The sequence below is a fragment of the Myotis nattereri genome, assembly GCF_964212035.1.
Source record: "Myotis nattereri genome assembly, chromosome: 8".
NCBI lineage: Eukaryota > Metazoa > Chordata > Mammalia > Chiroptera > Vespertilionidae > Myotis > Myotis nattereri.
In genome coordinates this window covers 35,679,593-35,806,021 of record NC_138083.1, presented here as the reverse complement: position 1 = coordinate 35,806,021, position 126,429 = coordinate 35,679,593, and the positions used below count along the sequence as shown (strand labels likewise).

Sequence of the window (126,429 nt, the reverse complement as noted above, 5' to 3'; positions counted from 1 at the left end):
CCTCCTGCACAGGGCCTTACTGGGGGCAGGGGAAAAACCTGCAACCCAGATGTGTGCCCTTGACTGGGAATTCAACCAGAGACCCTTCGGTCCAGAGGCCAAGGCTCTAACCACTGAGCAGAACCAGCTAGGGCTGACTCCTACTTTTAAAAATATATATAGGTCAATGTTCAACCACTGAGCCACGCTGGCCGGGCTGCCTCCTACTTTTAAGAACAAAACAGCCCTAGCTGGTTTGGCTCGGTGGATAGAGCAGTGGCCTGTGGACTGAAGGGTCCCAGGTTCGATTCCGGTCAAGGGCATGTACCTTGGTTGCGGGCACATCCCTAGGAGGGGGTGTGCAGGAGGCAGCTGATCGATGTTTCTCTCTCATCGATGTTTCTAACACTCTATCCTTCTCCCTTCCTCTCTGTAAAAAAAATCAATAAAATATATATATTTTTAAAAAGAACAAAACAGAACCCTCTAGTAGTTAACTCCCCTAAACTCTTTCTATCTGTTCTACCCCTTTCCTTCAACCTCACTAAAAGAGGAATTTTGCTCCCCAGCACTCTTCCATTAGACTTCCTGGTTACACCTTGCCCCATCTTTTCTCTCTCTGCTAAACTTACCTTCTCTGCAGAAGTAGGACATTTTGGCTAAGTTCTTCAGTCTTGTAAAAACATGTGTGTATTTGTATATGCCTAATAAAAATTTTTGGCTATATCCTTTCTGGCTCAGTGAATAGAGCATTGCCCTGTGGACTGAAGGGTTCCAGGTTCGAGTTCAGTCAAGGGCACATGCCTTAGTTGTGGGCTCAATCCCCAGCAGGGGGCAGCTGACCAATGATTCTCATCATTGATGTTTCTATTTCTCTCTCCCTCCCTTCCTCTCTGAAATCAATAAAAATATATTTTAAAAATTTTTAGATGGCTTGCATTTTTTATTTCTGCATTGTTTCATTTTTAATGAAGATTTACTTATTTCCTTTATGCCAGAAAAATAATATAAATTTCCATTTTGAAAAACCTGAAACAACAAAAGCCAAGTCCATGTTTGGGGTTGAATGACTGAACCAATTGATGTGTTTTTCTCACATCGATATTTCTCTCTGTCTTTCCCTCTCTCTAAAAATCAATGGAAAAATATCCTCTGGTGAAGATAAAAAAAAAAAAAAAAGTGTCAGAACCAGAAAGTTCAGAGGTAAAATTCCACTTTCATGAGGCTTATGTGGAAACAGCCTATGTCAGGGAATTCCAGTACCTGTTTTCAAGTCCTACTATTATCATTTCTTGGTTGGCTGATGTTAGGTAAGTTAAATTTTCTGACTTTATGTTTCTTCATTATTAACATGGTGGTAATCATCCCTACACAGCCTATCTTATTTGTAATGACCAAGTAAGATAATTGATATAAATGTACTAATATACATCAATATATATCATTTATCATTAACTCTATTACAATAGGCAGAGTCAAATATATTTTGAGAGGCAGTGTAAGAGAATAGAAAGAGTATGAGCTTCAGAGTCACACAGACCTGGACTCGAATTCCATCTCCATCATTCATTGTGTGATCCTGGGTGACTTCACCTCTCTGAGCTTCAAATTCCTGTTTATAAAATGAGTATAATATTATTAACCTGACAAGACTGTTGTGAGGATTAAATGAGGTAATGCATGCAACACATCTGCTGTAGGGCCTGACTCTTAGTACATACTCAGCAGATATTAATTCTTCCCCTTATTCTAACAAGTTGGGATCAGTTTTCTTATGCTCACATGAAAATCCTGAGCTTGTATTTCCTCAATTAATGCTAAACCACATTAGTAATTACCATCTTAGGTCATCAATAGTCCTCAAAAAGGGTATTTACTTGCTGCTTTCTTGGGACCAAATTATAAGGTGAGCAGTACAAATTGAAAGAGTTCAGCATACATATGTCCTTTGAAGTGGTAACAGGTTATTGCTGAGACATCTTTAAAAGTATTTTGTTACAAAATAAGACGCGAAACTTATAATGAATATTAAAAAATATCAGAGTCACTGGAATACTGGAAAAACAATATTCAAAAAAATTATCTTAAAAGTTTTTGATTGTTGCTATCTCTTCTATTTGAAGCTCGCACACACAAAAAAACCCAGAAGCTGGACAGGCTTTATTATTCTGTTTAAAGATAAAGAAACTAAGGCATGAGAAGAAAAAAAAAGAGTGACTTGGTCAAGATTCATCAGTCATCAAGAAACAACCAAGAACTCCACCTTGATCTTTTGACTCCCCATTCAGTGCTTTTAAAAACAAGATTTTGGTTAAATACACATAACATAGAAGTATTCATCTATGACCAAATGAGTTGCTTCTACCTCTTGGCTACTGTGAATAATGCTGCTATGAACGTGGGTGTACAAATATCTCTTAAAGACCCTGATTTCAATTCTTTTGGATATATACTTAGAATTGGAATTGCTAATTCATATGGTAATTCTATTTTTAACTTTTTGAGGAACCACCATACTGTTAGGAGGATCAGCCATACATAGTGGCTGCACCATTTTACACTTCCACCAACAGTGCACAAGGATTCTAATTTCTCCACATTCTTGCTAGCACTTATCATTTCCTACTTTATGTTTTTGTTCTAATAGCCCTCCTAATGGATGTGAAGGGCAGTATCTCATTGTGGTTTCGTTAAGAGTTTTGAAGTCTTCTGTAGAGATGCCAAAACACTAAGTAAACCTGGGTAACATCACCAACAGTTTAAAGCATTAAGATGCTACTAGATTTAATACACTGTAGGAGGCAACAGTACACAGTCCTTGCCTTCAAGGATTTTATAATCTAGCTGAAAAGAAAGGATACGTGCATTTAAAAATAAATAATGATGCAAGATAACATAGTCAAAATGATAAGTATTACATGAAGACAGAGAAGGATAAAATTATAGTAGGCTGGCTGATTAGAAAAGGCCTTAAAGAGCAATTTTAAAAGGAAGGGTTTAAATCAGTAATGGCGAACCTATGACACGCGTGTCAGAGGTGACACGCGAACTCATTTTTTTGGTTGATTTTTCTTTGTTAAATGGCATTTAAATATATAAAATAAATATCAAAAATATAAGTCTTTGTTTTACTATGGTTGCAAATATCAAAAAATTTCTATGTGACACGGCACCAGAGTTAAGTTAGGGTTTTTCAAAATGCTGACACGCCGAGCTCAAAAGGTTCGCCGTCACTGGTTTAAATTATCCAAAAGAAGAGGAGGAAATTAATTTGTTTATTTCAAGTATTATTCAATGCATTCTTTCAACATTTATGGGGCTCCTAATAAATTCTAAACACTGTGCTGAGATTGGGGGTTACTAAGTCTCTCAAGAGCAAGGCAGAAAGATGGGCAATGAGTAGTAACAATCCAAGGGACTGAGTATGTACACGGTGTGCTCAATCTTTTTTCTTTCTCTCCCCGCCCCCCATTTTCCTTTTTTACACATTAACTTTTTTATTGTGGTAAAAACATATGACATGAAAGTTACCATCTTAACCATTTAAAAAAATTTTTTTTAATTTATTTCAGAGAGGAAGGGAGAGGGAGATAGAAACATCAATGATTAGAGAGAATCATTGATCTTGTTGGGGTGCACAGAGACCCCCCCCCCACATATTTGACTGCCTTCAGATATCTCTGGACCAAAACTCTCCTAGTTATTCTCAGAGAAAATTTCCATATTGATTTATTTCCAGTGTGATTTTGTTTCTTCACTTTCAAGCCTGGGTAGTTAGCCTACTGGGTTCTCCCAGGGAGCCTGTTTTGTAAAGGCCCCTTAACAAGTCTTAGTATTTTTTGGTCATTGATTTCACTGCAGCTTCATGCATCTAGCTAATCTGGCTGGCAGTGTAGATAGCGCTTTATTTTGGTGAACACTAGTTTCTCACAATTATATTCCTTTTGTCATTCGTAAAGCAGCGTGACAGTCCTCCAGGCTCTACGGGCTTCTGGCCAAGCCAAGAAGGCTGAGCCTCAGCTTGCACACACAGCAGTGGAGGCACTTTGAAGTGGACTGTCTGCACGCTGGCCATTAGAATAAAAAATTGGAAAAATAAAAACAAGAGAACCATTGATCAGCTGCCTCCTGCATGCCCCCTACTGGGGAGCGAGCCTGCAACCTGGGCGTGTGCCCTGACTGGGAATCAAACTGTGACCTCCTGGTTCATAGGTCCATGCTCAACCACTGAGCCACACCAGTCGAGCAATTTTACCATTTTTAAGTGTTCAGTTCAGTAGTGTTAAGTACATCCATATTATTCATGCAACCACTCTCCAAAACTTTATCTTCTTGCAAAACTAAAGCTCTATACTCATTAAACACTAACTGCCCATCCTCTTCTCCCCCCAACTCTGGCAACCACCATTCTACTTTCTGTTTCTATGAGAATAATTACTATAGATACCTCATATAAGTGAAATCATACATAAAGTTGTCTTTTTGTCTTTTTGTCTTATTTCACTTAGTATAATGTCCTCAAAATTGAATCACTGCTTCCTAACAGCCTACTAATCTATCAATAAGACTATTATCACCTCATTTTACAGTGAATCATAAAAGGAGTATGTAAAGCACATTTTTTCCAGACTATATTCATGCCCATTTTTTTCAAATGGAATATAGCTAGGAAGGTTGCCATTCTCCCTTGGGAAGGAGGCTACATTTAAGAAGATAAGGCTGTTACAAGTTAGTATTTAGCTTTCATCTATCACCCATATGGGTTCTTACATTCACAAACATGTGCTAGGCACTGGGGAAGCAAAGAAAGATGAGTAAGGTACAGAATTCTGCCCTCCAGGATCTCAAAGGTAGCTATAATATATGATAAGGGCTATAATCTATACTAACAAAAGGGTAATATGCTAATTAGACTGGGCCGACTGGACATCTTCTGGATATCCAACTTCCTTCTGGACAGTTAGGGGTGACCAGGCTGGTAGGGGACCAGTTAGAGGGCGATCAGGCCGGCAGGTAGAGTGGTTAGGGGCAATCAGACAGGCAGGCAGGCAAGTGGTTAGGAGCCAGCAGTCCGGATTGCAAGAAGGATGTCCAACTGCCAGTTTAGGCCCCATCCCTGTGGCAGCTGGACATCCCATCCCCCAAGGGGTCCCAGATTGGAGAGAGTGCAGACCTGGCTGAGGGACCACCCCCCCCCCACCCCCCACCCCCACATGAATTTTGTGCACCAGGCCTCTAGTTGAGTAATGAAAGAAGACAAGTTGAAATGATTAGCTTTCCCCCCACACACCAAGTAAATTATAGGCTTCTTTAAGTAACATCTAAGTTGGATCTTAAAGGATGGCAGAAGTTCATCAGATGGGAAGAGAAGGGACAGACATTTCAGCCAGGGGACCAGCATGTTCAGGAGATTTAGTATAGTTATTTAGTGTAGCTGGAACTTAGAATATATGATGGTGAGTATTAAGAAAGGTAGAGAGTACAGTGCTGAGAAGTGCTGGAGAGGCAGACTGTGGATAGTTTTATTCTAAAAGTAACAGATAAATAACTGATTTTTAGGCAGAGGAACAGCATGATTGACTTTTTATTTTTTATTGCTTAAAGTATTACAAAGGATATTACATATGTGTACTTTTTTCCCCCCCGCCCTTGAATGATTGACTTTTTATTTATTTATTTTTTTAAAATATATTTTATTGATTTTTTACAGAGAGGAAGAGAGAGGGATAGAGAGTTAGAAACATTGATGAGAGAGAAACATCAATCAGCTGCCTCCAGCACACCTCCTACTGGGGATGTGCCTGCAACCAAGGTACATGCCCTTGACCGGAATTGAACCTGGGACCTTTCAGTCCGCAGGCCGATGCTCTATCCACTGAGCCAAACTGGTTAGGGCGAATGATTGACTTTTTAAAGGAAACTGCAGGCCAGATGGAGAATGAACTGACGTTACAAAAAGCCAAGACCGTAACATCAGAGAAGGATGTCAGCTAGTTAACCAAATAGGGTCTCACAGATCCTGCTGGAGTTCAGGATCTCCTATTTGGCCTATAAGACAAGAAATCTGATTTTCCTAATGCATCTAGCATGGAAATATACTTGAGGACTGACTCACAATATCTAATTCATAAAAGAATGTGGTATAAAGTATAATCCTAATTTACTAATACACATTCATTTATCAAACACCTATAAAGAACCTTTGTGTTAAGCATTATTCTAGGTTCTAGGGACACAGCTGTGATTAACCATTTCCTGCCCTCACAGAGTTACATTCTAGAGTTTAAAATATTTTTTCAGTGACTAAAATATTTGTGTTTGAACCTTGGCCAGTGTTGCTAAATGGTTAGAGAGTTGACCCTGGCACCAAAAGGTCTTGGGTTTGATTACGGATCAAGGGCATGTACCTGGGTTGCAGATTCGGTTGGAGTATGCGCAGGAGGCAGCCAACTAGTCATATCTATCTCTCTCTCTCTCTCCCCCATCCCTCCCTTCCAAGTTCTCTGTAAAGCAATGGAAAAAATATCCTTAGGTGAAGATTAACAAAATATATATATTTGTGTTTGCTGTCCAGAGGATTTCCTTCCCGATATAAAGGTACCAGGGACTCTAAGTTGGTAATTAAAATGTTGTTTGCTGAATGATGAGAAAAAAAGAGAGGTGGATGATTTTATTCAGGAACCAGGTGAAGCCTAAGAAATTATTTATGTTAATAAATATCTTAAAAATGTTCTTTGGGTTTACAATTTCTCAGTCCTGAACACAGCTGGATGAAAAAACATGGCCAAATCCTGGCAGATTCCTCCCTTACTGGGTTCCAGGTGAACCATTTCAATTCTAACACATTCTTTCAGACATATTGGATTACAACTAATTTTAATTATGTTAGCTTCAGTCATTTTTACTATACATGACTAAATGAAGGCTCCAACTTCAACTATATTACTGTAGGCAATCATGTTAAAATTTGGGGCACTACTGGATTTTTTTCCAGTAATTCAATAAATATTTACCAAGTATCTAAGTGCCTGTGATGATACTAGGCTTTGTTACATGTTGGGAATATCAGACTGAACAAGACAGCTTGTACCTATCCTCAAGGAATTTACATACATTCTAGTAGTGAAGTGAGATTATGAAAATCACCACTAAACAACTGACCAATAAATTAATTGTGGTATAATAAAGGAAAGGGGCAAGAGAATGTTATAATATCCAAGAGAGAGATGAAAAAAATCACCTGGACTAGGCTAGTGGCATTGGAGAAAGAAATGGTTGGATTTGAGATTTATTTTGAACATAGAATCAAGATTTGATAATGAACTGAATGTAGGTGAGGAAAAGGAAGGACTCAAGCTAACTCCTGGGTTTCTGACTTAAGCAACTGGGCAGGCAGTGCCCTTGAGATGAAGAAGACTTGCAAGAGGAAATACCCAGAGTTTTAAATACAGTAACTTTGAGATCTCAACATGCAAATGTAGGTAAGTAGAGAAGTAGGCACTTGAATATGTGAGGTTGAAAGGTTTGGTTTGAAAATATGGATTTGGTAATCACTGACATAATGACAGTATTTGGAGATAGTATTTTCATTAGAGTATATACATAACCTAGTCAACTTGATTAGAAATGCTGATTCCTAAATCTCCTCAGTGACACATTTTATCAGAAATCATTTCTACATATGACTAGTTAAGAATTCATTCCTACTAGTTTAGTTCTCAAAGGATAACTATTCAAGACTTCTTTGGGGGATCCTCACTATACTTTCTACTACATGAACCCAAAGATAAGTTCAATTTCAGAGTTACCAGTGCTTTTCATTAATATCTCAGTGACTTTTTTTTTTTTTTTTTTTTTTTGTCTCTCACCAAAGCTAACTCTTAAAGGCCTCATATAATTAGGTGCTCATGGATCAAAAGGGTTGAATAGGTCTGGATTTCTATGCAGATTAGAATCTCTATTTAATTATGGTTTCTGTGAGTTAAATATCAATTACAAGGATGTATATACTTGCTTACCAAGTAGAAAGAGTACTGGACTAAGACTTATGAGAGCTGAGTTGGTACTATAACTATTTAAGTCACAGCCCCTATAGGCCTGCTATGTTATGGGTCAAGTGAAGAGACTATGGAATATTTTAAAGACTATGAAAACACAAAAGTTAGTTTACAATTGAAGAATTATAACCCTTAGCTTACTATTGGGCAGCTGGAGATCTGGGGTGGGGCTGAGCATCAAGAATGGCCCAGAGTAAAGATTCCAGTAGTCTGTTTCTGGATTTCTCACTAATTTTTGTGCACTTCATAACTTGGCTTCTGTGTCTATAAAACAAGAAAATCACAATGATTTAACTCACCATTACGGGAAGAAATTAATAAATACTTATGTTTTGCAGAGATTCCTAGATGAAAGAGGTTAGAAAAATACAAATGATTTGTGTTGATGTTCCTATTAGTTTAGTGTAAGTAAGATCTATCTCCTGGAAAAGCTTAGCTTCCATTGCTTTGTGACTTGCCAACACCCCAAGGAATTTTGGCTTTTCCTGGGGAAAAAATTACTACCTTTGGGGAAATCTCTGAAGAAAGTCTTGCACATAGCCGGTTTAAGGAGGTCATGCCTGGTACCATGCTGTAAAGGAAAATAAATCTCTTCACAAAATTGATCAAGATAATTTGCTAATCATACCAGCATTTCCCAAACAGGGAATTACCTACCACAAGCAAAATCCTGTGCATTCTTTCCAGCACCCTCTTTTTTATTTTTTATTTTTAGTTTTGTTTGTTAATCCTCATCTGAGGATATTTTTCCATTGAGAGTGGAAAAGAGAGAAAAAGACAGAGAAACATTTATGTGAGAGAAACACATAGATTGGTTGCCTCTGGCCTGGGGAAGAGCCTGCAACCGAGGTACCAGCCCTTGACCGGAATCAAACCCGGGACCCTCTGGGACACAGGCCACGCTCTAACCACTGGGCCAATCTGGCTAGTGCTCAGCACCCTCTTCACGAGATGCCCACTGTTCCTCATGCTGTCTCCCCTTGCAGGAAACAAGCCCAACTTTGTTCAACTATAGGGGCGTTCGCGGCGGTTTTTGGTGGAGGGCATTAACACAGCGAGAGCTCCCTAAAGGGTAGATGCTACTATGCCTCAAGGGATCTTCGTGATGCACCCAGCGCTTTCAAGCAGAGACTTCATAAACAAGTGTTTTGAGGTTCCCGACCGTCCGCCTCTGGCCAGGCCGTTTCTCCTCTGGGTACGTCTTTTCTCTTAGGTTTGCGACCTCCCGAGTTGAAATCCAACATGTTAGGTTAAATTTCCCATGAAGTAAAACACCCTCGTGAGGTGAGTACCTCCAGCTCCAATTTAGAATTCCTCAAACACTAAAACACCCCAAAGGGACACGGTACAGGTAATAGGAAAATTAAAGCCCCAACGGGTCCACATTACTGTTTTACCCCTCACCCTAACCCAGGAGAAATGGCCCTGAATTCACTGTACAAGCAGACGCTCTACTCCGCGAAAGGATTTGAAGGAAAAGTCACCACAGCAAAACCGAACCTTCCCGGAAGTCTTCCTCAGACGTCACGCACACGCAGGGGTCGCAGCGAGGCCGCCGCGCAATTGCCCGCCTCCTCTAAGAGGACTACAAGTCCCGGCGTGCCTCGAGATGCGGCATCGCCGCGTATCTCGCGCCAGACAGCGCGTTAGGACAGCTCCTCCGCGCGCCTGCGCCGTGACGGGCTCTGCGCAGGCGCATTTTCAACGCTTGGGAGTCGAGGGCGGGGTATCGTCCCTTTCGCTGATGCAAGAGCCTAGTGCGGTTGTGGGAGAGGTGTTGGTGAGATCTCTACCGCGGCTGAGGCCTGGGGCTAACCTGTCCGACTTCTCGTCCGTGCGGATCCTACTCGAGCCGCAGCCATGTCCGGAGACGAGGTGAGGACCTAACCCTGGCGTTAGGGCTGGGGACTGAGGCGGGGAGCCGAACCCATCCCCGTGTGGGAGACCGGGTCTGCGGCCTAGCGCCGGCCGCCATGTGGGACAGCCGGGCCTAGGCGGCCCGGAGCAGTAGAGCCAGAGAGAACTCCGGAGCCGCGGGCTTAGCCGCGTCCCGCTCTCCTCAGGGCGGCGGTGCGGAAGCCGGCTTTTCCGGAATGGAGGGTATATTGAGTCGCCCACTTAGAATGGGGCTTGAATGCCGGTTAATGTCCCAACTGAACGAGATTGGGGCTGGCGACCCCTACATTCCTCTCGATTTGACACTGCGGCTCCTACACTCCTCGCCGGGCGCGGCGAGGGGAGCCTCCCTGAGCTCGGGCGGAGCGCCCTCGTTGAAAACTTTTGCAGGCTGGCTTTTCCTGCCTGGTGGGTATCCGCCGTTCTCATCTCGAGCACTATTTCTTAAGAAGTCCAGAGGTCGCGGAGATAGGATGAGAGGTGAAGATGCTTCAGCCTCAAAAAGTGCGTAACTTTGGAAAGTTTTGAGGTGGAGTCCCTGAGTTTTCCTTCACGGAGTTCACAGCGACGAGAGCGGGAAGTCCGGGCTGCGAAGCTGGCCGGGCCTTTTTCTACCCTCGTGCTTGTACCTCAGCAAATCTCCTCAAATCCCTTCTGGCCAAATCTATCCCGGTTCAAGTGAAATCAAACGGCTTAAAATGAAATTGGATTTTAGGTGTTGTCAGTAGGTATTCGTTAACCCTGGGGGGAGAGCTACCGCTTCCCGGCCAGCTCTCCCCACCACAATAAAGGGCTCTTGACTGTAATTCATTTCTGTCAACATTCGAGTGCTTGGTCCGGAGGGCCTTGGAGAGAAGGAAGAGGAAAAATCCGAGGCTTTTTGGAGCGCTGGCTTCGGAGGTAGCCCTTGAACGACCCTTAGCATTTCCTCTTGTGATGGAAAGGCTGATCTTAGGGTGAGTGGGTGGTTAAGACGGCAAGTAGAGGGCTCACGGAAAGTAGACTCTCCTTTGATTTGGTTAGCGTTAATCCATTGAAATGTGGTTAGTGGCCAGCTCATGGAGGGGTTTGAAGACCAAATTAAGGAATTTTGGATTTATTCTGGAGGGGACTCCAATCCCTCATTTGACTTCCACAGTAATCCTGTAAGATAAGTATTACTGTTAGCCCCATTTTATGGATGAGAAAACTGAAGCTTTGAGTGTGGTATCATGCCCGTGATCAAAGAGTAAGTGGCTGAGCCTGTAGTAGAATTCCAGATCTAGGTAATATTGCCTACATCTAGGTGACCAGGATGGAGGCTCTTGCTCTCTTAGAAGAAACTGAGAGTCTGAAGGTAGTAGATGGTTCTTGCTTGGAGGTCATGGTAGACATTGCTCTGGGCTACTGTATTTCAAAAGTTCTGAGAGTGGCAATGTTTCACGTTTGTTTTTTCTACATATTTTCTAAGCTTTTCATAACCTTTAAAAATAAAGCACTTATGTAGTACAAAGTACTGTGGGGTGCTGTTTGTGTGGTTTCGATGGTAAAGTGCTCACAAGTGATACAGGGGAGGTAAGAGAGATCAACTAGTTTCTACAGGAGATAGAAAGAGCCGTCAACAGAGAGATTTGTGCTACCGGAGGATTCAGTTTTAGCAGTGGGATCAGGTTTTGAAGGAAGTGGAATATGGCAGAACCAGCATTCCAGTAGATAACTTTTGGAAGCCCATAAAATATTAAGTAGCTTGGCACTTTTTAGGCCTACCAGTCCAACTTCATTTTATAGACAGGAAGCTAGGGTTCAGGGAGGTTAACTTGCCCAAGATCACATAGCAAGTTAGTGGGACTAAAACCAGCCTTTGACTTCCACTCTGGAGGGATGTGAAGGTTCTGGTTTCTCCAGTATTATTGACTAGAAAAGTATTCTTAGGCCAATCCTTAATTTCTGACTACTTTACAGACAAGCAAAAATTTCTGCATGGAAACAATGAAAGTAAGCTGTACACAGTTGTTTTTTATTTTAGAGAAAGGAGGGAAGAGAGAGAAACATCAGTTTGTTGTCCCACTTATCTATGCATTCATTGGTTGATTCTTGTATGTGCCCTGACCAGGGGATCGAATCCACAATCTTGGCTCATAGGAATGATCCTCTAACCAACTGAGCAACCCGGCCAGGGCTGTACACATTTCTTTTTATACCTGATAATTAAGCCAGAATTCACCACAACATAGCCTTTTTTAACCTAGTGGAACCAAGACCTTTAAAAAGCAGTATTTGAGAAATATGGGTGATGCCTGTAAGGAAAAATCCTCTAATCTGTAGGCATTCATTATTTTCCAGACCAATTTTTTTAAAAGTGCTGTCAATAGTTAAGATTGCTTATTACTAGATCCTGTTCACTAAGTGTCAGAACAGTGGGTTTTCATACAACACAGTAAGGTAGTTTACAAAAGAAGCTTTAAGCTGAAGAAGTTTCTGATTTAAAAGTGGAATGTGTGTTGTACTAAGTGTACAGAACGCAGAAGAATACAAAGAGAAATAAAAATCTAGAATCCTATCACCTAGAGATAACAACAGTCTTAAATTGCTTTTAAGTCTTAAAAAGCAATTTTTTATTTTTTAGTCAAGAACGACATGGCCTTGTGGTTTGGGGGAGGTCTGCTTTGGGCACTGCTTTTGGATCCCTGGTTTCCTTATTTTTAACTCTGAGAGGTGGTGTGAATAAAATGAGGGGATGAGTGTGTCTTAAGTATCCAGAGTCAGTAATTAAGAGAGATATTAATTATTTCAGTGTATAATTCCTGCATGTTTCATACCCTTTACAAGGCTACAAATAAACTGTTAACCTGTAGGTTAAACATGAAAGTTTTTTAGAGGATAAGGCACTTGTGAGGCTGTCCTTTTTTGATTTCAGGACCCCTCCCATCTTTGGTCTGTCATGCTGAGTAATAATAAATGTAATTATTATTCCAGGGTAGTTGCTACTTGGGGAAAAAAGCAATAAATGAATTGTAAGCCCTGCCAGACAACCATACTTATAGTACCTGGAGTTCTCTGTCCTTTTGCCAGATGTCCTTATCTCAGGAGTGCGTATGAACTGTAGCTACCTCCTTGGACATTCCATGTAGGGTGACCTGTGGCTTAGTAGGTCAGCAGTGGGGAACTCCTTCCTCCTGGTTCTTCTTTAAGTTTGCCAAATTAAGTTCTTCAGACTGACTGCATTTCAGAATTACTCATTTATACAGTTAGGTCCTTAAGATAGGAGAGGATAACTGAGATGAGGCTATATCAGTTTCCATAATATCTTGCAGATCCTTCTCTATCGAGTGAGGACTATACCAACCCTACTTTATTATAGACCACAGTTTGGTTTCAGTGTAGCTCAGTTTCTTTAATGTACTTAGGACATAAAGAAATTTAAGCCCTGGCTGGTGTGGTTCCATGGTTAAGAGTGTCAGCCGGTGCACCGAAGGGTCGCAGGTTCAAATCCCGGTCAATGCCATGTACGTGGGTTGCGGATTTGATGCTCGATCGGGCATGGAGAAGGCAAGAACTTACCCGGGGTAATACAAGTAAGAGCCAGAGTCAGAACTTGAATTTAGTCAGTTGGGCACCAGACACTTCACTGTACTGTCATAGCAGTTCGTTGGGAAAAATGCTAAATTTAAGCTTGATAGAATTTGGACAAAAATTGGTGAGGAGCTTAGAGAAAAAAATACTTGGTATTTGAATCCAATTCTGTTTGACGTCAGTGACCTCACTCTTTTCACTGTACTGGAGTCTACCCTATATGTTGTTTAAACTGTTATATCTAAAATACTTTATCTGTATTTTTCCCCAAGTGATCAGTGCAGTCTACAACAAGGTATAAATTAATGTTTCGCTTATTCTCTAATGGACATCAGATAAAAATAACCCAAGAAAACTTTTAATGTTCAGAAACAAAAAGCAGAGTAAAAGGTTATATAGAAGTTCCTCTTACTCATACAGATTTGCTATGTGAAGGGTTACTGGTGGATTTCCTTAAAGGTTTGTCTGAACTTAAGGATAATATTTAAAAAAAATTTTTTATAAGTCAAGTCTTCTGGTGTAGTAACCCCAGGTTACCAACCTTAAATAAACATGTATAATCTACCTAGGTATTGGTTTTCTCATCCACAAAGTCAGGGGTATAGCAAAGGTTATTACTAAGGTCCCTTCCCTATATTCCATGATTAATTCATCATAAAGTCTCCACATTTGCTCATGAAACTGTAAGTGAAGTTGCTGTATCTTGTGGTAATTTACAAATTGAAAGGCAGTGCACAAGTTTAAGGAACACCCCCCCTCCACTATCATTCCATGTTTAATAGTATAAGGAGAGTTGGGTGGCCTTGTTTTTAATTCTGTTTTTTTTGGTACTTGAGTGCAGCAAATACTCTTACTTTTTTGTTGTTGTTATTCCTCACCCAAGGATATTTTCCCATTGTTTTTTAGAGAGTGGAATGGATGGATGGAGAGAGAAACATCGATGTGAGAGAGGCACATCACTTGGTTGCCTCCCACATGCATTCTGACTGCAGACCAAACCCGTGGCTTTTCAGCGCCTGGGCCAATGCTCTGACCACTGAGAAACACGTTGCGCCAGAGGGAAATACTCTTACTTTTAAGCATATGTCTTTTGAGAATACAGCATAGTTGGAGTGTGAAAACAATCACTTGGTCCCTTTTTTATTGTCTTTTAAACAGATGATTTTTGATCCTACTATGAGCAAGAAGAAAAAGAAGAAGAAGAAGCCTTTTATGTTAGATGAGGAAGGGGATGCCCAGACCGAAGAAACTCAACCCTCAGAAACAAAAGAAGTGGAGCCAGAGCCCACTGAGGACAAAGATGTAGAGGCTGATGAGGAGGACAATAGGAAAAAAGGTGAGTGGTAGATGTGAGAGAGGACTCTTTTGCTGAAAGGCCTGTTTCTCTTCCATTGTGTTTTGGATTCTGTGCATACATTGACCCCTCAGTTTGATAAGGCTATTCCAGTGAAAGTTGAGGCCATCAACAGTCTGTGGGCACTGGACTTTGCCATATTTCTGGTAGATTCGTTCCAAGAAAATTCCTACTGAATCCACAAGTGGCTACACCTTGCCATTCCAGGACTGATTTTCCAGTCTAACCTGTCAGGTCTCTTTTTGTATTTTAATGGTGATTGTATTTGAGTGTAGGCAGAAAGAAATAAGACCAAGATAGGTAGTTTTGTGTCTTAGCAAGTCTGAAAACACAGAAGAAATTAAAATTATTTAAAAAGTGTTTCAGTTTAGACACCAGCATTAGTTATTAACTTTTGAGCTTTGAGAAAGATACTATTTAATTATTAGAAATAAGTGATTCAATAAACATGTCTGTTGAATATAAGGCACTGCTGGAGATAGAACTGACATCCAGTGAACTTCTATCATGTGCTAATCATCTTGTATATGATTAAAACAAACTTGGAAAGTAAGTCATTCTTGCAGTAAGACAAAATGAATTCATAAATAGCTCCTTGAAAACTTTGTAGCAGAGGGATCCTAAAATATTTCTAGTGTACAACAGTGTAGAACAAATGGAAAATTTATTGAACATAACTCAATATTACTAAGTAATGGTAGATAAAATTCATTTTATTCATGTTGTAGCCTCATTTGATGAATGTGAAATACTTTATAAGGCCTTTTGTTGATTCAATGATTGATTGATTGAATAACAAGTAGAGCTAGGCACTAGGATATAGGTGAACAAGGCATATTATCTATTAGTATCTCTCTCAAATATCTGTGAGGGAGATAGATAAGCAAACCAGTAAGTACCTCCTTTGGAATGACATAAGATACTATTGAAGCACCTTGGTACCCAATTGGTTGAAAGGGATAGATAGGCTTAGAAAGGGCTTCTTGGTGGAAAAACTCTAACAAGATCCTGTAAGAGCTCTGTGGGAGGGTCCATAGCAAGGGTTGGAGGTGAGAGACCACAGGCATTGCTAAAGTGGAAGTACTTCATTTGGGCTGGAACCAGGTATTAAGATACTAGAGGCCTGGTGCACTAAATTCGTGCATGGGGGAGGGTTGTGTGTCCCTCAGCCCAGCCTGCATCCTCTCTCATCTCAGACATCTCTCTCACAATCCAGGACTGCTGGCTCCCAACCGCTTGCCTGTCTGCCTACCTGATTGCCCCTAACCACTTCTGCCTGCCTGCCTGCCTGCCTGATCACCCCCTAACCCAGCCGTGGCCAAACTACGGCCCATTTGAAATGAATAAAACTAAAAAAAAAAAAAAAAGACTGTACCCTTGTATGTAATGATGTTTACTTTGAATTTATATTAGTTCACACAAACACTCCATCCATGCTTTTGTTCCGGCCCTCCGGTCCAGTTTAAGAACCCATTGTGGCCCTCGAGTCAAAAAGTTTGCCCACCCCTGCCTAACCGCTCCCCTGCCAGCCTGATAGACACCTAACTGTTCCCCTGCCAGCCCGATCGCCCCCAATAGCCCTCCCCTGACGGCCCAATCGCCCCCAACTGCCCTCACCTTGCCAGCCTGGTCTCCCCTAACTGCCCTCCCTGAAGGCCTGGTCCCCCACAACGGCCCTCCTGTGCCAGCCCAGTTGCCCCTAACTGCCCTCCCCTGCAGGCCTGCCCCTCCCCCCCCCCCCCCCCCCCCCCCGTCCAAACTGTCCTCCCCTGCTGGTCCAGTCACCCCAAACTGCCCTCCTCTGCCAGCCATCTTATGGCCACATGGGGGCAGCCATCTTGTGTGTTGGAGTGATTGTCAATTTGCATACTGGTCATGACTAATTAGCATATCTGGGCTAATTAGCATATCCCTCTCATTATATAGGATGGGAGATGAGATGTAAGCAGAAGTGAAGAGAGAAAACTGGGAGGCCTTAGAAATTGTGTTAAAACCCTGACTTTGTATTGGGAACAGTGAGGCATGATATAATTAGATTCATAAATGTTCTCAATATGGCTTTCTAATGAGGTTTTTCCTAATTACTAGCTGAAATGTTGGTTTAACTCATAATTGGATGCTTTGCCTTCTGTTTGTTGTTAATTAATAATCTTAATTATGTCTTTTTAGATGCCTCTGACGATCTAGATGACTTGAACTTCTTTAATCAAAAGAAAAAGAAGAAAAAAACAAAAAAGATATTTGATATTGATGAGGCGGAAGAAGGTGTAAAGGTAGTATTGCTTTCTTATTGAAGGTAAAATTTGACCTCTTGAAAGGTTGCTCAATGGCTGATGTTAATTCTTCTTTGTTTCATCTCTTACTAGCTTTGCTTTTGTTAAGTACTTAATCACACTGTTAAGGTCATCATGTCTGATTAAGGTACTTTGAAGGGATTATAATGAAAAGGAATGTAAATTTAGGTTTTACATATTTTATTGTGGGGCTGTAAAATAATTACAAAACTAGAGGCTCGGTGTGCAGATTCGTGCACTGGTGGGGTCCCTCTGCGTGGCTTGCAGGGATTGGGCCAAAACGCAGCCGCCGCTGCTTGGTAGGCTCGCTGCCGCTCTGCTGTGGTTACCAGGCTGTGGCAGCCAGCAATGAGCCCTGTGTCTGGCACCCGTCAGTCAGCTGAGCAGTGCTCCCGCTGTGGGAGTACACTGATCACCAGGGGCAGTTCCTATAGATACCCCTTTTCATTAACTAGATTGTGATTGGCTGAGTAAGAGCTATATATATAAAAGGCTAATATGCACAGTGTCCCCTCGGGAATTCGACTGGGAGTTTCATCGCTTGCTATGATGTGTGCTGACCACCAGGGGGTGGCGCAGAACAAAGGAAGGCCCCGGCTGGCAGCTGGAAGGCCCTGATCGGCCCTGATCACCAACCAGGTCTAGGGAACCTACCTGTGCACGAATTTCGTGCACCAGGCCTCTAGTATTTCAATAAGTGAGAAAGCTGTAAAGCAAATGCTGTCTTAGTTTCCTCTGTTAAACTTTGGTGGCATGTTGAAGATACACACATTTATGTGTCACCTGAGCTGCAAAGAATGTATATGTACCTCTGAGCACCAACCTGTTTTGGTTGTGCCTGATGATCTTATGGCCTGTAGGAGAACCAGAGCACTCAAGCTGTTTTTATGGAGTTCTCTGATCTTGTAGGTTCTCTTAATACTAGATCAATTTCCAATATAAATATCTTAGAATTCTTTTGAATAAGTAGATACATGGGTGGGTAGTGAGGTGAATAGGATGGATGGAGGGATGAGCTGAAAGTCTGCTCTTAAGGATCCCATTTTGTGTCCTCTACCCAAACGTTTCTTTGGTAAATAGTTTATTTACTGAAACTTAAGTAAATAAGGTATATCCCAAATATAGCAGGAAATGTATACTGTATAGTACTTTATTGAGTTTTGGAAATAGTGTCACAGTTTCCACGACTTGGTTAATTCAGATGTGTATTGGTGAGTGCATTGAGTTGTCAGACATTGTGTACTAATTGCTAAGGTACTGAAATAAGTAAGATATTTTTCCCATTTTCAGGATAATTTAAAACAAGACTATTTTACCTGGATTTATCTTATTTTCTCCCTGCTTGGGGATTCTCTTCTCTTCCTACTATTGCAGGGAAATTGAGAAAGAGAGATGCTCAAATTATACTGAACAAGTGAGGTTTAAATATCCTGGGTAACAAAAGTGACACATCAGAGATGTATCAGAGAAAATCTTGGTTAACAAGGTTTTCTTGGTTGATTCCTCTAGTTAGTAGCTTTTGTCCTGTAGATTTCCTTATATAAGCTCTATCTCCTCTTATTAAGTGCTTGAATACTTTTTTCCTGTTATTGAAGTCATAACATAAGAGGTTATTACCAATATCTTTATCAGGCAGTGCATGGACATTGACTTGAAGGTGATGTGTTTTTTAATATATTTTATTGATTTTTTACAGTGAGGAAGGGAGAGGGATAGAGAGTTAGAAACATCGATCAGCTGCCTCCTGCACACCTCCTACTGGGGATGTTCCCGCAGCCAAGGTACATGCCCTTGACCGGACTCAAACCTGGGACCCTTGAGTCCGCAGGCCAACACTCTGTCCACTGAGCCAAACCAGTTAGGGTGAAGGTGATGTGTTTTTAAGATCTTGGGTTGCTCTCCCATCTGAATTTTCAGACCATCCCAGGGCTTTTGAAAAATACTGCTATTCACTTCCTTTCACTAGGACTGACTTAGCCTAGGCTTGGAAGTCGATCTTACTGGGATAAAATAAATAATAGTATAGGACTAGAAAGCTGGCTGGTATGTGCTAATTTATATTTGGCCTGAGTTTCTCATTTATTGACTGTCATCTTAGAGACTGGGTTAATAGCTGGTTTTTGTGTCCTAGAGGCCCAGTGCACGAAATTCGTGCACGGAGCAGGGGTTCCCTCAGCCCAGCCTGCACCCACTCCAATTGGGGACCCCTCGGGGAATGTCTGACTGCCGGTGGTTGGTCGGACACCCCTCTCACAATCTGGGACCGCTGGCTCCTAACCACTCACCTGCCTGCCTGCCTGATCCCCCCCAACTGCCTCTGCCTGCCTGCCTGATCGCCCCTAACTGCCCTCCCCTGCCAGCCTCATCTTGCTCCTAACTGCTGTCCCCTGTTGGCCTGATTGCCCCCAACTGCCCTTCCCTGCTGGCCTGATCTCCCCTAACTGCCTCTGCCTGCCTGATCACCCCTAACTGCCCTTCCCTGTAGACCTAATCTCACCCCCAACTGCCCTCCTCTGCCGGCCAATTTGGTTCTGATTGGTCAGTTTCTATGCCAGTCAGTGTCTCTGGGCATATAAACGGGGCCTGATCAGAAAGGTGGAGCTGATCAGTAGCCCCATGGAGGCCTAGAGAGAAATGGAGGCACGAGTGTTGGCCAGGCTGGGAGAGAAAGAGAGGCAAGTTCTGATCAGTGGCTGCCACAGAGACTATGGATCAGACCCTGCCTCTCTCTCTGTAGGCCTCTCTCCGAACCTGATCCACAGCCCCCTAGGCAGTCAGTGCTGTAGCAACCCAGCACTGACTTCCAGTCTGGTTGAGCCTTGGGTCGTAATCGGTGGTTACGACCCTGGCTCGTTATTATAAAGATTATCCAGCTAATACACTTGAACTGATTGGTCTTTCATGGCCAAATGTGCCACTGAGAACATACAGCTGGATATGGGATCTTAGAGCTGAGCTTCATTTACTCCCAGCTATTTAAATTTTTCTGCTGATGAGATTTCTGAAATTACTACAGCCATTGTGAGACTAGTTCAGTTGTAAGCACACAAAAATACAAAAATAGATATTGATAGGTAATGTTGACAGCACATTTCAGGGCAGGGAGCTGGATAAGCTCATGAAAGGAGGGAGAGATTGGAAACTGAGACTGGTACTTCTTGGGGGTTTATGACTAATTTCTGGGCTGTGATATATCCTATTTTCATCTGTGACTATAGCAACTAATCTTGGGATCAACCTTTACCTTGTTTCCATTCATGTGATCCTAATTCTCCATGGGTTCTGCCTTTCCCTTTAATGATGTCATCTATTGAAGTGATGCCCAAATACCTTTTCGCAGCCTGGTAGCAAGGCTGACTGTGGTATAATAAAAAATATTTAGTCTTTGTCTTTGGTTCCTGGCACAGCTCCTAAAACCCTTGCAATCCCTGGAATGGTAAAAGTGTCAATTTGAGATGACTGGTGGCTGGGAACTCCTGAATAGCTTCAGTATAGGACAGCCGTGGGCAAACTACGGCCCGCGGGCCGGATCCGGCCGTTTGAAATGAATAAAACTAAAAAAAAAAAAAAAAAAAAAAAAGACCGTACCCTTTTATGTAATGATGTTTACTTTGAATTTATATTAGTTCACACAAACACTCCATCCATGCTTTTGTTCCGGCCCTCCGGTCCAGTTTAAGAACCCATTGTGGCCCTCGAGTCAAAAAGTTTGCCCACCCCTGGTATAGGAGCTGGTCATCAGAAAGATTAAGCCATGATTAGATGACTGGAATTCATATACACCCACCCACCCTCCCCCTTCTAACCCTCTCCTGAGGAAGGAGGTTGGAAATTGAATTCACTCACCAGCGGTCAATGATTTAATCAGTCATGACTGGCCCCTGAAGTGAGGACAGTCTTGTGGGACTGAGCCCTTAAACCTGTGGAGACTTTCACTAACTACAGGTAGTTTCAGAGTTAAAAGAATTATAGGTCACTCAGTTAGTTGGAGAGTTGAAGAATTGGTGTGGAAAAACACCATGTATTTGGTGTCAGTAGGAAAAAAATCCTCCTCCCACTGATTATATCAGAATACTTAGAAACTTCTTTAAAATACTCCTGACCCTTGTTCCTGCTAAAGATTGTCAGTTAAAAGATTTAAGAATCTTACAAACGTTTACCAGGTGATTCTGACAGTGGCCTGGTTTGGAAACATAGATAATACTTTCTTAAGATCCCAAGGCTGGTGAATAAAAAGAAAGGAAAAGATCCCACAGAACTGTCTCAAATTTCCAGTGTAAATGACAGGGACTCGCTGAGCCACTTTGGCTCACCTATGAGAGACATTTCTTATATGTAACTTCAGTTTTGAATACTAAATTTTTTTTCCTCTAAAAGGATGTCAGCCCATGTCATTTTTTTTAAGTCCTGGAATCAAAATATTGAAATTTATATCTTAATTTCTTAGGATCTTAAGATTGAAAGTGATGTTCAAGAACCAGCTGAACCAGAGGATGACCTTGACATTATGCTTGGCAATAAAAAGAAGAAAAAGAAAAATGTCAAATTCCCAGATGAGGATGAAATTCTAGAGAAAGACGAAGGTAATATTGTGTGCTCGTTACTTGGGCCTTTGGCCTAATCTCTTTGATAGGTGGCCTATTATTTTTTCTTGACCCTTATTTCCACCTGATTATGGAAGCTAAAAGGAAAACAATATCTGACTTGATGACAGTTAAAGATTTCATGGGGGTTGAATTTGACAGTTATAATTTTACTAAATCATGCAGCTTCAGGTGATTGGGAAAATTACTGTAACTGGATTTTAAATGTTACAAAATTTTCATTTTGTTAAAAAGTGCTGTTTTATTAGTTTCTAAGTGCCATGGGTTTTTTAAAGAACTTTAGTTAGCGGATGGGTTTTTATAGATGTGAATGTTTCTTAAGTGCCTAAACAGTTGGATGTTTTTTCCTAATTATCCCAGTGCATTATTTTATCTTGTGTTTGTTAAATCAAGAAACAGTTAGGTGTGTCTGTGTTATCACAAATTCTTAATTAGAGAGGTCTCTATTAAGGGTTGTTTATGAAAGTCCCTGTTTTTAAGGAATGAGAGGTTATTTGTGAAACTTAATGCCATTATGCTTGAGGCTGTGGTGAATGTAGTTCTGGGAGGGAAGACAAATGTCTTTGATACTTTCATTTCTCTAGATCTGCCTCTACCCCTCATTCTTAGTCTTTGTTATCTGTAGCTTTAGAAGATGAAGACAGCAAAAAAGATGATGGTATCTCATTCAGTAACCAGACAGGCCCTGCTTGGGCAGGCTCAGAAAGAGACTACACGTATGAGGAGGTAAGACAGATTCTGTTACGGAAAGGTGCTAAGCTAGTCCCTAGAACTCAAAGAAAAGCAAGGTAAATGCTCCCTGAATTGGTAGGGCCATTGAACTCCAAATTGTTAGTGAAGCAGACTCAGAGAGGTCACATAGCCAGTGCACAGCATTGCCTGCTGCCCTCATATGGGACAGTCAGTGTGGCAGTCATTATAGTACTCACTGTTCCCATCTGAATCTGTGAACTTAGGACATGGATATAGAGCCCCTGGAATGGGAGCGGGGAGCAGTGCAGAGAGGAATTGGCTAATTTGGGGTCAGGATAGCATGGAGTTTGCTTATTTAGGCTTTCCTGAATCTTATTCTGATTATATCATATACTTTCCCATAGAAACAGCAGAGTTAGAAGGGGTTTATTCATTCATTAACTTCAAACAAGGAATTGCTGAGCATTCATAATGGACCAGATCCTGGTTGACACTTGAGTCCTGCTCTCAAGCAGCTCCCAGAACATAGAGTGATGTGTGTATTTAATAAAAAGTGAAGTTTGCTTAAAGGTAGAGCAAAGATTCCAGTATACTGCTATTAATAAGAATGTACACGAATACCACTTTATCTCTATAGCTACTGAATCGAGTGTTCAACATCATGAGGGAAAAGAATCCAGATATGGTTGCTGGAGAGAAAAGGAAATTTGTCATGAAACCTCCACAGGTCGTCCGAGTAGGAACCAAGAAAACTTCTTTTGTCAACTTTACAGATATCTGTAAACTGTAAGTTCATTAATGGAGAATCTCCATTCCAAATACCAAATTTTCAGTGATGTTTATGTTAAAGGTCCTTATTGAGGACTTCATTGCAGGTAGAAAGTTGGGTTGAGGAAAGTCAGAGTTAAAATATATCAGTTCTTTGTTACTTACAGGTCTCAGGGCTTGTATTATCAGACATCCAGAGGTGAGAGATGCCAACTCATGCTGATGCATGAGAATGGATCCAGATGGAGTGAAGAGTGTGGAGGCTAAATGTATTCCTCAGACAGGAGCTTGGCCAACCCAGGGAAGGTAGAAAAGCTTTTGAGGCTGGGGTGGCTTTGCCAAGCAAGTGAGCTCAGGGAAAACAGCTAAATTTGTTGTGCCTCTTCCTCAGGTGGTCATTGTCAAGACACAGCTTTTTTAATTACCATCACATTCCATGCCTCTCACCACCAGGTCATTCAACTGTCTGGGCCTGGCTCTTCTTAGCTCCTCAGCTACACCATTTTTGGCTGGTTCCTTAGGGCAACTGACCTTATTTACTTATTGTTCTTCAATTTCATAAGTGATACCTGCTTGTTGCAGATAAAACGGTAAATAATAGTAAACAAAAAAGAAAATAATCACTAAAAATTCCATCACCCAGAGATAACCACTTGTTTTGTGTGTGTGTGTGTGTGTGTGTGTGTGTGTGTTTTAATATTTTTATTGATTTCAGAGGACGGGAGAGAGAAATAGAATCATCAATGATGAGAGAATCATTGATCAGCTGGCTGCTTCCTGCATGCCCCCTACTGGGGATTGAGCCCACAACCCAGGCATGTGCCCTGACTGGGAATTGAATCGTGACTTCCTGGTTCATAGGTTGACGCTCAACCACTGAGCGACATGGGCTGGGCTGTTCCATTTTTTTTTTTTAAATGAACATTTTCAAACAGGAAGTATATAGGGATTAGCATAAAGAACAGCCAAGTATCCTATTGCCTAGGTTTGGTGTATTTGACCTTTTGACACAGTTATTTCATATCTTTTTACTCTTTGAAAGAGGGTTTTACAGTTACAGTTAAAGCCATTTTTTGTATCTCTTTCATCTTCCTTCCCAGAAAAAGATGTTACTTTCTAAAGTTGTTTACCTTTTCTGTCCATGTTTCTAGACATTTACTCATAGGTATGTACAGTATTTATAAATAACTTGCAATATTATTTTATGAAGTTTGGTTAGTTTTCCATGGAGGAGAGTTTATATATTCTACTTTCTTTTTAGATTACATCGTCAGCCCAAACATCTCCTCGCATTTTTATTGGCTGAATTGGGTACAAGGTAAGAAACTATGTGTGTGTGTGTGTGTGTGTGTGTATAGTTACATACAGAATTACTGGACATCTCCTAAGAACTTTTCTTAATCTGAAAAGGATATGTAACACACTTAGAAAAAAAAATTCACTGCTCTGGCCAGGTGACTTGGTTGGTTGGAGCATCGTTGTTCAAAAGGTTACAAGTTTGGTTAGGGTGCGTATAGGAGGCAATGGATCCAACTCTCTCTTCTCTCAAATAAACTAAAAAACAAAACACAGGATAAAAAAAAAAAATTCACCTGATTATCAGTGGAACTTCTGGGCCACTGAAAGAGGGAAGTCAACTCATTTCTGTGGGAGAGCTTGGCTGCCTGGGAATAGAGAACAGAATTAACAGTGACTCATCTAAACAGGCCTGTTGGCATACCAAAATGAGGATCATGGCACTGCCGTGTTTAGAGTTTCCTGTTATTAACTGGATTCTTAGATCTTTATGGAGCAAATATTAGATTTCAAAGGAAATTATTTTCTTAGGTCAGTATTATTTCTAAATTGTTAATAGACTATTGATGAAATACAGCTTACAAATTGATGAGTGGCACAGGAGAAATGTTGAAACAGGGATCCATAATTAGTTACTTCCTTAAGAGCTCACCTGTTGAAGTCACCAAGCCGGTCCATCCCCATTCAGGGGGGCCAAGATCCCATTTGAATTGACCTTTAAGTGCTAGGAAGCCAATTGTCCCTTTAAAAGTAGATTCAGGGCATAATAATGATGAATAACACATATTGAGCATCTTGGGTACCATTTCAGTCTTAAAACAGTTGCATGAACTGTTAGTAGAAACTAATATTAGCTGTCTTAAAGATTTAGAAACCATTTTAGTGAAGTTGTAGTTGGTCACATAACTACTTAATGGCACAGTCAATGCAGACTCAGATCTGCCTGTTTCTCGGGAGCTTGAGCTCTTTTAAAAGACTTAATCCTGTGCCTTGCTGGCAGTATAGAGATAACTCACGTGTTCTGCTCTCTTCCTTTTCTTGAAACTCTGCTGGGATTGGCTACACTTGCTGTGGGTTTAAGGAGTAATTTACTTGACTAATGGTAGATATGTAGGTTCTGTTGTAAAAGAATTATGTTTTAAATGTAAATTATATAGTTGTTGCTTTTTTTTTAAGGCCACCAAAAATGTTGGTTGCCCCCCCCCCCCAAAAATGGGGAGAGATCATTGCTTATTTTTAACTTGCATAAATTAATGAAGGAGTAAAAGTTAGCAGTATTTTCCCTACTTCTCAGAATAATTTCTTTTAAAAAAAAAATATATTTTATTGATTTTTTACAGAGAGGGAGAGGGATAGAAAGTTAGAAACATCGATGAGAGAGAAACATCGATCACCTACCTCCTACACACCTCCCACTGGGGATGTGCCTGCAACTAAGGTACATGCCCTTGACCGGAATCGAACCTGGGACCCTTCAGTCCACAGGCGGACGCTCTATCCACTGAGCCAAACCGGTTAGGGCCAGAATAATTTCTTAAGAAGTGGGATAAACTATAACAAGTTGAGAACCAGTGAACTTAAGGTCAGTGGACTTAATATAGGGTTGAAAAAAGTCAATTTCTTTTGACAGTGAATGAAAAAACATTCCCTACATCAAGTATTAGAATTCACCATAGCCTGGAGATTAAGGGTCCCAGTCCATGGGGGATAATAATAAACCTTTATAGTTAAAGGAGAATCACAGGAGAGATTCTTGTAAAAGTCATTTTTTAAAAATGCTTTTATTGATTTTTAGAGAGGAAGGGAGGTGAGGGGAAAGAAACATCAATGAGAGCGAGAGACTGATTAGCTGCCTCCTGCATGCCCCCCACTGGCGATGGAGCCTGTAACCCTGGCATGTGCCTTGACCAGGAATCAACTGGTGACCTCTCTGTGCACGGGACGACGCTCAACCAACTGAGCCACACTGGCCAGGGTGCAAAGTGATTTTTATAGTGGGATGTTGAAATTTAACACGACCTGGCTGAATTTTGTTGTTTCACTTTGTGATTTGTAATTTTTAACAAATGTCTAGCCTAGAGCTTTCTCTCTCAAAGTGCTTGTCATCTGCTTCTTTTGAAAAAGTTTCTTTTAAAAAAAATACATATTTTTTAATTAATTTCAGAGAGAGGGAAGGGAGAGCTAGAAACATCAATGATAAGAATCATTGATCGGCTGTCTCCTGCACACCCCCCACAGGGGATTGAGCCTGAAACCCAGGCATGTGCCCTGACCGGGAATTGAACCGTGACTTTCTAGTTCATGGGTCTACGGTCAACCACTGAGTCACACCAGCCGGGCTCAAAACTTTTCTAAGTACCATTGACAATATGTGGCCTGTGACTTCAACCGTACTTGAGGGGTAGAGGGGTTAACAGTTTTATAGAGATATATTTCACACATTTAAATGTACAATTCAGCCCAGTTGGTGTGGCTCAGTGATTGAGCATTGAGCTATGAATTGGGGTCAGGGTTCTCTTCCAGGTCAGGGCATATGCCCTGGTTGTGGTTGCAATCAATCCCCACAGTAGGAGGTGTGCAGGAGGCAGTTGATCGAGGATTCTCTTTCATCATTGATGTTTCTCTCCCTCTCTGAAATCAACAAAAATATATTAAAAAATAAAAAAGTGTACAATTCAATGTTAACATAATTAATTGAACTCTTAACACAATTGGTTTTAGAATATTTTCATCAACTATATATGATAATCAAAATATGTATTTGGTGCTTAGAATTTTTAAAGATAGGTCTTACTTTGAACATGGTATGCATTCAGTAAAAGTGTTTTACCTTGTTGGATGAATGAGCCATCACACAGTTAAGGAATCAGTTTGTGTTTAGACTTAAAATCAATTATAAATTTGATTTGTTGCTGAAGACTTAATTGATTGAAATTGGATTAAGTGTTAAGAAATGTAGATATTTCATCTGGTACCAACTACTTAATTAAAAATAATTTTTGAGAAACCAGGTAGTATAGTACTACTTCTAGAATTTAACTTATGCCATTGAATATATTTTAAATTCATTGAATGTAAAGATCCTGGAATTTGGTTCCCTATAGGAAAAAGCAATAATGGAGATATTTGTTTTCTTTCATAGTGGTTCTATAGATGGTAATAACCAACTTGTAATCAAAGGAAGATTCCAACAGAAACAGATAGAAAATGTTTTGAGAAGATATATCAGTAAGTGTATGATTTAATCTCAGTACATCACTCTGAAATGTTGTCATCAGGTTGTATTATTTTGGGGAGAGTCATTGGTTTGTAATGGAGCTGGAAAGGCTGGCCTTAAAGGATGAGGTAAAATGATAGTGATGGGGAAGGGGGCAGGGAGGTGGCTCTTGGCCACTGATTGGGAGTGCAGGGAGAAGGCCCAGCCAGTCAAGGCTGCTGATTGGTTCCAGGCTGAAGGCCAACCCGGAGAAACCTGTCTGCGTTCAAGGCCTGATCTGCATTTATCTCCTTCATCACTTAAAATTGACAGGTCTCTTCCCACCTACCTAGGAACACTGTAAGGTCTTTCTTAGTGGCTCTCCTGCAGAAAAACCACGAGTAGGCATCTGGCAAGCGTTCCTGCTTCCTTGGACATTTGGAGTATTTTTTTTTCAACCCATGGTTTAGTACCTGAAGCATTGCAGCAGACAGCTTTTGTTTTCTTACCTGGAATAGTTTAGGGATAAACTTACAAATAAGTTGAGCTAAGCTCCTTGGTCTGGGTGCCAGCCTGGGCTTGTGGAGTTCAGTGTAGAAGTGTTTTTAGAGGAAAGAAACCAGAGGCCACCAGTTAATTCTGTATGTTGCTTTTCCTGCAGAGGAATATGTCACCTGTCACACATGCCGATCACCTGATACAATCCTGCAAAAGGACACCCGACTCTATTTCTTACAGTGTGAAACTTGTCATTCTCGATGCTCTGTTGCCAGCATCAAAACCGGCTTCCAGGCTGTCACGGGCAAGCGAGCACAGCTCCGTGCCAAAGCTAACTAATTTACTGATCACCACTGATTTGGCAAAGTGTGTTGTGGAAATTTGGCTGGACAGGTTTACCATCAGAGTGGATATACCATTGTATTAAAAAACAAGATAGAAAAGCTGCCAAGCTCTTTGGTGTGTGGCTGGTTGGTCTGAAATCCTTGCAAGATGCCGATGCTCAAGCTGTTGACATAACCATTGCCTACTTTAACAACTGTCAGAGAAACAAGATGGGGTAAGGTGGTGCTTTTTAAAAATCGTTCACAGACTTCTGTAAAATGCAAGAGAAATTAAAGTTATTATAACAGTGATTCTTTCAATTTGGTTTGTCCTTCAGTTTTCTAAAAAATTGTGCTTACTGAATTCAGCAGAACAGTTTGGGCCTGGGATCTGGTGAGGTTTCTGCATCTTTATCCTAAAAACTGGACACTGGCAGTGACTTCAGCTGGGCAGCCATTTTCCTCTCAGCTTCTTCTGAGATGCATAAAGTAGACACAGCATCCCACGAGAGGGTGGTTGGAGCATGAGATTTGGGAGGACAGCCTATTTTTAGTGTCCAGGAATGACTACATAGATATGAATTCATTTCATTATGTGAGGATTGTTGCTACTACCTCACTGCCAAGTCCTCTAGCTGTCACCATGAGGGAATACAAGGTGCTAGGTACCCTCCCTCCTTTGAATTTTCTTAATGGCCACCAAGAGAATCTTAGAAATGGCTGTGAAGTGTGTCTCATAAGAGATATGGCGTGTGCAGTACAAAAAAAAACAGTCTAAACCATGATACTAGAGGAAGTTTTTCTTTTTCTTCCACAACTTGTGTTCCAGGTTTGAAAAGACCCACCACAAATGCTTTTCTATTTTCTGTATTAAAGTATCTTTTGAAAGAGGTGATGCTGCCTGTGTGTGGTGCTTCTGGTGCCTCCAGTTCTGCCTTCTGAGGATTTGGCTAAAAGGGTATTTCTCCATTGAGCATGAGGGAAAGAAAGATCATCTTATGTGTCTGCTGTGGTTGCCTTGCACGCACTTGCCAAGGATGAGGGCATAATGTTGCTCCTACTTTCTTGATGCAAGACTAATCCTAAGCAGCTCAGAAGCAGCCAGTCACTTGGCCCTGAATGTCTTGACCATGGTTGTTTTTAATCACTGTGACCCTTAATTTTAAAGTACAAGCCAAGTGTTATAATAAAACACTTTGGCCATAAAGTGTGGGAAGGAGCAGAGCATTCCTTCAAACTGGCTGAGCTGCGGCCACTGCCCTGATGAACTCGATTGCTGTTTATAATGCCATCTTCCTTTTGTATCTGTGCCCACACAATTCCCAATGTTGGATGTTACTGAGTGAATAAAGCAAGGATCAGTGCCTCTTGTGTAATTAGCGCTCTATTACTTTTGTGTGTGTATATGTTTTCATTTAGTGGGACCCCTCAGGGGAAGACATGGGACTTTACAGTTTGGTGATAGGTTGGCATAGTTATGTTGAAAATTTCAATGTATCTTTAATTTCACTCTCAAAACAGATTCATCTCTGAACTGATCCTGACCCTTTAAGACAGTCCAGTTCCCCCAATATCTTGCAGGATAAGTGTTGTGCATAAAAAATGCTGGGCTGGACAGCCTGGAAGAAGTGCTACCATGGTGTGAGTCAGTTGTCGGCAAACTGCAGCTGGGAAGCCACATGCGGCTCTTTGGCCCCTTGAGTGTGGCTCTTCCACAAAATACCACGTGCGGGCGCGCACGTACAATGCGATTGAAACTTCATGGCCCATGCGCAGAAGTTGGTATTTTGTGGAAGAGCCACACTCGGGGCCAAAGAGCCGCATGTGGCTCGTGAGCTGCAGTTTGCCGACCACAGCTGTAACCTGGCCTCCCTCATCCACATCTTAATTGAGAAGATGAACAAAAGTCTGCAGTGAGTCCCCCTCTGCCATTGATTATATCCTGTATTCTCATATAGGTTGTGTCACAATAATCCTAATAAACCTTGCCATCCTTGCCAATAAAGACTTCAAATTCTCCCAAGGATTACAGTAGAGGCATAGTCCTTGGAGCTTTGTCACATTGATAGTGGTGTTCTTTTTAAAAATACATATGTTTTTTATTGTTTCAGAGAGGGAGATAGAAACAACCTATATAATAAAGCGGTAATATGCAAATTAGCTGTCACACCATCACAAGATGGCTGTGCCCACAGCAGAGGCAGGGTTCCCGGAACGAGAGATCAGCAGGGACCTGAGGCTGTGCCCCTCCACCCCCACCCCCCAGCGGGGCTTGACGGGGGACCTGAGGCTGCGCTCCCCCCCCCCCCCCCAGCCCAGCAGGGCTTGATGGGGGTGGGGCCGGCTGGGTCTGGGTCTTGTGCGATTTCGAGGGGTGGGTGGGGACTTGACTCTGGGTCCCACAGCATACCCCAGACTCTGACAGGAGGAAGATTTTCATATACATTTTACTCTAATTCCCTTTTATTGTGCACAAATTTCGTGCACCAGGCCACTAGTTAATGGTAATAGAGAATCACTGATCGGCTGCCTCCTGCACACCCCTTATGGGGGAATCAAGCTTGCAACTGGGCATGTGCCCTAATCAGGAATCGAACCATGATCTGGATCATACATAGGTTGATGCTCTGAGCCACACTGGACAGCAAGAAGGAGCCTTATTGTTAAAAGAGACTGGAGGGTGGGAAAGAAATGGGGTCCAGGTCAGAAAGTGAGAAAGGGTAACCCTATCAGTTTTCTGTTCTGTGAATCTGAAAAAGCCAAACCCATGCACTTGCCCAAAGACCCAGCTGCTGCACCTTTGTGGAAGTGACTGAGGCGGAGGTGCAGGGAGGGGTATGTGTGGACCAGGAGCCCACTCACCAGTCAGAGAAGAGAGGTGTCCATCCACACAGGCAGGAGGGCCAGCTGGGTTTGTCCCACGGGCCTAGACCAGATCAACACACTGCTTAACTGCAATGACTCAGACATCGGAACACCAACAAAAGGCCTATGATTACCTCTTCCTTTGCCTCATTTTAAATATTGTATTGCCTCTCTCTTTTTAAGTTGCCTGAAATACATTTGGGGATAAGGTGAGTATAAAGTAAGTAGGAGAGTATGGTTATTTTTTAAGAGAAAAATTACCTGAATTTGATTAGGTAAAGATAAGTATTCTCATTCATTAAGTATTGTTATACAAGGATGCGTTCTTTTTATTTTTTGTTAATCCTCACCCAAGTATATTTTTCTATTGATCTTTTAGAGAGAGTGGAAGAGGGAAAGACAGAGAAACACATCAATTGGTTGCCTCCTGCATGCACCCTGACCAGGGCTTGGGCCTGGGAGGAGCCTGCAAGTATGTGCCCTTGACTGGAATCGAACCCGGAACTCTTTGGCCCACAGTCCAATGCTCTATCCAGTAAGCCAAACTGGCTAGGGTAAGGATGTGTTCTTTTTCAAATGAAGATGAAGTTCAGAGAGCTTAAGTTACTTGCCTAAGGTCACACAACTAAATAGGAACTCAGTTCAATAGTCTGTACTCTGAACCCAATCCCCCTAAAGTAGAGCAAGCAAGCTATGTAACCTCTTTGTGTGTCTGTTCTATTGATAAATGACAAATCACTCCAAAACTTAGTGGCTTACAACAACAATTAAATTATCCCTTGTGGTGCTAGGCTTTGGGGTCTGGGAGATCTCAGTTCTTTTTTTATATATATTCATCCTCACCTGAGGATATTTTTCCATTAATTTTTAGGGAGAGTAGAAGAGAGAGGGAAAGACAGAAACATTGATGTGAAAGAAACGCACAGATTGGTTGCCTCCCACACACACACACCCTCCTCCCCCCCAGGTCTAAGGTACATGGCCTTGACCAGAATCGAACCCGGGACCCTCTGGGCCGCAGGCTGACCCTCTACCCACTGAGCCAAACCAGCTAGGGCTGGGAGGCAGTTCTTACTCAGTTCTCAGTCAGACAGTGGCTGGGCTGGAGTCATCTCAAAGGCTTCCTCACTAATGCCTGACGGCCTCTCTCTCCTGTGACCGGGGCTGCTTCATAGCATGGCGGCTGGGTCCCGAGACACACTGCTAGGTGCGTTCTGCTAGGAGACTGGATAGCATTACCATCACTGCACTCTATCGGTCAGTCACCGTCCAGATGAAAGGGAGAGGATATAGACACTACTTGTCAATGGGGCCATGCTTATAACTTCACATTACAAAATCTATAAAATAGGCATCTACACAATGAAGACATTATTTCTGTCAGCCCAAGCCTCCCTTTTTCCACTCATGTTTCCCTTTTGGGGATTCCCTTTCCACCCGCTCATGCCCTGGACTTTTCAATTTGTGAAACTAAGCTTCTTCCTAAGGAGGTTTGAGTTCAGTTTCTGTAACTTGTAACCAAAAGTTCACGTTACATCCACTTAAAGGTGGTTGTGGAGATTAAATAGGTGTAAAAAGTACCTTTTACACAGCAGATATTCAGGAAATGGTTTACTGTCACTGTGGAATAATTTTATCATGAAGAATGTGGCTATAGGTGGAGGACTTAGGACTTACTCAAAGTTAATGTCCCAACTGTGATTCAAACACAGGATACCTGGCTCAGAAGCTTTGGCCATGCTCCTGTATTTCTGTGGTCTCTATGACCCGGCCAGGGTTGGCTAATACTCAACACATACCCACATTTCAACTCTTGTCAATATAAAAAAACTAAACTGCCATGTTACTATTTCCTAATAGTCTAAAAACTGCTCTAAATCCTCAAGAAGTACTCTAGCAGCTACTAATGTTTTGAAGCAGCAAGTGAAATGAGGCCTAAGATAGATTAAAAACAAATTATGGCCATATTTTGAAGCTCTTCAAATTAAGAGGAATTTGGGCTTAACCACATGCCTTGCTTTGGCCAATGGAACCTTACCAACATGACACAAGCTTGAAGAGCACTTGCGTATTGGGGCTTACTCTTCCTAGACGCTGGGAATGTGTGACCAGTTGCCCCTGTTGCCCAGCCGAGTGAGGTTATCTGGGACCAACCAGCCCCCTGGCGATCTGCCAGATCACTTCACCCACACGAGAGCCCAGGTAAAGTAGACCCACCCAGTTGAGCACAATGCAAATTGCTAAGCCACAGAATCAGAAGCTAATAAATGTTTATGGAAAGGTACTAAATTTCAGGGTAGTTGTTATACTATAGTTAACTGATACAAGGCCCATACTATCCCTGATGTAGGCCAACCCCTCACACAGATGAGGAAACAGACCTGGCAAGGAAAGCCTTGCCTAGGTCACAATCCAGTAAACCCACTGGCTGGGATACTCCTTCAAGATGGCTGCTATAATCACAAATGAGGTTTCAGATCTTAAAAACATCTAGAGATATCGGTCCTTTGGGCACAATCTGGTATCACATTTCTTCACCATCTCTTTTCGGTTTTTCAGAGGTTAAGACAGAAAATTGAAAACTGTTGAGCATGGAATGGGAGATGACTTTCCTGACCCCAGATACGGGGAGGGCAGGCATATTTATGCAGAGTTTTATGGTTATGAACCTCCCGCTTAAGGATACAACTGTAACCGTTCCTTGGAATGCCAGGACAGGGATCCCATTCTCTGTCTAGGGTATGTTCTGGTGCCAAGGTGATTAGGCAGGGCCTCTGGGTAGATGGGATGTTTCCTGCTCTTCTCATGGTTCTCTATGCCTGACATACTACAGAAACCCATAGCCCCTGCAGTTCTAGCTGTCCCCCAAGCTCTGAAAAGCATCTCAGCCAAGTAGAGCCTTGTAGAGTCTGGGAATGTTATTACTGTGCAATGGGCATATAGCACTAGGCTCTGGGAACAAAGTAATACAGTGCCAGCCCTCAGCGTGAGGTTCATCAGGCTCCAAAACCCCTACTTTAGACTTTGCCCAAGCTCCATTACAGAGCAGTAGTTCCCCATCTTGTACAGGTGGGGACACAAGCATCTGCCCAGGTATGCAAGCAGGTCTGCTAGAGCCTGGCTCTGGCCTTCTGGTCAGTAAGGGAAGATTGTGGGTTCAAGGATGGTAGAGGTGTGTTTCACTGAGGGCTTTTCAGGGGGAAAAAGATATTCCCTGTGGACCTAGTACCTTCCTCAGGACACCTTCCTCATCTCTCCAAACTGAAGTCTTTTGTTTTGACCAAGCTGGGCAAGGGCCCATCCCAGTTCCAAGGGGCTATTTTTCACCCCAGGTCTGGATCTCTGAAATTTCCCAGAAGTGAGGACTAGGATAGCAGCTTAATAATGAGTGGATACTTCCCAGGTAGAAAAAGTAGGAGCAAGAGTATGTGCCAGGCTTGGAGCAAAGTATGTTTATGAGTGCCTGCCCACCCACAGCCCTAAACCAATGAGACCAGCCTAAGTGGCCACACATGAATCCCCGCTTCACTGGACCAGGGGAGATATCTGTAATCTATGATTAACTCAAAATATACTGCTGTGGCAGTTAATTCTCTATTGGGAATTTGAATGTGGAGAAATTGGACAATTTATGGGGAATATAGGGAAGGGAGGGAGAAGTTAACACAGAAGTGGAGTTTGAAGGAACCTGGCCTGTTAAAGAACAGAGATAAGTGCAGACAGGCCACATGTATCCTGATGCCAGACTCCTCCTGTGTGAGGTAACAGGAGTGGGGCTCTATTTTTTGCTGCTGATAAGTGTGAAGGACTTGTTTCGTGTGGTTGCAGTCTAAGGTTTATGTGTGTGGTGCCAAAAGAACAGGAGAAACCAGGATCGTGCACCCCATATTCAGGAGCTGGCATTCTGTCTAGATGGTGAGAAGCTAGTCAGAAAGGGTTTTATACAGGGAGGGGATATAATTCAGAAATAACACTGTGGTGGCCAATGAGAAATGGGGCAGGGAGAAGCTGGAGACAGGGAGGCTGGTGAGGACAAAGTCCCAAGTGAATAAAAACTAGTGTCTTAAACCAGGACAGAGAAGGGGAAGAAACAGCTCGGATTGCCTTAGAGCTGGGAAAGACCAGGCCTAGGAGACGCTGAGGCCTGAACCTACTGCTGCCTGACCAAGTGGCTCACAATTGGCACTCAGCCACCAAGCTGCTCTCATGGGTACTGGCACATCTGACCCTCCCCAACAACCCTGCTGGCTATTTTTATCTCCGTTTTAGCTGTGGAAATTAAGGCCCAGGTGGATCAATATTATACACCCTAGACCAGCGGTGGCCAACCACAAGTGGTCCGAGGACCACCGGTTGGCAACCGCTGCCCTAGACAATGGTCCCTGACAGGTTAGAGTGAAGGGGGTACAGCAGATCTGCTTTCTGGCTGGGCAAGAGGGCCAGGGTACCTTCATGAGAAAATGCAAACCATCCCATCTCAGAGCCAGTTGGGATCCAATCTTTTTATTGTCAGGGTCTCCTCCCTGTGCCTCCCACCCCACCCCTCTCCAAACCTATAGAAAAACCCCAAGCCTGGGAGTGTCCTGGACAGAGTGTGGAGAAAACTCTGTGCTCTGCCCTCTGGCCTGGGCAGTGCCAATAGGGAGGGTACATGGGGAGGAGAGACCGATAACTCCACCTGCAGAGGATGTGGCACTGGCTGGGATGCATGGGGGATGAGGTGCCTGCTGCCAACTCTCCTCTGGGACCTGCTGGGGTGGCATCCAGGGGTGGGTGCCCAGCCTGAGGCCTGGTACAGTGCACGCCCTTCTCCTTCCAATGGCCATCGCTCCTGTCAGACTGAGAAAGAGACAAATAGAGACTAAGGCTGAGAAAAAAGTCCCTGTGCTCTTCTTGAAAACGGGGGCTGGGAAAAAGCAAGGTAGCATGATATTTGCTACTTGCAGATAGACGTATGCCGTGCTCTGGCTCTGGCCTCATAATTTTCTGGCCATGTAACTCTGGCCAAGTCTCTTCCCCCTTCCTGAGCCTCCATTTGGCCCCTGCACTTCACCTGTAAACTGGCTTAACAAGGTAAAACTTACTCTCTCTGGTAAAACAAACCATGAAGCTCCAAGAGAAAAAACTGCATGAATGGAATTTTCTAAACTAAGCTGTCAGGGAAGCACTTGCTGGTGAAGCATCTCACAGCATGAATGTTCCCTAAGATGCTTCTCTGTTGTTTGTGGTCTTCCTCCATCCAAACCTGTCTAACTCTGAGCACGGCCCCCAAAGGAATAGGGCAGAGCGGCAGAGCTAGGTGGTGAACTCTGGCGAGAGTGGGCTTTGAAGCCACACACCACTGGGTTCAAATCTAGGCCCCAACAATCACCACCCTTGAGATCTTAGGAGATATGTGGTTTATTTCCCTGCCCTCCCATTTAGTGCCTCAGTTTCCACATCTATTATAGTATTAGCACAATCACAAGCTGTGTGGCACCTCCTGGCACACAGAGCATTTCCACCTGAGAGGATCAAGTCCCAGACCCTAAGTCTGGCACAACCTCACCCTGATGATGAGCAGCTCTCTCTCCCTACTCTGCAGAGCTGGGATTGCAGCCACAGGAGATCCCTGGGCATTTCCCACACACTGAGGACTACCAGCCTCTGAGCCTCTGCTCAGGGTGTTCCCTCAGATGCTTCTCCCTCAATCCTGAACCCCGTATCACCTCTTCCACCACAGCCCTCTTTGACATTCTCCCGCCCCCTGCCCCGCCCCCCCCCCAACCAGTTCTTCAGCCTATGTTCCTGCTCACACTGGATGGTAATAGTTTGTGTCTTCCTCCAGAAGAGAGGATTCTCAGAGATCCCCACCACAAAGAGGGGTAGTGAGATGGCTGGGGATAGAGGGGCCTTCATTGCTGGACACAGCACTACCCTGCCAAGTCGGCCTCATGGAATGCCCTCCACTTCACTTCACCCCTTGCCCACCAGGACCGCCGTACCTGCTTACTGCAAGGCCCCTTCCTCTGCATCTGTGTCCTGGCTGTGCTCCTGATAGGGAGGAGGCAACAAGAGACCACATATCACTCACTGCAAACTCTGGTCCTGCCCTGAGGCCCAGAGCACATCAAGAGGCCACACTCAGAGAGAGGGACAGCCAAAGGAAATGACTGTGGAACCAGTCTAAACAAGGCTGATTTGGGATCGCATCAGGGTCGACTGAGGGCCCCTCAGGAGAGAGAAGGGACCAGTCAAGGAAGTTCTATGTGTGACAGGGGGCACATTTCTGCATAGAAAGACCTTCTCAGACTGGAGCAGGCTAACAGCCTACAATACTGGTGGGACATCTAAGCCTTTGTCACAGCCATTATGAAGACGACTAGTACTATGCCCAAAAGAGTAAGCTGAAGTACCAGACTAGGTGCAAAAAAGAAATGAGCTGGACATGAGAAGGACCTCTTAAGCCCATCTGTCCTCACGTCAGAGCCCAGCAGGGATGAAAAAATGTTCCAGACCTAGTGAAGAAGTCTGGGCTCCAATCCTGGTTTGACCCTTATTAGCTCTAAGGCCCTGAGCAAGCTACTCGACTCCTCTGAGCCTCAGCTTCCTCACAGGGTAAAATGTGGGAACAGTAATACTTTGCACAATGCAGGGCTATTATTAAGGTTAAATGAAGTTAGAAAGTGTGGACCAAAGGGCCTGGTGCTCAGCTGAGCGTTCCTTAGGTAAACAAGTAGTAAGCACACAACAAAGACCTTATTGGCTCAGAGTCTGGTTTGCCTTCCACTTCATGTAAGCTCCCTGCCAAGTGGCTTCCACCGTCACAGATGGGGAACTCCCTTGATCACTCATAAGACAGCCTATTATTTCATGCTCAGGCAACAATGGCTTTTAGAAAATCGTCAGGTAGAATGGATACCTACTTCCTTGTGGCTTTCCCAGGAAATCCCATCCTGCCCCCTGCAAGTCTGCACACCGGATGTGCTCCCTGAGCTCCTGACTCCTCTGTCCCCATGTGGAAAACCGGGTCTCGAATGGGCCCTGGGCTCAAGAGAGGTCTGCCTCAGTGGGACTTCTGGCTGGTGGCCGACACAGGCACCTACTTGCTGCTCATTCCCCACTTTCCTCACGGGACCGGAGCCCCTGGAAAAAGGAACCAGCTCAGAGGTTCCCCTTCCCCTGCGGCGACTACGAGTATGAATAGCCCAGTCTCAGCCCTTCCAACCACGCCCTCACCAGCTCCTCCTCGCTGTGTGTCAGCAGCCCCTCCTCATCGCCGTCATCTCGAACCTGTGCTTCTCCCTGGGGTGTGCCTGCCTCAGAAGTTGTGTCCTCTTGGGGGGCCAGTGGCCGGCTGCTGCCACCACTATTGCCGCTGCCGCTGCTGCTGTCGCCTTTCTTCTTGCCATCTTGAGGGAAAAGGGTGGTGAAAAGGGGAATAAAACTCAGCCTGGGACAGCTTCCTGGGCAACACTTCAGCAGAAGCTAGGCCTCAACACAGTGGGTCCAGGTGGGATTAGAGGCCATAGTCCCTCTCTGTACCATGCACTGTCCTCCCCCCACCCTTTGCCTTGGGCACCTGGACACGCAAACCAGGGCAAGGACCCTTGGAAGCTGACCTGGGTTGGCCTTCTGCTCCTCAGCAATCTGTTCCAAGCGGCCCAGCAGGGCGTCAATGTTGGACTTGATCTGTGTCAGCTCTGTCTTGATGGCCTGCAGCTCACTGCTCTTTACTGGGAGTGGAGGGAGTACAGGGCTGTCACCTGGGGGCTGGGAGCTCGATACTAACACAAGACCCTAGCCCCGTTCTGTCAATTAGGAAGACAGGCCAACGGCAGGAACTGTCCTTGTCCGCAGCTCTTTTTCTGGCCAGGGAAAAGGCTGAAGCTGCCTGTGGCTTCCCTTGGCTTTCTGAAAGCCATTCTTCGAGTGACCAGACTGTCCTTCTGAACCTGTATCTTTCCCCCCACCCAACCTCTCAATTCTGAAAGGGACTGGGGCTGGATAGGAAGGTGTTCCTGAACAAGCATGTGTCTTTGCTGGTGATATAGAGTGGTTTCTGCCTTTCGAGGTGTGTAAATGTGGGTGTTTTACAACCAGATTTCCTGGGCGCCTGACCACAGCGTTTGCACACACGGGAGTGAATGTGAGTAGTGGGCCTGTGTAGACCTGTCCTGTCCTTACTAGAGGAAAGATGACCCCATCTCCTCACTGGGCTCCATGTCACAGCACTGGACTCTGTGCCCAACCCAATCCCCTCCGCCGGAAACGTCAGCCTTTTTCTCTAAGAAATACATGAAAATACTCACTTGGTTGTTAGAGCTGCAGAACTGTGGGAGATTTGTTCCTTTATCTATTTTCCAATGTAAAAAAATGCAATTCTATTATTTTGCTAATGACAAAAAGAAGTTATTTAGGAAGAAAATAAGTCACTTACACTTAATTTTGACTGAGCTGGTGGTGATGGCTGTGGAGCGGGCGAAGAGCTTGACTGGAATGGTGGTTTTGACACGTCGGACCAAAGGGACTGTGACCCGGGGTCGCTTCACAGGGACAGCCCTGGGCACAGGCACCGGTGAAAGGCGGCCCCGATAGTCGAAGAGCCTGTGAGGGCAAATGGGCCAGAGGCTGCAGCATGGCCTGTGGCCACCAAGGGTCACTGTAACTTTAGACTAAAATGTGTATGGTTGGTGAAGGGCTGGCCTGCAAAACACACCTCTGCTTGCTCCTAACAAGCCCTGGGGTGAAGAGAAAGGGTGTTCAGAACCCTAAGAGCTGCTGGGATCCTCACTACGTTCACTTTTCCTACCAGCCAGCTACTTAAAGGCAGGTGAGGTGGCAGATGATAATAGTTACAGCCCCATTCAACAGAGAAGTAAACTGAGACCAGCCCCAGAAAGGAGCCTTCCCTAGATAGAGCCACCCTGACACCCAGGCCTGCTCTATTTCTGACCTAGATTCTGCTCAATCAACTGACACCTCAATCCCTGGTCAGAGTTTGTAAATTTCGCCAAAGCAGCACAAACCTTCAGCTGCGAACAGAGAGCTGTGGGACTGGAGGGCAATCCCTAAGCCTGCCTGAGCCTCAGTTTCCCATCTGCCTAACGAGGATGGCTGTCCCAAATTCTGTGCCCCTGGGCCCTCCCAAAACTGCTGTGAGGCAAAGCACAAGAGAATGTGGTTAAAAACCCATGACAGAAGGTGTGACTGATGAATGGCCAGGGTACTAAGAGAAGCATGAGGTCCTTTCCTCATTCTGGACCCCTCAGTCACTCCCTCCGTCTTAATCCACTTCAGAGATGGAGGGCAGGAGACCCAGCAGAGTGTCAAGGTTGGGCAACTCCCTCAGATCCCCAGGTGCCCAGACTATTGCTGCCCCCCCGGCCCCCACCAACACCATTACCCAGCCCTCCCAGGAAGGCCTTTTTTCCTGTCATGCAGCTCAGTAGGCTGAGTAGGAGTCTCTGCCACCACATCTGCTGCTACCACCTTTCTGCAGGGAATGGCAGCCTCAGGGGTACACTGTAGGATCACTTCCCTGATGACAACCAGGAAACCTGACATCGATGGGCAATTCAATGCCCCATGCCTTGGCACTCCTTTGTTCAGGGAGCCCCTGCCCTGGGTTGGTGATGACTGGAGATGGAAAGTCTCTGGGAATGGATCCAGTCCCAGACACTGCATTTCTGCCCCAAAGGGGAGGAGGCGGCTCTGGCCTTGGTCAGAATCACTGAACCACAGAATCCCAGAGCAGGAGGAGCCCTGAGGGATCATTTGGTGCAAGCCTATTTCACAGACTGGGAGGGAATTTACCCAAAGTCACACAATCCATTCAGTGGCAGAGCTGAGATTAGCACTCAGGTAGTCTGACTCCCAGGCTAGGGCACTTTCAACTACACTGCACTGTCTCCTGAAGCAATTCACAGGTGAGAAAACCAAGGCTCAGAAAGGTTGTATTCTTCTTGGACAGCCTGGGGCAGCCTGGGCCAGCCAGCCAGGCCAAGAGGGAGGGAGGAAAAGACAGAGGGAGAGAAGCAGGGAGGGAGTTTGGGCCAGCTCCCACCATGATTTCCACCCTAGAGTGTGGATGGGGCCATGGAGTGGAGGCCACAGCCTCAAGTCTGGGGTCTGGGTAGATTGGGAAGTGGAGGGTGGGCCACAGCCTACCAGGGACTAATTCACACCCCTAAAAGGGCCGCTAACTCTTGGCTATAAAAATAAGGCACAGCAGCTCAGACTGAGCTCTGAGGTCCCTTCCTGCTGGCTGGGTAACTTAGATGGAACAGCAGAAGCATCAGAGCCCAAACTCCCTGCACTGGGCCCTGTACCGTTTTGAACTCCAACTTGCTGCATTTATGTGTCCCTTGGCTGTCCAGTCCCACTGAGCCCCACCCCGGATTTAGGAGGAAGACAGGCAGTCAGAGAGTGGGAGACAGTGTGGGGTGGGGGAGCTCTAGCCTGGGCACCTGCAAACCTAACTCTAGTCCCCGCTCTGCCACCAACTTGTGGAGCAGCCTTGGGCAAATGCCTGTCCACACGTCTGGGCTGAGGTCCCACTTTGATGGCTGAATGGGCTGCACCAGCAATCTCTCAGACCCTCCAGCTTGGCTGTTCCATGCCGGGGCACGCCCCTTCCCTGCTCACCTGTCGTAGAAGTCGTCCCGGTAGTAATCACAGTCAAAGCTGTAGCCGCTGGGGAAACAAAGGGGAGAGGGCCGGGGCTGAGGGACAGCCACTCAGCCCACTCTTCACAGGCCCTCATCTCCAGACACCCTCCCAAACTCTAGGCTCAGCACAGTAACCACAGTGCCCACTCCCTCTGTGGAAGAGGGACCAATCCCACCTACACAGAGACAGACAAGGCAGAGCGCCCCACCTGTAAATGGCAGATGCTGCTCTCTTTAACCCCTTGGGTCTGTTGGGCTTGGGCTCACCAGCCATGTTGATGTCTGTGTGAAGGGAAAAGGCAGAGTCAGATGCTGGCAGGACAGCAGGTGCCCACACACATACCACCCTCATGCAAGTGTGCAGCAATATGTGTACATATGATGTACCCACGGAACACAGCCAACACATGTCCTCACACGTTAGACTCACCCACACAACACATGGAAACACCTCTTTACATATTCATATACATTCAGACACATGCATGCAAGCTCATAAACATATCACTCACACATACTTCATGTACATCACACATATGTATTCTCAAGTACACTCATGCAAACACAAATATAGATAACACCCTCATACATGTTCACATACACAGGTAATAAGGTCACACACACAATATATATATATATACACACACACACACACACACACACACACTCTCAAGTACATTCAGACTTGGTTCCAATATCATATACATAGCTGCCTATATACAAAAGATCTAATGCGCATTCATACAAAATTCTAACAAACATACTTATGCCTAGAGCAGTGCTTAGCACGTGATGGGACCTCAACAAATATTTGGTAAATGAATATATGCATATCTGCTTACACACTCATATATATTCTGACACATACTACATACATACCCACTATAAGGTATATGTCCACGTATTCAGTTATATCCATATACCACATACTCAGGAATACATATACAAATATCCCTTCTCAAACATACAATACACACTCCACAGCAGACCACCAGCATGGCCACATCACATGTATATAACACCAAGGCCAAGGGTACCTGCTTGCTTCAACTGTGCTCCTAGTACCTCCTCCTGGCTCCCAGAAAGTGTTCTAACCTAAGCAACCTGTAGCCTAATGCATTGATTTGTAACTACTTAATTTATAACTATTGTTATAACATCTCTGACAGGGATAGTGGGTAGAAGTAGGGGTAAAATAAAAGGGATTAAAAGGGAAGCTGGAGAGTGAAGGCCAGCACCTACTCAGAATACTGGGAGCTTACCCAGGGTCTGCCCTGCCAGCACCCGCCCATTCTCTCCCAGCACAGCTGCTCGGGCATGGCGCTCGCTGGCATACTGGACAAAGGCATAGCCCTTGTGCACAGAACAGCCGGCCACACGGCCATACTTGGAGAAGATGGTCTCCACATCTGACTTCTTCACCACAGCTGTGTTGAGGTTTCCGATGAAGACCCGAGAGTTGATGGACTTGGGGTCATTCTTGTTGGTTACGTTGCTTGTCTGGATCTTCAAGGACATGGTGGGCACCTGAAGAGAGAGCCACTGTGAGGCTGGGTCCACGGGTTGGGCTCAAGGGCTGCCCATGGCCACATCATAGCTAAGTGAATTTCTTATGCCTTCCTATATCCCCCACCCCACAGCATCCAGCTCCCCATTTTTGCTCATCTTATTGGCTGATGAGCTCATGCCAGGTGCTTTACATATGTTCTCTCATTTGGTACGGACAAGCAGAACCAGGATATTTTACAAAGGAGAGAACACACATTCAGAGGTCACAATGCTAGTGAATGGCAAGGCTGGGATCTGAACCCTAGTCTACTTGATTCTAATTCTTTTAAACCCACTCCATCTTCTTTTTTTTTTTAACTTTAAATTATCCTCTTTATTAAGAAAATAGATGACATGGTAAAAAAAAAAAAAGTCAGACATTCAAAAATGTTAGAGCCAAGTTTTATGCTCCTAATATTGAACTGTTTTAAAAGTCATTTTCCAAAGCAAATTCATAAGCTATAAAGGTGACCGTAATTCCTATTTGCAAACAATGCATAAAAACATAAAGTAACAGGCACAGTATTCACATTTAAAAAATGCAATTTGGAATGTAAAACCAACTCCATCTTTAATGCTCATCTCAAAGGTTACCACCCCACACAGGATCTAAATTTGGAGACCTTCCACAGCGTCTGTTCCTTCAATGTAAAACCATGGCCAAAAAGTCACATGGTAATTACAAGTAATGTCTGCTCCAGAACAATACCATTTTATGAATATTGCTCAGTCTGATCCAGATGTGGACTTAGCTATTGCTGTCCTTACTGGTACCTGCCTTTTTGAAAATAAGTCTCACTCAACACTCATTGTGGGTTCAGTCTTCTGCTCATTGGTGCAACTCCCTTTGGAGAATGCCTAACCCAAGACCTCATGAGTAATACTAATATTTTATCAGAAACAGACTTCAATAACTTCATTAACTTGCCAAGAGTGGTCATTCAAACCCATGTCAGTTAGTCCCTAAAAAGCCCATTTCTTTCAACTTTATCACAGTCCGTCCCAGAGCTCAAGCCCATGTAAACACTACAATTAAGTCAGCATATTTATCTGAGAATTGTTTTTAAATAAATTTTTTAGAGTTAACTATTTTTATACTTACTCATTCAAATTTAGTTCTCTTTGCTAGAGATGATGCCGTACCTACTCTTTGCTCTCTACACTCTGGCAATGTCTTTTACCCCAAAGGGCTGTATAAATATCTCTGATACCCGCTCCATAGATAGGTTACAGCTGGGCACAAGCTACAGAGTAAAAGGGAAAAGGAAGCTCAATTTCAGCAGGAAAGGGCTAATGTTAATCCTTGGCATTTATACTTCTTGGCTCAGTCTTCTGCTCATTGGCATAGGTTGGTGTAACTCCCTTTTAGAGCATGCCTATCTCAGTACCCCATCCTAGAGTTATTTCAGAAGGTGCTAAAAAGAAAAGAAGGTGCTAAAGACCCCCAAGCCATATGTATAAAACTCTCTCCAGCATAAGCTAACCGTAAACTCTTACCTAATTACCTAATATATTTGGACAGAGGGGGCTTCTTTTCAGTAAAATAGAGAAGAGCTAAGTGTATGCTGGAAAATCTGTATCCTTTGTCCCATCAGGGTAAGAGTCCACAATTCTCTCCACAATTCTCCTAGCCTGGGAGCTGGCATGTTCTGACCAACAGATGGCATTGTTTGCAAGGGAACCACAGGCTGGACCGGAGCGTTCTGGAGAACCTGCTCCCAGGATGGGCTTGCAGTAGCTCCAAGGATATAGTGGGGTCAAGTGTACCATCCTAAGTAAGAATGTCTGAGAGGTCACTGCTATTGATGAAGGGGCGGGTGCCAGCCTTGGAAATGGCCTGGGAGGGACAGATTCTTGTTTGTTACTCAGTTTCCCTTTACATCCAATCATCATTTATTGAGCAGTGAGGGACACAACAGAGACCCATGAAAATACCCCATACACTGTCCATATGCAGGAGGAAATGCTTAATATTTGTGGTTTTCTTTGGATTCCCCATTCCTCATAATTCTCTCTGACATCTTTTCTCCTAACTGGATAACAAGCCGCTCAAAGGTTAATTCCTTTGCCCGTCTGTGGCTATACAAGAAATTTGCAGGGCTTCTCCAAGGTAATCAGATAACTCTCTCCTGGTTGGTTCAGCTCAAAACCATTAAGTTTTGGCCCAGGAAGATGCTACCTGCTTTGGCTGGAGGGAACCAACCAGGCCTGGGGTGTGGACTGAGATAGAAAGAGGAGGGGGGATTATGGTTCAGAGATCTGTTGATGACTGCTGGCTCTGCCACTGATCGGGTTGGGACAAGACAGTTGCTGGTTTTCTTCAGACCTCTGCCAGACCCGCTAACACCACTGTGCAACTGCTCTTGGTACAATAGATAGTGGGATCAGTACTGGCTGCCTGGCTGGTAAGCACAGTCCTTTCACCTCAGGCCTGGCCCTGTCTAGTCTTTTCTCTCATCACCTGGGGTTTACAGGGCACATAAAAGGACTTTGCAAGCTGAGAAGCTTTTTACAAGATCTATTAACTATTTTGACTAGGTTCAACTTCTCTGTTCTACTAACAGTACCATTTGTGGGCCCATTCTAGAGGAGGGTCAAGGTCAGACTGGAGCACATTCTGAATGATACCAAGAAGAGACAGCCAGAAGCCATGTCACATGAAGGTCAGTTTTCTGATCTGTAGAGAAGAGACTTGGGAAGTGTATGTATGTGGCTGCTCTGGGTGAGGAATCTGCAGAGCCAAGGAGAAATGTCCACCTGAAGCACGCTCCAGGCACCCAACCTCTATACTTTCCCGTCTACACAGCCTCCAATCCGCGTTCAAGGCCTGCACATTCCTTGGAGGCAGGCTGTGCTACTGCTGTGGGTATCCCCCAAGTACAAGGGAACAAAGTATCTATGGGGACATAGAAAAGCTCAAGTGTCTACATTCATGTCCATGAAGCTCCTACGAGGGAGGGATGGAACTGGGGGTGGGAGGTGGGAAGGAAGCATCCCAGGCTAATTCTCCCAGAACTGCTAGGGTCCGGTGCAGAATCCCAAAGAGTCAAAAATTCTAAATCCAGACACGGTCTTCCAGGTTGTTAGGAAGAAAACAAATTTGTTAGCTTTACTTATAACTTTCATATATTTAGACATATGGTACGTGGGTCTCCATCTATACTCTAGCTCTGCCTTGCAAAAGTTAGAGACAGGAGTGACAAAGCCTGGGGCACAGTAAGTGCTCAATAAATGTTAGAGAGATAGAGGTGAGGTGAGAAGGGCTAGCTGATGGCCCTGCCATAAGTGGGACCACTGAGGGCTGAGATCCCAGGCACTTTCTCTGGTCTCTGACCCAAACACCACCCTCCATAGACCAACCATCCCCAACTCAATCTTTCACATGTAATTCTTTTTTGGTTCTTCCAGGCTTCCCCCTAGCTTAGAGTGGGAGCCCTAGAAAATATTGACATCCTACTCAGCAGAAGTTGCTTAACTTGATAAGCTATTTCCCCCCTGGGCTAAATAAACTCTGCCTCACAGATTAGCTATGTAATTGAGAGCAAGGTATCTGAAGCCCCCAGAGGTCCCATGCTTAGCAATGAGCTAAGGAGAGATAAGTAGAGGGACTGTTCTTGGTGGTGATGGTAGTGATGGTAGGAGTGGAGGTAAAACAGGAGAGGGGCTGAGAGACTTTTGAAATGTCAGATTAGCAGGGACCTTAGTGAGCACGAAGCTTGTATGTCCCCACTCTGAGGAACAAAGAAGGCCACAGCCATGAGTAGTAGCACCAAGAAACCCATGGGTCCTCTGACTCTAAATCTAGGGTCCTTATATTCCATTTTTCCTTCTGGGCTGATATGAGACAAGCCCCCAGGACAATGAAGAGCTGGGAGAGGGGGAGTCTAGATATGCTATGTTTAAGAAAACCAGGGTCTGGCTCCCAAATGTCTATACCTTTACCTGCTAGAAAAACAACTGCTGCAGAAAACTGGGTTCTTAAGCTAATTAAAGCACACCAGGGACACAGTCTTTGAAATGCAATTTACAGCTCAAAAGGATAAGCTAGCTTCTTCAGGCTAATAAGAATAGAAGAAATTTGGCAAAAACAAATCATTTTCCCAGTTGAAATATTTCAGATGGAAGCCATGTTTTGAAAATCAAGAACCAAACCTAAACATGGATGAAGTAATAGGGCGTTGTAAAGGTAGAAAAGCCCTAAAAGGTACCTCCACCCCTGAACTCTAGGTAAATGAGACCCACAGAGGCCCATCCCAAGTAAGAATAGCCTCAAATTACTGACTGCTAACGATGCGGCAGAGACTTTACGTACCTCATCTTATTTAATCCTCACAACAGCCCAATGAGGAGGTATTTTAAATAGGGACACGGAAGCTCAGAGAGGCAAAATAGTTGATAAACAGAGCAAAGCCAGAACTGGGACCCAGTCTGTTTAACTCCAAAAACCTATGCATAGAGATGTTTGGGGACTTAGTCCCACTGTGAGAATGTGTCAACCTGAGCCAGTCACACCCTCTCCTTGGTCCTCACCTGTTCCCATTTTCTACTATAATGCCTCACACACACTTGCACAGGATTTTAGTAAATAAAGCCAATATATATCCTTGATCCTGACATTGTTGGACCTATTTTATAGATAAAAAAGCCGAGGATCAGCAAAGATAAGTGACTTACCGAAGGTCACCTGGGTAGTGAAGAAAGTAGCTAGGGGGCTTGAATCCAGGCTTTTTGTTCAACTTTCTACATCGCACAGTCTCAGAACACCTATAGTAAATAGGCAAATCCTCCCCAGCACTGGATCTCTTTTTCTTGAAATGCTCATTTCAAAAGAGGAGCTGCTGCTCTTGGCCTTAATGATTTACCACCAGCACCATCTGCTGGACATCTCTGACCTTATTTTCCAGCATAGAATGAGGGCCACACCAGTCTGTGGCTTGACCGCTGCTCTTCAATAACCCTGGGGACATTTGGGCTTTGTAGGAAAACAGCTATCAGAGACGAGGAGGCTATGTCTGAAGAAAGCCAAGCCATTATACTGATCAGTGCCCAGGGCCTCCTTGGTTCAGAGGCTCCTGGTTACCAGGAGGTCAGGGATGACAAAATATCTATTAATCTCATTAAGCTCACCTGGCCACAGCTCATTAGCATTGCCAAAGAGATCACTACTGGCCAGGCAGGACTAACTTTCCAAGGTGTGCTCTTTCAGTTCCTGACCATTCCCGTGAGAAACCCTGAGCATTCTGAACCGAGGGACCCAGGGATGGGTGGGAGTATAAGGGATACAGGCTACAGGTCCAGGAAGCTTGGACCTGGCTCTTGTTATGTGACCTGCAACAAGTCATATAATTTGTCTGAGCATGATCATCTTTATTCTGAAAACAGAAATTATTTTTTTTCCTGATTACCTTTCAGATCTGATATAAAAATCAAATAGGCCAATCAATGTGAAAGTATTATGGTGCATCTATAACATTCTATAAAAGAACAGGGGCTTTAAACTATTCCTATTATTACCCAACACCTTTCCCCTTCATTCATTCAAAAAACATTGCTTTTTCTCCTCGGTGCTGGCAGTGTGAAGATGCTGAAAACAGTGCTCACGGGCCTTTCCTCCACTTGTTTTTCAAAATAGCCCTCTCCCCAGGAACCTGTTTCTTGACCATTTCTTTCTTTAAAAAAAACCACACACCTATTTTATTGATTTTTTACAGAGAGGAAGGGAGAGGGATAGAGAGTTAGAAACATCGATGAGAGAGAAGCATCGACCAGCTGCCTCCTGCACACTCCCTACTGGGGATGTGCCCGCAACCCAGGTACATGCCCTTGACCGGAATCGAACCTGGGACCCTTCAGTCTGCAGGCCAATGCTCTATCCACCGAGCCAAACTGGTTAGGGCTTGACCACTTCTCAATAACAAAGGAAAAATGCACAGGAAATGGCAGAAAGAGCACAGGCTTTGAAGTCAGACAGGACTGAGTTCCAATCCCAGTCCTACTACTTATGAGATGTAACCTTGAACAGGTCCCTTAACCTCACTGAGCGCCTCAACTACAAAATGGAAATTATGTCAACCTCCAGGATTAGGGTAAGGATTGAAGATAAAGTATGTAAAGTGCCCAGTATAATGGCTGGGACCAGTAGGTAGTTATGTAAGAAACTAAAATGCCCTGTGCCCTTTGAAAACAGAAATCCTCCATATTCCAGCCCTAATTTTCTTTATCACATCGTCTCACAATGCTCCACACTTCACCTATTAAGGGAGTCAGGGGTAGGAGGTCTATGCATGCTTTTCCCCTGTCCTAGTATTTTGAGCCAAAATTAGAAACTTCATAAAGGTGTCCTCCTCCCCATTCCTGTCAAATCAGGCATGTATGAGACTGGGAGAGGAAAGAACACTGGCTGGGAGGAGTTCTAGGCCTTGCTGAGCTATGGACTCACCCTCAGCTATACCATGAGTTCTTTAGTCCTACATTATGCAACATTTGGTGTCAGCATACCACAGGCCCAGAAAGAAGACCCCAAAACAGGAGAAGGCAGAACTGGGGCCTCAGTCATCTCTCCCCATAATGTGCTCTGGGTATATATACCCGACCTTCCCTGCACCTTGCACCCTAACTCTACCCCTAACTGTGGCCTTAGGTTGAGGCTTACAAGCAGCTCTTATAGAGGGAGAGAAGTAATAAGGAATAGGTGCAACTTTGGCCCTACAATCCCAAAACTGAGTTAGAGTTAGGGACCCACAAATTATTGGCAACCTCTTTTCTTTTTTAATTTACTTACTTTTTAAGTATATTTTTTAATTGAATTCAGAGAGAAAGGGAGAGGGAGATAGAAACATCAATGATGAGAGAGACTCATTGATTGACTGCCTCCTGCACGACCCTACTGGGGATGAGCCCGAAACCTGGGCATGTGCCCTTGACCAGAATTGAACCCAGAACCCTTCAGTCACAAGCGATGTTCTATCCACTGAACCAAACCGGCTAGGGCCAACCTCTTTTGTTAAATTTTTGCCAAAGAATTTATCTAAACACCTACCTACTCATTCAATCATACTTACAGATATCAAAATACTCATTGGGCCAACTATGGGCCAGGTGTTAACAAATGTATTATTCATTCATTCATCCAGCTATTGGTCTGCTACCTGATCTCAAAGAGCTCCCAGTCCAGCAGGGGACACTTACCACAGCCACAAAGCACATGTCACTTGGGCTGGAGTCCACTGACCAGAAGCAACCCAATGCAAAACAGCCAGGGATATCAGAGAAGGGGTAAGAGCATTATAGAAGGCTTTACAAAAAGAGAACATGTTTAAGGTGAATTCCCACTGAGTGGTGACATGGGGAAAGGCATACTTGGCAGGAGGAACAAAATATAAAACATGCTCCTTTCTCCTCTTTGCTCCTTCTATTCTGCCCTTTCTCTTGGTTTATTGAAATAAGGTCATTTCTTTAGTGCTGTCTCCTCTTCCTTTGACAGCTGCATACTAATTCTTGTCTTGAGGAAGAACAAAAAGGAAAAACACTTCTTTTTTTAAAATTTTAATTCTTTATTGTTTAAAGTATTACATGAGTCTCCTTTTTCCCATTGACCTCTCCCTGGACACCCCTACCCCTCAGCACAAGCCCTCACCCCCCTACTGTCTGTGTCCATTGGTTATGCTCATATGCATGCATACAAGTCCTTTGGTTGATCTCTTGCCCCCTTTGCCCCCCGCCTTCCCTCATAGGTTGTACAGTCTGTTTGATGCTTCTAAACACACAACTTCTTTATGTCAGGCACTGTGTTGGAAGCTTTTCAGGCATAATCTATATATATAAAAGCCTAAGTGACCGAATAATCAACCGCTATGATGCACATTGACCACCAGGGGGCAGATGCTCAACATAGGAGCTGTCCCCTGGTGGTCAGTGCACTCCCACAGCCAACCTCCCCCAGCTGGCCAACCTCCCGCAGTCCCTCCCCCCCGGCCAGCCAACCTCCTGTGGTTCCTCCCCCTGGCCAGCAGGCCCTGATTACCCAATCAGGGCTGGCCCCTGGACTGGGACAGGGAACCAGGATTGGGAGGCAGCGGCGGCAGATGTGGCCCCTTTCCCAGGGGGACGGAGGGCTGGTTCCCTCTTCAGGGCTGGCAGCCAACCGCCCGTGCCCCATCCCTCCCCCCAGCTGGCAGGCCCTGATCGCCCGCTGCCCGCCTGCTGCAGTGGCAGTGTGATGGCAAAGGAAGGAGGCAGGGAACTGCGCAGTGGCTGGGCGCTGACGATGGCGATGTCGGCATTCGGTATCCATTCCTTCTGCGCCCGGCCCAGCGACTGTCGCCTCCTCTCCAGCTCAGCCCTGATCGGCCTGGCCCCGATCGGCCCTGATTGCCAGCCAGGCCTAGAGACTCCACCCGTGCACGATTTTGGGCACTGGGCCTCTAGTTTTATATAATTCTGATCACAACCTAATGAAAAATAAGTAGTATGATCTTCATTCTACAGATGAAGAAACTGAGGCTCAGAGAGAGAGAGAGAGTTTAAATAATTTGCCCAGTCACATTAAGTGGCATGGTTAGGATAAAAGAGCCCCAAGCTTGTCTAGCTCTAAAGCCTGTGCACTTCCCACTTCACAAAATTGCTCCCACTGACCCCTCCCCCTCCAACAGGAAGACTAGTCCTGGCTTTGCTGCTGATTTGCAACATGACCTTGGGCTCTGAAACATGTGACCACAAAGGCCCCTTCCAGGATTAAATGTGTGATTGTGATGATCATGACCAACATTTACTGATGTGCCAGGAACTGCACTAAGTCCTCTGCTATGAGGTGAAGGTATGTATAGCGCCCCGTTCACATGAGGAAACAGGGTTGGAGCTTGGTTCTCTGTAAGCCATGCAATGCCAGCGCTGGGACCAGCCATAAGAAACCTTGGCCCAGAGTGGCTTCATGCTAAGCAGACCCTGTACCTTCCAGGAGATCAGCTTCTAACACTTTCTGATCCTTTTCGGTACAAACTCATGGGGCCTTGCTAAGAGCATACTTTCAACTCCAAGAGCCAGTAAGTATTTGCTGTAAGCCTGGGGGATGCCCCCCCCTGGCCCCCCCCTGCCCCCCCCCCCCCCGGCTTTCCCATGCCTTAAGGGCTGGCTCCTCACTGTGATAATGTGGCAAGATTAGTCACTGCTTGCTGTTGGCTGATTATAGCTATTCTTTTCTGTAAATGAAGTTTAAAAGTCATCAAAGGGTTTGTCAGCTGTGACTTATGAGCCTCTTTCCCGCAGGGAAGTCGGGCAGTGACAAATGCCCCTCTCGTTCTGCCATCTATTACAAGTCGGAAGGTGCCATGTTCCAATTACGGAGACCCCGATGGAGCTCATGGAAAACCCTGCTCCAGGCTGCAGCCATTACTCAGGCCTGGCAGGGCTGCCAGCAGAGCTGCCCTAGGCTCAGGCCCCACTGGGTAAGAATGGAATAAGAGCATGTTTCTGACTTTGTGAGCCAGCCCCTTCCACTCCGTACTTTATTATCCCTGGTGAGTTTAGACACATTTCACAAACGAGTAAAACCATGGGCACTATGTGGGCTATCTCCAAGTACCCACAATCAAGACTGGCTAGGACAGACAGACATGAGAAAATAAGATCATGCTGCTAGGTGGAGTAGGTGGAAATATGATGCTCAGGGGGGAGGGAAGAGGACAAAGCACCTAGGATGTTCAGAGAAAGTAGAGACTGAAAGGACCCTTAGAGATCATCTAGTGCAGAGGTGGGCAAACTCATTAGTCAACAGAGCCAAATACCAACAGTACTTCTTCAAAATAGACTTGCCCAGGCCGAAAACGGACTTCTGCACATGGGCCACAAAGTTTCAATCACACTGTACGTGTGCGCCCGCTCGTGGTATTTTGCGGAAGAGCCACACTCAAGGGGCCAAAGAGCCGCATGTGGCTCACGAGCCGGAGTTTGCCCACCACGGATCTAGTGTAATCAATTATATCAGTACTCAACATCCATTATATATCAAGCCCTATTCAGCTAAATGCTGGGGAACCAAAGATGAATAAAACATAGTCCCACTACTAAGGATAGATGAGATAATCCTATTTATAAAAGCCTAATATGCTAAGTGTCCGGTTGTCCATTCAACCAATCAAAGCATAATATGCTAATGATGTGCTTAGGCCGCTCAACCACTCGCTATGATGTGCACTGACCACCAGGGGCAGATGCTCTGACCGGTAGGTTAGCTTGCTGCTGGGGTCCAGCCGATCAACACTAAGTGAGGTGGGCCAGACATGCCCTGGAGCCCTCCCACAGTCCTTCCCTGGCTGGCCAACCTCCCGCGTCCCTCCCCGGCCCTGATCAGGCACCGGTGGGGTCCCTCCGCCTGGCCTGAGCCCTCTCGCAATCCGGGATCCCTTAGGGAATGTTGGAGAGCCGGTTTGGGCCCAATCCCGCAGGCCAGGCTGAGGGACCCCACTGGTGCACAAATTCATGCACCGGGCCTCTAGTTATGGTATAAAGAAGTGATTTGCCCAAGGTCACAAAGTCAGTTAGGGTCAGTGATGAAATGAGAAAGCAGGTCTCCAGACCTCTAGTAAAGTTGAGAAAGTGGAATGACAGGGAGCCCTCCTATGTGCCAGGCTTTTTATGCAGAACATGGTACAATACAGTTAAGAGTGCCAATTCCCATTCAAATTCCACCTACACATTTTTATTATAGATTTAACTTCTGGCAAGTCCCTTAACCTAAGTTTTTTTCCCAAGTCTCAGAAAAATTGGGATGATAAGAAAATTTATTTCTGAGTTGTGGTGAGGATTAAATAAGATAATACATGTACAATAAATGCACAGTGGCAGGCAAATATTACATGTCCCAAAATTTTATTTACAATCAAGTAATTCCAAAAATAACAATTTGAGGTATTATTAATCTCATTATACAGACAAGAAGACTGAAGCTCTTTTTCACTTTGTCACACTAAATAAGCCAGTGCTTCTCAAAACTATTTACCATTTTTAGTGAAGGGCCAGTTTTTTGTTTGTTTTGCTTTTTAAATCTCCAACCCATTATGGACAAACACAATTATAAAATATAATAAAAATGTCAAATTTTACTGTAACAGTTTCTAAGCACTTATTTCCAATTTATATACTTATCACAAACCAGCAACAGTTTGTGAACTGGCATCATTCAATGGGCTACACTTTGAGTAGCACAGCTCTAAGCTTCTCACCCATCCTAAAAATCAAAGCAAACAGAGTTTATTAAATTTCTTTCAAGTCCTTTAGCCTGACTTCTTTTAGACTTTGTTATTAAACTGATTTACTAAAATTTACCTAATCTTTTTCCTTTTACTTCCCTCAAGAAAAAGAGAAGAGGGTAAATAAGCCAAGGATGAGTTTAAGAATTTGCCTCCAAACACTTCAGGAGGTGATTTATCTTGGTAATCTGCTCTAGATCATGCCATATCCTTCAAGGGAAGGTGATCTAGGCCTAAAATAGGGATTGAGGCCCGGGGTTCTGAGAGGAAGGTACATTCCTGACGAGGCTGGTACTCCTAGACCCTCTCCTCACATTACAAGACGTGAGGAAACCAGTCAGGAAGGGGAGGCTATATTAGGACTTTTCTTTTTGGTATTTCTAATTTTCAGTTTTGTATTATAGCTGTTTACCAAGCAGTTTTCTCACCCCTTCTAGGGAATTTCTTGAGAACAAGATGGGCATCAGATTCACTCCTGATTGCCACTGTACACCCAAGAGTGTCACTGGATGGGGCAGATGAGTAACCAATGTGCCAAGACAAAGTAGTGTACCTTGAATCTCCCAGGTGTTTAGCCAAGTATGTCAAGTATGTACAAAATTTCTTTTTGTTCTGAGCTTATGTGATGCTATCTTTCAGCACAACCCAGAGATGAGAGGCTCATATGACATGGTGGAGAGGGAGGGAGAACCTGCTGCTATGAACAGGGACCTGCCATCAAGCAGGAGCTAAAGACTAAAGGTTTTCTCTCATGTAAGAGGCTACATGGTCAAGAGAGTAAATTCTGAAGCCAAAATGCCTTCATTCTGCCCCTGAACCAGCTATGTGACCTGATCCTTGGGAAGTATCTTAAGTTCTTTATGCTTCACATGTTATCTCACATGTAAAATGAGGATAGCAATACATATCTCTAGGGTTCCTGAGGTTAAAATAATTTAATTCATGTAAGTGTTTAGAACAGTGTATGGCATATTAAAAAGTATGCAAATATTAGCTACTATTATTATTGTTGGAACCTGTGAGAACTTTTCCTTGTGAGTATACTAGTAAAAGGGAAGGTGATGAGTTCTACTATAACACTAACCTAGAGGTGAACTGTGGTCAAGGAAAGAATACTATCACTGTGGATTCGATAAAGTCTTTTCAAGCGTTTCACCAAACTTCTAGTATTTGAAAATGTGCTTTGAACCCAAAAAGAATCACAGGAGTGATTCTCATTAAGTGTTGAATTGAATGAATGAATGAATGAATGAATGAATGAATGAATCTCTAGACTAAAGCAGTCCCCTGAGAATACCACTTGAGAAGGGGGCAGAAAGAGAGGCCCTAAGTCCTTTTCCAGAAAGGACTCTGTACCTTGAGGACACAGAAGGCATGTTGGGCTCCACTTCTGGGCAACAGGTATGGTAAGAAACCTGTTTGCTCACTGTTCTGTGTCTGATGGAAACTCCACGTTCGGTGGCTATTCTAGAATAAGGCTGCAAAAGGCTGTGTGCATGTGTCCCCAATTTCCAGCCTATATTAGAAAAACAAGGAACTCTCTGAGGAACAGAGAGGGAGGCCTAACATCTCCCATGGCAGGCCTCACCATAAGTAAAAATAGTAATAGGGTATTATTAGCTTTGGATTCCTGGTTACCTGTGGAACTCTGGGTCCTAACCCTCTCCAGCTCCCCGCACACTAGCTGTGTGAACTTAGGCACTTCACTTCTCTGAGGTTCCAGGCTCCCCTTCTGTAAAATTATGAAAAAATCCCTGCCCTGCCCACTTGCAGTGCAAGTTGGCAGGAGGGTCAAGAGAGATAACATATGGAAATGTATTGTTACCTGGGCTGTACAACATAATTCTCCAGGATAGACAGCTGCTGGTCTTCCTAGACAGAGGCACCCAGGCAGTAAGCCAGTTGGCTGAAAGCAGGAGGTAGAGGGTATACAGCCTGGCACTGCAGCCAAGCATTGTGCCCCTCAGGTGTAAGGGCAGTTGATTAAAATCCTTTCACGTGAAACCAGTATTTTCCTTATTACAACAATCCTTCTCCTTGAAAACAGCAAAATGCCACCCCTCACAGCCCCACAAAGGCTCGATCCTGCCAACAGCATATGCACTAGCATATATACGGGGTGTCCCAAAAAAATGTATACACACTTGAACAGCTGGTAACGCACGTAATTTTCATTCCTTTTCAGGTTTAACTGATTTGAAATAATGGGTGATGCCAGACTAAGCTTTGAACAAAAAAAATTTATCCACTAGACTTTTTCTTATGGGAATACATAAAAAACAAAGTTTACTGTACAAAACAGGCAACAATTGACAAATTCAGGGCAGCTATTGAATGAGAATGTGCAAAAATACCACACAAAACGATTCTCGATGTTTTGTGATTCCACTGCTTCGTGTTATCAGCAGTGCCTGGACCAGAATGGTCACCAGTTTGAAAACAAGCATTGACAAAAACATTACTGATTTTTGTAGATTCTTTTAAATTTTGAAAATGAACTGTATGTTAATGAATACTGACTTTATAGTCATTCAAAGTGTGTGTACATTTTTTGAACACCCTGTATTTATATGTATATATATTTAATTTCCCTAGGCTGTACAGTAAAGTAGGCTGTACAGATAACATTCAGACAGGAGAAGGGAAGAAGGTGACCTCTCTCCACGATTCTAATCTAAACATAACTTAGGGCTCAGCTCAAAGCATCATCTCACAGTGCCATATGTTTGGCCCAAAGATGACCCAGACTGACACCAGAGTCATAGCCACACTGCCTTCATCCCTCTGGTAACATTAACTCCACAGACATTACTAAGCATGAGGCTCTTGAGTGACTGAGCAAGTATGTCCCTTTCACCTCCTGTTTAAGACCCATCAGTGAAGTGGCTTCCCACCACCAAGAACCAAGTCCAACTCTTTTAATGTGGCTTACAAATCCCTTCATGAGTTAAGGCTACCAAATCCACACACAATTCTCTGAGGGATCATAAGTCACCTCACTTTACAGATGAGTAAACCCTTGTGCAGAGAGGCAAAGTCAGTTGCCCAAGGTCACACAGGGAGCAAGTCAGTATGAACTCAGTTCTTCCTGAACAGTTGGGTATCAGACTCCAACGTATGGATTCAAGTTTGACCCCACCTTTCCTTGGACTAGTCTTTATGTGTCACGCATGGGGAGGGGGTAGTGTATGGCTGAGGCGAACCCTTCCTCTCAGTGAGCTGCTTAGACACTGGTCATAAGTCTAGGTGGTCATTTCGGTTTTTCCCGTTTCTCACTATTACAAATAATAGCACCTGAGGGAAAGTTTATTCTATATATTGGATTATTTCCTTAAGACAGATTCCCAGAAGTAAAATTACTGTGTCAAACGTATAACATTTTTATGGCTCTTGAGATACACTGCGTAATTGCTTTTCAAAAGTGCTGTACCAATTTACACTGCTATCACCAATAAATGCCACTTTCAAGGCAACCTCACTAGAATCATGTCTTATCATATTGTGTGGGGGTGGGGATGTTAATTAGCAGGAAGAAAGCAAACCCTCATTGTGTTTTCATGTATATATGAAGGTAAGAGTATCCTGTGTTTACTCATTTTTGAGTCTATAACAAAGAAGTTATCATAGAGGAATAATATGCTGAAATTTTTAGTTATTTACTCATTTATCCAAAAATAGTTTATTAAGCACCTATTACTGCCAAAGTGACTGTACACTGGATAGAAATGAACAAAATACAACCCTACCCTAGAGGAGTTCACAGTCCAGCGGTAGAGATCTTAACAAAACCAAATCTATGTGTCATCTTGATAGGGGCTATGACAGGAAGACTTGGGAACTGGGAGGCATGCCGCTTACCAGAGGCACAGGAGAGAAGGGAAAGGAGGGAATCAAAGAAGAGGGATCATCAAGTTCTGATCTCGTATAGTGTTGAAATGAGCCCACACACAGATGAGATAACATTTAGAAAAGAGGAAACAACACGAGCAAAGCTGTGAAAGCTGGACAGAGCTTCCATGTTTAGGGAATAATACGTATTGTGGTTTGGGCTGGAGTGCAGAGTGGATGACATAGGAGACACAGCAGAGAACCTGGCAAAGGCCAGATCAGAAAGGGCCTTGTGGGCCACTGAAGAGCCTGAACTTTATGGGAATTGACCACTCCTATGTCATATGCAGGACAGTGATCAGTAAGGAGGTACCATGAGTTCCTATAGCTCCTGAGAGTCTGAGCCACACAAGTCAATGCCTGATCAATGCCTATCTGTGTTGACTCCTCTTGTCTGTGTTAGGCGAACTGTGGGATTTTTTCACATCATCTTACACATTGCTAGGCACATGGGAGGAGCTCCAATAATGTTCATTAATCGATTAATTGAAGGCACCTCATGCAATAATACATATATTCATGAAGTCTTTGCTGCCTCAGCGTAGCCCCTGCCAATCTCAGCAGACGCTAAGTCACTGCTTCTCTTGGCAGATTGTCCTCCCCCTTCTTGCTCATTCTACCAAATTAAAAAAAAAATGTTCCTGGGTACAACAAGCTATAAAATAAGTGATAACTAAGGAGCACATTGGGTGACCAGAGGGATATAAATCCTTCCCCATAGTATGTTCCTCAAGCCAAGGACTCACTAGCCCTATCAGCAGTTTAGGAATACCACTACTTCCCTCCAATACAAATAAAATTGAACATGTTAAAGGTCTCCTTTGAGAAACTGCTGACCTTCTCTAAGGTATTACTACTTTCCACATTAAAAATGATGCTTTAATGATGACAAGGATATTAATAGGATGATTATTTCAACAATTAATATAACAGCAAATCATCCTCCTAGCTGTAAGGGCAGTGGAATCTGATGTGCTGCCTAAGATCCATCTGAGGTAACGGTATTAAAATGACCTGTTTTTGTGTCATCTCCCTACCTAGACTGACTGTGAATTCCTGGGTGGTAGGGACCACAATCTATTTCATCTTGGCATTCCCCCTTGCCTTTCAAAATAGGTCCTGGCCCAGGACAGGAGCTCAGGAAAGTATCTGCTGAACTGAACACCATGTACCTCTGTCCCCTGCCCCATCCATTCTTTTTTTTTTTTTTTATGAAATCTTTATTGTTCAGATTATTACAGTTGTTCCTCTCCCCCTCCCCCCCCATAGCTTCCCTCCACCTGGTTCCCATCCCACCCTCTGCCCTTACCCCCCCTCCCACTGTCCTCATCCATACGTGTACGATTTTTATCCAGTCTCTTCCCATACCCCCGACACCCCTTTACCCCCGAGAACTGTCAGTCCACTCCCTTTCTATGCCCCTGATTCTATTATATTCACCAGTGTATTCTGTTCATCAGATTTTTTATTCACTTGATTTTTAGATTCACTTGTTGATAGATGTGTATTTGTTGTTCATAATTTGTATCTTTACCTTTTTCTTCTTCCTCTTCTTAAAAGAAAAAATGGGTTGGAATAAATTTTTAAAACACTAATACAGTATATTCTATAGCAATTAAAGCAGTTCCAATCTATTCAGTTGTAGACATGAGAAAAAGTTATGTGAATGTTGTCAGCATTTGTTTGTATCACTAAACGAAAAAAATAAAAATACTTCTGTATTCTTAAAAAAAAAAGTCTACTGTACAACTTTGCAAATGTAAAGGTAATGTTTTTACTAGAGTTGAACTAGAAAGCTTAATAAAACGCAAAGGTAGCCCTTACCAAATGCCAAGGACAACTCCCTCTGCCAGGGTCTGGATAGAAATCCAGTAGCACATTCCTAACCATCGATTTCAATGATGAAGATGGTGATGGAGAAGCCGAAGTTTGATACATTCTTTTCAGACACCTCTCAGGACTGTTTCCATAGTTACTGCTGATCATTGGGGACTGCACTGTGGGCTTCTTAGATGAGCCTGTGGTTGCAACTGAAACTTCTTTTAAATATATATATTTCAGAGAGGAAGGGAGAGGGAAAGATAGAAACATCAATGATGAGAGAGAATCATTGACCAGCTGCCTCCTGCATGCCCCACACTGGGGATCAAGCCTTAAACCCAGGCATATGCCCTAATTGGGAATCGAACCATGACCTCCTGGTTCACAGGTCGACCCTCAACCATGGAGCCATGCCAGCCAGGCGCAATGGAAACTTCTGAAAGCAAGAACAAACTTTAAACTGTGTGGAAAAGCAGAGGTGGAGAACCCTTACTCTGCTGAGGGCTATTTGGATATTTATAACATCATACACAAGCCATACAAAATTATCAACTTAAAAATTAGGCTACTGCCCTAGCCGGTTCTGCTCAGTGGATAGAGCGTCAGCCTGTGGATTGAAGGGTCCCAGGTTCAATTCCGGTCAAGGGCATGTACCTCGGTTGCAGGCTTGATTCCCGGCCCTGGTTGGGGAGCGTGCAGAGGCAGCCAATTGATGTGTGTCTCTCACATTGATGTTTCTCTCTGTCCTTCCCTCTCTCCCCCTTCCACTCTCTCTAAAAACCAATGACAAAATATCCTCCAGTGAAGATTAATAACAACAACAAAATTAGCCTGCTATATTGGTCAAACATTTAATTAACTCATCTCTAACTCATTGGCAGGGCCAGACCAAATGATTTCTTGGCCACAGCCCGCAGGCTGGACAGAGAACCTTTCTCGACACTGAGATAATTACCTAACCCCTGCTCCTTCCATTGTTTGGAAACATTTGTTGGCCATTAAGCCTGTTTTCCCCCCCTCATTTTCCTATTTTCTGGGATAAACACATCAAAACAGAAAGCTTCACTCTCTAACAATGCTCTCTGATTAGTGGTTTGCAAAATGCTCTGTAATTTTATGATTTGCTAGCTAGAAATGGAAAAATAGTGGAATGCAAATAATCCTGTGGCCCAAAAAGGACTGAGGCACTCTGAACTTGGTTCTACTGTGGACTGCCTCTATAAACTTGGTTACAGACCTCAGGTGCCTCATCTAGAAATGGAGAAACTGGACCAGATCCGTGTTGCATGAACTCTTCTGTGGAAGACCAGTGCTCAAGATGTTAGTTAAGAGTTCTCAGAGAAGAGTCTCTAAGGTCAAAGATAGGAAGTTGGCACACTCCATCCTCTCCCCAAGTCATATGCACTCTAAAGGCTCTAAGAAGTCAGCAATAAAGAAATGTACTTTGCATTGTTTCGAACTGACTTTTCCTGGATTATTAATATCTATTCTGAGAAAGATACATTGGAATACATCTCCAGGGTCCCTATCAGCTCAAACCCACTGATTTGTATCAAAAGTACTAAGCTATTGCCTGGGGTACCCCTTCTTCCCACTAATCCAGTTCTCTTAACCCAATATGGCACTTAAATGATACTTTGGTCAATAGGAATTTATTATGTGTAGTTCATTTTACTGTAACCAGAGTAGTAATTCTCAAAACTCAGAATACAAGACATTTAAAACACTAAGGGGAAAACCTACAGTTACTGAGCTTCTAATCCTTAATCTATACTGTGCCAGCATTTCCCTATATTATATCATTTGATCTTAGACAACCAGAACAATATCGTTATCATCCTATTACAGAGAAGGAAGCTGAGGCTTGGATAGGCTAAATAACTTGCTTAAGATTATGCAGCCAAAAAGAGGTGAGCACCAGATTCAAATCTAGGACCATTAATCTCCCAAATCTTGGCTCTGCTTGGAGCTCTGCCACCATGATTAACCTTCCCTGGTATCAAGTGGGAATAGTAATCCTCACATTGCTTCTCTCATAGAGTTGCTCCAAGATTCAAAGGCAACGACAGGTATGAAAGAGCTCTGTAATGTATAAAGATATGAATATGAACAGCATTTGAAACACTGTGCATATTTCCTTTCATAGTTTATAAGGTACTTGAGGTCTTGCAGGCTCCCATCATGGAAGTCAATTGTCCTTATCCCAGACACCCTCCTCAAGTAGAGCTTCTTAAAATTTTGCAGTTAAGATTTTGGATAAACAGGAAACATGTTGGTTTCTCAGTATCGGTACTGATTGCTCTTTAGGCTGTTTGTCAGAGTCATATTAAACAACCACCCTGCTTAAGGAGTCAGAAGTAAAAGCAGCAGAGTGGGCAGGAGCCTGGCAGAAGGCCTGTAGATAGAGGAAAAGCCAGACTGGCTATCGGGTGAGACTCCTTAATCTCATCTTATACATGCCTTGGACAGCAGGTCCTGGAAGCCTTTGTATGAAATCTATCCAGGTGACCAACGAGAGAAAGGAAGAAAGAGAGAGAGAGAGAGAGAGAGAGAGAGAGAGAGAGAGAGAGAGAGAGAGATGATGTGGCAGGGAGCAGGGGGAGTGGTGGGAGATGGGGGAGCAGGGTTGGCCAGCTTCACATTGTTCTGGAATAAAAAATACCTTGGCAGCAATAGATGAGTCTAGGGCTCTCAACTCATCCTCTAGTCTTGCCTGGGATCACACCCTCATGATCACATTGCTGTGGCCATCTGCTCCCTCCAGCTTCTGGCAGACAGAGGCCAAAAACAACAGCAAGACATTCTTGGAACTGGCCCTAGTTAGGGACAGAGAAGTAAATAACAAAAGTCCTTGCTCTTAAAGAAAGCACTGCACCAAAATGGTTTGAGCCTAACCAGAGCCTCTCTTGTATAGCAAAGTGTCTACTTGATGGGATATAATCAAGAATTATGTGAAGTGAAATGAATCAATGAACCCTACATTCTATGACTTAGCACCTGTTTGATGTCAGGAGCTCTGGATCCTGGCATGAATAATTCAGTGACTATGGGCAAATTACTTTCCTCTGTGGATCTCAGTTTACCCATCTGTATAACAGGCTCTGTCTATCCCACAAGTTGCTGTGTGTAGCCAATGAGGTGATGGTGAGACAGTGCTCTGTAAATGGCATGAGACGGAGCAGCGGGAGCTGAAGGAGCACTGGGGCACATGGTCCTAAAAGCTCAGGGCCCAGTCTGTGGAAGGCTTAAAATAAACTTCCTTTCTTTCTCCCCGGGCAACTTAGGTTTGCTTTTCTCAAAATGGAGATGTTTTTTGAGTGAAGGGAGAAGGAAATTTGTTACTCAAGTAGGGGAAAGAAAGGTTGTCATCTGTCTCCTTTTCAAAGTTTGTTTGAACCACTGTATTGCAAAAGCAAGCACAGGATTTGGAATTACAATCCTAACTTTTTGTTAATCAAAAGCTATAAAACCATGAATAAGCGTCAACCTTTCTGACTTTTAGTTTCCTCATCTGTAGATTGGGAAATTTCCTAAGTCTTAATATTATAGTTACGATTCAATTAAGTGATGATAGAAAAGTGTTTTGTAACCCACAAAATGCCACACAAATACCAGTCATTACAAAGCTGTCTTCCCATCAGCTCATGAGCTACATAGGACAGTAGTTATCACCATTTGACAGGAGGGATCATCAAAGCCTTGAGAAAATAATGACAGTAACATACAGTTCAACTCTGACTTCCTCCAGCAGAGGTAATTATTCCTTTGATTTATTATAGAGGTTGTTTATTGGTGTGTTTGCCTCATTAAACTGACAGATCTGGGGGAGGGGACTACATATACCTTACACTCCCTAATGCCCAGCATGGCACACTTAAAGGGTCTTAAATAAATGTTACCTGGGTGATGACTAACACATCTAAACCCAGAACTCCTAATCCCAGGTCTAGGGTTCTTATATCCAGAGAAAGTGGACTAAACCTCATAGATTTGACTTATCTTAACTTTTCATCTCTTCCACTCCAGCACACTCAACTTTCCATTCCTGTAGAGTCTGGTTCTTTGTAGGCACTGGTCCCTCAGCCTTGAACACAGCTCATCGGCTTCTTTGCCGAGCTAATAATTCCTATTCACCCCTCAGGTCTTTCTAACCTCCCTTAATACAGGCTCCCTCTGTATCTGCTTTGTTTATCATAAAACCCTGGCACACAGAATGTGTCCAAATTACCTCCTAGAAGCTGAATGAAATACTGGATCTAGAAATCCAAGGGTGATGCAGGGGAAAATATTACTGGCCTGGAAGTCAGGAGGCCTGATTGATTTTAATGCTAACTCCACTACTATTGTGTGGGTTATCTTGGCCAAGCCCCATTCGTCTGAAACAGCCATAATGAGCTAACATCTATGAATGATCTCAAAGGGTCCTTTCGGCACTGACAGTACATGAGACTTGGATTCATGCTAAGTCGTAGGGGTGAGGAACTTCTGAAGCCAGCTGTGTGCTCCACAGTATGGGAAACGCAACATTCCCACCCCACAAGCAGTACTAGTCACATTGGACTCTGTCAGCAGCATCCCAGCCTGTTGGTTTACTTAATTCCTCTTGATGAACTGCCAAGAATAAATCGTAGGTGAGCAGCAGAGCATTTTAATGAGTCCAGAGTCTAATGAATCTTTTCCTTCCTGTGTCAATTAGAATTTCAAAGCTAGGATCCCCAAGGACCAATTTATTGGGAACAGAGAGAAGCCTTTTGTTCATTAGCTGCTGCCTGAGCTACCTGCCCTGGCCCTGTATGTCTGATATGTAACAATCCTGCTTACTCAGATATTTCACCTGGTCAGACAGAGATGGCAAGGGAGGTCAGATAGAAATGCCCAACATTTCTGGGACCTGAACTTAAGAAAAAGGAGGGGTCCAGGGTATTTGGAGGCAGTGGGGTGATCAGAGAATCAGAACAGCTGAGACTTAAATGCCACCTTCTAAAGATACTGGTCTCCAAAGAGATACTATGCCATTCACCCATCGAAGTATCAGGTGTGACACCTATTTAACTAAGATATTTTGAAGTCTCACAACCCCAAAAGTAGGTATCAATAGCACTACTTTATAGCCAGTTTAGCTCAATGGATAGAGTGTTGGCCTGTGGACTTAAGGGTCCCAGGTTGGATTCCAATCAAGGGCACGTACCTTGGTTGCAGGCTCAATCCCCAGCCCTGGTTAGGCCACGTGTGGGAGGCAACCAATCAATGTGTTTCTCTTAGTCCAATTTTCTCAGAGTCCAAATGCCTCCCTTCCACTTTCTCAAAAACCAATGGGAAAATATTCTCAGGTGAGGATTAATAAAAAGTAAATACACACACACACACACACACACACACACACACACGAGGCCCGGTGCACAAAAATTTGTGCGGGGGGGGGGGGGGGGGGGGTCCATCAGCCTGGCCTGTGCCCTCTCGCAGCCTGGGACCCCTCAGGGGATGACCACCTGCTGGCTTAGGTCCGCTCCCTGGGGGGGATTGGGCCTAAGCTGGCAGTCAGACATCCTTCTGGCAGCCCGGGAGCCCTCAGGGGATGTCCACTTGCCAGCAGGGAGCAGGCCTAAGCTGCAGTTGGACATCCTTAGCGCTGCTGAGGTGGGAGAGGCTCCCACCACCACCGCTGTACTGGCAGCCATCAGCCTGGCTTGTGGCTGAGCAGAGCTCCCCCTGTGGGAGTGCACTGACCACCAGGGGGCGGCTCCTGCATTGAGCATCTGCCCCCTGGTGGGCAGTGTGTGTCATAGTGACCAGTCATTTCCAGTCGTTCTGCTGTTGGGGTCAATTTGCATATTACCCTTTTATTATATAGGAGTGCCTGGCCAGCCTGGGTGAGGAGCTGATGGCTGTTTGCTGACTGGCCACAGCCCCTTCAGGGTGGGGTTCCCCCCTGGGGTGCTGGCCAGCCTGGGTGAGGGGCTGATGGCTGTTTGCAGGCCGGCCACAGCCCCTTCAGGGTGGGGGGTCCTGCTGGGGTGCCTGGCCAGTCTGGGTGAGGGGTTGAGGGCCGTTTTCAGACTGGCTAAGCCCCCCAGCAGGGACCCTCACCCCATGAGGGTGTGGCCAGCCTGGGTGAGGGGCTGATGGCTGTTTGCAGGCTGGCCATGGCCCCCAGTCACCCAGGCTCCCAGTGGAGGCTGTCTGGAAGCAGGTATCTGGGATTTATTTGTCTTCTATAATTGAAACTTCGTTGCCATAAGCGGAGGCCACAGCCAGCTCAGGGCAGGAAGGAAGCTTGGCTTCCTCCATCGCCCGGGCAACCAAGCCTCCTGCTTGCTCCAGCTCTGTAGCTGCCGGCCGCCATCTTGGTTGGGTTAATTTGCATATAGTTGCTCTGATTGGTTGATGGGCATGGCTTGGGGTGTAGTGAAGGTACGGTCAATTAGCATCTTTGTCTTTTATTAGTGTAGATAGAGAAACTGAGGCTCTGAGAGGTAAAATAAGAATTAGCCTAAGGAACACAATTAGTAATTGTGCATTGTTGGTCATCTATTCAGTGGAGTTTGCAATCCCCCTTATTCCCAGAACATAATCTAAGCAGACAACCCCCAGGCCCATACCTCAGAAATCTTTTTATTTATTTGATTTGTGATGAGTTGCCAGTTCTTGATCTAAAGGCTCCAAGGCACCTAGTTCTTTGCCTCCTGTCCTGTCCTCTCCAAATCACACAGGGCCAGCCCAGTGGCTGTGCTCTGTCATCAACATAGAACATTTTCCAAGGCGAACAGGTAAGCAAGTCAGGTTTCCAAATAGCTCTGGGATGGAATTTTAGGGCTCTAGTGGGAAAAACACTTAAGAGTGAGGTCAGGAGGCTTGTCCAAGTTTACAAAGCTAGAAAATAGCAACAACTGGAACATAGGTACGCACTGAATCCTACTCTCACATCTATCTACATAGCTTTTTATTTTGAGATAATTGTAGATTCACATGTAGTAATAAGCACTTTTTTTTTTTAAGCACTTGGCATGGTACCTACAGAAACTCACTCAATAAGTATTACCTATTAGATAATTAGGAAAAACAGAGAGGGCAGTTCAAGATGGGCCTTTAAGGAAGAGTTAGCCTCACTCTATAAAATGCCTGAGGTATATAAATATAATACTTTAAATAATCTTTCCAATGACTCCATCAAGCAGGTATTAACATCCCATTTTACAGATGAGAAAACTGCTCTCAGGTCAAGTTACTTGTCCAAGATTACTTTGTTCCAATATGTGCCAAAAGTGGGATTCAAAGCCAGGTACAATCAAACCTCGTTTCTGGACCAATGACAATTCAGTTCTCAACCAAATTGTTCACAGAAATTGTCTCTGTTGTTGAACCAACTTCAGCTTTCAACCTAACAACCCTTTCATTTTGATACCTCAGCATGACAAAAAGCACCTCTCAGGCAAAAACAAAACAAAAAACAACACAAAACAAAACAAAAACAAAGGAAAGAATGCTTTTGTTGCTGGTGAAATCAAGGATTAGCATAATTTTAAAACACAAAGAGGGCATTCAAGAGTGCTAATGTTGCTAAGATTGTGAAAGAAGCAATGATCACATGCAATTGAAGAAGTACAAAAACTGTTGTTGATTTAGATAAACAAAAAGCAGTTAGCCAGTGACAGCATTTCAGAGGCAGTGATACATGAACAAGCAAAGATACTGCATAGGACCTGAAAGACACCCCTGGAATGAATGCTGAAAGTGATTCCTTTAAGGCTAGTAGGGGGTGGCTTGATAAACTTAAGAAAAGTGTTTATTTATAGGTTAAACAGTACATGTAATGTACAGAAAGGTTAAAATGGAATCATTTGGGGGTCTGGATTAGGTTAACTCAATTAACATTCTTTCTAATGGAAAAAAATGATTTGGTTTTCAAACAAATCACTTCTTGAACAGCCTTCAAGAACCAATTAAGTTCAAGAACTGAGGCACACCCTAGCTGGTTTGGCCCAGTGGATAGAGCATAGGCCTGCATTCAATTCCAGGCAAGAGCACATGCCGGGGTTATGGGCTCGATCCCCAGTAGGGGGCATGCAGGAGGCAGTCGATCAATGATTATCTCTCATTGATGTTTCCATCTCTCTTTCTCTCTGAAATAAAAATATATTAAAACAAAACTAGCCCTGACCGGTTTGGCTCAGTGGATAGATAGAGCGTCAGCCTGCGGACTGAAGGGTCCCAGGTTCGATTCCAGTCAAGGGCATTTACCTTGGTAGCAGATCGATGTTTCTCATTGATATTTCTAACTTTCTATCCCTCTCCTCTCCCTTCCTCTCTGTAAAAAATCAATATATTTTAAAAAAACTAAACAAAAAAAACAGAACTGAGTTACCACTGTATATCCTTTCTACATTGCTTCTCTAGAGAAGACTGGGGCTGGGTTCAAAGACAAGTCTGGATACAGACTGGAGGTTAAGAGCAGGCTGCCAGTTCAAGTATGAGGGTAGCATGAACAAGGGTGAGCATTTATGGACATGCTCTCTTTGCAAAGGGTAGTTCAAAGGCCCTGGACAGAATACAACAGGAAATTCACATGACAAAGGCCAAATAAAATGCTAAAGTACGGGCAGGGGGAAGAGGGCCACTGAATGTGAGCTCAGGTATGTGGGTCACAGCTTTACTCCCTTTAGCTGGACATTAAAGACAGAGGTAGCATGAAAACAATTGAAGAGCCAGAGAATAGGAGACAAAGAAGATCAAGTTCTGCCACTAATTAGATGAGATGCCTTGGGCAAGTCACTTGTCCTCCCTGAGTTTTTATGTTGGGGCTGAACTAAAAGACCTTCAAAAACTTCTGTGGCTTTGACCTTCCAGAAATCACTCTATTACCAGGTCGTATGTACAAATCTGAATGTGGGAAGTGCTAATGCTGTGACTAAGCAAAGAAGCCTGGGAAAACAAAACAAAATTCTTTTGGCTCCAATTTTTTTTTAAAATATATTTTATTGATTTTTTTTTTTTTCAGAGAGGAAGAGAGAGGGATAGAGAGCCAGAAACATCGATGAGAGAGAAACATCGATTCAGCTGCCTCCTGCACACTCCCTACTGGGGATATGCCCACAACCAAGGTACATGCCCTTAACCAGAATCGAACCCGGGACCCTTCAGTCCGCAGGCCAACGCTCTATCCACTGAGCCAAACCGGTTAGGGCTTGGCTCCAATTTTTGATATTTGCTTTGCTTCAATGATCTTCAGAAATGATCTCCAAATGTAACACACACATCCTAACACAGCGACACACATGCACAAATAGACAAATACATATCACTTAATTCAAGAATCATTATCTCATGTTATGTGTGAAACATAATACACGTCACTATTTCCTTAAGCCTGGAATGTTAGGCCTAACAGTTTAGCCCTAACTTCCTTTGATAACTTTAACCCTAACCACACTCCACTCCTGAAACCCTGTACTCCGGCTACACTGAACTGCTCACCCTTCCCTAAGACACTCGTGCAAGCTGCTGTGCCTTTGTCTTCACTGGGTCTCTGCTTGGAAGCTACAGATTACCCTTCACAACTGCCAAATAAACACCTCATCTTCGAAGCCTAACTCAAATATCACTTCTTTTGTGAAGCCCTCCTTGATCTCCCAGGAAGTTAGTGTCCCCCTCTCCGCCAGGTTCCCAAAGCACTACATGTTTCCATAATACTTATCGTCACTGTTATCTACTTATTTTACCTGCCTGTCTTCCTTGATCAACATGACTTCAAAGGCCTTGACCTTGTGTTTACCTTCTCCTTACTCCTAAGTAGCTACCCCTGGTGCCCGGCACAAATGTTTATCAAACTGGAATGTTTATCAATTAAGAATGCTTCCTAATCTTCATTGGCAGATTGGATCAGGTTGTTAGATCTTCCTTCATATCATCCAAATAGTTGGTTTCCCTAATATTTTTATCCACTAATATGAACTCCTATGGAACTGAAAGCCTGAGGAAGAGGAGGAGGAGAGGCTGGAAAGAATGAAGAGAAATAGTCTTTGCAGAGCCTTGAATGTCATGCTAAGGGGATTGGATTTATTCTAGATGTTTTATGAGCATGGAAGTGATAGGAATAAGATCTGTATCTTAAAACCTATGGAGAGAGAAAGGAAGTTATATTTTAGGAATAAAGACTGGAGGTGGGGAGATGAATTAGTTGACAATTAAAATAGTCCAAGAGAGAGATGATTAAGATCTGGCCTGGGGTAGTAACAGTGGGGATGAGAGATGGGCAGAATGTTCAGAGATAAAACCATATAATGAAAAAGCAGTTACCTACTTTACCTGAGTAGAACTCTGTGCTCAAAACAAAAACAAACTTCCTCCACAAGTAACTCTGTAACCTCTTTTCATCTGAGATGATCCTGAGAATAACTAGAGGCAGGAAAAAACACCTCTTTGACCAGGGAAGAAGCAAGTCTAGGATTAACAAAAGCCAAACTGCAGGCCAGTGAGCAGAGCTGCAGGAGAGCTCCACAGCTTGCTGATGGCTGCTACCTGCAGAAGCTTTAGCAAAGAAGTCCCGTCTGTACAACTGAGCAGAAAGGTAATTTCCTGGGCTGGGCCTGCTCTAGCTCTCTTCAACATAATAGGCTCTGATCACTTTCAATAGTATATGTTAAAGAAAAGTATCCAAAACTTGGAAGTAAGGCCAAAAATTATTGTGACCTTTTAAAGTCATGTTAGAACATTTTAAAATATGTACCTGAGAGTCATCTGACACAACTGGAGTATGGAAGTTTGTTTGACTTACTGTTCATAAATGGTTAAAGACCAAGTGTTTAAAAACTGTAAAGTTAGAGGTTAATGTGTAGGAAACTGAGGTGGTGCAGTTTTTAAAGCAGAGAGGATAACACCAAAGGTTCATTTCACTAGGACATTAACCAACGTTGGATCTAATTTAGCAATTTAAGTTCAGCAATCCTTTTTCCACCACCAACATAAATCTAGTTTCTCAGCTATTCTCTTTCTGCTGTTTCCCACATTAATGAGTTAAACAAAACTTGAAACATGCTCACCATATGTATAAGAATTACTCCCATCCATAGGCTTGTCTACTTCACAGGAACCAGAGGCCAGGAGGCAAGAGCAGCCTGACAGCCAAGCACAGGACGTTAGTGAAGTGCAACAGGTGGTCACTTATGAACAGGGCACCAGACTAAGAGTCAGGAGACCTACCACTAATTCACGGTGCAACCTTAGACATATTTTTTACTGCCCCCTTGCTGGGTCTCAATTTCACAGTTATAAAATGGGAAGGTTGATCTAGGTCAGTTGGTCAGGGTTCTGGGAACCCTGGAGGTTTAAGGCAGGGGCTATCTTTGGTGAGGGTAAGGGGAAAGCTGAAAAGGTTCTAACATCACAGCACTTCCCGACACCCACTTCAAACAGAGCAGCTGTTTGTTTGGTTGGTTGGTTGGTTAATCCTCACACCAGGATATTTCTCCGTTGCTTTTTGGAGAGAGTGGAAGGGAGGAAGAGAAACAGAGATACATCGATGTGACTGTCCCCAAGTCCTCCTTGCCTGACATGTAAGTCACATTCAGTAGTCTTACTATTTGCACTTTCCCTCTTGATGGAAGTAACCGACCAGGTATTGAACCTGCAACCTAGGATGTGCCCTGACCGGTATCAAACCCTCAACTTTTTGGTGTGTGGGACAACGCTCCAACTGACCAAGCCACCCTTCTGGGGAAGAGCAGCTCTGGTTTTTTTGTTTGTTTGTTATTGATGTCAGAGAGAAGAAGGGAGAGGGAGATAGAAATATCAAGGATGAGAGGGGTGTTGCTCAGTGGTTAAGCATCGACCTATGAACCAGGAGGTCACGGTTCGATTCCAGGTCAGGGCACTTGCCCAGGTTGTGAGCTCGATCCCCAGTAGGGGCATGCAGGAAGGCAGCTGATCAACAATTCTCTCATCATCGATGCTTCTCTCTCTCTCTCTCTCTCTCTCTCTCTCTCTCTCTCTCTCTCTCTCCCGTCCTTATTTATTTTTTTTAAATTAAGGGAGATAATACATTTAAAGTACCTATTACAATACCTGCACATGGTAGGTGGGCATTCAATAAATGCTACTTCCATCAAGAGGGAAAAGGCAAATAGCATGACTACTAATGTGACTCACATGACATGTAGGGAGGACTTGGGGACAAACCCCAGCCAGCTGCAGATCAGAGCTACCAGTGGCTCAGAATGGGAATGGGCTGATTTGGAGAGTCTGTTGTGCTCTTCTAAGAGCATCTGGATCCTGTTCCAGCCAAAGCAAATCAAACAGGAGTGCTTATGGAGCGCTTGTTTCTAAAACAAGTTCGGGCTGTGTTATTGACACACGCCACAGGGGAATTGAGAAGGCTGCTGGCAGAGATGTTAAGAAAGCTGACATGCTTTCAGTTCCAATCTTTGCTAGTACATTTGTATGGGTACAACTGACCTTGGCTCCAGAGGAGAAGAAAACCCTGGACTAAGACACAATAAAACCCAGGCTTTGGTGTGAGCTCGACCCTGAGCAGATGACTTCACTTCTCCGGCGTGTTTTTTTTCCTCCTCCACATAGTCATTCTCTATGTGCCTGCTCTATTATCAATATCCTAATTTTCAGATGATGATACTATAACTCAGAGAGATTAAGTTAGGACTGGCAGGAACTTGAATTCAAGGTCTGCTGTCAAAGCCTGTAGTCTTTCTACTCTGCTGCATTAATAAGGGAATTGAACCAGGTGGACCAAGGTATTTCTCGACCTGAAAACTTATGATCTTAGTGGCCTGAAATTGTGGTTTCAAGAGCATTCTAAATACTCCAGGGCTAGATAAAGCCTGGCTAGTTAAGGAACCTTCTCATATGAATGATACTCTCAACACCAGCAAAAACTAGGTACAAACAATTTGAGAGCGAGAAGAGAGCGGACAGTGGAACTTTAGAAAGCCCTGAAGAGGCCCTTGGAGAATATATCACCTGATGGAGAATATATTATAGATGAAGATATGGAGGCTGCAGAAAGAGAAATAGCTTGACTGGGAACACCCAGAAAGTGGGTAATGGAGCACAAACAAGGTTCTATGCCGCATGGTCTCATACCTGCTTTCTACTCAGTCTCCAACCTCCTAGGCCAGTGGTTCTCAACCTTCCTAATGCCGCGACCCTTTAATACAGTTCCTCATGTTATGGTGACCCCCAACCATAAAATTATTTTTGTTGCTACTTCGTAACTGTAATTTTGCTACTGTTATGAATCGTAATGTAAATATCTGATATGCTATATGTGTTTTCCGATGGTCTTAGGCGACCCCTGTGAAAGGGTCGTTCGACCTCCAAAGGGGTCGCGACCCGCAGGTTGCGAACCGCTGTCCTAGGCTATTCTCATCTTCTCTTTTTTAAAAAAAATATACTTTATTGATTTTTTACAGAGAGGAAGGGAGAGAGATAGAGAGTTAGAAACATTGATGAGAGAGAAACATCGATCAGCTGCCTCCTGCACACCCGCTACTGGGGATATGCCCGCAACCAAGGTACATGCCCTTGACCGGAATTGAACCTGGGACCTTCTATCCACTGAGCCAAACAGGTTAGGGCTCATTGTCTCCTTGATATTTCTTTTCCAAATGCTGGATGACAGGCATTCATTGCTCCAGCAGCAGACTCCCAGACACTTCCAACACCTTCTCTTTGTAGGTAAGGGCTCTTTCTTTGTAACTGTCCCTGGTGTGGCCTCAGTAGGACTGAGGCTAAGGCTTCTCCTTTGGTCTCCTCTTGACTTTTTTTTTCCTTTTAACTCTTTGATGCTTTTGAACCACGGACCAATATGCCTTTAATATATTTTTATTGATTTCAGAGAGGAAGGGAGAGGGAGAGAGAGATAGAAACATCAATGACGAGAGAGAATCATTGATTTGCTGCCTCCTACACACCCCCGACTGGGGATGGAGCCCACAACCCAGGCATATATGCCCTTAGCCAGAATCAAACCTGGGACCCTTCAGTCTGCAGGCCAACACTCCATCTACTGAGCTAAACCAGCCAGGGCCCAATATGCCTTTAAAGGCACAGAACTGGAAGGGACATCAGCAATTATAGATCAACTTTCCACCTCATTCCCTCTTTATAGAGCTAAGGAAACTGTGGCCCAAAGATATCAAATGCTTTCCCAAGGTTGAGTTAGTAGAACAGGATTAAAAGCCTGGATTGTAACACCTTTTACTACAATCTGACAATGAACACATGGTATCAGAATTTACTTCAATTACCAGCGGTTGAACAACCCAGGCCAGGCATTTTTTTCATCATCTCCTATTAGCATCACAATAACCATATAGGCATTATTGTCCCCATTTTGCAGATGAGAAGACTACAGCTCAGAGAGATTAGTCACACAGGAAATAAACGGCAGGGCAAGGACTCAAACCTTTGGCTTTAAGGCCTCCTCTCTTTCCCCAGTATCATATGGCTTAAGGCAGTGGTCGGCAAACCACGGCTCACGAGCCACATGCGGCTCTTTGGCCCCTTGAGTGTGGCTCTTCCACAAAATACCACGTGTGATCGGTCATGTACAGTGCTATTGAAACTTCGTGGCCCATGCGCAGAAGTCGGTTTTCGGAAAGGAGATAGACAAAACAAGTATACAAGACGAGTGTGGATGGGAGAGTTGGGAGGGGTCGACCTCAGCGAACGTACCTCAGTCAGATTGAGGACGTTTTAGCAAAGGCCAGTTTAGGAGTATCCTAATTAAGTTAATAACAATGTACCTACCTATATAGTTTAAGTTTAAAAAATTTGGCTCTCAAAAGAAATTTCAATCGTTGTACTGTTGATATTTGGCTCTGTTGACTAATGAGTTTGCCAACCACTGGCCTTAAGGTTTTAAAAACTATATGCAATGATGGGAAAGACAGTTAATTAATCTCCCAAAAGGTTAGTTATACTATAGGTAGCTTTTATCTCTTGGCCTATGCACTTAATTACCATAACTCTTGACTGATATGCCAACTGGGAAAATGGAGAGGGCGATGAGAGTAAGGGAGGTGAGTGGAGACTCAAATAATACAAAAGGACAGATAATTCAAAAGAAGCAATTTTTGCTTTTGTGTTAACATGGTATTCTGTAGGATAGTTTTGTTTTATTTTTCTACATTTGCCCACCATAAGTCCCTTTTATTCATGTCTTACTCTTCTCAGAGTTCAACACTTTGGGCTCAGGACCCTGCTTTTCTGCCACTGCCAACATCCTCAGAACTGCCCTCTGATTGATCTGACCTACAGGATCTATCAGTACCTCTTCTGTCTGGCCTGATGCTCCAGTAGGACAGAAAAATCCTCTTTATTTTTAATGAAAACTGGGGAAGGAAGAACGGAGACGCAGGGCCCAAGGGGGCCCAGAGCCCTTTGCACACCATTCCTTCCCCATAAGTGAACTGAGTCTTATTGCTTTTCTGTGACAGCAACCCTCAAGAAAGCCAGCTGAGAAACAAAGTAATAAAATGCGGGCAAAATTCCTGGGTGAGGAGAGAACCAGGGCAGTGTTTGTTATATGAGCTACTCTGTCAGCCTCCCTCAGATTTTCTCCACTGAATTCTCTTGGGGCCATAGGATGATTATACTAGCAGACAATGAACCTCCTGCTTTATTAAGCTACAAGGTCCACTTTGGGCAGACATTCATCCCCACACCTTGAAGGATGATGAGGCACGCCACTACTCCCAGACCTTCTGACTCTGTCCAGGTCCCTGTCACGATAGTTACTAACATTAACAGACCTTTAGATTTATATATAGCAGTTATTTGAAATGTGCCTTACACAGTAGGCTGGGTAAAAGCTGCTCATTGTTTATAGATAAGAAAACTAAAGGCCACAAATATGTACCCAGTAAGCTCAGGCATTGCTCAGAGCTCTTGCTACTTCAATGTTACCCTATGAGATCCAAAGATAAGTCTTATTTCTCCCCTCCCTCCCCACAAATGTTCCCAAGTGACCTTTATTTCACAAAAATATTGCCAAATACTACTTTTACTACATGCTATTTAAATGGGAAAAAAGGCAAATTCACAAATTATGTACCTTAAAAAGTTAATTCTTCTACTTTGAGGCTCTACACATCAGATAGCATCAGTTCCCAAGACTGAATCAGTGAATTCTAAACTCTCTTACATTAATCTTTCACATTAGGTGGGGTATACATACACCAAAGGAGCTTCTGAGTCATGTCACCTGCCCAGGCAAAGGCTTAGATTTTCTATACTCTTGTGTGGTTTTCCCCAGTCCACTCTTAATCAATCAGCTAGTCTCTGAAAACCACAGCCTATAATTTTATATATATGTGCTACCACTGTGAACACAAAAACCACTAAGCCTTATTTCTTTAATGGAATCAAATCTCTCCTTTGAATCTTAGCCATTAACAGGCAACAGAAGTATTCTGCAAGGTCTCCAGAACCATCTGGAAGCCTCTGAAGCCTGTGAGGTGGGCTGCTGTCTCCTCCGGCCATGTACCAGGCACAATCTCCTGGGAAGCCTGGGGAGACTGGCTTTCCATGTGTCACCTGACTTGCTGCTGCACTGCCTCCATCTCCTACAGAGCTCAGGCCTGCCCAGTGCTGACCGGCAGGCAGGATCCAGGCTGCCCAGCACTGTCTGTCTAGCCCTAGCCCACTCCTTGTTGGTAATGCATGCACTACAGACCACTGTCTTCCCCACTGTTGCTGAGTTAGGCTCTCTCTGAGGCTCTAGATACTTCTTCAGAGACATCAAGAGCAAACTGCCAGCCCACAGGTAAGTCCAGCTGAAGAAAAGTTCATTTGGACTTCACAGTACCTTAAAAAAATTAATTAAGCCTTAAGAAACTAAAAAAAAAGAAGAAGAAGAGCAAACTAAACCCAAAGCAAGCTAAAGTTGGAAAATAATAAAGATTAAAATAAGAAATCAATAGCCCTGACTAATATGGCTCAATTGTTTGGGTGTTGCCCCATGCACCAAAAGGTTGCCGGTTTAATTCCCAGTCAGGGCATAAGCCAGGGTTTCGAGCTCGATCCCTGGTAGGGGACATGAAGGAGGCAGCCAATAGATGTTTTTTCACTCTCAAATCAATGTTTTACTCGCTCATCTCCCTTCTTCTCTCTCTCTCAAAAAAAAAAAATCTTTTTTTTTAAAGAAATAAAATAAAAAATGAAACCAAAAGTTGGTTATTTGAGATCAACAAAATTAACAAGCCTTTAGCAAAACTGGCCAAGAAAAAAAGAGAGAAGGTACAAATTACCAAAACCAGGAATGAAAAAGTGATCATTACTGACCTTACAGAAGCTAAAAGGATTATAAGGAAATACTGGGAACAACTTTAAGACAAGAAATTAGGACGCTTAGACAAAATAAACATATTATGAGAAAGATACAAATGATTTAAAGTCACACAAAGTGAAATAGAAAATCTAAGTACATCTAAAACAAGTAAAAAAATTACTGAATTAGTAATTAAGAGAAAGCTACTGACCAATATCTCTTATGAATACAGATAAAAATCTGCAACAAAATATTAGCAAACCAAGTCCAACACCATATAAAAATAAAAAGGATTATACACTATGATCAAGTGGAATTTATTTTAGGAATATAAGGTTGCTTTAATATAAAAAAATCAATGTATTGCCATCTTGGTACAATAAAGGACAAAAACCACACAATAGAATCCAACATCCATACATAATAAAACCTCTCAATAAACTAGGAATAGAAGGGAACTTAGCCTGATAAAAGTTATATACAAAAAAAACTACAGCTAACACCATACTTAATGGGGAAAGACTGAATACTTCTCCCCAAAATTGGAGAAGTGTCAGTTTTCACCGGTTATATCCAACATTGTACTGGAGGTCCTAGATGGTACAATCAGGCAGAGGGATTTTTTTTGTTTTTAATGGACATCAAGAGTATGTCATTCTACTCAAAACTCTCCAGTGACTTCCTATTTCACTCAATATAAAACCCTACACAATCTGGGTCCTTGTCAACCTTGTGACTTCTCCATAATCCATTCATACGTACAGCCTTGCTTACTTCATCTCTAGCCACACTGACCTCCTTTTATCAAACACAATAAGCATACTCCTGTTTCAGGGCCTCTGAACTTGCTGAACTCTATGCCTGAAATGTTATTCCCCAAGATACACAGTATATCTTACTACTTCAGTTACTGCATATTTTTGCACATATTTTATTTTCTCACAGAAGCCTTCTTTCATCACACGGCCCCTCCCTATCCCCTTATCCAGCTTTATTTTTCTTCATAGTATTCATTTATCTATTTTCCTTCACTAGAATGTAAACTACAAGAGAGAAGAATATTTTCTTCACTGCTACATTTCAAACACTTAAAACTGTGCCTGGCACATGGTGGACACTCAAATACTCACTAACTGACTGAATGTCTTTAAAAAGAAAATGTTATATAGGAGAATGAAAAAAAAGAGGGGGAGGGGGGACGACTAGCCCAAGAGGCTGAAAAGGACCAGGGTTTTGGATCACAGAGAATGAGCGAACATAGGACAGCAGAAAAACTTGGTTTTCTGAAGCCAGAGTCTTCTGGATTCTAAGCTTATCTCTTCCAATCATGGTCTATTGTGTCCCTCTCTAAGTCTCAGTAATTTATAAAATGAGAACATCACCACCTAACTCCTAAGTTGCTATGAAAATGAAATCAATTTATGTATAGCACATAATAGACATTATAATTAACATTTTCTGATACCTCTGGCCTTCAAGAGCAACCTAAAATTACCTTAAAAATTACACTTACTGAAGCACAGATATGTCCGTAGGGCTGCTGCCCCTAAATTAAATGGCCTCCATACTCATTTTAGCTTCTTTCTTATCATTCTTCTTTCACCTCCTCCCTTAGTGTTGGTTCTCAGCTCTCACCACTAGCTACTGTCAGTAGAGCAGCTCCTCCCTGCTTTTTTATATGCTGCTTTTAATTTTATGGGGGTATAGAAACCAAACTGCTAAACTTGTTACAATAACATGTAATAATAAGAATAAATTAGTGCTGTGCAAGGGCTTAAGGATGAAAATGACTTGCTTCCTCCTTGTTCTTTAGTCAGGCTCTACAAAACTGAGGATGTTAGATATATACGCTACTATATGGATATCAGTATTTTATATATTTTTTTAATGCGGAATCATTCAAATTTTAAAATAGTCAATGGTGGAACTTCTTCGCAGGGTAGTTATTATAAGAACAACAAGATCCAAACGTGGGCCCTGGCTGCTGTGGCTCAGTTGCAACAAAAGGTTGCTAGTTTCTAGGTTAGGCACATGCCTAGGTTGCCTGGGAGGTGGGGGGGAGTGAGCAGGAGGCAGCCAATAGATGCTGCACTCTCACATTGATGTTTCTCTCTTCTCCCTTCCTCTCTGCCTAAAAATCAATAAACTAGTCTTTAAAACAAACAAATAAAGATCCAAAGCTGGCAACCAGGACATGAAAAAGCCAGAAGCTATAAAACTTTAGATTAACCAAACAAAAAGAGGTGGCAAACAAGAGTCTGGAGATTCAGAATAGGAAGGAAGGTTGGCCAACCAAGAGCACCAGGTAGGGGACAGACCCCTCTGTGCACCCTCAGGCAGACAGAGGGAAGAACAGAATGTCCATTGTTACATAGTATTAAGAAAGTGGCCCACATCACTGGCCAAGGGTGAGAAAGAAATGGTGGGGAAACACGACCTCTGATAAGTTATGAGGCTACATGTGTAAGTGCCTTTCTCACTAGCAGTTGGGGGTGGGAAAGGCGGTGCCTGGAACCTACAGCCAAAATAGGAATAGCCTTCCTCTTCTGAGATGACAGTAGGGAACAAGGCAACATATTAGTGGAACTAGTGGTTGAGTGCAAACACATGCTGGGAATGAGCTCTTGAAAACGGCTTTAATATCTGTGCCGGCAGTGGCCTTGGAGCCAGGCTGTGTGAGTGCATTTAAACCTGCATTCGGCAACCAACATGCTGCAAATCATGGCTGCTGCTGCTGCCTGGCTTCGTCTCTGTGCCGAGATCCCCTCCCTTCTGAAAAGACTGAGCTTTGGGAAGGGCCTGCAGAAGGACAGAAGGACACGGGGAAAGATTTACAGTACAAATTTCCAAAGGAAAGCCCTCCCTTTACCTTTGGGAAACAGAATGACAAATAGGTCAGGGACTGAGATGTCAGGGACACATGTTTTCTTCAGGGACACTTCGGTTTTCTTCTTACTTTCTCTCATTTCGGTCATGCTGCTTTACAATTTACAAAGCTTTCCAACTTGCATTTCTCATTTGATTCTCTATAACAGTGATGGCGAACCTATGACACGCGTGTCAGAGGTGACATGCGAACTCATTTTTTTGGTTGATTTTTCTTTGTTAAATGGCATTTAAATATATAAAATAAATATCAAAAATATACATCTTTGTTTTACTATGGTTGCAAATATCAAAAAATTTCTATATGTGACACGGCACCAGAGTTAAGTTAGGGTTTTTCAAAATGCTGACACGCCGAGCTCAAAAGGTTCACCATCACTGCTCTATAACATCCTCCTTGGTTACTGTACACACAGTGTGAGGTGTGGGGAGCACTCCAATTTTACAAATAGGATAATGGAGATTGTCCAAAGGCAGATATTGAGAGAGAAGATAAAAATCCACGATTCTCAGCTCCAACCCAGCTCTCCAGATTCCTGTCTGTTCTGGTCCAAGTGTTTATAGGACCCAATGTGTAACAGGTGTTTTCTTCTGTATTTAGCCTAAGCCTCTGCCTGCTTGAAGGGTTCTTCTTATCATTTTTAGCCTCTTATCCCCTCACTAGCAATGCCATTGCTCAGAAGGCACCCCCAACTGCTACCTGCCCTGCTGGGCCCCTCAAATAACTGGACCTCCTTTCTGAATCTCTGAGGAGGTCTGTCTTCTTGAATTTATAAGAAAAATCAGTATTCCAGGGAGATTAGCAACGCAAAGAAAGCCTGCCAAGTCAGGGAGAACAATGCTATTTACAGTTAGACTGACCTAGGTTCTAACACAGGGGTGGGCAAACTTTTTGACTTGAGGGCCACAATGGGTTCTTAAACTGGACCGGAGGGCCGGAACAAAAGCATGGATAGAGTGTTTGTGTGAACTAATATAAATTCAAAGTAAACATCATGACATAAAAGGGTACGGTCTTTTTTTTCAATAGTTTTATTCATTTCAAACGGGCCGGATCCGGCCCGCGGGCCGTAGTTTGCCCACGGCTGTTCTAACATCAGCTTTGCCCAGGTATGAACCCTAGGCAAATTATTTTAGCTGCCTGAGCCTCCATTTCCTCGTCTATAAAATAGGGTTTTGTCTAGGGTAAATAAGATCCATAACACACCTGGTTCTTAAGATGTTGATTTCCCACCCTGACCAGTATGGCGGTCGTCCCATGCACAGCATGGTTGCTGGTTCAAATCCTGGGAGGGGCACATGCCCAGGTTTCGGGCTCAATCCTTGGTAGGGGGCATGCAGGAGGCAACCGATTAATGTTTCTCTTTCATTATTGATGTTTCTCTCTCCCTTCTTCTCTCTAAAAATCATTAAAAATCTTTAAAAAATAGATTGATTTCCCTTCCCATCTCATTATCTGCTGTCTTCCCTCTAAGCTCCCCCTGACTTCCCCTTCACACAGCTCTACTCGATCACTCCACCCTCACAACTGTTCATGATCACATTTTGCAGGACTGATAAAACCACAGGATTTTCTAGAGGAAGTAAAACTGTCCTTATTTGCAGACGACATGATATTATACATACAGAACCCTAGAGACTCCATCAAAAAGCTACTAGACTTAATACATGAATTTGGCAATGTAGCAGGATACAAAATTAACCCCAAGAAATCTGAGGCATTTCTATACACCAATAGTGAACTTTCAGAAAGAGAGATTATAAAAACAATCCCGTTTACCATCGCACCAAAAAAATTAAGCTACCTAGGAATAAACTTAACTAAAGAGGTAAAAGACCTCTACTCAGAAAACTACAGGACGTTGAAAAAAGATATAGAGGAAGACATAAACAGATGGAAGAACGTACCGTGTTCATGGATTGGTAGAATCAACATCATTAAAATGTCCATACTACCCAAAGCAATCTATAAATTCAACGCACTTCCCATTAAAATACCAACGGCATACTTCAGAGATCTAGAACGAACTCTCCAAAAATTCATCTGGAATAAAAAAAGACCTCGAATAGCTACAGCAATCCTGAAAAAGACCAAAGTAGGTGGGATCTCAATACCAGATATTAAGTTGTATTACAAAGCCACTGTTCTCAAAACTGCCTGGTACTGGCACAAGAATAGGCATATAGATCAATGGAATAGAATAGAGAGCCCAGAAATCGGCCCGAACCAATATGCTCAATTAATATTTGACAAAGGAGGCAAGAACATACAATGGAGCCAAGATAGTCTCTTCAATAAATGGTGTTGGGAAAATTGGACAGATATATGCAAGAAAATGAAACTAGACCACCAACTTACACCATACACAAAAATAAACTCAAAATGGATAAAGGACTTAAATGTACGACAGGAAACCATAAAAATTCTAGAAGAATCCAAAGGCAACAAAATCTCAGACATATGCCGAAGCAATTTCTTCACTGATACAGCTCCTAGGGCACTTGAAACTAAAGAGAAAATGAACAAATGGGACTACATCAAAATAAAAAGCTTCTGCACAGCAAAAGAAACCATCAACAAAACAACGAGAAAACCCACTGTGTGGGAAAACATATTTGCCAATGTCATATCTGATAAGGACCTAATCTCCAAAATTTATAGGGAACTCATACAACTCAACAAAAGGAAGATAAACAATCCAATCAAAAAATGGGCAAAGGACCTAAATAGACACCTTTCAAAAGAGGACATTCAGAAAGCCAAGAGACATATGAAAACATGCTCAAAGTCACTAATCATCCGAGAGATGCAAATCAAAACAACAATGAGGTACCATCTCACACCTGTCAGACTGGCTTTCATCAACAAATCAACAAACGACAAGTGCTGGCGAGGATGTGGAGAAAAAGGAACACTTGTGCACTGCTGGTGGGAATGCAGACTGGTGCAGCCACTATGAAAGACAGTATGGAGTTTCCTTAAAAAACTGAAAATGGAACTCCCATTTGACCCTGTGATCCCACTCCTAGGAATATATCCCAAGAAACCAGAAACACCAATCAGAAAGGATATATGCACCCCTATGTTCATAGCAGCACAATTCACCATAGCTAAGATCTGGAAACAGCCTAAGTGCCCATCAGTAGATGAGTGGATTAGAAAACTGTGGTACATCTACACGATGGAATACTATGCTGCTCTAAAAAGGAAGGAACTCTTACCATTTGCAACGTCATGGATGGAACTGGAGAGCATTATGCTAAGTGAAATAAGCCAGTCAATGAAGGAGAAATACCACATGATCTCACTCATTCATGGATAATAGAGACCATTATAAACTTTTGAACAATAATAGATACAGAGGCAGAGCTGCCTCAAACAGATTGTCAAACTGCAGCGGGAAGGCCGGGGAGGGTTGGGGGGCAGGAGGTAGGGGGGTAAGAGATCAACTAAAGGACTTGTATGCATGCATATAAGCATAACCAGTGGACATAAGACATTGGGGGATAGGGGAGGCTAGGGGACTGTCTAGGGCGGGGGGATAAAATGGACACATATGTAATACCCTTTGCAATACTTTAAGCAATAAAAAAATAAAAAAAACTACAGGATTTTCTAAAGCTGACTTATGGGCTTGGTAGGGCACAGTCAAGACTGGAATCAGGAAAGTCTCTAAGGACTATACGGTCATGTTAAGAGAGCTTGTGGGAACTGCCAGGTTCAGATCTGCAGCACAAAGCAGCTGGTGGAAGCCAGAAAGCATTGAATCTGCTTTGCCTTATTCATGGGAAAAGACCATCTCATGACAACTCCAGTAAAGCAAGTTCAGTTTTCCTCTCAATACAGGAGGCTGCCTATGTCAATCTCTTAGACACGGAGTAGAAGAGTAATCACCTATAAGTTATCTGTAGTAAGGGTAAAAATAAGCCCCAAACTAGTTACTCTGTACCTTAGCCCAAGCTTGCCAGTTTGCCTCACTCACCGAGGCTGAACTCAGTCTGCGATTACAGGATCAGCACCAGCTGCCTCTGGGAACAGGGCTCACCTATAACAGAGAGGGAATTCAGTCAGGGTCCTGCTCAGAATTTAGGTATGTGCAGGCATTCAAAGTCCCTGCCCTCACCCTGGCTGGTGTGGCTCAGTTGGTAGGAGCATCGTCCAGTACCCCAAAGAGTCATGGGTTCGATTCCAAGTTGGGGCATATACCTAGGTTTGATCCACAGCCCTGGTTGGTGGGGCCTGTGCGGAAGGCAACTGATGGATGTCTCTCTCTCTCTCTCTCTCTCTCTCTCTCTCTCTCTCTCCCCCCGCACTTGCTGAAAAATCAATGAAAATGTCCTTGGGTGAGGATTAAAAATATAAACTAAACAAAGTCCCTGCCCTCACATGTCTTGCATCCTAGCAAAAGATAGGTTAATAAAATAAATATATCATTGCAGGTCATTGTAAGTGCGGTCATTTAAAAAAAAAAAAAAAAAGCAGAGTAAAGGAAGAAAGAATGAGAATGAAGTCTATTTTTTAAAAATGTATCTTTACTGCTGAAAGTATTACAGATGTCCTCTTTTTCCCCCATTGACCCCTTCCACCCATCCCCAGGCCTTCACTGCACTATTGTCTGAGTACACGGGTTATGCATATATGCATATAAATGCTTTGGTTAATCTCTTCTCGCAACCCCCCCTCCCCCTTCCCTCTACGATTCATCAGTCTGTTCCATGCTTCCAGTATCTCTGGATCTATTTTGTCATCAGTTTATTTTGTTCATTAGATTCCACATACAGTGCTATGATCATGTGATAGTTGTCTTTCTCTGACTGGTTTATTTTGCTTAGCATAATAACCTCCAGGTCCCTCCAAGCTGTTAATGAGGCCTATTTTAGGTAAAATGGTCAGGAAAGGCTTCTTCAAGAACTGACTACTAGACAGAGACCTGAATACGTATGGGGTAAGATTTGCAAAGCTCTAAGGGAAGAGTGTTTTAGAGAGGGGGGAAATAACAAGTGCAAAGGCCCTGAGGCAATAGGCAAAAGTAAGCTGATTATGCTTAAGGAGCAAATAAGTCAGAAAGTCAATATAGCTAGAATGCAGTGATGGGAAGAGTGACATACCAGATACACACGGAGAAATTACTCGTTCTCCTTATCTTACGCATGAGAGAACTGAGCCTCAGAGGTTAGGCGCCTTGTCCGACATCAAAGGATGTCAGTGGCAGAACTGGGAGTGGGACTTGGGTCTTTGGAACAACTCTAACTCTCTCACTCCTGGGCCAGGTTTAGATAACCTAGAACCGAGCAGGGACAAACTTTAAGTACTCTGAGATTACTTAGGTAAGTTTCAGGTTTCTCTGATCATCCCCTCCTCTGCTGGGTGAGGGTGGCTGAAGGACAGAGAAACCTTATATATTACCTGGAATGTGGAATAAACATGACTTTGGGATAACGAGAATAGGAGCACATGCCAGGCACTGTTGTAAACCCTTTGTTTGTATTACAACAATTTTGTAAGGTTGGTGTGTTGTTATATTTCCCATTTTACTAATGGGGAAATGGAGGCACAGAGACATTAAATAAATGTGCCCAGGTTACAAAGTCAATACTAGTAGATGATAGAGTTGGGACATGAGCACAGGAAATCCAGCATCTAAGGCTTGGCCTTCTAACCACACACTATGCCAATTCTCAAAAGTAGAAGTCAGGAAACATGTTCTCTAGTCCTAGCTAGCATGGCTCAAAGACCCCATTTATACCCAAGTCTGAGACTGTCTCCATTTACTTGCAGTCCAGGCTTTTTACTGAATACCAGCTGAATGCCTCCGGAGTCCTTCAGCCAGGTGGTTCCAGAGACTTCTCTAATTCTGAAGCTACTGTAATCACAAAACTATGATGATAGCCACAAAAATAGCCATTTCATAGCCACTAACATTTAACGCACATTTTGAAATTAGACTAGGTACTAGGCTAAGCACCTTACATGTACTATCTTATTTCAGCGAGGGGAAAAGAATTGTTCTAAGACATAGGTAGAGGGATCTGTGAGGGATTCTAGGCTTGAAAAAAAGAAATCACATGGAACTGAAGAATCTCTGTAAGCCAGGGTAGAGGAACTGGGACAGAGGCATTAGGGGACTGGTGGTAAGGGCATAAACCAGGTGTGGGCAAACTTTTTGACTCGAGGGCCACAATGGGTTCTTAAACTGGACCGGAGGGCCGGAACAAAAGCATGGATGGAGTGTTTGTGTGAACTAATATAAATTCAAAGTAAACATCATTACATAAAAGGATACGGTTTTTTTTTTTGTTTTTTTTTTTAGTTTTATTCATTTCAAACGGGCCGGATCCGGCCCGCGGGCCGTAGTTTGCCCACGGCTGGCATAAACTATTAGCACCTTCAACTGAACATGTCAGTAGGCTGAACTCATCTCCTGTCTCCCACCTCCATGATTCAGCAAGTAGAATAACCGTTCTCCAAGTATTAGACTCCAAATGTTCATGTTCTCCAACTCCTCCTTCCCTCACTCCCCATTCTCACAATTGCGAAGTCCTTGTGGGGTTTTTTGCTCTAAGGGCTCTACATCCACACTGTTCTTCATTATTCCCTACTGTGTCAACTTCCTCTTGGTTAGGATCTCATTACCTCTTGCCTGCACAGCTAGAGTATTTCTTAAAATGTGCTGACATTATAAAGACAGACTGTTATAGTAGCCTCTTCCCTGGTCCTTATTTCACTAGTCTCCCTTCACTTCTCCTATGCCAATCCATTAGGCACACACTGTCAGACTGATGTTCCTAATGCTACTCTCCTGCTCAAAAAAAAAAAAAAAAAAGGTCATGGCTCCCAACCACCTCAGACTCACTCCATAGGTATGCCATGATCTAGTCAACATCTGCCTTATGTCTACCTTGGGCCTTCCAAGCTCTCATACATTTTTTGTCCATGCCATTGTCTCACCTGGAATGCTTGTTTTTCAGGCATTTTTGGTGCGCTTTGTACATATACTATGTACTTTGTATGTATTCAAATCCTTAATCTTCAAAGCCTAGAAACTCAATGAAGTTATCCTAAATCCATTCTCACCACTTTCTGTCATGTTCTTGAAACATCTCTGGCTGTGACTACATCTGGCTCTGGCCTCACCATTAGCTAAGGCCTCAGAACTATAGTCCCCCTGTTCCTTCTTGCTTATAAAGATCTGTACTGCTTCCAAAGAATGGAAACCTAGTCAGTTAAGATTTCTATTCTCATTCCTGTTACTCCAATCTTACACTGGAGCTATCTCTTAACAAAAGACCTGGATTCTAATCTGAGCCTCAGATTCCTCAGCTACAAAATAGGGATATAATTCCCATCCTGCCTATAACAGAGGGATTTTGTGAGAATCAATGTGGTAATAGAAAAGGGGGAAAGTTAGGATGGAAGACTCCCAGCCAGATCTTTATTTAACAGCTCTTTCTGTCAGCTGCAATACACTGAGTATATATAGAAGCCTTCTATCCAATCAATCAAAAATATTTCCTGGGCCTAGGTGGCCATGGCCATAGCTCAGGTTTAGGGGATACGGAGAGTGCAGGGATGAATGAGAACAGTCCTTATTCTTGGGCTCCTTGCAGTTCAGGGTGAGATTGTGTCAACTTCCTGCAAAGAACTACTAACAATATTAGGCAGATCTAACAGTTCAGAGTGCCATAAAAGTGGAGAAAGAAATGTCTGACTGTATGTGGCCTCAGAAGCTTCATAGAAGGAATAAGGACTTACTTAAGCCAGGTCTTGATGCAAGGTGATAGAAAGGCTTGGGCTACTCCACGCCAAGCACTCAGCTAGGCATTCTGCTATTAGCCCTCATGGTACTCTATGAAGCAGGGGATGGCATGTCCATTTTATAGCAAAGGTAACTGAAGATGGGTAAGGCTGTTTGTCATTCAAGGTCAAACAGCTAGTAAGTAGCAGGGCCAGGATTTGAACCTAGGTCTGCTTTACTTTACTTGAAAGCCTATGTGCTTCTTACTTACTTCATGGTCTGCCTTACTTGATTATGTAGCAACATGAAAGGAGAACAGATAAAGTCCTTTCTACCTCAAAATCCAATTATTTGAATGGGGGAAGGAGGGAAAGGAGGTTTACTGCTGCTATGTCTTCCCCATAAGACTGATCTTATGGCAGATTTAGGGTCTTATTAACTGGAATAGTCCAAGTATCTGGCAGAGAGCCTGGCAGGTATGAGTCACTAAGTATCTGAGGAACATGTGAATGAATAAATGAATGAACACCTGCCCCAGCGCCTTGGTTCTGAGGTCTAAAAGTAAAGTCCAATATCTCAAGCTCCATGTTCTGACTCTCAGCCCCAGTACCTATAATATCAGTATTTACTAATCTGTTAGCTAAAGGTACGCTTTTTTCATTCTTGTTTTCAGGAGTTGGAGAGAAGCAAGGAGAGGAAGGGATAAGAAGGAAAGATGGGCAGTTAACAGAGAAAAGAGAGGGAGCCCAGCTGGCGTGGCTCAGTTGGTTGAGTGTCATCCTGTACACTGAAAGGTTGCCAGTTCAATTCCCAGTCAAGGTACATACCTGGGGTTGCAGGTTCGAACCCTGTTTGGGGCATGTATGGAAGAGAACCGATTGATGTTCTCTCTCACAATGATATTCCTCTGCCTCTCTCCCTCTCGTTCTCTCTCTCTCTTTCTCCCCCTCCCCACCTTCCTCCACGGATGTCCTCGGGTAAGGGTTTTAAAAAAGAGAGAGAGAAAGGGAGAGGAAAGTGGTGAAATCAGAAAAAGTAAAGGAGACAAAAAGGAAGAGGATGCCTAGGCAGGATTGAAATGTCTGAAGCCTAGACTTTGGGAAAGATTTATTTTTCCTTCTTGTTCCAGAACCAAGGATTTTTTTATTTTTTTTAAGCAGCACTAGGAATTCCTCATCATAAATTTTAAATGAAGGGAACTTACTTGTCTAAACCTCAGACTAAATCGGTAGGCAGACATAAAGCAAAGCTCCTCAGGGTTCCAATCCTCAGTTCTCACCACTGTCCTGCCCGAGCCCACCCCTCTCCTGGTTTAGGCTGAAGCCTGCAGAAGTCAGAATACATACAGGTTCTTCCGCTATTCCTCTGCTTCTTCTACAGGGGTTACTCCAGGCTAATAAGCCCTGCGAGTCTAACCGGCCTATGGATAAAGAGATACGGACATCCTCTGGACCCTTCCCCACAGCACCATGCCATAAAAATGTATTGAACCATAAAAGGAAAGTGTTTCTCCTTTTCTGCTGAATTCCTCAAATGTGTGTAAATGAACTAGGATGAAGATGGAGGAATCAAGGTCCCTTTTCAGAACTCTCTAGATCAGTGGTTCTCAACCTTCTGGCCCTTTAATACAGTTCCTCATGTTGTGACCCAACCATAAAATTATTTTCGTTGCTACGTCATAACTGTAATGTTGCTACTGTTATGAATCGTAATGTAAATATCTGACATGCAGGATGGTCTTAGGCGACCCCTGTGGAAGGGTCATTCGACCGCCAAAGGGGTCGCGACCCACAGGTTGAGAACCGCTGCTCTAGATCCTAGGTCCTAGTACAGACCAACCCTCTTTAGATCCCATCTGCATATTGTACACACATACTTTTCCTTCTTACTAAATTAGTGGAGAGAGCATTGGGCTAAGAATCAGAAAACCTAAAGGCTATTTTCAGATTTACCTCCAATTCACCATGTAACCCTGAACAAATCATTTCACCTTCCTGGACCTTAGTCTCCATATCTGTAAAATGAGGGTAATAGAACCTACTCTTTTGAAGGATCTGCTGATGGGTCAAACAGGGTTGATAAAACTATTTGGTTTGATGTGAACAGTAAAAGAAGTAATGATGGGATTGTCTCTTTTTAAAAAGGTGGTAGCTATACCATCTTTCAGTTAAAGGGATCTGCTCTGAGTGGAAGAATTAAGAAAAGCTGTGGCATACACAATGTCACTATCTGTACCTCCAAGACAGTCAGGCATTAAACTGTGACTAAAAATGCTCAAGAACTACATGCACACAAATCCCAGCAGGTCCAAGTAAAGAGAAAATTGCTCAGGGAAAGTAACAGAAAGTAGTAATGACCAATTTAGTGCTGAAGAGCTCAGGCTCTAGAATCAGGCACCTGGGTTTGAATCCCAGCTTTGTCTCTACTAGCTTTGTGACCTTAGGCAAGGTCCTTACCTTCTGTGCCTCAGTTTCCTTTATTTGTTTAAAATGGTTCCTGCGTCACAAATTTGTTATTGGGAGAAATAAATGAGAAAGCATAGGAAAGCCCTTAGCTCAGGGCCTGGCAAAAGTGACTCAATGACAGGAGCTGTTATTCCATTTAAGTACCACAAAAGTACGAATAAGAAGCAATAAAAAGGAATAGGAAAAAGGAAAGAAATGTACATTTGCCTTTCCTATTATGTATCATACCCTATGCCCAAAGTCTTAATTATTCTCATTTATTCCTAATAACCTTTTGAGGTCAGTACAATTATCCCCATCTTACAGGAGGAAACTGAGTCTTGGAAATAAAGCAACTTGTCTAGAATCACTCAGCTAAGATAGAGAACTTACTGGAACCCAGAAATGATTCCAAAGACTGTGTTTTTTCTATTATATACATTGCACTTTCTCATGCTCAAAAATAAAGGAGTCCATGCATATCAAAGCAGGCACCAATAATAAAGTTTTAGGAAATGGACCAAATTCTCCCATTGTGTAGTTGATGAAGCAACTGCTAGTTTTGCATGCCTGGGAAAAAGATGGGCAGGGATAGAATACAAGTGTACCTTCAAGTTCCTGTATTGCAGGACTTGCCTTACCAGGCTTTCCCCAAGGGGCTCTCAGCTCATTGTTGCAGTAAGAGAAGAGCTGGGCTTTTACAGAACTGGATACTATGCCCTTAAGGACAAAATATTCTAAGACAATCTAACAAACAGTCAAGAAGTCATAAGAGGTACCTGGGCTAAACCTGATCAAAACACCTTATACTGGAAGGGAATACGATGCTAGAACACCTTTGCAAGAATCAGCATGAACTGTGTCCTTGAGTATGTACACTGTCTCTATTTCTGGGAAGCACTTTACTATGTCCCAGATGACTGCAAGTTAACCTGGAAAAAGCACTCCTTCCCATGGACCAGGCTATTATTTTGGAGCACTGCATAAAAAAAAATAATAATAATAATAGCCGGAACCGGTTTGGCTCAGTGGATAGAGCGTCGGCCTGCAGACTGAAGGGTCCCAGGTTCGATTCCGGTCAAGGGCATGTACCTGGGTTGCGGGCACATCCCCGGTAGGAGATGTGCAGGAGGCAGCTGACTGATGTTTCTCTCTCATCGATGTTTCTAACTCTCTATCTCTCTCCCTTCCTCTCTGTAAAAAATCAATAAAATATATTTTTTAAAAAAAATAATAGGGCAGGTTCTACAGGAATATATGGAAAACAGGAATCTATAACTGGTGACTAGAGGGAAGAAGCCAGGAAGTGAATTAAGAGAAAATATTGGGAAGTACTGGGGTCTGGATATCAAAGGCTTTTGTTAGGTGAGGAACCAAGCAAAAGGCCTGGGAAAAGAGAAAGAGTGCTTCAGGGGGCTAAGGAGAGATTCTGACAAAAGAAGTCATATCCTATATTTGTAAAGCACATTTTTAAACAATAGCATGTCCCTATAGAACCCTTGCTGTTTACAGTAGAGCTATCTCCAGTGCCTGCAGGATGACTGACGGAAAGAGGTGCTGCTGAAGTGGCATCTTCCTCAGGAGAAGGGAAGGAAGATGGAAGCTGGCTCTATCGGCCTCTCGGGTGGCAACCAAGGCAGGCGTGAGCAGCCACAGGACATAATAAAAGCGTAATGGCTCCAAGGCTCAATCAGGCAGGGCTCACCTACAGGTGGCTTCAGACTGACTTCTATTGCAACCAGCACCTGAAGATGCACAACTGCCCACATCCATCAAGGAGTACAAGACTGGACATAGAGCAAATAGCCCTTGTCCCAAGAGCCACACTTGCCAATCTATTTGTTAGTTCTGTTCCAGCTGACCCTAACCTCAAAGCTTTAACCACCTTAACCTTTATGAGGTCTGCTTTCCCCAGTCTTGACCAAACTCCACTGTCTTGCAGTCCGACCACACTCCTCCCACTCACAAGGACGCCTGACCTTGCCTCTTGTGACTGGCTCTATTGTGTGGTGGCCTGTGCCCTGGTATAAGAACCAACTGGTTGTGTTACCATGGGGATTAAAAATATGACAACATAATAAAAATGCAGCCAGTCACAAAATGGCTCAGTAAAACCCTCCTCTACTCCCCAAGAAAGACAGGTCTCAGGATACCAGCATATCACAAAAGGAAACCCTGAAGGGCAGCTGACTTCTTAATGACAAGAGACATTAGGACTCTTGAGCCCAATCCATGTTCATGTCTGAGAACATTATGTGTGCCATAAGTAGATGAAACTCAATCCAGGCAGTCTCTAGGCTGCCTGGAGGAATATCCAGAGAATATAACAGATGTGCAAGACAATAATTCTTGCCTCTGCATTTTCTGAGCAGCGAACAGCATTTCTCCTTCCTCAGCTAAAACTGTCTCCAATTTCTCCCTCCTCCTTCCCTAGAAGAGCCAACCCACAGGAATCATCAAGGGAGGCACAAGTAATTACTGTTTTCTTTTCTCCATGCTAATGAGACAGTTGGATGGTTTCCCTTCCCCCTCCTGAGTTGGGAGCAAGAATCTAAGCCTTTATAATCTATAACCAACACACCAAAGCTTGGGCCAGATAGTGCTCTGCAAACTGAACTGTGTAGAAGACTGCTTTCTGTCCCTGGTGAGACCAGAGCTGTAAGAGGCCCCACCACTTTACAGAAGGGGTGGTAAGACCAAAGTGGGGAGAGGATCTCTTCAAAGTTATAAAAGAAAAGCAGTGCCAGGGCCAGAATCAGTCTGCTTACTCCCAGTCAGGGCGCTTCCCACATCATCCAGACTTCTGACAGTAGAGAATGACTTTGGAAGTATCCTCAATGTGGAGCATGGAGCTCCAAGTTTCAAGTTCACATATCGTTTTTTGAATAGGTACTTAAAAAGCAAAGACAATGCAGCTCTGGTTGACGGCTCACTTGGTTGGAGCGTTATCCCCTGCACCAAAAGGTGGTGGGTTTGATTCCCAGTCAGGGCACATACCTGGGTTAGGGGTTCGATTCCTGGTCGGTGCATGCAGGAGGCGAACGATTGATGTTTCTCTCTCCCATCAATGTTTCCCTCTCTCTCTAAAATAAATTTTAAAAATAAAGCAAAAACATATCCTCAAGTGAGAATCTTAAAAAAAAGAAAAAAGCAGTGACAATGCTCTGCAGATTTGGACTCAACCCAAGAACCTCAGTTTCAGTATCTGGGAGACAATGGCAATTTTACCCCAAAATTGAAATCATAAGTAGATGGCCAGGCAAAAAAAAAAGAAAAAAAAAAAAGAAATCTGTGAATTCTAGTAGAAATTCAGTTGTTATGTGAAGACTATTAGATACCAAGGGTGGGGGCTGCTGTTAGCCTTAAGAATGAACTTCAGGCCTTGGCCAGTATTGCTCAATGGGTTCGGCTCCTGGTCAGGGACATGGACCTGGGTTGTAGGTTTGAAACCTGACCCCGGTATCTCTAAAAATCAATGGAGAGAATACCCTCTGGTGAGGGTTTTAAAAAAAAAGACTGAACTTCAGATCTGGTGGATAAAGGAGCTCCTGAGCATAGAACATCAGGACCTCGTTCTGGTAGCCCAATCCCTGTATTTCACAGATGAAGAAACTGAATCTAACACTATCAGGGGCTTCACAGAAGAGGACCCAAGATAAAAGAGCAAGACTGAAGGATGCTATGGCCCAGAGCTAGCCACAGCCTGCCTGCTTAGCCAGGGTCAGAGAAAAAAGAAGACAGGGTCTCTGGGGCAGGGAATGAACATTTGCAAAGGCTGTGTGCTGAGAAGAAAATGGTTCAAATTTTTAAGCTGGAATAATTTGTAGAATCTAACAAGGCTTATTTTTTTTTAACCTGGAGACTGGCTCCTGTCAGTCTGTAAAATCTCTTCCCTTCCTTCTCACTATCTATACTAACTATCATTTCAGGTGGGATACAGCAACTCAAATCCAGTCCTCAAACTAATTCTAACTACAGGCAGGAAATATTTATTTTTAATATATTTTTATTGATTTCAGAGAGGAAGGGAGAGGGAAAGAGAGATAGAAACATCAATGATGAGAGAGAATCACTGATTGGCTGCCTCCTGCACAACCTCTACTAGGGATCGAGCCCACGACCTGGGCGTGTGCCCTGACCAGGAATCGAAATCATGACCTGGAATCGAAATCATGACCTCCCGGTTCATAGGTCGACACTCAATCACTGAACTGCACCAGCAGGGCCAGGCAGGAAATATTTTAAAGTCTTAGCTGTAACTCCCATCCCCCACCCATAGTCCCTGGATATCAACCATTCCTCCCTGTTCTCCTGTACCACAGAGTTGACTCTGCGGTTCCTTGTGGTATTCATGATATTGCCAGTGCTGACCACCTGGCTTTACTTCTAGAGGGCACAAAATCGTGTGCTCTTTCTATAAATGGGCCCAGGTCCATGTGAAAGCCTCTACCTTTGTCATCTGCCTAACACCTCAGGCCTGCTATGACTGAAGTCCAGTTCTGAATCCCAAGGCCAGGCCTCCCGACCAGTGGCCACACTCCAGAGAGTGCCTGCCAGCCTGGACTTGCACTTGAGTTAGCCAACTCTCCCTACTCTTTTGCAGGGGAAGGCAGCATGATATCGTAGAAATATCATGCAAACATGGACTTGAGCCCTGGCTCTGGGTATCATTGTCACTTAATTGCTCTCGTGTATCCTCTTAGAGCAGTGGTTCTCAACCTTCTTAATGCCGCAGCCCTTTAATACAGTTCCTCAAGTTGTGGTGACCCCCAACCATAAAATTATTTTCGGTGCTACTTCATAACTGTAATTTTGCTACTGTTATGAATCGTCATGTAAATATCTGATATGTAGGATGTATTTTCATTGTTACAAATTGAACATAATTAAAGCATAGTGATTAATCACACAATATGTAATTATATATGTGTTTTCCAATGGTCTTAGGCAACCCCTGTGAAAGGGTCGTTCAACCCCCAAAGGGGTCAAAACCCACAGGTTGAGAACCGCTGTCTTAGAGCTTTGACAACTCTGTTTACTTGTCTAGCTCCTCTACCACTCTCCCCTACTTGGAAACAGGGAATATTTAGTTGTTTCCCTGTATCCACCATGAGTTAGTCACTGAGTTCCCACATCTGTAAAACAGGGATAATATTACCTATATCATAAGTTATGAGAGAAAAGGATGGAGAAAATATGTAACTTGCCTAGATCAGTGCCTGGCCCTTCTTCCTCTAGTGCAGTGGTTCTCAACCTTCTGGCCCTTTAAATACAGTTCCTCCTGTTGTGACCCCCAACCATAAAATTATTTTCGTTGCTACTTAATAACTGTAATGTTGCTAATGTTACGAATCGTAATGTAAATATCTGATATGCAAGATGGTCTTAGGCGACCCCTGTGAAAGGGTCGTTCGACCTCCAAAGGGGTCGCGACCCACAGGTTGAGAACCGCTGCTCTAGTGTATCACGGATGCCCAGGGCCAAATGTTTGCCTGTACTGAAATAGACTGCCCATCCTAGAGACATCATGCCTTGCTGAACACCTCTAGGGTCAGCTGAAACTAACCCCCAGGGTCTGTTTCATTATAATAATTAGACTTAGTGACAGTTCCTGGAACCCAACTAGTAAAAATAGCTAGAGATATGACTATGAAGGTAGTGAATTTCAAGTAAATGCGGTGTGGGTTTATACTAATGTTCTTAATTGAAAGGGAAGGGGTAAAGAAAAAAGGAAAAAACACAGGCAAAGGGAAAAGGAAAAAAGGGATGTGCTCTGAAGTTGGGTCTTAGAGAAGAAATCTCAAATCCCAAGAAGTGGCTAAAGTAATTTGTACTGGAGTCTACAGAAGGGCCAGGACCTTGAAACAATTTGGTTGAGATCACATAGTAAGCTGAGGGGAGAAATGAGTTTGGAACCTACCACTGTGGTCTCCTCATCCAGTGTTTTTTCTTCTATTCTAAAAGACAGATGCACAATGTTCTGGGGAAAAAGGAGTGAAGGGTAGGGGATACAGTGTAGTTGGCAGAAAGAAGCACATAAAAGATATTAAGGGGTACTGATACAGTTTCTGGCTGGGAGAGGTGATCCAGCCTTTAGTTTTGCAGGGGCCTAATATGCCCTGGAGGTTGAAGGCTAGGAATAAATTCAATTTGGGCAGAACAAGTACCAGTAATTAGGAAAGGGCAGGGTGTCCTCAAAGTATCATGGGCCCCTCTCCACACCACCAACTGCCCATGGGTGATGAAAACACTCTGCATATGCATGCTCAACTTCTCAACTCAAACTACGTTACAGGTTTTCTAGGGTCTCTCTTTCCCATTAGAGGGCCCTCAGATTTTTAAACTGGGGTGAAGTACAGAGAAGTGGCAGACTAAGAGCTCTGTGACATGAGGAAGAATCTGACGGATTCTTTTTGTTGTTGTTGTCATCCTATTCACTATATTCACCTGCCTTCTGGGAATTTAAGTGATTGTTACCCAAGGTCACAGAGCTAATAAGGACAAATCAGTCCTTGCCCGTGTCCTGTGCCTTTTGTGACCACGGTGACCTCCAGCATATTTGGCCTTTGCAAAGTTCTGAGGCAGATGGGAAAGGTGTTCTCTGATTAATCCTGCTGTCTCTTTTTCTAAAAAGTCTCATTTGACACCTCCAATCCATTTCAGGCCTAGTCCTGATATTTATCGTCTCTTACAGAACTTTCATAATTTACTTCTAACTCAGAGGTCAGCAAACTTTTTCTGTAAAGAACAAATAGTAAATATTTTAGATTTTGTGGGCTTATATCAGTCTCTGTAGAGTCAACTCTACCACTGTAGTATGCAAGCAATCATGGAGGAACAAATGAGTGTGGCTGTATTTCAGAACTTTACGGAAAGAGCCATCAGACTGAATTGAGCGGACAGCCCACAATTTGCTGGCACCTATTCTAATGCACTGTTTCCAATCACTGTCTCCCAATGCATCATACTCTCTCATAGCCTTGCACCCTCACTGGATACCCTCTGCCTGTAGGATAAAGTTAAAACTCTACCCTCATTCTCTACCATATCCTTCCCTGCTGTACTCCAACTTTTTACCTTTTACCCATGCTGTTTCCTAACACCTGCAATGTCCTTCTCCCTTCCTCTGCCAATATTGCCTATTCAGTGACAAACTCAAATGCCAACACCTGTGAGAAGTCTTTGCTTGTTCTGCTTTACATAATTAGTCATACTTTTATGACTGTCACTCACTCACCGCTGCCTCCCCGCTTCCACACAATTCTCAGCTTCTCAGGGGCAGGGGTAAGTATCTTAATTCTGTATCTCTTGCAGTACCTAACATAGCACCCGGTGTCTGCTGACAGGTCAGGCGTCTAGGCTGAGCAGAGGTCACTAGAACGTAGGGATATTTGGTTCAACAGAACTATGAAATGACTCACAGCATTAATGAGACTTCAATCTGCTTCAAGGGCTGCCCCCTCTCCCTCCTCATCATGTTCCTTGGTCTGGCCAGGTAACCAGTTAAGGGTCAAGATCAGGCATTTCTCTGGATGACTCTACCCTGTGCTGAGATGTGTGAAGAGAATATCCTATTTTCAGAGCTCCTTGTCCCTGACCTCAAACTGTATCCTTAATATCAGCCATAAACTGAACCTAGATCCAGATTTAGCCCTAGAACAGCAGACAGCCTTCTAATAAGAGCAGGTTCCCAAAGGCAGGGTATTTTACCCAAGGAAAGGCTCAGGTATACAATGCAGTCTGACCTCAATTGAAGAGAGAGCACAAAGGTATGTGATAGGGACCATCAGGGGCATCATCTCTGAATGCAAAGGGACCTCTACTGAGATTAGGGGTCCTGAGCAAGCCTGCAGCCCACAAGTATGGCTATCCTAGCTTGGGGAAGCTGTGAGGCCAGACTAAAATGCTAATGGGGGAAAACAAAAAGAAAACATAAAAGAATTATTCTCCCAAGCCCAGAACAGAACAACATTCCATCTGGGTAGGTGAGCTTGTCACAGGCATGGGGTACTTAGCATATCTGCCATTCTAGGATTACAGCTGTCAAGGTTTAATTAGAGTAATTAGAGTTAAAAATGTAATTTCACTTCAGGGGTATTTTGAACCGATTCCATTAATTTCTTCTTTTAAAAGAACAGAGAAAGGAGGGGTAGGCTGAGTGGAACAGAGGATTTTGCCATCAGAGAAGCAAAGCCATGTGCCCGGGCTAGATGAGCTTTCAAACCACTGCCAAAAACCCCCATCCAGCACCTTTGTAAGTTTGGCTCAGAGGACAGAGAGCTGCTGCTCATCAGCTTCCTCCCTGAAACTAAGTATCAGCTGGCACCTACTAATAAATTCACCTCCTTCTCCCCACCTGCGGCTCCTGTGTTCCTGCCACTCAGTGGTTACTATTACAATCCTAAATCTGGCAAGGGGCTAGGACTTAGGGCTGCTAATGTGATTTGTTCCATGATAGAAATTGCTCTAATGTCCACTCCATTATCAAGAGTTCCTGGACACATCTTTAAGCTAGTTCCCGCATCTGAAGTACCCTCCTTGCCTTGTCTGCCTCAACTCTTACTCTTCCTTCAAAGTACAGATCAAAGTTATCTCCTCCAGGAAAACCCACCTTCATGCCTCTGTAATCCCAGAGTCCCTTGCACAGGCCTCTATTAAGGTACACACAGAATACTGTGATTTGTTTCCCTGTTTGACTCTGATGCTAGATGGTGAGGTCTTTCAGGGCAGGGACTGGGTCTTCATCTGGGAACCCTTACCACTAGCGTGCTCTGACACATAAGAGACACTCAACCAATATTTGCTGAAGACACACTATAGGGGGAATTTGGTCTGACCACACTGGTAGCTGAGCGTGTTAAGCATGCAGGTTCTACAACGCCTAGAAATATCCATGAGTCCCTTCCCCCGCCTCCCACAGGGCCAGTTCAGAAACCTGACTCTGCACTGCATGCAGGAGGAAGCCTTCCCATTGATCCCAAATGATGATTGATCTCTCCCATTAGAGCCTGCTCATTCCGTAGGGACCTTGGAAAGGAGATGAAAAAGCAAAAGCAAGCAAAGCCTATCCCCCCATCCTCCTCACCACTGGTTTTAAAGAATTTCCTCCAATCTTTGAAGGGCTCTAGTCTAGAAGGATAAGTAGGATCCTAGTTGAGAACAGTACATCAATTTGGAATCAGTGTTGTAAATAATCATAAACCCTGTAGTGTAGTACTATAGAGAACATGCTGTGTGATACACAGGGCAGCCAAGTCACTTCACTTGTCTGAGCTTCAGTTTCCTTTTCCAACCCATTCAGTAGGTTGTTAGGAAAAATAAAAGCAGCTTAACCCAATATTTAACACTTAGTAGGTATTCGAGAAGATCACCTATACTAATGAAAAGGTAATATGCTAATTAGACCAGGATCCCGGACATCTTCCAACCGTCTGACTTCCTTCTGGACAAAGCTATGATGGTGGGGGCCAAGGCAGAGGCAGTTAGGGGCGATCAGGCCAGCAGGGGAGGGGAGCTGAGGGCCACCAGGCTGGCAGGGGAGGGGAGCTGAGGGCCACAAGGCCAGCAGGGGAGGGCAGTTGGGGGCCATCAGGCTAGCAAGGGAGTGGTTAGGCAGCGATCAAGTTGGTAAACAAGCAAGCAGTTAGGAGCCAGTGGTCCCAGATTGCGAGAGGGATCCCAGATTGGAAAGGGTTCAGGCTGGGCTAAGAGTACCCCCACCCCAACCCCACCACCACCAGGCCTCTAGTATTATATAGTTTATAAAGCTGGGGAACACATATCAAAGGAAGATGGACACAAGTTAACCATTTTCCCATTTGCTCAGAGCCTGCTGGTCCCATCGGAGGAAGTCTACACCACCAGAACTGTTGTGTTGACAAGTGTAACCAGATCCATTTAATGGTAATCAGATTCTCCCTAGCTAGGAGCTCTCCTCAGGCCTCCTCACAAGTTCCCCAGGCCTGGATGCAGGCCCATATCGATCCACTTCTAATCAGGAGCCAAGTCAGTGCTCTGACAGAAGGTCAGGGCCTAGGCTGCCTCTGCTGGCCTCTGGCCAAAGACTGAAATGCCCTGCTCAGAGTAGGCCCAGAGAAGGAAGACATTTTTGATAGAAAAGGAGCCCAGACTAATTTTATCAGAAAGCAGCCTAAAATTTAGAGCTGAAAGGGTCCTTTATGAGAATGAGCTTTGTTATAATACAGCTGAAAAAGTTGAGGTCCAGCCCTAGCCAGTTTGGCTCAGTGGATAGAGCGTCAGCCTGTGGAATGAAAGGTGCAGGGTTCAATTCCAGTAAAGGGCACCTGCCTGGGTTTCGGGCTCAATCCCCAGTAGGGGGCATGCAGGAGGCAGTCAATCAATGATTTTCTCTCATTACTGATGTTTCTATCTCTCTCTCTCCCTCTCCCTTCCTCTCTGAAATCAATAAAAATATATCTTAAAAAATCCTATCTAATAAAAGAGAAACATGGTAATTAGTGTACGACCGCTATCCTTCCCATTGGCTAATCAGGGCAATATGCAAATTAACTGCCAGCCAAGATGGCGGCCGGCAGCCACGCAGCTTGAAACTAACATGAGGCTTGCTTGCTTCAGTGACGGAGGACTTCAACGTTCCCCGCCTGCCGCTGCAGGCCTCTGAGCTGCAACTCTAAGCAACTATGTTACAAATATAGAAGCTAAACAAAACCCCAGAAACCTGCTTTAGTCTGCCATGCTTCAGCCAGCAGGATAGCAACACTGTTTCAAATACAGAAGGTAAACAAAGGCCAGAAACCTGCTTTCAGCAGCGGAGGCCTAAGAGCTGGAGCCAAGCCTCAAAGCTAAAGCTGGCCCAGAATAAAAAGAAAAAAAGGAGCGGTTGGGAGCTTCAATCACCCGCCAGCCTGAAAACAGCCCTCAGCCCCTCACCCAGACTGGCCAGGCACCCCAGTGGGGTCCCCCACCCTGAAGGGTGTGTGACCAGCTGCAAAGAGCCATCATCCCCTCACCCAGGCTGGCCAGGCACCCCAGTGGGGACCCCCACCCTGATCCAGGACACCCTTCAGGGCAAACCAGCCGGCACCCACCCGTGCACCAGGCCTCTATCCTATATAGTAAAAGGGTAATATGCCTCCCAGCACCGGGATCAGTGTGACAGGGGGCAGAGCCCAAACCCCCTCATTGCCCTGCGGCTCTGTGTGTGACAGGGGGTGGGGCCACAACCTCCCTATCCGCCCTGCTCTGTTCGTGACAGGGGAAGGCGCCCCAACCCCCTGATCAGCCCTGCTCTGTGCCTGATAGGGGGGAGCTCCCCAACCCCCTGATCACCCTGCAGCTCTGTGAGTGACAGGGTGCGGCACCCCAACCCCCTGATCAGCCCTGCTCTGTGACAGGGTGCAGCACCCCAACCCCCCCCCATGGGCCCTGCTCTGTGGGTGATAGAGGGCGGCGCCCCAACCCCCCTCCCCACGGGCCCTGCTCTGTGTGTGATGAGGTAGAGCCATAACCTCCCCATCGGCCCTGCCTTGAGTATGACAGTGGCGGTACCCCAACCCCCTGATCGGCCCTGCTCTGTGCATGACAGGGTATAGAGCCCCAACCCCACTGATGGGCCCTGCTCTGTGAGTGACAGGGGGCAGCACCCCAACCCCCTGATTGCCCCTGCTCTGTGCATGACAGGGGGCAGTGCCCCAACCCCCTGATCGGCCCTGCTCTGTGTGTGACAGGGGGTGGTGCCGCAACCTCCCCATCGACCCTGCCTTGAGTGTGACAGGGGGCGGTGCCCCAACCCCCCAATCGGCCCTACCCTGAGCGTGACTGAGGGTGGCATTGCAACCTTCCGATCTGCCCTGCTCTGTGCATAACAGGGGGCGGCGCCTCAACTCCCCAATCAGCCCTGCTCTGAGCCCGACCAGGGACTGCACCTAGGGATTGGGCCTGCCCTCTGCCACCAGGGAGCAGGCCTAAGCCAGCAAGGCATTATCTCCTGAGAGGTCCCAGACTGTGAGAGGGCACAGGCCGGGCTGAGGGACCCCTCTTCCCCCCGAGTGCACAAATTTTTGTGCACCGGGCCTCTAGTCCTATAGAATAAAAGAGAAACATGTAAATTGACCATCCCTCTGCTACATTCACCAGCCAATCAGGAGTGAGTATGCAAATTAACCCAACAAAGATGGTGGGTTAATTTGCATACACAGGCACTTGGCAGAGAGCAGAGTGGGAGAGCCGGCAGAGAGTGGAGCGGCTTGGGGAACTTGGCTCCCCAAGCCACTAGACGGAGAGCAGAGAGGGAGAGCTGGCAGCTTGAAGGACTTGGCAGAGTGGGAGGCCATGGGACAGAGACAGAGCAAGAAGGGAAAACCAAGAGTGTGGGGAGCACCAGGAATTCTGGGAATAGTAGTTCTGATGGCAGCCCCAGGACCTGAAGCAGAAGCCTAGAGCGTGGGGAGCACCAGGAATGCTGGGAATCGTAGTTCAGATGGCAGACGGATCTCCTAGACACTATAACAGCGGTTCTCAACCTATGGGTCACGACCCCTTTGGCGGTCGAACAACCCTTTCACAGGGGTCGCCTAAGACCATCCTGCATATCAGATATTTACATGATGATTCATAACAGTAGCAACATTACAGTTATGAAGTAGCAACGAAAATAATTTTATGGTTGGGTCACAACATGAGGAACTGTATTTAAAGGGCCAGAAGGTTGAGAACCACTGCACTAGAGCAAAGTGAGCCTGGAGCAAGTTACTGTTGTGGTGGGGGATGGAGGGAAAGCAAAGGTGAGAGACATAAGTAAAATCAGAGTGTCTAGGAAAAATTAAAGGGAAGATATCCTAAGATTTCCAGGAAATCTCCACCAATGAAGCAAAAAAAAAAAAAATGCCTTTATTATTCCGTAAGCAACAAACCAAACTGAGTTGGGGGTCTCAGACAATTCGCTCATAAGATTGCAAAGACAGACAGAAACTCCTGGATTGGAGAGGCTCCCCTGAGGGTTCCCAGATTGGAGAGGGTGCAGGTCGGGCTGAGGGGCCCCGACATCCCCCAGTGCACGAATGTCATGCACCAGGCCTTTAGTAAATAAATAAGAACATTAAAAAAAAAAAGAAAGAAAGAAATTGAGGTCCAAAAAAAGAAAAGATAACTTATCCAAGTTGATACAGGAAGATAATACAGATCTTACTTCTAGTTCTTTCCTCTCAATTACAAGTTTCCAATCTGGCTACACAACAGAGATTCAGGGAACTTGTTAAAAATAGTTTGCCCAGCCGGTGTGGCTTAATGGTTCAGTGTTGACCTATGAACAGTGTGATTCCCGGTCAGGATACACGCCCAGGTTGCAGGTTCAATCCCCAGTGGGGTGAGTGTAGGAGGCAGCTGATCAATGATCCTCTCTCATCACTGATGTTTCTATCTCTCTCTCCCTCTCCCTTCCTCTCTGAAATCAAATGCTACCAACTTCTAGGAGCTTCCAAGATTTCTACCAGTTAGAAGGTATCTCTCAAGGACCAAGAGCTGCCCTTGCCACCACCAACATGGAGACGCTGGAATCCCATTCTTAGTGCTGGAATGCCCCAACCTGAAGCTGAAGCTATCCTGGGTACAAATGCTCTAGGCCAGTGGTTCTCAACCTTCTGGCACTTTAAATACAGTTCCTCATGTTGTGACCCAACCATAAAATTATTTTCATTGCTACTTCATAACTGTAATGTTGCTACTGTTATGAATCGTAATGTAAATATCTGATATGCAGGATGGTCTTAGGCAACCCCTGTGAAAGGGTCATTCGACCGCCAAAGGGGTTGCGACCCACAGGTTGAGAACCGTTGCCCTAGGCCATGACAGTGTATGCTCTGGTAGTGGTGTCTTACTTCCTCATTACAAAGGAATCATTTATGATGCTATTGGTGAACCTCCAAGTGCTGGCTCTATGACTGATAAACATGGCATCAGAGACCACTCGCTTTCTTGGCCTACAGCAGTGATGGCGAACCTATGACACGCGTGTCAGAGGTGACACGCGAACTCATTTTTTTTGATTGAATTTTCTTTGTTAAATAGCATTTAAATATATAAAATAAATATCAAAAATGTAAATCTTTGTTTTACTATGGTTGCAAATATCAACAAATTTTTTTATGTGACACGGCACCAGAGTTAAGTTACGGTTTTTCAAAATGCTGACACGTCGAGCTCAAAAGGTTCGCCATCACTGGCCTACAGGGTAAATGGAAAATATATTATGGTAGGACTCGCATCCAGCTTCCTGTTTACAATGGGAGGTTTAGGTTTCATAATCCTAGACCAATATAATGCTCCAAACATTCCAAAACTCAATAGATTTCTTTTTCTATTCACTGGATTTATCTCTGTCGTACTGAGTTTTTTCATGGCTAGAGTATCAGAATGAAACTGCCAGGCTATCTGATGGGCAGCATGCTTTTTGAGAAGAAATCTTGGATACTGGATGTGTTCCTGTTAATGAAGTTTTAAAGGCTGTACCAAACCTCTGATATGAAATATGGAAAAGGATGAAAAGCATCAGAGAAGAAGCATTTAGTAGAAACATGGGAGCATATTAAGGCTCAGACTACAATATCTTCTTGGTATCAGAGACAAATATATCACAGTGGTTTTTTTCCTGCTGACCTACATTGATATACCAATGATGTTAAGTGCCATTTTCTTCTCAGTTTTTAATTTCTTAAAGAAAATATACTCCATTTCTACACTATAATATTAAATAGTGATTATTTTTTTTACAACCCTCAACATTTTTTGGAGATGACATTTCTTTCAGAAATTAATGTAAAATCAGGAAGCAAGATCTATAAGCTGAGAACTCAGGACAGCTTATCAGCTTTACCTGTGGTGCTTTGCCTTTAAAGAGTATGTGACAGTACATTACTTCAGATGTGTATGTAAAACTGTTTCCTAAACAGGTGTATGAAAGGAGCAGAAATAAAGAATTTTTATAACTGTAGCGTTTAACATTCAACCCTATATGATGGGTACTGATACACCTATATTTCTGTCATTCATTCTGCCAGGCCTATTACAATGACACAAGGAAAACAGGGATAAGTAGCACACTGTCCCCTAGCTTATATGGTCTCTATACCAGTGATTTTCAACCTTTTTCATCTCATGTCACATATAAACTAATTACTAAAATTCTGGGGCACACCAAAAAATATATTTTTTGCCGATCTGACAAAAAAAGGGTATAGTTTTTATCCATTCACACTGAATGACTACTGTTGTGTTGGATGTCATTTTTTTTTTATTTGATAATCTAAGGGAAAAGAGGTTGATGCCGCCCTGACTAAACAGTCAGGTGTTGAATGTTTAAAAATTCTTGCAGCACACTGGTTGAAAATTGCTGTTCTATACTATAAATGAGAGGAGTTTTGGGTGTGATGGAACACCAAAATACAACTATAAAAGTAGAAGCAAAATACAAAGATCAAAATAAATTCTGCTTATGGAGCAATCAGGGAAAACTTTGTTGAGGAGGTAGCAATTGAACTGTATGAAAGATGAGTAGGAGTTTGTCACATAAAGAGGAAAGTGAGTTGCCCAGCCAGTGTGACTCAGTGGTTAAGCATTGACCCCATGAACCAAGAGGTCACAAGTTCCATTCCTGGTCAGGGCACATGCCTGGGTTCTGGGCTCAATCCCCAGTAGGCGGCATGCAGGAGGCAGCTAAGCAATATTTCTCTCTCATCAATGTTTCTATCTCTCTATCCCTTCTCCCTTCCTCTCTCTCTAAAAATCAATAAAAACATTTAAAAAAAAGGGGGAGTTACTAGAACTTTCTATTCCGAGGGAATTGCTAAAACAAAGTCATTCCACTGAGCAGGAGCACAAGGAAACAGTGGGTGTTAAACACCAGGCAGCTGACAGAAGGCAGCAAAATGAGGTGGCACCAGACTATATGAACCCTGTAGCCAACTCCAGTATTGAGATTTTACCCTTTCCAACCTGGGGTGAGGATAAAGAGGCAGCGATTTAAAGACATCTAATCTCCCTTATTTAGTTGTCCTACTTAGAGCAAGTCTCCTCAAAAAACGTGGAAAACATGTCCAATCCCAGATTGCGCCTATTGTACTGGCATTACAAGAATTTCAGAGTGAGGAGAAGGGCAACAGTGAGAGAAAAACAAAAGATAAAGGATGGAGGAGGGGTGATGCAGAAGGGAAAGGTAGTAAGGCTCAAGGAGGAAGAAGCCTGAGGGGAGGGAACAGAAGAGGGAAAGAAGCAAGGAAAGCACAAGGCGGGACAGATCTAGCTTGGCATCGAAGCTCCATCTGCTTAGCTGTCTTCTACATCTTTCTAGGTAGAAAAAATAAGGTCAATCTGACGCTAGTGACAAAATAGACCCTTTGCACCAAGATGAGGCTGAGCATGCTACTAACTGCCACCTCTACCGCCCCCTTGCTCACAATGATGCAACTGTTTCAAGAAGTGAAGTTCACCGTCCCAAAGTAAGCCAGGGAAGCCCCTTACCCCATACCTTTGGAGCATGTGAGGCAGGAGTACCAAAGGTATGGAGTTTAAAGTGGGGCCTGCCCAGGACCTATGCCTGCTGCTTAGGGTCCTAGAGAAAAACTCTACTTCCTTCTCTGGACCTTAGTTTATCTGCAAAACAAGGGGAGCAAATGAGAAGCTAAGGGCTGAGATTGCCTGTAAGTTTAGTAGTTGCTTCCAACAGATGGTGATGTTTAATGTGGGAATTAGGAATCCTAACCTTTCAACTCTTACCTTCACTCTTTCCACTCCGAGCTTTATGGCCAGTCTAAAGCTAGAGAGGAGCCAGGCCCAGAATGGCAGCCATCCCTGATACCATCATCCATTTGGCCCTGTCCAAAGTCTAGTTCCTGCCCAGACCTGTTTATTTCATAGGTCACGAACAGATGCTCAGGCACAAAGATGTGTTTTGTCTGACTCACACAAGTTTATTTAAAAACCTCTTAAGGCCCTAGCAGGTTTGGCTCAGTAGATAGAGCATCGGCCTGCAGACTGAAGGGTCATGGGTTCAATTTCAGTCAAGGGCACATGCCCTGGTTGTGGACTCAATACCCAGTGGGGTGCGTGCAGGAGGCAGCCAATCAGTGATTCTCTCTCATCATTGATGTTTCTATCTCTCTCTCCCTCTCCCTTACTCTCTGAAATCAATAAAAATATATTAAAAAATAATAATAAAAATAAAAACTATTAAGCCATAGCCAGTCTGGCTCAGTGGCCTGTTGGCCCGAAGACCGAAAGGTCACAGGTTAGATTCCTCAAGGGTATGTACCTCGGTTCCCCAGCCTGGGTAAGGGTGATAGGGGGAGGCAACCAATCAGTGTGTCTCTCTCACATCAATGTTTCTCTCTCTCTCCCCCACCTCCCTCCCTTCCCTTCTCTCTAAAAAATCAATGGAAAAAATATCCCTGGGTGAAGATTAAAAATAAATAATAAATAACCCTTAAGTTAATTGCCAACATTTAAAATCAGATCTCATTTTTAAATTTCTAGCTTTTCTTAAAAATACTATAATCCTGTAATTTATTTGATGCTTTCTTATTAAACTCATGCTAATATTATCCATTCCATAACATGATAAGAGTAAATTTTTAAATTACTAGTTACAATATTTAAACCAATCCAACTTCAAAAAATCTGAGTGCACTGACACTTTAGGAAGATATGTTTTATCTTGCGACTTCATGTATCATATGATATGCAGCCATGTACCCCAGTTTTAGAAACTCCAACAGTTTATCTAGTCACTCAAAAAAATACTTAGGTCCTATGGTAGGCACTAGGGTAACATTTATTCACAGGACAAACATGGTTCCTCCGTGGAGCTTATGGTCCAGTGGGCTATAATAGAAAGAAGCCATACAGAAGATGAAGCACAAAGAAACACTAAACTGAGGATCCTGAGTTTATTTCACAACATAGTGACCCCTTAGGCAAGTTGTTTAACCTCTCTGGACCTCTGCTTCCTTGTCTGCCAAAGGAAAAGACTTAATTAGGCAGTTGCTCCAAAACAGTCCTTTCCAGTACAAAATTCTACTAGCATCACAAGATTTTAGACCAATACCATTTTTTGAGTTCCTAATACTTATTAGTTCCCTCCTTTTACCTGGAAAATAATGATCAGTTGTCATGAAAATTACCATGGTGCTCCACATTCTATATGACGATATTATAGTAATCACAAGAAGCCAAAGGGAACAGGCAGCAAAAAAAGAGTTGGTTACTTACTCAGAAAGTCAGCTACTTTCAGCAAATAGAAGCTGCTGTTCATTTGAGCTGGGGAGGGGGTGGGGGCTTAAAAAGATTAGGTACAGACTCATAAATAAAACAGTTTTGATTTGTATTATATGTCATGATTTCTTTCATGAGGCATCAGACCCACTTTCCCCCAGCTTGTGGGTGTTAGAGGCTGCTAAAAAATGCCAATTTTACAAAGCCAAGGTTCACTGAGCCTTGACTAGTTTGTTGTCCTTGTGAAGTTCTAAAACACGCCAAGAAAGACTTACTTGTCAACAGGGGCACCAAAAGTTCATAGCAAAATGAAGACAATTCATCTAGTCCCAGGAGACTCTGAGCACTGCACTGTAACTGGGTAAAGTCCCTTAAATGTTAGCAAGTTCCATTTAGAGCCCCCACCCCGACCAAGCGGGTAGCAAAACTTAGTACAGCTGACCAAGTGTTTCAAAGAAAAAAGTGCGAGCCTGATGATAAATGGCAAACGGTACTGGGCTTGGATATCAAAGAGGCATACGAAATGGTGTGGACCTTGATAAACTTGAGAACAAATATGCTCTGCCTAAAGAAGCCAACCAATGAGGAAGTAGTATGTGGAATAAAGAAGAGAAATGAAGAATGTGATTCTGTAAACTCAAGCATTTTACCAAATTAGGCTGGTACTCTAAAGGCCTCCCCAAAGATCAGAGCCATGTGCCCCAGTGTCAAAAAAAAAAAAAAAAGCCAAGCTACAAGCCTCTTGAAAGTGAACAGGCTGGTGCACAAGGAGTCGTAATACAGGGAATCCCTGGGTGGAGGGCTCAGGGAGTGAAGCCTTCTGTAAAATAGCTAGGGACTATTCCCACTCCTGTGAATAGGAAAATTGCTCATGGTCAGCATCAGCCTCCAGCCCTAGCTACTTCCAAAAAAATCCTCCACCTTCTTCAGGATAATTCAGTCACCCTTATAGCCCACCTGCCAGGGCCTCTGATCTCATACACAGTATCTCCACTGAAAGCCCCAATCTCCCCAGACTGGGGTCCAACTCAAAAGCACTGCATGGCAAACAAAACAGGTATGCAGGCCAGACACAACCCAAGGGGCTGCCAGTTTGCAACCTCTGATCTTGCTCTATCCACTTGGGTAAGATTCTCAGAAAAGATCTTGAACTGAAAGCATTTAGGAGTCTCCTAAGGACTCTAATTTTGGTTAGAGGAACTGCTTTTCCAAGGAGCTATCCAGGGTCCTGTATCACTTGTATCCTGACCTTTAGGAACCATGATTCCACAGCCTTCTTCTCTGGTTTGATCCACTGTCAAAGTTATTTTTTTTAAATATTTTTATTGATTTCAGAGAGGAAAAGAGAGGGGGAGAGAGAGATAGAAACATCAATCATTGAACGGCTGCCTCCTGCATGCCACACACTGGGGAGCAAGCCTGCAACCTGGGCATGTGCCCTTGACCACAATCGAACCTGGGACCCTTCAGTCCACAGGCCAATGCTCTATCCACTAAGCCAAACTGGCTAGGACCAAAATATATTTTTTTTAAGAAGAAAGATATAAAGAAGACATTAGGTATCTATTATATGCAAAGCACTGTAGGGATACAAATGCCTGAACCTTCTCTTGACTTTTGACTTTAGTAGTTGTATGTCAGCTAGATCCCAGTGCCACCTGCCTGTCACCCAAATTACTATAAACCCAAAACACTGCTCTGCTTGACTTCACTCCTATATACCACATTCATTTTAATGTCTTGGCTAACCAGTAACTTAAAGGTTCAGCAGCTTGGTTTCCCCCCAAAAGGATACCATTAAACTCTTCTCCCTGGACTCCACAACTAAAAGTTCCTTTTCTTTACAAAAGAGTATACATAATCGCCCTAATACAGTCAGATGTCCTTAGGAGTAAACAGTACAATGATAAACCTATGCTTTCCCCTGAATCAAGATAGCATTCCCCATGCTTCACTCCATCATTATCCTATCATCTACAGATTCCCTCAGCATTTCCATAAAATCAGTAACACCTTTGCCAAACAGAAAACTTATTGCCCTTGAAATATTAACTCAGTCCAAGGAGAAAAGGTTTATTGCTGGGAAAACTTTGTTTTTTATTTACCAGGTCCTCAAGCTAGATTTATGAGCAGGGAGAACACAACAAAAACAGTTTTTAGGAAGAGGTGCTTGGTTGCAGTGAGTAGTATGGCATAAAAGAAATCAAGACAGGATGCAGGGAGGCTAGTAGGGAAGCCTGTATGGGAAAATTAATGGTCCTATAGTCTCATTATGGCCAATATGGGCTCCATGTCTAAAACTAGGTATGATCCCACAGTCCCTGTCTTACCAAATTCTCCTTGAAGACAGTCTTATGCACATGAATATCAGTACCATGCCATGGTAGGCACTCAAATGGTCAGACACATAGAATACTATTCCTGTAAGAACTCTCAGTGTACACATCATAGAAACTAAGGCCCAGAAAACTTAAAATGATTTGCCCAAGCTCACAAAATAGGTGAGTGGTGAAAAGGAAAAATCAAAGGCTTTGGAGATAAGATCTGTGTTGAAATCCAAGATTGCTGTGAGGCCTTAGGCAAGTCATCCAACCATTCTCAGTCTGTTTTCTCATCTGCAAAATTTCCATGAGAATTAAAAGATATTGACCTGTAGCTACCACCACCAATTTTCAGGAAACATTAAACACACCAACTTGCAACGAGCAAAATTCACAACATGGAAAACTCTACAGGAAAAATGACCAGTTTCTTCAATAAATAAAAGGGAAGAAAATAAACTTATAAATTAAAAGAAATTTAAAAGCTCTAACAACCAACTATGTGTGTAAAGCTTACATGAATCCTAATCAAACAAACTATAAAAATAAGAGTGTGACATTTATGAGACAACTAGAAATTTGAACACAATCTGAATTTTGATGGTATTATGGAATTGTTAAATTTTATAAGGTGTGATCATGGCACTGTGATTATGTTTTTTTAGTCATCTTTTAGAAATACAGTAGGAAATATCCTATATAATAATCCTATATAATAAAAGGCTAATATGCAAATCGACTGAACAGCAGACCGTCCGGTCGCTATGATACGCACTGACCACCAGGAGGCAGATGGTCAACACAGGAGCACTGCCCAGCCAGAAGCTGGGCTCATGGCTGGCGAGCACAGTGGCAGTGGCAGGAGCCTCTCCCGCCTCCATGGCAGTGCTAAGAATGTCTGACTGACGGCTCCCAGACTGCGAGAGGGTGTAGGCTGAGCTGAGGGACGCCCACCCCCCAAGCACATGAATTTCGTGCACCAGGCCTCTAGTTTAAAGATAAAGTGATGGCTGAGATTTTCTTCAAAGCACAGGATGAGAAGAAGGTCTGGGTATAAATGAAGTAAGATTGGGAACTGATAACTGTTGAAGCTGAGTGATGCTTCATTAACCTATTCTGCCTACTTTATATATGTTTGAAGTTTTCCCTATTAAAAATAAATAAGAGCCAAAACCAGTTTGGCTCAGTGGATAGAGCATCGGCCTGCGCACTGAAAGGTCCCAGGTTTGATTCCAGTCAAGGGCATGTACCTGGGTTGCAGGCACATCCCCAGTAGGAGATGTGCAGGAGGCAGCTGATCGATGTTTCTCTCTCATCGATGTTTCTAACTCTCTATCTCTCTCTCCCTTCCTCTCTGTAAAAAATCAATAAAATATATTTTAAAAAATAAAAAATAAAGAAGAATTGGTTAGGTTCAAATCCTAGCAATTAGGTTCAAATCCTAGCAATTCCATTTAGTAGCAGTGTGACTATGGGCATATTTCTTAACTTCCTTATTTCTTAGTTCCCTATCTATATGGTATGGATCAACAGAAAATTCTTAGGGTTGAGGTGAGAATAAACATGATTTTAATATAAAGATTTATATAATACATAAGATTTTTATATATAAATATACTTATAAACTTATAGACATAATATATTTTAAATAAAATGTATATATAATATAGTAACCTTCAGTATGAATCAGCTCTATTAGTATGAACACAAGGTACTATGATATCTTGACGGAGTAGGCACTCAATTCATGGTAGCTACCCTATAAAATAATCCTATATAATAAAAGGCTAATATGCAAATTATCCCCTCAGGAGTTCGACACACTGGGAGTTCAACCGCTCACTATGATGTTGAACTCCTGGGGGTGGCGTGGAATGAGGAAGGCCCCGGCCATCAGCCAGGGGAAGGAAGGCTCCTATTGGCACTGATCGCTGGCCAGGCCTAGGGACCCTACCTGTGCACAAATTTTGTGCACCGGGCCCTCTAGTTATTAATATGAAAGGCAAAGTTAGGTGTAGAACCTAGGACAGATTTTTAATCAAGTACTTGACTATTATCCTCAACAGAAAGCCTAGATACCCTCTGGTGAATGGCAGCTCTAACCCCCGCCCCCCATCCCCCACCCACACACTCCTGCAGGTCTTTCCTGACAAATACCCCAGGACCTGACACAGGATCAGGAGCTAACTAATGTTTAACATGAAAGTGATGCTCTCTGGGAGCAAACAGGGCCACCTTATTTCCCCCAACCAGGTAATTTAAGGTACATATTCTAATATTTGCTGACAGAACAAAGGAATTAGGCTCTAAGACATGATCAATATTCATGCCAGCCTTCAAAATGATTTGGTAAAACTACAGAAAATAAACACCCTGCTAGAGTCCACCCGGCAGGATAAAAGCTGACAAAGAAATGGCAATTTTTCCCTGAACAAACACACATGTAATAGATGAGCTCTGAGAGACTAAGCTCTTTAGGTCTTGGCATTCCCTCCCTCCCCTTTCATTTTAAAAAGAAGACAAACTCTCTTTTGACACACTTCAAGTATGACTGTTTGCTGGATTAATTTCTTCCCTGAAATGATGTAATTATAGGCAAACTTATTCTCAAATTCTATCCAGTTTAAATACAAATTGGCTTGGGAACAGTATGACCTTTTCCACCTGCTCCAAGAGGCTATGAGAAGGCATCATCCACCCCTAAAGTATGGGTCACATACTCCCCCCTGCTCATTAGCAGGAATATATCATCTAGTCATTCATTTGTGTTTCTGCTCAGTTGTTCCCATTGCACAGAATGTCCTCTCTCCATCTCTGCAATCTAAATCTCCTGTGTAGATATCTTCTGGAAAAAAGGGAAGGTAGGTGAGAAGCACAGCAACTAAGAAAAGATATCTGGGTGTTGCTTCTGAGTAGTCCAGAAGATTTAGTCCAGACACAGAAATATTGGTGTTTCATAATTTATAAGCACAAGTCCAGGCAGAATATTAGAAATTTGGATGGCCTGGATGATATACAGTCACTATGCTAATCCTACAAGACCCAGCTCAAATACTCACTCCTACATAAATGTTCGCTGGGCACCATATCCCAACAAATGAAGCAATCCCTCCCTCTCTGAACTCCCCAATCACTTTACTCATTTATTGTACTGCTACCTGAGAATTCATATTATGGTTCTTTAAAATCACTTCTATAACTATACACCAACCAGAACGGCTTACAATGAAAAAAGATAGACAATGCTAAGTGTTGACAAGGACATGGAGCACCAGGAATTCTCTTACACACAGCTGACAAGAGTGTAATCTGGTATGCCTCTGCCAATAACTACTAAAGCTAAACATACACCTAACTACTCAATCACTGAGTATGAGGTCGGAGAACACTCACTCACTGTTCCCACTAAACAGTTTGCCTACAATGTTATGCTCCAACACTGCCGTGTCTAAATGCTTCCATCATTCTTTCTTTCAGTCCTAGAGGCTGGTTCAGACCACTCTTCACCTCACTCCAGCCCAGAAAGCTCTCCTATGGAAAACTCTGCCATTTACCTACACCCTTTGACAAATGACTCATGGATTCTTCACATATAAATTACATCATCAGATTTTATAATATAGTTTTAGTAACCTTATTAACTTGCTCCTCACAATAACATTGTGCGGAAGGCAAGATACAGACTATTAATCCCATTTTATAGATGAGAAAATCCAGTATACCTGGCCAAATTAGTTCCGGGGCTTCCCAACCAAACCCTCTACACCAGTGGTTCTCAACCTGTGGGTCGCGACCCCTTTGGGGGTCGAATGACCCTTTCACAGGGGTCGCCTAAGACCATCGGAAAACACATATATAATTACATATTGTTTTTGTGATTAATCACTATGCTTTAATTATGTTCAATTTGTAACAATGAAATTGGGGGTCACCACAAGATGAGGAACTGTATTAAAGGGTCACGGCATTAGGAAGGCTGAGAACCACGGCCTTACTGTGAGCCACATCTTCATGGTTATCTATTCTCCTCAAAGTCCATAAGTTCCCTGAAGCTATGAGTGTGCTTTAGACATTTATATCCTTCAGAGCACAAAGGAAGGCACTCAGTGGGCTCCATACAGTTTGGCTAATTTATTTCAATCTTGTCCCCAAACTTTGAGGATGCACAGGCATTATTTCCATTTTTCTACACCTCATAGGCAATGCTCAATTGTTGGAAGAAAGGATGAACACAACACAGCATCCCAAATTAAAATTTCTTTTTAAGGGTAGAGACAAGGGAAGAGGAAGAACCTTTAAAGATTAGGGTAAGCTCAACAGTCCCTCACCTTCCTAGGGCTCCATGCTGTGAAGTGTTCAAAGAAGACCATAGGAACGGGCTTCAAGAACCACAATTTAGCCCTAGCCGGTTGGCTCAGTAGATAGAGAAATGAAATGTTGTGAACTGAAGGGTCCGGGTTTGATTACAGTCAAGGGCACACGCCTGGGTTTAGGGCTTGATCCCCAGTAGGGGGCATGCAGGAGGCAGCCAATCAATGATTCTCTCTCATCATTGATGTTTCTATCTTTCCCTCTCTCTTCCTCTCTGAAATCAATAAAAATATATTTAAAAAACAAAACAAAATAAAAAAAGAACCACAATTTAGTCCTGGCTGGTGTTGCTCAGTGGTTATAATGTCAGCCCAAGGACGGAAGAGTCTGGGGTTTGATTCCCAGTCCAGGAAATAGACCTGGTTGCAGGTTTGATCCCGGACCCTGGCAGGGCACGTGCGGGAGGCAACCCATTGATGCATCTCTTTCACATCAATGTTTCTTTCTCTCTCATATATATATAAATAATAGGAAATATCCTTGGGGGAGGATTAACAACAACAACAAAAATTTAAGAACCACAATTTAATCATAATTGATGTCACAAATTGATCAAATGCCAGAAACTACACTTCTTATAATTCCACGTGTAAGTAAAATAGTTATTTTATTTTTAAGCTGAATATACTACTTAAAATGATTCCATATAAATTTAATTTTCTTCATTCCTAAATAAAAAGCTAGATAACATTAAATATTTCTGTAATTCAGCCAGAGAACTGATATGAGAATAGTGCAAGTACTAGGCAAATGTTTAAACATCCAAATCTGAATGTTGTCCCCTATCCTAACATTCTTGACTTTATACACTGCATGTTGGACACCTCAGCAAGAGGATAAATATCTAGATAATAGGCAGAAGGGAGACGGGGAGGGAAAGTTAAAAATAAATCTAAACACTGAAGTCAGAATTCAAACAGGTCTCCTTGCATAGTCACATATCCATCAATTTTGCTATTTCCAGTCTAAACCCTCAACCCAAATATCTGAGGCAGGGCAGCAGGGTTAAGAAGCAGCTTGGATCTCTTGTACTTATCTGTCTCCCTCTCAAGACTGAAAATAATTTGTGGGCAGCAACCATGTCTTGCTTAGTTTTTATGTTCTCCCTAAGGAGAACACACAGTAGGTACTTCAAATTCCTGGGATGAACGGTTGAGCTTAGGAATGGAAAGCAGTTGCACTTCGAAGCATAATCATGTTATAACAGCTGGGCAACCTACTTAGCATGATAACTCTACCTAAAACCCTAATTTTAGTAATTGATGTGAAAATCAATCTGGGGTGAGTCTTTAAGGTCTGAAGAAAAGATATTCTTGTGTTCAACTGATTAAGGCACAGCTATCATTATTGTACTGATAGTACCGTTCCTCAGTGCCAGCTTACAGCTATCTGCAAGAACAAAGTCCCAAAGCTTTAAAATGGTCTATGAAAGCAGGGAACAACATTTGATGTCTCAGTGCAACATGATCATACCTTCCAGAAAAAAAAAACCAAACCTAGAGAAACAATGAGTTATGAAAATTATACTTTTAAATCTTCTGCTGAGCTTGCTTTTTCTCACTAACACAAAGAATTACAAAGAAAACTAGACAAACAAATCAACAAACATCATGCAAACAGTATCTTTAACTAGGCTTACTAAAATTCTCATTAATAAGACAAATAAACAGGAGACAGCTAAATACCAGATAAATGCCTCTAAAATGAAAGAAACCTAGCCAATAATATTAAGTTTCTAAACCTGGCCTTTAAAAGAGAATACTTACTTAAATAAAGCAATGATTCTTACCTTGACAAACAGAACTAGTATTCAGTCTCTACAGATGGCATTTCAAGGGCCAGGTAAGCTCATTTAGAGATATCTACCTCATAAAGCTAAAACTCTAAGGAAATGCAAATTTCTGGTCTAGTGTTTTTCCAGTCCTGGTACTGTTTGGGAATCTCTATTGGTGTTTTTTACTTTCCCTTTATTATCTGATTTTAAATAGTTTGCTACATATTTAAATGTTGTGGGGGGGGTTTTATAGTCTTGGACTCCAAGTTCGTCCCATGGGACAATAGCTCCAAGTTTATAATGGAACTCAGCAGACAATTTGATAAGTTCATCTCACAAGCAATTTTTCAGCAATCTGTCCATTCTAAAAAGCAATATCCATCTGCTGATATAGTGAAAGGTATCTGCGAACCCAGAATTTAACCCTCTGGGTGTTCTCAATGCTCTAGCAAAGCCCTTTCTCCTTCCAGTGATGAACTCTTCAGCCACTTCCATAAAACCAAAACTTTATACTGTTAAGAGGTAAAAATATCATTCAAGATTATCTAGTCCAACCTCCTTGTTTTACAGACAGGAAGACTGAGATCCTAGAGAGTATTAGGTAATTACAATTAATGTGAGTTTGGCAAGCATCAAAAGCCCACTGAATGCTATTTCCCCCAGTGGAACTGCACTGGGCATATTGGGAGGATGGCCAGATTTGCACCTTGGTCAGTGAAGCACTCCAAATACATGTGTCTGAGCCTCAGAAAATCTGAATAGTCAACCACAAACTCTCTACCCCTACCCCAGCATAGAGAACACGGGCAGTGGACAGCCTATATGGCTCTGGGGATGCAGACTAGAACCTAGGGATAATATCCCATCCTTCTTACTCTCCTTTCAGGAGATAGAGCACATTTATTCACAAGAAGGCCATTATGAAGTGACAGAAAGAAACTAAAACTCAGAAGGAAAAGGAAGGGCTATCAAAACAAGTCAGAAAAGATAACAATGACACTTGGCAGATGCCTGACTCTATTATTCACTTGAGTGAGGAGGGGAACGTGACTAGAGAGAAACCTCCAATCCTTTTCTATCCCCAGCCTCCGCCTTTTGGGCAGTTACAGAATTTCAGGACCTCCCAGATTATTTTATGAGGAAGCAGGCCAAAGAAGAAAAGGAGCTTTGCCAAGCCCATACACTGAGTTAGTAGCAGGGACCAGATCAAATGATCCTTAGGCTCATGGCTAGGCTCACAATTTATCTCACTGCCCCTCTCTCTCTAGTCCTCAGAGTCTATGAGCTATACCACATCACAGATCTGAAACTTTCCTTACAGCAGACAGTGGGCAGTTGCAGGACAGCAGGCTAACATTACTGCTGTCATCGTCTCCCTTCCACTTGTACATTTTATACATGAATCTAAAATTGAATAAAACTAGGCTTTTATAGACACTCATGCGAAAACCCTCCTATCTCCACCCTTATCCCCCTACCACACCTAAGAAAAAAGAGGAAAAATGAAGGAAAGAGAGGAGAGAAGGGGAGGGGAGGGATAGAGAAGGAGAAAAAAAATTCCTCCCCAAGAGATATTTTGTCTAAATCATCATCTAGAATCATAAAATGTTATTGCTTAGAAGGGACTCTTGGAGTCATCTTAATTCTTTTCTATCATTATTCAAAAGAATAAGCCTGGATCTTTGCCACCTGACAAAAAGACTGGAGCACAGAGCAGGCTCTCCTGACTCCCGTCCCTAATGAAATCCCTCCTAGTCCCTCCCCATCCTGTCCCAACCTGCTCTGCCCACCCCACTCTCTCCCACCACCACTGTATCTAAGCTACTCAACCCTGCTGCCCTTTTAAATGTGAGCTCCTCAAAAGACCAGGAAAGCTATGTTTCACTGGTCTTTGTTTTCCCAGTGCCCAGCAGAGAGTAAACAGAGTTGACTCAGAGAGGTGCGCACTGTACATGGAGAACGGTGCCACAGGAAACTGGAGAACACGCAGGTTTCCTTGGCTTACCAGATCAGTCTTCAGAGCTGTGCAGGGCCTGGATGTCAGGATCCAATATTTCCATTCTTCCAAAACTAGTGTTTACATCCAGTTTATCCAGGGAGAGTTATCCAGTAGTTACCAGATTTGCTGCCTCACTTCTGCTCTCCTGGCCATCCCCACAAAGAACTAGGATCAGCAGTAAAGAGACCCTGATGAGAAACCTCCCCCATCTCTTATGTGCTCTTTCTCCTGTGTCCTCACCTCAATAAACAGCATTCCCATCTAGATGACTTCACCAAGTACAAATCTAGAAGTCATCCCTGATCTCTTCCTTACCATCCACACCAACAATCTTTGATTCTCATCGCTCAATTCCATTTTCTTCCTACATCCCTCTCTCCCCCTGCCACATCCACATCCACTATCTTCATTTGAAACACCATCACCTCTTACTGCAACAGCATAACTCAGCGGTGCTTAACCTGTGGGTCGCGACCCCTTTGGGGATCGAATGACCCTTTCACAGGGGTCACCTAAGACCATCGGAAAACACATATATAATTACATAGTTTTTGTGATTAATCACTATGCTTTAATTATGTTCAATTTGTAACAATGAAATTGGGGGTCACCACAACATGAGGAACTGTATTAAAGGGTCGCGGCATTAGGAAGGTTGAGAACCACTGGCTGGTCTCTTTGACTATGGTGCTCTACCCCTCAAATCCACTCCCCCAAATAGGTAGCCAAAGTTAACTTTCTAAATGCACTGAAGACCATGGCCCCCCTCACCGTGAAATGAAGTCCAAACTCCTCAACTCAGGCTACCAGGCCCTTTCATAACTTGGCCTCTGCTCTGCCTATCTTGCTAGTCTCATCTCTTGTCACATCCACCCATTTCATGCCTTGTACTCCACCCAGGAATCCTGAGAAACTTATTTAACCCCAGGGTCTATTTCTTCACCTACACAGTAGATACTGTACCTCTCAAGGTATGAGAAGAAATGAGTTAACACGAGTTACATGCTTAGAATAGTACCTAGTAGATAAAGGGGCCAAAAGTCTCACCTATTACCTCTACCATCTCTACACTTGCTATTCCTTCTGCCTAGAACAGTCTTATGTCTCCTCCTTGACTCCCCAATCTCTTTTCCTGAGGTGTAGGCTTAGCCAACTACTCTAAAGCCTTCCCTGACCCTCCAAGGCTGAGTTAGTTGTCACTCCTGTGAGCTTTCATGGTGCTTGTCCCTGTCAAAATACTTTTCACAGTGCCTGTTTTCTTGCCTGTATGTCTTCCCCACCAGGCGGTATACACCCAAATCTCTAAGTTTAGTACTACACATAGCATGCTTAACAATTGTTCAGTAAATGAAAATCTTTCCAAGAATGAGATGCCCCATGAAAGGTACCTGCACAACAGGTAGCCAATCCAAATGTTGGCCAGGTGGCTGGCTGGCCTACATGACTCTAAAGCCCCCTGAAATACAAGATGCTATCCAATAAACAAGTCAGAACACTCTGACTTCATTAACACACTTAGGGGGTTGGACTTCAATACGTAGGAAATATTGGGCGATCAGATTTTTTTAAGGAAAGCGCAACATGCTCAGATCTGTTTATTGCCCTATTACCCATCTCTGGAACATACCCCTTCCCTGCTGGTATCAGGACGAAATTCCAACTACTCATCTCAAACATAAACACCACATCCCAACCCAAGTAAAGGCACAGAAACAGAGAATTTTGAGAGGCATTTAACTCCTTCTTAACCACCTGTAAGCAAGGAGGATCCATAAACACCATCTAGAAACCCCCAAAAGCTAATCCCTCTTGTGTGCCTTTATGGAAAGAGGAGAGCGCAAAGAGGGAGCATTTCATCAAGATAATCCATTTACTTGTCCTGAGTAGTTCCGATCTGAACTGCTGTCAGAGCACTGCTATTCATGATCACTGAAGCCCCATATGCCCAGACCTTATAGTCAGAAAGGCAGGTGCAAACAAGCCAAGGGTCCTCTTGGTCCTATTTCAAGGGTAGGAGGTCTCCTTGGAAGATACAGAAGGGGTGAGTAGAAATCTCAAAAAACACTTCAGTGATAAGGAAATTCACAGAGTTCGGAGAAAAGGAAGTTAACCAGAGGTACACCTGGCCTGGTTCCTGCTCTGGGGCTGCATGCTACACCCTACTGTAAATTCAGACTAGTAATCATTTTGTATTTACAGAGCACCCTGAAGTTAAGGGAAGCACTAAGAGTGCCAGCTCTGCCAATCACAGAAGGACAAATACTGAATGATTCTACTTATATGAGGTACCTAGAGAAGTCAAATTCATAAACAGAAAACGGACTGGTGGTTGCCAGGAGCCAGGGGGATGAGGAATAGGAAGTTAGTGTTTAATGGGTACAGTTTCAGTTGAGGAAGACAAAAAAATTCTAAATGGATGGTGGTGATGGTTGCACTACAATGTAAATGTACTTAATGCACAGAACTATACGTTTAAAAATGGTTAAAATGGTAAATTTTATCTTATGTATATTTTCACAAAATAAAGCACACCAGCTTTAAAGTTATATTGTCTCTGAGGAAGTCATGTAACCTCTCTAAGCCTGTTTCTTCTTCTGTAAAACAGGGATAATAATAATATCTAATTCACACAGTTCCTCTAAGAATTAAATGAAATGTTCCACAGAAAGTCCTTAGTGCAGTGACTGGCACATGGTAAGTACTTAATAAAAATTAGCTACTATTTCTACTACTCACAACTACTACAATGCACTTTCACAGACATTTTCCATAGTCCCTACACAACCCTGTGAGAGTTCACAGATAAGGAAATTGAGGCTCAGAGAGCCAAAATGAAAGGCTTAGATGATTTTACAGCAAATCTTCTGCCCAGGAGAGGTTTCTGTCCTGTCCTCCCCACTTATTCAGTGCTCCTAGCTGTAAAAACTCTAACTCCCTCACAGGACTGGGTTAGAAATGAAATCAGATAATGGTAACAGAAAAGTATTATAAAGCACTAGACAATAAAATCGGTGACTTATGGGAACTAGCATATCTGTGCACAAAACCTGGTCTCCTCCTAATGCTAAACTTGAGCATGGAGAGTGGCTGAGACTAAACTTCCTTGTGATTTCAATATACTCAGGATTCCTGGTCTTAAGGCCTGCATAAGTAATTTAATGCCCTTTCAAAAGGTAGCAAGGACCCGGCCAGGCGGCTCAGTGGTTGTCAACCTATGAACCAGGAGGTCATGGTTCGCTTCCAGGTCAGGCCACATGCCCAGGTTGCAGGACCAATCCCCAGTGTGGGTTGTGCTGGAGGCAGCCGATCAATGATTCTCTCTCATCACTGATGTTTCTCTCTCTCTCTCCCTCCCTCTCTGAAATAAAAACATTTTTTCAAAAAGGTAGCAAGGGCCCGAGCCTGGTTCAGTGGATAGAGTGTAGGTCTGAGGACTGAAGGGTCTTGGGCTTCATCCCCAGTGGGGGGCGTGCAGGAGGCAGCCAATCAATGATTCTCTCTCATCACTGATGTTTCTATCTCTCTTCCCCTCTCCCTTCCTCTCTGAAATCAATAGAAATATATTTTTTAAAAAATTAAAAAAGGTAGCAAGGTATGGGAGAAATAAAAATACTACTGGACTGAGAAGCAGAAGACGTGGAATTTTACTTCTGATTCTGTCACTAAGGCAGTCTGTGAATTTATTTATTTATTTATTTTTTAAGTGCATGTGCCCTGACCAGGAGTCAAATAGTGACCTCCTGGTTCCTAGGTTGACACTCAACAACTACGCCACGCTGGCAGGGCCTGTCTGTGAATTTAGACTTACTCCCCCTTTCCAAGGTTCAGTTAAATGGGAAGGCGGGTGGGCAGACTGAAAAGCTGTACCAGATGACCCGTAAGACCCCTTCCAGTTCCTACACACCACAACTCCTAGATCCAGAATATTGGAAAGGGGCGAGCTCAGCAGACCTCCAGGCTCCAAAGAACTAATGCAAACATCAAGAGACTCCACAAGACCTGGCCTAGGAACTGCCCTGCCTGATTTTTAGACCCTCCCAACAGCACGATCAAACACACTGAAAAATTAAAACACTTGCCGAAGTTAATTTCAGTTCACTTTTACCCCGCTGGGCCTTATCTGAAAATAGAAGAAACAAAACCCTATTGAAGGCAGGGAGCTAGCTGAAGCAGTTGACTTGAGCCACTTCCTGCTCCTCCTCCCCCAACTAGGAATTACACATAGAAACACCATAGAGAACACTCACGGGTTGGAGGAAAGAACATGCCATAAACAAAATAGAGGATGGACCTCACTGTTTATAACGACTTCAGCTTTCCTGGAGCCAAAAGCCCAGGGAACCTCGGTGTGCTTGAGATCTGCAGTCTCCTACATCCATCAGCTGCTAATGGGCAACACGAGGGGGAACATTCGGAGTCCCGTCCTCGCCCTGGACCTCCCGGAGCCGCAGGGTGGGACTCACCCACAGCACAGCGACACTGCCCGGGAGTCAGGGAGAAAGGAGTTCCGTGTTTAACGGCGGGACCCAAGGGTGAGGTCAGACCCCTGCAAGGAGATGACAGAGGCTCACCCTAATGAGCAGCAGGTGCTAGCACCCCGGCTGCCCGCCTCCGCGGCTACTAACGGTGGTTTGCAGCGAACCCTGAACCTCTCTGCACCGTGACTGCTCCTTGTGTCCCGGGGAGACCCCAGAAGGCCGCCGCGAGCGCCAAGGGAAATCGGACTCGTGAAGTTCGGAGTCAAGTCCAATAGCTTGTACCTGTTGGTATTAAACACTTCTCTCACAGGTTAGTTTCCCTCCTGGAATCTACAGACACGCTTCGAGGCCACTTTCTGTACCGACTCCATTTCACCGAGGGGCAAACTGAGGCTCGGCTGCGAAGGGGGCGGCGTCACGTGCGGAGCACCGCCCAGCCGAGGGCCGCTGGTGGACCCTCTCCCAGCCCGAGGCGGGCCCCGGGCCCCGGACCCGCATCCGCGGGCGGAGGAGGCGCTCGGGCCCGTGGGGGGCGAGGCAGGACCCGTTCTGCGCGCCGCCGGGAGCCCGCAGCCCCCGCCCGAGGCCTCCCCGCGCGGCCTCCGATGCCCCCTCCTCCCCTGGCGGGGCGGGGCGCGAGCACAAAAGACTCCAACTTCCTAGCGGGCGCGGGCCCACCCGCCAACTCCGGACCCCGGACCCCGGACCCCGGCCGGGCCCGCGGGCAGGCAGCGGCCAAGGAGCGCGGGGCGGCCGGCAGCGGCGCGGAGGGGCCGGGCTGGGGCAGGCGCCGAGGGAGGGGCCAGGAGTTACTCCGGCTCCCGGGACTCCCGGTGGCAGGAAAAGAGTTTCTAAAAATAGGCAGCGGCCCGCGCGGAGCAGTGGGCGGCCAGGGAGGAACCAGGGACGCCCCCTCGTCCCCCCGAAGGAGACGCCCTCGGCCCCCACTCACCGTGCCGAGGTCTGGAGGCAGCCGCGCGGCGCGGAGGAAGGCGGTGCCGCCGCGCTCGGGGGCGGAGGGAGGGAGAAGGCGGGCCCGGCCCGGCGGGGGAGCTGAGCACACGCGCGGGAGGCGCTCCCGCCGCCGCCGCCCCCTCGGCTCTCAGACCCGCCCGCCCCGCTCCCGCACCCCTCGCGCGCCCAGCCGCACTGACAGCGGCGCGGGCCCCGCCGCCGCGAGCCCTGCCCTCGGCCGGTACCACCGAGGCGCGCGGGAGTGGGGGAGCCTCGAGCGCTGCCCTCCGGTCCGCCCGCCGGCCGCTCGGGCCCTAGCCCCGGCTCTGCCTCTCCCCCCAACTGCCTATCTCCAGGGAAGGACGAGGCGACACCTCCGGGGAGTCCGCAGCCTCGCGCCGACACAGCCCGGCTCCCCGGGCGCGGGGCTCTCCGCCGCCTCAGCGAGGCTTTGGAAAGGTCCGGGGCCGCGGCGAGGAGGGGGGAGGCGGGCCGGGGCGGGAGCCGGGGGAGGCGGGGCCGGGGCGGGAAGCGAGGCCCGTTCACACCCCCGAAGGTGGGCTGGGCGGAGGGTGGCGGTGCCAGGGAAGAGGAGCGCGAGGCGAGCCGGGGAGACCGGAGGCTCTCAGAGCGGTGCCCGGCCAGGGTTTGGAAGGAGGGGCTGTGGGTGGGGCTGTGGGGAGGCGGTGCCCCGAGGGGGAGTCCAGGGTGGAGGGGAGCTCGGCGAGGCTGGGCTACAAGGAAGCCCCGAAGGCAGGAAAGACTGGAGCGAGACCGGGGGAGAGCGGGAGGGAGCCTCGAGGTGGCCACCCTGGGGAGGAGCCGGAAGGGGGCGTAACCCAAAGGAGGGTCGCAGGGGTGGAGCTGGGGGCGGGGCCTAGAGGGGTCCAAACAAAAACAAATGGGGGGCGGTGCCCTAGGGATGCACGAGAGACCTAGTGGGAAGGAGCACCGAGTTCTTTCACTTTCAAGGAACCGAGTGCTTGGTCTGGGAGAGGATCGCTCCTCACTGCCGAGGCTGGGACTGCGCGGAGAGGCCGCCTTGAGGGTGGTTCTGGGAAGAGGTGCCACCCTCACCTAAAAAAGAGGTCAGCCCTAGCCGGTTTGGCTCAGTGGATAGAGCTGGCCTGGGGACTGAAGGGTCCCGGTTCCATTCTGGTCAAGGGCACATGCCGGGCTTGTGGGCTCATCCCCGGTAGGGGGCGTGCAAGAGGCAGCCGATCAATGATTCTCATCATTGATGTTTCTCCCCCTCTCTCTTCCTCTATGAAATTAATAAAAATATATTTTTTAAAAAGAGGTCAAGTCAAGTACCTTTCTCCTTCTGGGATGCAGGAACTGTTTTATAACTTGATCTGGGTGGTGGTCCTCCCTCCTGAATATTTCTCCTGTGGGAAACCCTCACCTCCACTTCC

At 44.0% G+C, this 126,429-nt stretch overlaps 2 protein-coding genes across 4 annotated transcripts; one reads left to right on the top strand and one right to left on the bottom strand.

Annotated features, from left to right (window-relative positions):
- The first annotated feature begins 9,747 nt into the window (after nucleotides 1-9,747).
- On the top strand, nucleotides 9,748-29,897 carry EIF2S2 (eukaryotic translation initiation factor 2 subunit beta). Its single transcript, XM_081097012.1, has 9 exons — nucleotides 9,748-9,911; nucleotides 14,643-14,820; nucleotides 17,008-17,111; nucleotides 21,580-21,715; nucleotides 22,362-22,462; nucleotides 23,067-23,215; nucleotides 24,459-24,515; nucleotides 27,636-27,721; nucleotides 28,351-29,897. Exons 1-9 carry the CDS (start codon nucleotides 9,897-9,899, stop codon nucleotides 28,524-28,526), a joined length of 1,002 nt encoding a protein of 333 aa, XP_080953138.1. The 5' UTR covers nucleotides 9,748-9,896; the 3' UTR covers nucleotides 28,527-29,897.
- Nucleotides 29,898-35,857: 5,960 nt separating this feature from the next.
- On the bottom strand, nucleotides 35,858-125,211 carry RALY (RALY heterogeneous nuclear ribonucleoprotein). Of its 3 annotated transcripts, none has more exons than XM_081097008.1 (10): nucleotides 125,013-125,211; nucleotides 84,678-84,740; nucleotides 43,287-43,551; nucleotides 42,234-42,306; nucleotides 42,002-42,049; nucleotides 39,795-39,961; nucleotides 38,977-39,090; nucleotides 38,594-38,766; nucleotides 37,360-37,408; nucleotides 35,858-36,214 (listed from the first exon to the last, which is right to left on the bottom strand). In XM_081097008.1, exons 3-9 carry the CDS (start codon nucleotides 43,540-43,542, stop codon nucleotides 37,364-37,366), a joined length of 876 nt encoding a protein of 291 aa, XP_080953134.1. In that variant the 5' UTR covers nucleotides 43,543-43,551; nucleotides 84,678-84,740; nucleotides 125,013-125,211; the 3' UTR covers nucleotides 35,858-36,214; nucleotides 37,360-37,363. The 3 variants fall into 3 exon arrangements, with proteins under 3 accessions (XP_080953134.1, XP_080953135.1, XP_080953136.1); XM_081097009.1 differs by having other exon boundaries at nucleotides 84,645-84,740; nucleotides 125,013-125,138; XM_081097010.1 differs by lacking the exon at nucleotides 84,678-84,740 and having other exon boundaries at nucleotides 125,013-125,152.
- Nucleotides 125,212-126,429: the final 1,218 nt, after the last annotated feature.

What these genes read in the sequence shown, in the direction of transcription:
- EIF2S2 (XM_081097012.1), top strand. An exon ending in GGAGGACAATAGGAAAAAAG is followed by an intron (nt 14,821 to 17,007) that starts GTGAGTGGTAGA and finishes ATGTCTTTTTAG; the next exon opens with ATGCCTCTGACGATCTAGAT. An exon ending in TTTACAGATATCTGTAAACT is followed by an intron (nt 23,216 to 24,458) that starts GTAAGTTCATTA and finishes CTTTCTTTTTAG; the next exon opens with ATTACATCGTCAGCCCAAAC.
- RALY (XM_081097008.1), bottom strand. Translation starts at nt 43,542, where the DNA reads ATGTCCTTGAAGATCCAGACAAGCAACGTAACCAACAAGAATGACCCC. An exon ending in GCTGGCAGGGCAGACCCTGG is followed by an intron (nt 42,307 to 43,286) that starts GTAAGCTCCCAG and finishes CCCTTCACACAG; the next exon opens with ACATCAACATGGCTGGTGAG. An exon ending in CAGCTCAGTCAAAATTAAGT is followed by an intron (nt 39,091 to 39,794) that starts GTAAGTGACTTA and finishes CTCCACTCCCAG; the next exon opens with TAAAGAGCAGTGAGCTGCAG.